At 39.6% G+C, this 144,179-nt stretch overlaps 4 protein-coding genes across 5 annotated transcripts; 2 read left to right on the top strand and 2 right to left on the bottom strand.

The window, feature by feature from the left end:
- Window positions 1–39,521: 39,521 nt before the first annotated feature.
- On the bottom strand, window positions 39,522–43,290 carry LOC148374289 (uncharacterized). The gene is made up of 2 exons (XM_088334886.1): window positions 42,790–43,290; window positions 39,522–42,711 (listed from the first exon to the last, which is right to left on the bottom strand). The coding sequence occupies exon 2, from the start codon at window positions 42,224–42,226 to the stop codon at window positions 40,184–40,186; it is 2,043 nt and encodes a 680-aa protein (XP_088191012.1). The 5' UTR covers window positions 42,227–42,711; window positions 42,790–43,290; the 3' UTR covers window positions 39,522–40,183.
- Window positions 43,291–65,913: 22,623 nt separating this feature from the next.
- LOC148374288 (WW domain-containing adapter protein with coiled-coil-like) lies at window positions 65,914–85,696 on the bottom strand. The gene is made up of 13 exons (XM_088334873.1): window positions 85,554–85,696; window positions 85,141–85,174; window positions 83,182–83,371; window positions 82,609–82,700; window positions 79,155–79,268; window positions 78,921–79,011; window positions 76,095–76,352; window positions 71,557–71,673; window positions 69,794–69,933; window positions 69,570–69,661; window positions 69,286–69,457; window positions 67,312–67,439; window positions 65,914–67,232 (listed from the first exon to the last, which is right to left on the bottom strand). Exons 1-13 carry the CDS (start codon window positions 85,592–85,594, stop codon window positions 67,163–67,165), a joined length of 1,539 nt encoding a protein of 512 aa, XP_088190999.1. The 5' UTR covers window positions 85,595–85,696; the 3' UTR covers window positions 65,914–67,162.
- Window positions 85,697–88,778: 3,082 nt separating this feature from the next.
- On the top strand, window positions 88,779–119,621 carry LOC148374287 (MAGUK p55 subfamily member 7-like). The gene is made up of 18 exons (XM_088334837.1): window positions 88,779–88,918; window positions 89,961–90,069; window positions 91,199–91,276; window positions 94,514–94,594; window positions 98,442–98,576; window positions 102,366–102,447; window positions 103,741–103,826; window positions 106,111–106,185; window positions 108,278–108,474; window positions 108,567–108,625; window positions 108,853–108,867; window positions 109,436–109,489; window positions 111,914–112,087; window positions 114,413–114,493; window positions 114,606–114,699; window positions 114,848–114,956; window positions 116,918–117,061; window positions 119,270–119,621. The coding sequence occupies exons 2-18, from the start codon at window positions 89,977–89,979 to the stop codon at window positions 119,498–119,500; spliced, it is 1,788 nt and encodes a 595-aa protein (XP_088190963.1). The 5' UTR covers window positions 88,779–88,918; window positions 89,961–89,976; the 3' UTR covers window positions 119,501–119,621.
- An 11,230-nt stretch (window positions 119,622–130,851) lies between these two features.
- LOC148374286 (homeobox protein Mohawk-like) lies at window positions 130,852–141,655 on the top strand. Of its 2 annotated transcripts, none has more exons than XM_088334859.1 (6): window positions 130,852–131,040; window positions 131,153–131,312; window positions 131,399–131,552; window positions 133,155–133,445; window positions 140,654–140,687; window positions 140,783–141,655. In XM_088334859.1, the coding sequence occupies exons 1-6, from the start codon at window positions 130,877–130,879 to the stop codon at window positions 141,057–141,059; spliced, it is 1,080 nt and encodes a 359-aa protein (XP_088190985.1). In that variant the 5' UTR covers window positions 130,852–130,876; the 3' UTR covers window positions 141,060–141,655. The 2 variants fall into 2 exon arrangements, with proteins under 2 accessions (XP_088190985.1, XP_088190976.1); XM_088334850.1 differs by having other exon boundaries at window positions 133,116–133,445.
- The last annotated feature ends 2,524 nt before the right edge of the window (window positions 141,656–144,179 follow it).

Below are 144,179 nucleotides of genomic sequence, written 5' to 3'. Positions count from 1 at the left end.
TTTCACTTTCATTTCAACTCCGTCAGAGTCCAAGTCTTTACAAAGATAATGTTGCCCGTCATGACATGATTGCTTCCCTTCTGACCGAGTACAAAACCACAAGTTTCAAAAGGCGCGCCATTACGTCTTGTTCATACAGTCCCCCGATAGAATAGCAAGTGCCTGTTGGAGTCTGCATATAATCTTCCCCACATGCCGCCATCAAGTCACAGCCCATGCAAGGTAAATAATTGCTATGTGTGTGTTGACAGCCTCTCTAGAGGTTTGGAGCTCATATAACCTGCAATTGATGGGTGCCAAAATCAGACATAACGGTTTCTTTAGCATAACTGAACCTGTTGTGGCTGCCTCGGCTGTTGGTTCGGATTTACTTTCATTTAAATGCACTTAACTAAAAAGTGACTGTTATCATCAGTTGAGGTAGATTGACTCTGACAACAAGTAATGGCTGAAATGTGAATGGTTAAATGCTTAAACCTCGCTTACATTTTTGTAATTTTTGGAATATTTTAACTTTAAAGACAAAGAATATAAAAAAACTGAACTTTACATGGGGTGTCTCAATTGTCCGGATTTTCAGAATTGCCATCTGATGACCATTCTAAGGCATTGTAGCAATGAGATAATACTTTTGATACTGACACATACATAAATTACATTTTTTGTAGCATTAACTCCCATTGAAATTCTGATTTGTAAGCCATTGAAAGCTTAAAGTGAAAAAATGCATTTCTGGTTATTATGACACCAATTGCTTTGATTACGTTTTTACAGACATATGCATGGCTGCTGGACTTCCTCACTGACAGACCCCAGTCAGTGCGGATTGGTCAGAACATTTCCGATGTCATCAACCTCAGCACAGGCTCCCCCCAAGGCTGTGTCCTGAGCCCCTTGCTGTTCACCCTGATGACACACGACTGCGTCACTAGGTCCGCCACAAACCACATCGTGAAGTTTGCGGACGACACAACAGTGGTGGGCCTCATCAGGGACGACAACGACCTGGCCTACAGAGGGGAGGTGGAGCAGTTGGTGGGCTGGTGCAGGGACAACAGCCTGGTCCTGAATGTTGACAAAACTAAAGAGATCATTGTCGACTTCAGAAAAAACCAGCCCAACCATGCCCCACTTTTCATCAACAACAAGGCTGTGGAGGTTGTCAGCAGCATCAAGTTCCTAGGGGTGCACATCACAAACAAACTCACCTGGTCCGTGAACACTGCATCACTGGTTAAGAGGGCACAGCAGCGCCTGTACTTCCTGCGGAGGATGAGGAGAGCCCGCCTGCCCCCACCCTCCCTCATCACATTCTACAGGGGCACCATAGAGAGTATCCTGACCAGCTGTATCTCTGTGTGGTGTGGAGGCTGCAGCGCTACCGACTGGGGTAGTGTGAGGAGAGTGACGAGGACAGCAGAGAAAATCATCGGGACTTCTCTTCCCTCCATTCAGGACATTGGCCAGAAGCGCTGCCTATCCCAAGCTAAGAACATTATCAAGGACCCCTCTCACCCCCATCATGGACTGTTCACTCTGCTAGCCTCTGGGAAGAGGTACTGCAGTGTGCGGTGCAGGACCACCAGGTTCCACAATAGTCTTGTCCCCCTGGCCATTAGACTGTTAAATGGTCACTCAAACACATAGTAAATCTAAACTGCTGCTAATCTGTACATCTGTGGGTTCTGTTTGACTTTTTGCACTACTGGCAGTTCTGTATAGCTAGCCACTCCTTGCACATCTGTTTCTCTGCACTATCGTACTTACAGTGTTATTGTTACAGTGTTATTGTTCTGTTTACCTGACTTATTTACCTGATTGCCCATCTTGCACATCTGGTTGGCTACTCCTCTTGCACTATTTGCGCTACTGTAAAATACTATACATAGCCATAATTATTTAGTATATTATTAGCACTCAATACTACAACTCAATACAACATTTTATTTATATCTGTACATTCAAGGAAACTGTGCGGGTCAGATGTATCGACATTTCGTTCTGTGTACACGTGTACTAGAATGACAATAAAGTAGATCTGAATCTGAATCTGAATTTCCAAATGTTTAGTTTAAGAGCATTTACACCCCTTCACCACTAGGTAAAGCCAAAGGAACGCGTATATTTTAACCTTTTCAGAGCAGTTTTCAAAATGATGCATACTTTTACAACAATTTCTTGTCTGAATGTTAGTGCGCCTGGATCTCACCTCGAGACATAAAAAAAGTGTTTTTTCAAAAAAGAAAGTGTTATTTTTTTTTTTGTACGTCCACGCAATATGCATGTTTGAATTTGAATTTGTATTTTTTAGCCTGTGATTGGTCAAGGCAGGGGTGCATTGGTGCTTGAGGTATTCGAGAAACCACCTAAGTGAGTTAGAGAGTGTTGAAAAGTTTTCACCAAAAGAAGAAGCCCTTCAAGTAATTTTGAACACTGACACCGAACAGGATTCCGGTTCTGAAATGTCAGAACATGAGTCGTCAGGGGAATTTTTGCCCAATTATCAGCCTGATGCCGACAACAACCCAGAAGAGGACAGCTCCAATTGAGAAGAAGAGGAGGGAGGCTCAAATGACGTGGTCGGGCAGGACCAGGATCCATTGGGAAACGCTGATCATACAGTACGGAACTTGATGTGGCATCCAACCAACTAAGCGGCTGGAAATTGCGTTTTTGTACGAGTTCCCACGCTTGGCCGCTTGTTTTATGCAGTTGTCAGGATCAGCAGCCCAGGGACGGCGTTTGCGTTGTTTTTTGACAAGAAGCTCTTGGCACAAAATAGCCTAATTGACTGACCTCCAAGGACTCCAGATGATAATAATGGTCTCCCCTCACACCCCAAGATCTGTGGGTACATAACAGGCTACTGATCCTGGCCAGAATATAGTAGTCTAAGCATGAAGTGACAAGTAGCTTGTGGGGCGTCAAGAGTGGTAGTCCGATGTTCCCCGACGCAATGACTCATTGGAGTTTTATGGACATCAACTGAATCCTCAGTTTCAATGATTAGCTGCTCAAAACACAGCAGGCATCACTGATATCAGATTTGTGGTGCAGTTGGAATTTTTGCCTGCAGAAAATGTTCAACATGGGATGTGATGTGTGCGTTGATGAGTAGCTGACTGCCTTTGGAGACCCTGCGACTTCAAACAGTATATGCCGTTAAAGCAACCAAAGTATGGTATAAAAATGTGGGCCTTTTCTTACTTGCACTATTTTAATGCTACACCAACAAATATAAACAAGATAAGAGCCCGCGGAGATTAGTAATATGTCACTCTTCAGTAAAAATCCCCTGTTCCTCCCGAACAGCATCATTAAAATAAGATAAAAGAAGATGGGCGCAGAGGAAAATAAAGTGTAAGACCTCATTGAACTCAGATGGAAATTGTTAACCCATAATTAATAAAGAAAATATTATTTTCATATTTTTGTGGACACCTCTGCTACTGCTACTACTACACACACACAAAAACAAGTGTGTGGGTTTTAGGGCACACAGCCGTTTGCGTCTGTATCGCGGGTAGAATTTTGCGGGGGGTTTTTTGCCCGTGGTTGCCCGCGATGGAAAATGCGCAAAATTGGCCAACCCGCTGTTCATCGGTGGTATGCCCGCAAAACAGACGCCGGCGACTGTTCCACTTCCTCATCGCGTCATTTCTGCATCATTTTCTCGTGTGGACCGCGGGTATAAAAGCTGCCGAAATTTGCATCCCCTCGCTACTGTTGTGGAATGCTCTTCCCCCTGAGATCCGATCTGCAACCTCAGTGGAAACGTTTAAAACTAAGCTTAAAACTCACTTCTACTCTATAGCATATGAATACCCTAAACTGCTTATGTGTAATAACCTGTGAAGCCCTTTGAGATTAAGGGCTATACAAATAAAAATGACTTGACTTGACTTGACTTAAAAGTTCAAAATGAAATTACTTTGGAGGAAAGGAAGCGTGAGGATGGATAAGATACCCAATTGTGTTTGTGTCATAAAAGTGCAACAACAGAACACACTTAGAACTCATAATGTCCCTGTGGGCAACTAGAATTGCCTCTCAAGTGGGCTTTTACTCGTGCACAATTATGTGTGGACCAGAGCCTGATTAATGTATATGGTCAAAAGACCGTCATTTTTATAGTCATCATAAACTGTTTATTTGGTCCATGAGTGACCATCCTGCTTTTTTGGGAAATTATTTATTTGGCCCCTCCCATCGATTGTGAGTCAATTGAAGTGGGTTCATACTCAGTTCTCACCACTGCATCCTACTATAAGGTGTGCCATATGTGTATGCTGAATAAAACAATGGCACACATAAGTGGGATAGCACCTCTTTGCATGATCCTTCTTATGGTCGTAAAAATAAAGAGCGCAATGGATCAGGGGGATGAAAACAAGGCTGCAAAAGTGTGCTCCAATGTCGCATCCTGTCTGTTTATAAGGAGTACTGTCCTTGGCTTGCGATAAGCATAGGCTTACACTTCATATGGCTGGATACAACTTTTGCATCCACTGTAAATGGACTGTATCATTTTTACCCAGGGGTAAAAAATAAACAAATCAATTAATACACATCTGGCTTTTGTTGCGATTATTAAGAATACCTTAAAAAAATACAATTGAATTGAATTGAATTGGGGCGGAACGTTGGATTAGTGGTTAGCGCATCAGAGGTCAAAATTCCAGCTACTGGGCTTCCCGTGAGGAGTCTGCCTGTTCTCTTCATGTTGCGTGAGTTTCCTCCGGGGACTAAGATTTCCTACGTCATTCCAAAAACGTGCATGTGAGGTTGATTGGCAGGCCCAAATTGTGCCTAGGTATGAGTGAGCGTGTGGGTAGTTGTCTGTCTTTATGTGCCCTGTGATTGGCTGGCAACCAGTTCAGGGTTTCCCCTGCCCACTGCCCGAAGACAGCTGGGATGGGCTCCAGCACACATCCGATCCTGGGAAGGATAAATTGTGCAGAAAATATATGGATGGATGAATATAGTTGTCTTTATTGTAATCAGTATTAACGTTGTGAAACGTTGTATGCGATAAGACTAGATATAGCACTACAGGGTAAAACATGTAATAAAGAATTGAACAGAAAAAGATAAAATACTGTCCAGATCAATGAGTTAAACAATTTAGAAAATACATTTTAAAATGTTGGAGAGTGATATTTAGCTCTAAAAAGAAATTTTGGAGTTTTTTCTAGACAAAACGTTTTTAGGGTTGGAGGGTTAATGTATGGTAGTTGAAGGTAAAGAAAAACAACATGTGCTGTACGTTTGGGTGGACCCATCTTGTGGATCATTTCAAGCCTGACCCTAATATGTGTTTGTTTTTATAACCAACTGTAGTTGCAGTTTGCAACTTTTGGAAAGCAACTCGTTTTCTCAATGTGCAAGCAATGTTTTGTGGCACAGCTTGCAAATTAGAGTCCCAATGTTGGCAAACCCACATTTTAACTTTGTTTTATAAATTTGGTCTGGCATCATAAATTAATCATTCTTATATTCAAAGAATGGCTACGTTGGTCAAATTTCCCATGAAAATGTTGAATATTAAGATGATGACTTGTGATTTTGATCAGTTCAGATGCTTTGCAACTACTGACTTATTAAATGAGAATGTAATAGTGGAAAATGAGATAATAAGTCATTTGGTATTGTTTCAACAAACTGTTTTTGCAGTTTGCAACGTTTTGGAATCAACTTGTTTTTAAATGTGCTTATGTTTTGTGTCAGAACTTGCAAATTCCAAGGCCCATTCAGTCTTGGCCAACCCAGCCAACTTTGCTTTCAAATGTGCTCTGGCATCATAAATCAGTCTTAGATTGGAAGAATGGCTATGTTGGTTCAATTTCTAACGAGAGTCTTGAATATTAATATAATGACTTCCGATTTCGACACATCAGATGTAAAGTGCTTTGCAACTACTTCATAACAAAACGAGAATGTAAAAGTGGAAAATCAGCTAATACGTAACTGATGTTGAAATTTCACAGCTAGTTCTATTCATAGATGGAGCGCCACTTTCACACAAACTCTGAACAATCAATGCTGATTCTTTCTCTGGAACAATTACATCTGATGATCAACTCAGTAATCTTTTCAAGCTGCTCTTATCGCACCCTCGTTGGAAACCTTTCCCTTTCACCTGACGTCCTGATAATTCAAGCTCAGTCGGATAATGAAAGTCCATCAACAAAGATATCAAGACGAACCTAAAAGTAGTCGCGGCTTGACAAGAAAATAAGAATCATCAATCAAAGAGCTTGGCTGCTAACAAAAGATGTCAGACAGACCATAGAGTCCTGAGGACCCAATCGGACTGCGTTTATTTATGGACGTTGGACAAGATCACTACATCGGACAAACGGCCAGACATAAGAGCAAGAAACGGTCTTAAATGGTTCTTTACGGCGCTGACCGGCTTCTCACGTAAATGTCTCGGGGCTACCAGAGTAGGATGTATTCGTCATCTGTATCATAACATTGCCATCGTTCCTATTCTGGTTACATGTTGTAGGGCCCGCTTGTTTTCTTTGCAATCAACCAATAGGTTCAAGTCACAAATGGAAATTGCGGTCTCCATCGTTTTGTTGTTTCGGCTCGATGATAATATAATATTTATAAGATTGCGTCCTACCTGGCAAAATTTGCTACTACCGTCTTGATTCATCTCTTAATCTTATGTGTCATGTTTTATAAATTGCCTTTTTGCTGCGAAAGGCAAATATCAGCTCGTCTTCAGCGGGCACTTAGGATCAAAAAGACAATTGCCGTTACGTGGGTTTGTACAAATCAATTCCTGGGCAACCCGACAAATCAATAATGAAGGTAATGATGCACTATATTAGCTTTGGCTATGTACGAATTGGACATGATCATATGGGAAGGTCATTGAAAGGATAGGACGTTACCTTGATATACACCACATTTATAAATTGATTACATAATGTCAATGCTCTGTTACGATCAAATGCTCAAGCTTTCACTGCAGACGTCCATTAATTGTCAAGACAAAGACATTCAATTACGCTGACACGACCATGGCAGGAACCTGCTGCCACTTTTCTCCCACTAAACAAAGACTCCTTCATCTCACACTGCACTTTATGAAAAAACAAATATCTTGGGTTTCAAAATGAAATTATCTCCAAATGAATTTGCAAAGAAGCGAGCTGCGTATCGCACAGTAAAATTGAAAAGTGGAGCTTTTGGAATGGTGTATTATTGCATTGGAATTCATTACATTAACCCGATGGCTGTTCAATCAGGCATCATATTTTGGAGCTGATTATAGCTTCCAAATAAAAATGCATAATGACGAGAACCAAAATATGGGGAAATCTGCATGATAACTTGATTAAATACGAAGCAGTATAATCATGGATGATGGCTTAAAGTCTATTACAGATTCTCTGTACAAACATCAATTTAAGTAAGAAGCCTTTTGTGAAGATTGTTCGAGATTTTTTGAAGGTATTACTAAATAATAGGGCAGCACGGCGGCGCAGTGGTTAGCGCTTGTGCGGCACAGTTCATGTCATGGGAACCTGTCGTGGGTTCAAATCCAGCTCCAGACTCCGGTTTCCTCCCACGTTCCAAAAACATGCATTTCAGGTGAATTGGCCGGTCCAAATTGTCCCTAGGTGTAAATGAGCGAATGAGTTGTCTGGCCCTGTGTGCCCTGCGATTGGCTGGCAACCAGTTCAGGGTGTCCCCTGCCCACTGCCCGGAGATGGCTGGGATGGGCTCCAGCCCCCCCGCGACCCTAATGAGGATAAGTGGTACGGCTGATGAGATAAGAGATGAGATGAAACTAAATAATAAAATAAAAAAATACTTCTTAGCATTACTCATCATCAAGTGATACACATTTTATTCTATTTTTTAACTTTAACTCATTATTCAACATTGTCGTTGTTGGTAATGTTTGAAGAATTTTAAAAGCATGTTTTTCTTTTAGTAACGTTTCTACTTTTTCCTCTGCTTTCTATTGTTGTTCTTCTTCATCTCATACTACTTATTCTATGGACCACAATGAATACATTTCTACCCCATGTTTAGACATTTTTCCCTAAACAACGTCTTTCTTATCCTTGTGTAACTCACAAAATAAAGTTCCAGATTTTCAGCTAAATTAACTTTTACCCGAAAACAAAATACAAATGAGCAATAATTCAAATAAACTGTATTTTTTAAGTCTATTTTCCTACATCAAGATGTATATGTTTTTGTTCATTAATGATTAATTGATATATGATGGGTTTCTGAAGAGGATAAATTATTTGAATACATAAAATGTCATGGTTAGTCACCTGCCTTCCCTTCCCTTCTCCAAGGGATGGTAGCATCACCCCATTTTCCACTCTCCCTCTCTCAGCCGATTAGCCGATTAGCCACCAGCTCGGTAGCCTAGATGGTTGGGCGCCCGCTCCGAGACTGGGTGGGAGGTCGCCGGTTAAAGCCTCGGCCGAGTCATACCTAAGACTTACAACATTGATACACATTGCCTCCCTGCTTGGCGCTCGGCATTAAGGGTTGGAATTGGGGGGTTTGGTCACCTAATGACTCCCAACACAGCAGTTGGGTCTAAAAGGCGACGAGTCACATTGATAGCTTCGCGTGACAAAATAATTTCCGGTAGATATCATGTTGATGGTTGATACTGGCTGAATAATAATAAATACAAATACAAATACATCTAAATACTCCGATCTCCTACTCAACGTCGCTGAGTCGTCTTTGTACCCGGCTCAGATTTTTCCCTCACCAAGAGAACAAACTCCTCACCCCAAGACCTTTCTCACCAGCCGTTTTCTTCAATGTATTTCCAAATCTTGTTTTTAAGTCAAGTCAAGTCAAGTCAAGTTATTTTTATTTGTATAGCCCTTAATCACAAAGAGTCTCAAAGGGCTTCACAGGTTATTACACATGAGAAGTTCAGGTTATTCATATGCTATAGAGTAGAAGTGAATTTTAAGCTTTGATTTAAACTTTTCCACTGAGGTTGCAGATCGGATCTCAGGGGGAAGAGCATTCCACATGCCCGGATGGACAACGCTCTCGAACCAGCAGAACAGTTCTTGGCTCTTGAGATCACCAAAAGACCGGCACTCTCAGAACGAAGATTTCGGGTCGGAACATAGGGGAAATCAGATCTGAAAGATATGTGGGGGAAAGTCCATGTATGATTTTGTATAATAATAAGAGAACCTTGAAATCACATCTTAGGCTAACAGGGAGCCAATGCAGGTTAGCCAAAATTGGGGTGAAGTGATCGGACTTTTTTGTCCTGGTTAAAAGCCTCGCTGCGGCATTTTGTACCAGCTGAAGACTCTTGAGTCTGGTCATCGGAAGACCAGAGAGTAGTGCATTACAGTAATCGAGACTTTCGCCACCCCAAAACCACCCTCTGAGGTTTCTCCTCCTCTACAGTCCCGCTTCTTATTAGCAAATTTGTTTTTTGTGATTTAATAAACACCTCCCGTTGGGGTTTGATCGCATCCCCGTTGTTTTGTGCAGCTTTTGGGTCTGTCTGACATTAAGTGACATAAAATAAGCAAAGTGATCTGCCATTTGCCATAATAGATTATTTTACATATTTTAAGTATATGTTTTGTTACTTTACTAAAAAACAAAAATAAAAAAATAAATAAGAAAAGGTACACTTCTACTTCGCAATTCAGCAATCCTGAAAGTTTTAAAAAATTATTTACTTTAAAGAGACATTGTGTATTATTTGCCTCACTTAGAGGTAAAAACCTCAATTCATTTAAAAAAAATGATTTGAACACCATTCAAAAATACATGAACTGTAATATAAACATGATTTTTTTAAAATACTAGTCGGTCTGGAAATTAGTATTTATTTTACATCATGATTCTCACCTAGCTGACATAGTGTCTGCCATCTTGCTACAAAGGATATCCCAAAAAACGCAAAACTTTGTGAAAGGATGGACAAAGAATTAGGAAAGAGAAATGCTGTTCAATTTGAGTCTTTGTAGTTTGTGTTCTTCTTCATGCTCTGTAGCACTTGTTTCCGGTTGTACAACACAATTCAGCAGCATCTACTTGTCTATTATTTTACCATTTTATGGGAGAGTTTGTTTCAATTCTGAGTTGTTTATAAAAACATGAGAGCAATTATGATATTATACCGCGAGTATCTTTCGGAACAGTAAGCTGCCTATTCTGCGATCGGAGCTGCACAAAATAAGAGCGTCCGTAACTGGGAAACTATTCTAATTTAAAGCGAACCCTACTTTTTCCCCGAAGCGCTCTCCATTTTGGCCGACACATCAGCGAGAGTCCCGTGGGGGGGTTTAGGAAAAAGCTATAGATCAGCCCACGGTTGAGTAAATATCAGCTAAGTTTAAGCCGCAACTCCACCGTGATGATCCTGAAAGCGTACCAGGCGCGTACCGCAACATTCATCACTGCCAGGTTGAAGGCCACAAGCTATTATTTAGGAACCACTCGCCCTTCAACACCAATACTTGCCACCAAGAATACAAACGGTGTGGACTGTAATCATGTTCGAGGTGTGTGCCACTGAATAAAAAGGCCTTCCCTTTTATCCGTGCAGTTCAAGGCTTTAGATGAGTAAATTGCATGTCTTAAGTCTAGTGTTGTGACTAACGCGTTACAAAGATAAGCGTTCCAGGAACGCAATTACCTTTCTCGAGAACGACAATAAAACATGTGATTAATAGAGTATAAAACGCTCACGTTGCCACATACAATCCTCGGTCCAACAGCATCACTTTCTAAAGGGTGGGCTGGTTTATATCTACCTACAAAGTACAAGCAAATACAGTAACCGTGGCAACATCACAAGCACAGAGTACAAGGGCGCTGAATTTCTCCTCATAATATTCTCATTACTGTATATACTCATATCTAAGCCGAACTTACAACTATATGATAAAATACTGACATCAAGGGAACTGCGTACATAGACACATTTGGTTGTACTTTACCTATAGCAAATGGTAGGCAACGTGAACACAGAATTTACTGTAAAAGTGTGTAGAGTTTTGCTCTTTTTATTTGTAAAATTATTGTTGTAGTACACCAGGCCTGGAGCAAAAAATTAACAGTACCAACAAATGGAGAAGATCTTAGAGTGGTTTGAAGCGCAGACAAAAAATAGATATGGAGTGTCTCGGCTAAGCATTCGTTTGCAAGCTCTCAAGATTGCAAAAGCCGAGGAATATGAGGGGTTCACTGCTTCCGCTGGTTTGTGTACAAGTTTTCTTCCATTTCTTTAATTGTTTGGTTATTTTAAAGCACCTTTAGGGGGTTGGCTTCTTTGCGACTACACGCGGTAATTTGCGACTACATTTTTACCTACAAAATGAAGGGCTACTCTTTGGTGTCAGCAATTATGGAGGTAACTGAACTACTTGAAACTGAAGTAACATGTAAATGTGGTTTATTACGGTTTTTCAGTTACGCACCCAACACTGATTACGTCTGTAAGAAGATTAAGCACCATGTAACGTGGCCCCATATAGTCAGCTAATTTAGGTGACCTAACAAATGTAACCATGTATCTTGTAAGCCAGCTTCCACTGGTTTGTTGTCTTTGTGGGGAAAATGATAAATGGCCGCAGTTAGCAAAAGTAGTACATCAAATAGCTTTGACACTTTGAATAAAAAAGCTCTACTCTATAAATCTCGATTTGTGTATGTTCTAGGGTGAGGTGGGGGTCGGTTGCGTGCACGTGTGTGTCGAGTTGTTTGTATGTTTGCACATAATGAAACTGCTGAAACGATTTTTGGGAAAATTGTACTTAAAGCCTTCGCGACTGTCTTAAACTAGGTTTTGGGTCAAGGCACCCTCGATAAATACCAAATAAATCGATTAAGATCTGCTTGCCGAGTCATTCCTAAGACTTAAAAAGTGGTCGGCGGCGCCCTCTGTTGGCTGCGGCTGCATCGGCTCGCTACAACGGGTCAGGTGCAATCGACATTTCGTTCTGTGTACATTGTTACACAGAATGACAATACAAGGAAATTATTATTATTATTATTATTATTATATAGTGTGGTGTCATGAGGTCTGTACTGCTATCCGGTGGCCAAATTGGGTACTGCAGTCCCTGCCCACCAACCGTTCGAAGCAGCCAAATTTTCTACGGGCCTGGCAAAAGAAATTTTGAAGCGTTCCTTTGCAGGTCGACCGTCAGTACACCGGCGGGAGACCTGCAATCAGGGCCCGCTGTCAAATTGCAATGGGGGTTTTTATGCCGGTATTCTATAATTAGACTTATAATTAAATACGGCGTAAGTGGCTCTTCTCGTCTTCTAGCTGGCTGTCAAAAAAACTAAAAACAACATGTGGTTCCCTCACGTCCACTTATTAGCCATTCCGTTTATTCCCACACCATTAATTATCTTCGGTAAAAGCGAGAAGTGACTGCCTGTGTCAGGCATAGACGGAGACAAAAGTGTGGGAACTTGCTCCTCTTCAACACAAAACAAACATAATCCATCTTTGAATATGCTCGCCAAATTCAGTTCCAATTCCACGGTCTTTGTGGTCTAGTTAATTGAGTAAAAAGATTTGTAAATCATTGCGCTATTCATTCTCAACTCAAATCCATGGCGACTGGGGTTTGTATGAAAAACACTGTTTGGGAAAAGTAGAGAAATAAGTGCAGTTTAAAGTCAGACTCAAGTTAAAACTGTACAACTCGGTATCCCCGTGTGTAGTCATTAGCCCAAATTTTGTCTGCGTGTTTTTTTAAATGGTAGTTTGGCGACGAAGATGGAGAATTATTTCACATCACAGCTATTGTTTCTTGGCCCTCGTTCCCACTGCCACTCTCTGTACGCATATTTTAAGTTTTGAGGCAATCTGAGTACCAAAAGCCAAGTACCATAGCTAAAAGTCGAAACAAGCTCTGATTTCACTTTGCTCTGAGCCACAAAAGCCTATAAAGATTTTTAGAGAGGTCTGCTGTAAATTGGTTGAATAAAGTACATAATGCAAAACTCGAACAGAATTAACCAAAACTACTGGTAAAAACCTCAATCCCCATGAAAACATTTTTGTATTGACACCGTATATGCTTACTTGCTGCACAGTTCATTTTGCAGTACACACAATCTTTTTTTTCTATAACTGAGTTGAGTTTGGTGGCTGGTATTGACTACATTATAAAGGATTTTTTTTTTTTTAATTTCTTGGATGACACACTCATGTTTGGGATTAAAAACCATTTTCATTTTCCAAGATTTTCCAATTTTTCCTTTTTTTTTTGTGAATATGTCAGGCCATATTCTAGGAATTAAAATAAAGGAAAATAGAAAATATTAGAATAGAATGGATTAGAGTTTGGGAACCCTTGGCTCGCGAGTCAGTTGTGGCTCTTTTCATGAGTACATATGGCTTGGAGAGAGAGGTTGAAGTTAAAATGCTGCTTGAGCAAATTTTCACTGTAGTTTCAGTTCTGAAGAGCGCATTGTGGAATTTGGTGCGTGCATAGCTAAAGCAACGCTGTTTGTCAAATTGGTTCGGTCCAGTATATAAAGAGCACAGTGACAACTGCAGTTTACAGTTAAAGTGTCACAACAACAGCCCCTGTTTTAGCCGCACATTGCTAAGGAATCCTTTATATGGACGTTCATTAAACAATTCATACCATCTGATGAGGTACTTTATGTTGAAAACCCAAAGAACAAACTTAAACACCCCAAAACGCCAGTCAAGCACACAGAGCAATTTGATTGGGTAAGCTGTAGGAGGAAGTATTTTGCAACTCTTTGCTGACATTTCCTGGCTTAAAGTCACAATTGCAGCCTCAGTCAGCTCATTCCTTATGTACTGATAAAATCTTCCTTTTTCATATTTTTGGGGGTCTGGGTTGGCGTTTGGATTATATTTAAAACAGGCCTTTTCTTAATTTAAAATTTTCAGGCTACACTAACAAAAAAACGGAAACAAGCATGAATTCACTCTCCTGCCCACTGCCCAAAGATGACTGGAAAGGGGTCCAGCACACCCGTGGCCCTAGTTAAGATATGCGGTGCAGAAAATGTATGGATGGATGAAGAATGATTTGTTGGATCGTGCATGCCAGTATGAATTCATGAGTAAATATTGTGGGAATGCTATTAATTTACACCATAAAACTATGACTATGACTTTCATTCAACTTCAATCGGAGAACTCTAACACAATCTAGATATGTTTTGTACTCTTCTATATAATAATGAAATACACTGTGCGACAAAATGCAAATACTAGCATTTAAACTTTCAATGGATTCTGATTTCCAAAGTAGGAAATCTAACATTTAATTCCGCCTCATTGTTGGTGTTATTGCATGTCACTTAACTTATACATAGCCATAGCATATAAATATGTTATCAGAAGCCGTGTCCCTGAGCGCCAAAATTTGTTTTGTTTTCTTAACTGTTCTAAAGGCTTTGGCGCAGCTCTTTCGGTGAGTATAAAGCCTCTGGGAATTATTTTAAGATGAAAAATCACCACTTTATGGCAGGAGTGGCTGTGATCAAACCTTTGTCAATGCTTAATGCCTAGTTTCGGTCCTGTATTCACTGTATGACACTGTGTAGGAGTGTGTAGGCACCGGCCCATACCCAGAGTATACACAGTGCGGTGATAAGAGATATAGCCACATACTGTTAATGCTTTAAAGCATTATTCTTTCTAAAAAAAAAAGTCAAGCGATGACCCGGTTCTGGATGGGCTCGTACTTGCGGAAGCTAAAACTTGTACCAAACAATCACTTGATACCAGTGTCCTTTATCTTGCCACCAACACATCTTTTTATTCGGGGCTTTTTAAAGAAATTTGATTTAGAAACACAAGAATGTCACACTTTACAAAACCACAGGGCTCTTATTGCTATTTTGCAGGAGCGAGCAACAGTGAGTCCTGTGCGGGGGTTTGCGTTTGGCGAGTGTACAATAGTCTGGAGCAACGTGAATCATCCTGCCCTCCCAAACAGACTGCGGGACCTGTCATGGATGGTGGCTCACGAGGTTCTCCCAGTCAGAGCCGTCATGCACTACCGAGGAATGTTAGCGATTTCGACCTGCCCTCGACCCTGCTGTGGCGCCCAGGAGTCGGTGAGGCACCTTTTTTGGGAGTGCAGCGCTGCCGAGGTCCTGTGGGCAATAGCCGGCCACCTAGGAAAATGCCAGCAGGGGAGGTCCCGGACGCACAGTATGTGCTTTACGGGGTGAGTCGGTCGAAAAGTTCACAGAATGACTTTGCAAAGGACTGGCTCACTCTCGCCGCCATCAAAGACGCCGTTTGTACCTCCAGAAACCTGCTGGTAAGGAGGTGCAGGCAGAGCTCCCCCCTTGCTGTGCTCAGAATGGCTGCAGATACCATACAATCTGCGAGCGGTAAGCCTAGGACGCAGCCATAAAGAAGAGTCGTCTGCACCCACCCGGAGGAGGGAACCGGAGCTCCACTGCAGGGGTCCCGGCAGCAACGGCCTGGCTATTCGGGTGGTTGTGGTAAGTAGAAGCAAGAAGGGAGAGGACCCATCTGAGCATCCTGGTCAGAGGACTGGAGGATGCTGCTTGGGAGGGTGGGAAGAAATCTCACTTGAGAAGACAGAGCTGTGCCCTTGCCCAATAGTATTGATCTGTTCACATTGTTTTTTTTTTTTTGTTTTGTTTGTTTTTTATTATTTTCCAACATGTTGTTGGAGTGTGATGTGGAAGAGTTGTGGGTGTGTTTGGTTGCTGTTGGAAGTGTCAACAGGGTTGTGTTCAAGCCAAGAAAAATCTGTTCTTGTACACATTGGTTGTTTTTATTTTCCAGCGGGTCCCATTTCCGGTTCAAGTTTTTCTCTGCCTGTGATTTTGTCTCCCCCCTCTTATTTGTTCATTTGTCATGGTAACCTTGTTATCCTGCCACATTTATTTCTTTTATTGAAACATTAGTAATGACGTTTGAATAAGCAATGTCTGTAATCTCTAAATTGGGCCACGTTGTTGGAGTGTGATGTAGTGTGTTTGTGTCAATAAAGTTTGTTAAAACCCCCATGATCGTTGGGACTGAGAGGGTTGACGTTTAGTGCACGTCCGTGATCACCATGATGACCCAAATCATGTGATCACGTCACCGAAAAGATCGGGGGATAAAAAGTTTTTGCAAAATGCATGCATTGTTTCGACATATCTTCAGTGTTTTTGATATCATATGTTACTATGCAAGGAAAGTGCCCTTGTGTAGGCCTTCAAAAATAAGTCCAAATGGCAGTCCAAAAATTGGCTGGCAGCGGCACTTCCAATTCAAGAGAAACAACTGGCACAGATTCAGTTAGGTGCCATCCAAAAGCGTTTTTTACAACTTGAGGTCTTTCGAAAATCTTCTTACAGTTTAGGAAAGTATTGGCTTTGTATGGGCATCTAGACTTCAACCCATAAAAAAACATACAAAACAATAATTGCATTGTAAAAATAATGTACGTATTAGGCAAGCGGAGAATGCACAAGCTATTCAATCAATCATTGCATTTCCAGAAGCCAGATGTCTCCCATCCAATAAAATAAAATCCTCCTGATTAGAATTGAGTATCACTGGGCCCGTATATCCGTCACACTTGTTTGCATTTAATCCAACACAGAAGAGAATAGTATGACTTCAATTACTGAGATGGCAAATAACAAATACTTTATGAAGTGAAGAAGGGTTATTGTAGGCTATGAGGGCTTCTGAATCACAAAGTAAGTTCTTAAAATTGTTACTTTAAAATGTATTTATATATACAGTGAAGAAAATAAGTATTTGAACACCCTGCTATTTTGCTATTTCTCCCACATGGAAAGCATGGAGGGGTCTGAAATTTTCATCATGGGTGCATGTCCACTGTGAGAGAGATAACCTAAAAAAAATAGGAAATCACAATGCATGATTTGTTAACAGTTTATTTGTGTGATAGAGCTGCAAATACGTATTTGAATACCTGTGTATCGTGGAGAATTCTGACCCTGAACAATATGTTAGTTCGCCCATTAGAAGGCCAGCTGCACTCCATGTATCATCCTGAATCAGATGCACCTATTTGAAGTTGTTAGCTAGATAAAGACACCTGTCAACCCCTTACAATCAGTAAGACTTTGAATGAATGAATGAATGAAAACTTTTATTTCGAACATAAAAATAAAAACAGGACAAAAACAATGAGTCAACAACAGAATAATGTCACATAACATGTTCGAAAAGGGGTAGTCAGAAGCAGATGCTTATTTTTCCTACCCCTTTATCTTCCCTATTAAATACATTTTATAGATAGCTCCTCTTGTGTCCAATACAACAAAATCTCTTGGATATACTTATTACATGGGTCAGATATCAATAATTATAATATATTTTATACACTAATCTTCGCCATACCATCCCTCAACGTCATAACGCGCATAATGTCACTGCGGCACCAGTGATAATAACAATAAAAATAAACACAATACTTATAATAACAGTTCTGATATAATAATAGTAGCAACAATAACAAGTTAACCATAGTTTGAAATGCAGTATTTCCAATCTCCCTCACATCCCATTTTCTTCATCCCTGTATTTCGCCAGTAATGCTTTTTTGTATTTAAATTTGAACACATGGATAGTTGGACATTGTTTGATCTCATTTTGCAAATTATTCCAAAGTCTGACTCCACACACAGACACACACATACTTTTCCTGGTGGTTCTCACCTTTGGGATTTTGAATTCACCACAGCCCCTCAAGTTATAAATTCCCTCTTTCCGAGTGAATACATTTTGTATGTTTTCTGGCACTATGTTTTTGTTGACCTTAAATAACAAACTTTAACTTAACTAACTTGCAACATGGTGAAGACCAAAGAGCTGTCCAAAGACACCAGAGACAAAATTGTACACCTCCACAAGGCTGGAAAGGGCTACGGAGCAATTGCCATGCAGCTTGGTGAAAAAAGGTCCACTGTTGGAGCAATCATTAGAAAATGAAAGAAGCTAAACATGACGGTCAATCTCAATCAGAGTGGAACCCCATGCAGGATATCCCCTCGTGGGGTCTCAGTTATTCTAAGCAAGGTGAGGAATCAGCCCGGAACTACACAACAGGAGTTGCTTAATGACCTGAAAAGAGCTGGGACCACCGTTTCCAAGGTTAATGTAGGTAATACACTAAGACATCATGATTTGAAATCATGCATGGCACAAAAGGTTCCCCTGCTTAAACCAGCACATGTCATATTAACATTCATTTTCTCTGGTGTACAAACATGTATTTGCAGCTTTATCACACAAATAAATTGTCAAAAAAATCATGCATTGTGATTTCTGGATTTTTCTTTTTAGTTTATCTCCCTCAAAGTGCACATGTACCTACGATGAAATTTTCAGACCCCTCCATAATTTTTAAGTGGGAGAAACAGCAAAATAGCAGGGTGTTCATATACTTATTTTCTTCACTGTATATTTCACAACTAGCTACATAACACTATGGAAAGACTCATATATTATGGTTTGGGGGGATTGTAAAAACGTAATTTGATTCTTTCCCCCAAACCTATGGGACCCGAGTTTTACAATTGGTTTCATGGGTACATTTAATTTACCAGGTCGAATGGTTTCAAGTGTTATAAAATTGCCTGAATTAAACTTGGACGTAACAGAATAATAGAATATGGGCAGTAAAACGTTTTAATATATACGCGGGCATCTTCAATAAAAGAGCAGCCTATACGAGCATCATTGTACGGAAATCTTGCTGAATTTGTTGCCTGGCATTTCTTTATTATGGATAAATTTGAAGGGCGTTTCAAAAACGTTTTCCAGATAGTTAAGGTTGTTATATATATATATATATATATATATATATATATATATATATATATATATATATATATATATATATATATATATATATATATATATATATATATATATATATATATATATATATATATTTATATATATATATATATATATATATCATCTCATCTCATTAGCTGTACCGCTTATATATATATATATATATATATATATATATATATATTCCTGTGCGGAGTTTGTATGTTCTCCCGGTGCTTGCGTGGGTTTCCTCTGGGCACTCCGGTTTCCTCCCACATTCCAAAAACATGCATCTCAGGTGAATTGGTCGGTTCAAATTGTCCCAAGGTGTAAATGAGCGAGTGAGTTGTCTGTCCCCTTGTGCCCTGCGATTGGCTGGCAACCAGTTCAGGGTGTCCCCTGCCCACTGCCCGATGATTACTGGGATGGGCTCCAGCACCCCCGTGACCCTACTGAGGATAAGCGGTGTAACTGATGAGATGATATATATATATATATATATATATATATATATATATATATATATATATATATATATATATATATATATATATATATATATATATATATATATATATATATATAAACTAAAGAAGCACATGTTGAGAGGTTGTTTGCGTAAAACCAAACTAACAAGCTGGATGAAAAAAACAACCTTTTTTCAACTAAATGTCAAGTGAAGTCATGTTTATTTGTATAGCCCTTATTTATAAGAAGTCTTAATTTTGTATTCTTACCTGAGTTTTATCTTTTTAATATTTTTGTTTTAGTTTTTCTGTAGAATTCCTGTAGTAGTACTTGTATTATAGTATTACTGTACCGGTATTTCTAACCATTTCTTTATTTCAATTGTTTTGTGAACTTTTCTGTATGTAAGCACTTATATTAGAAATAATACCATCGTAGCAATTTCAAAACGTTATCCATAAATAAAATGTCAATATAAGTAGTGTTAAGGGGCCGGTCACACAGCCGTTTGCGGCTGAATCACGGCCAGGAATTTCTGCCTGTGAGGCGGACGCTATTGGACGCTTTAAGATCGCCATACAGACGAGATACAGCAGTGCTTAACACGCGGTCGGAAATTCGCGCGGGTGGCAGCGCGAAAAAGTTTTGCGCTGCTCAATTCTTTAGAGCGCGGGTACACAGCCTTTCACGGGCGTATCGAGGCTGAACCACGGCCAGAAATATCTGAAGCAGACGCTGTTGGGCGCTGTTGGCTGCTTTGAGACCGCCATATAGACGAGATACAGCAGTGCTTTACTCGCGGTCGGAAATTTACACGCGGTTGGCCGCGAGAAAACGTTTTGAGCTGCTCAAAACTTTGAGCACGTTTTAACCGCGGGCGGCACACGAGGTAATGACGCGGAATTGACGCAGAACGACGTGCTCTGGCCGCGGCCAGGGCGTGGTTACACATGGGTAGGACGGGAAATTTCAGCGGGTAATCGTGGGTGGAGCATGGTAATAGCGCCTGTATCGCGGTGTTATTACGTGAAATTAGCGTGTTACGCGTGTGACGGTCAAACGCCTTTCTCCGCGTATATACAGCGCGATTTGCCGAGCACACGTCAGTTGTGCTCGAGACGTCAATGGGTAGACATGGATCCCCGTCACCGTAGTGACCTCGTCTTAATCCGTTTTCATTTCTTGACATTTATTTTCATTTCATAACAAGATAATAAAATCAAAATGAAAAACTATTACAATAATAACATATTGGCTTCTTCGGTGCCATAGCTTGAAATCTTGATCTTCACGGGACTGTGTCTTGAGCGGTTATGATTTCTACAGCCCGGTGTTATGCCGAGAAATACATCCCTGCCGAGATTTGCATCCCCTCGCTACTATAACCACTTTTACCTCGTTTTATCTCACTTTTATATCACTTTTAGGGAATGTAATGGCGAACATATAACCAAAACCACTTCGTCTTGTAATACAGACGTAATACATAATGTAATACAACTTAAACCATTCCGTCTTTGTTTTTGTTGTGAACGTAATCGAACGGTAGTGCACACCGTATATAAAATCCTCCCCCCCTCGCGTGAACGCGCATTCTGCTGCGCTTCCAACAAAAGCGATCGTATTCTATATAAAACGCTTATTAAAACAATAAAGCGAGCTAATTATAACAATTGGGAGATCCTAGTCTATATAACGCGTTTATTTAAACAATAAAGTACGATCGTATTCTACAAAATGCGTTTGTTAACGCGGATGAAAAAAGTCACCAACGTCAATGCACGCTTCCAACAAAAGCGATCGCTGCAGAATGCACGTTCACGCAAGGGGGGGGTTGCGTAGGAGTCGTATTTGGGCACAACACCGGCTCGGGAGCTTTTATACCCGTGGTCCACACGAGAAAATGACGCGGAAATGACGCGATGAGGAAGCGGAACAGTCGCCGGCGTCTGTTTTGCGGGCATACCACCAATGAACACCGGGTTGGCCAATTTTGCGCATTTTCCATCGTGGGCAACCACGGGCAAAAAAAAAAAAAAAACGCAAAATTTTAGCCGTGATTCAGCCGCAAACTTCTGTGTGACCGGCCCCTAATGAAGTAGTGTACTGTAGTGGTACCTTTGTAGAATAGTGTTAGTACTTTTATGTTTTAGTTTTACTGTGCCAGTATTTTTGTAGTATTTTAAAGCATTTATGTAGTAGAACTTTTTATCATCGTAATACTAATATTATTTGTGTTGGAATTCTGTGGTATTTCTTTCTTCTTCCTCTAAAGCAAAATAATATACTATTTCCATGTTTATAAGCATTTAATTAGATATTTATCCTTGCAATCATTTTATTTTATTTTTGTAGCATTTCTATAAAACTACTGTTCGAAACCTTTTCCCCCTTTTGGACTGGGGATTACCTGGTCCATCAAAATGAGTCATGATGGAAATATCGAAACATGAAAATACACGAAAAAATGTCAATGTGGGTTGGGCATTGAGGGCCGTGCAGGACGGATGAGAATCTCACAGTGCCACCCGAGCCCCCCACAGCCGTGGAGGTTATCTGCTCTTGGTCACCCGCATTCTGTCCCGAAAGTGGGCGATCCAAAAAAAAACAAATTTTTGTACAACAAGGTTAATAAATCTTTATCACAACATTTAAATCAAATAAATACAGTCTAATCAATTTCCTCTTCAGAATTGTCAATATATTTTGGTCTCTAATCTCAAATTTGGCTGATTTGCACTGTTCCCGTCACTGAATTCCTTAATTATCATCACCATTTGCATTAATACACTAATTTAAATCATCCCCTAGGCAAATAAAACATATGATTCACTCTTTGTTTTTTTGTTTTGTTTTTTTAAATCATAACCGATGCATCATTTTAGGCCAATCTTTAAGCATCACTTTTGTAAACATTTTCTTCTTTTGCTTGTTTATCTTTCATTCCCTTTTATTTCTTAATATCCTGTTTACTCTGAAGTATTCTAAATTTATCATTACTAGGTTTTAATTGCACAATTTTACCAATGTAAATGCTTAGTGCTTTCGTCAACCTGAATAAAATCAAAGGTATTTTCCTGTTACCTATTTTTCTTAAAAAATCACCCTCATGCTTTTGCATCTGGCAAGAAGTGTCAAAGTTTCTTTGCCAGCATATTCAAAATACAATTTTCCAGCAAAAATGAACATAATGGCTTCATTTAGCAGAAGATTAATTCTTATAAACATTTCTCCTTCTTATTTTCTCTTCTAAAATAAATTTTTAACTATTCCAAACAGTCCATATTGACTTTGGTGGATAGATAGATACTTTATTCATCCCCGTAGGGAAATTCACACTTCCAGCAGTATCCTTTGTGTTGAAAATAAAATCATAATAATAATACCAACTTCCTCTATGTGTTTATCAGTGGGTGAGTTTAAAATCAAAATGTATCAATCTTCCTCAGATATGTAAACACTTTGTCAATAAACAGGACCCAAATGTCACTTAAGGCAGACATGTGTTGCTGAAGTGTTGTTTGTTTTTCCGTCTCGTTGACGGCCTTGACGTCTGGCTCAGATTTCATTGTGACGTTCAATCGTAATCCACTGCTTGAATGTTGGCCCATCAAAAATATTTTCCAAAATGTGTCCGTATCAGTGCTTCACTGACCTTCATTGTCTTTGTTTTTCTATTGCAAATGGCTGTAATCAGTTCAGGGTGCTCCCTGCTCACTGCTCGAAGACAGCCGGGATGTGCTCTTTTTAGTTTTCAGCTGTGTCCCCCTCACAACATTCAGTTCTTTCACAGGGTCCATTTGACTTTCAAAACATGTCTTTTCTTTTTAGTGGAAATTAGAATCTTGTTAAATCAATCAGGTTTACATACTGGGATGTTGGTCTAGGTTTAATGACCATTAGACATTATCTTAGCAACTATACTCTTAAATTTTCTATGATCTTTCTCAAGATCGATTAATCTGCTATTTTGAATTCATATGATCCCTCTCAGGATTGAATTATCTGCTCCTCATTGTCTTTTGAAAATGCTCTCTCCATAGACAAATTGTTTTCTTAATTTAACCAAACTATAAATTAACATTTAACGTATTTGTTAATCGTCAATCGTAACACGCTCAAATTCAAATTTTAAACCAATCATACTGCCTACGCATCAAAAATCTAAAAAAAAAATGCCCAAAAATGCCTAATTGAACACAACATGAAAAACTTTTTAATTGTAATTTCCCCTCACTCTATTCAACTATCTTTTCTCGTGGATTCAATGTAGAATGACACCTACTTTTCACTAATAAATTGCCTCATTGACTCGCATTTCATTATCAATACTCTTGTGTGTTTTTCCTCTTTTTTTTCTTCAACCAAGGAAGCACATCTCATTCAGTGATTGAAACAGAACAGCCAGGTCATTAATAATTTTCAATCTCGCTTTTCTTTTCCTCCGTTAAAAAGTCGTTATTTTCATTGTTTTCAAACTAATTTGATAGTTTTGGGTTATTTGAAATTATTCTGATCACTTACTCTTTTGCGTGCAAATTCTTTTTGATTTCCACATATTAACATTTAAAATAACAACATCATTCTTTTTCTCCTTAGTCTGACTGCCTGTGGTTTTGTTAATAACCCTATCCTTTTCAAACTTGATATCACCTTAATGCACATATGTCAGAGTCAAGGCCCGCGGGCCACATTAGGCCCGCGAGAGGGTTTTACCTGGCCCGCGTGACGATATCAATATATTATTAGATCCGGCCCGCAGGCCGCTGCAAGCCAGCAGCCCGCAGTACGCATGAATACTACATTTCCCACAATGCAACGGGGACGCGCCGAGCGGGAGCAAAGCGGGAGGCGGTTTGATTTATTCAGCAGTCGATCAGCAGCAGTCATTAGCATAACGGCAAAAATTAGCCCACAGATACCCATCAACAATGGCTAAACGAAAGGTGGACACTGAAAACCGGGGCTTTCAAACAAGGTGAGAGTTGGAGTACATGTTCACGGAGGTAGCTGGAAAACCTGTGTGTCTGCTATGTGGAGAAAGTGTGGCGGTGATGAAAGAGTATAATATTAGACGGCATCATGAAACAAAACACACGCCTCAAACAAGTAATTGTAGTTGTAGTAATACAGTACTGTATATAAATGTATGTAAATACAGTAATAATACAGTAATGTTTCCTGTGCAATTACACATTTGAAGTTTTTACTCCGTTCAAGTTTAAAAGTTAAATATGCACATAAAGAAGGTCTTGTTTTTTGTTGTTCCCCTCGGGAATTTTAAAGCTTTATTGTCTATGTTGACTATGTTGTTTTTGTTTGCCGACTCTGTCCTGGGAGTGTTTCTTGTTTTTCGGCTTTTCATGGAAAATAGATCTTGATGTGGACAACAGTCTTTTGATAAAATTGTCTCCTATTTAGCAGAGAAAATGACTTTTGATTGTTATTATTTGTTAATCAGTAATTCCTTTTTTTCACACTAACCCAGAGAAAGCACAGAAAGGAAAGTCAATGTACATTTGAGCAGGACAGATGAGGTCCAGTGTGTTGATTGCTATTGGTTGTAAGTAACAAGAGATTTTTGCTCTTTATTTTATTGTATTTCGAGGCAATATTTCTTTTTAATAATTTCAGATGATTGAATGATAGAAAATGGTTATGAGTTGTTGTTATGAGATATGTTATGAGTTTTTTATATAAAGGACATTTGTATTTTGTGCCTGCTGAAATTAAAAATGACTGACAGAGTCATAAGAAAATATTGCTTTATTTATCCAATCATATTGTAATATATTTGTTGTGTTTTCAGTAGGTTAAATCTTGGTTTCAGTTAAGATTGGACAGTCCGGCCCTCGGCTTGTAGCCAAATGTTTTATTTGGCCCTCCGTCCATTTGACTTTGACACCCCTGCCTTAATGTAACTTAATAAATCCTGCTATTTCACTTACCGGTTCTTTCTTCTACCTTTTTTATCTTTCTTTTTCCTCATAGCGTCTCATCCTGTTCCTCTCTTTCTCTCTTTTGCTCTCTCTTTTTACCTTCATTCATCATTTTTCTCTTACTCTCCTTCTTTTATGCTCCTTGCCTCTCTGCTCACATTCTCTTATCTTTGTTTTTGTAACTTCCTTACCTGCTCTGCCAACAATCTATTCTGAACATAACATTCCTTCCTCACGGGCGCTCTCACACTGGGTCTTTATTCTCCTCCTATTAAACGCTAGCCTTCTGGGATTCCCATCAAACTCACCCTTCATTTTATTCATCTAGATTTAACACAGTTTAATGTTGAAAATTGCAATTATTTATCCCAATCCACGCTATTAAAGTTGAACTCACCTAAATTAACTTTTTCCTTCAAACCAATTAAATCTACTACTTTTAGCTTCACTTATTTAATTTCAAAATTACGTACATTGATCCGCAATGATATATTCCAATTCACTCAATTAGATGTTTCCTACTCCCTTCAGTCCTAAATTTACCAATTCTAACGTAAAAACAGGAATATTTGATCTTTTTTGGTATTAATCTGGAAGTATCTTGAATTAACCCATCCAAAATCACTCACTCATATTTTTGCTAAACTTCTCACTCCTTAATTTATCAATTTTCAACTAAAAAAGAACTAAAGGTCCGTCACGCCATCGACCCACTGCAATTTGCTTACCAGGAGAAGGTGGGAGTGGAGGATGCTATAGTATACATGTTACACCGATCCCTCTCTCACCTGGATAGGGCGAAGGGGGCTGTGAGGATTACATTTTTGGACTTCTCCAGTGCCTTCAATACCATACAGCCTCTGCTACTGAGTAGGAAACTGACAGAGATGGGAGTTAGCTCACACCTTGTAGAATGGATTACTGACTACCTGACAGGCAGACCCGAGTATGTGAAACAGGGGGGCTGTACATCGGACACTGTGTTTAGCAGCACAGGATCTCCGCAGGGGACCGTTCTCTCTCCGTTCCTATTCACTCTATATACATCGGACTTTAAGTACAACTCTGAGTCCTGCCATGTGCAAAAGTTTGTCGACGACACTGCGATCGTGGGATGTATCAGAAACGGGCAGGAGGAGGAGTACAGGAAATTGATTCAGGACTTTTTTCGATGGAGCGACGCAAACCACCTGCACCTAAACACCACCAAGACCAGAGAGATGGTGGTGGACTTCAGGAGAACCAGAACTCACCTGGTTCCTGTAACCATCAAGGGAGAATGTGTAGAATTTGTCCAGACCTACAAATACCTGGGTGTGCAGCTGGACAACAAACTGGACTGGACTGCCAACACAGAAGCTCTATGTAGGAAAGGGCAAAGCCGACTTTACTTCCTCAGAAGGCTGGCCTCCTTCAACATCTGCAAAAAGCTTCTGAAAATATTCTATGAGACAGTAGTGGCAAGCGCCCTCTTCTATGCGGCAGCGTGTTGGGGAGGCAGCGTCAAGAAGAAGGATGCCTCTCGTCTCAATAAACTGGCTGGAAAGCGAGCTCTGTTGTGGGCAAAGAGCTGGACAGCCTAACAACAGTAGCTGAGAGACGAGCACTGAAAAAGCTGAGGTCAATCATGGACAATCCATCGCATCCACTACACAGCATTATCTCCAGACAGAAGAGCAGTTTCAGCGACAGACTGCTGTCACTGTCTTGTACTACGGACAGACTGAAGAGATCTTTTCTTCCTCATGCCATGAGGCTCTTTAACTCCACCCGGCAGAGTAAAGGCCCACATTAAACCACACCACCTACATTGGATATTACCGAATCTTACTGCAATATGTATTCTGTGTAGCACTATTTAGTTATGTATTCTGTGTAGCACTATTTAGTTACTCTATATAACACGCTACAGTGGGCATTTGCACGTCACACTGGGTATTTGTATATTGTATTCTTTTGGCTTTATTATTGTACTGTTCTCAGCTCAGGGATGCTGCTGGAAATGTGAATTTCCCTTAGGGGATGAATAAAGTATCTATCTATCTATCTATCTATCTAAAAAAAATATCAGACCGCAAAAAAAATCTTAGGGGCCATTTGTGGCCCGCGTTCCCTGTGTTGACCACCGCTGTGGTGAAAACCAATTCCTCAAAAAATCAATTTTACTTTTCATATGTTCTATCAATTCTTCTTAAATATCACTTTCTAATCAATCTCAGCTCTTTTGAAAGCGTTCTTTTTGGCGTTGAAAATCACAATTTTTTGAGCCGTTGTTTTCTTTCTTTTTGACGAGTAGGACACACACAAACACAAAACGTGAAAAAAAGGCTTACAGGATAGTTTTACATACGTTAGACATACGTTAGACATACGTTTGTTGCTTCAACCGACTTTGCGATACGTAAATACCATATTTTACATCGAATCCGAACCACGAATAGCACCAACCTATTCAACCATGAATTAGGTTCCTGTGGTTTCTCGAAGTCTTTTCCCCATTTAAGTCACGTCGGTGTTGCCAAAATTGTTAAGAATTAATATCTTAAAATGTATCGTTTACCAAATTGTTCGAATTAGTTATCTGACTCCATTAACCAAACACAACTTACATTGGCTTAACAATGCATGCTCTTTTCTTTATGGAAAAATGAACAAGAGACCAGAATTTCCACACGGGGGCAGATTTAATTTCTTAAATAATAAACTAAGTGAATTCCATCAAATTAGCCGAATTAGTGTCGCTCTTCGCCGAGACTCTCTCTCGATTGTCCCTCGATCTCCTGAAGTTCTTCTGCCCACGTCTTTTCACAAGCTGGCGTGCCGGCTCCTCCCATGGGCGTGCTGACTCCTCCTATGGGCGGTCTGACTCCTCCCATGGGCGGGCCAGAGACTCCCCAGGTGGACTCCACCTTGTCTCCTCGATGTCTGGACCCCGATTATCAAATCAGTGCCTGGCCTTCTGCGTCTTGGCCTCTTCCCTCAGAGTCCTGTTATCAACGGAATTAAACAAAACATTCACATTGGGAACGGCGTGACCTGTCATTGAACTGAAGCCTTGTCTGTGAAAAGTCTTCATTGCATTCAATAAATGTAACTTGTATAAAATCATTTATAGTAAAATGTATAAAATCCTTCAGCAGAAACAACAGATTTTTGTATACTACATACTATTATTACTACATCCCTTGATCTAAAACCTATATGAGGGCAAGGAAAAACTTAAAAACCTCAACATGAGGAAAATGAAGAAACCTTGAGAAGTGACCGGACATGAGGTTATCCCCATTTGAGGATGATCAGGCGGCAATGAAAAAAAAAATGAAATATTAAATAATTAAAGTGTAATATAAAATCAAAAAATAAAATAAAAATAAAATAAAAAGGATGACTATGTTGCAATGGATGTAACATTAACAATACAACGATATTGTCGGCGTGAAATATAGGTCATTAATAGGCTATGTAATAGAAGTGTGTTTAAGCCTATATATAAACAATTCCACTGAGGTTGCAGATCGAATCTCAGGGGGAAGAGCATTCCACAAAATTGGGGCCCGAATAGAGAACGCTCTCGAACCTGTGGATCTCTTCTAGGCTCTTGGGATCACTAGTAGACCAATGTTTTCAGAGCGAAGGCTTTGGACAGGAACATACGGGGAAATTTTTGTTTTTCCTGTAAGGTATTTCATCAGCCTTTAAAGAATGAACAAATCCCAACATACGACTCAGTATTCCGTTTCATGACCAAATGAAAACACCGTGGTTCTTTTCTGCAAACTTTCTGATCCAAGAACAAACTGCATCGTAGATATTTGTCACGCAAAGCACTCAAGAAATTGATCTCTGATACAGAGCTGTTGTTATGCGAAAGTATTGGCGCGTTTTTAGAAGTGGCTTGAGAGCAATTAAGTCTTAGCAGGGCTCGGGTAGTTTTCCACAGGCAGTAACTGACCGGATTAGCTATAATGAGGCCCTGCAGGGACGACGTGTAAAGGGATGGACAACATACTTGGCCGACCAAGTAATGGCCTTTTTATTTATTTAGCGGCGTAGTGGTGGCAACGTTTGCCTTGCCGAATGTATTTCTCGTCAGGATTGGGAGTTCAAAAGGCGTCGCATTTCAGATATGTGCTTCTGTTAAATGCACTCACCTCCCTGCAGCGCAAGACCTGCGAGATCGCCGGCCATTTGCTTAGGTCGGGCTCAATATTTAATCTTGTATGCCCGAGGGCTACGTTTTATTGCACTGTGCGGGAGTATCCCGGGTTCATTTTCTCCTCACTGTTTGTAAATAAATGTATATTTTGGCCCCGGGGCCCAATGTCTCACAGAGCCGGGTAGTAGATGATAGAACCTCGGGTAAGTGCTGCACTTAAGCAGGCCAACTGTTATGTGCCATCAAGTGGATTTAGTAAAACATCCCTTCAGGGCTTACCTGAAGCACTTTAAAAATGTCATATATTTGGTGTAGGCTATTTTCTTTTCCAAACATGAAATGAATACAGGATTAATAGTCAACCGTTCGTTGCCACATTTTAGTCACTCTAGACTCAGGATGTTTACGCTTCTGACAGTGTAGCTAACACATTAAAATAGGAAAACTGCAGTGGAAGAGAACTTCCCAGTATGCTGCATGCAGAAAATTAACTCAAGACAAAGATGAGGAACAAGAAAAGGCAGAAACACAAGAAAACAAAGAATGGAATAGAATAGAATAGAATAGAATAGAATAGAATAGAATAGAATAGAATAGAATAGAATATAAATATGCTATATGCACAACATACAGCACAGGTCAAATTCCCCCCCTCATCCCCGCATGCTAACATGCGACACATAAGACACATTACAAATAACAACAAGTTTAAAAAAGAAAGAGTATGATTATACAAAGTAACTTTTCGAATGAAAAACTGTGCAAAGTAAAGCCGTAATCTAAAAAGAGCAGTTTTTCATCGATTTGGCAGAAGCAGAGGGGTAGGTGAAAGGGTAGGGCAGAGAGAGAGTTCAGAGTCCTGACAGCCTAATAGTTGAAGCTGTCCTTTAGCCTGCCGGTTCGGGTTCCGAGAGGGAGCAGTCTTTTACCTGACGGCATAAGGTTAAAAAGGCTGTGAGATGAGTGGGTACTTGCTCTCAGGAGTTTGTGGAGAAAGTACAGGCATTGATGGGCTTTTTTGGGCCAGGGATGTGATGTCCGTATGTACACCCAGGAAAACTAAATAATATTCCAAAAAAAAAAAAAACGTTTCCCTTGATTTTGTTTAATAGTTTATTTGTACTGTTGTGCGTGGTTAGAATGACCCAACAGACATTTCAAACAAATATAAAAGCTAACCTAAAACAATTAAGCACTTTTAAGTGTGTAATCTTCAACCCCTAAATGTCACTGTATTGCGTTGTGAATGCAAAAAGAGTGCTAAAAGCACAAGTACAAATACTTACTACGAAGAGTCAAAGTGACCAAAATGCCCTGTTTTACTTCTTATTTATTGCCCAGCCTTTTTTTGAAGGATAATAAAATAGATTTTAATAAAGTAAAAAAGGAAACAATATCAAATAAATTGTATGAAACAATAAAAAGGGAAAAGGAAAAGGGTAAAAAAAAGAAGAACAAAACAGAAGGGATAAAGAAAAATGGAGACAAGTGTAAAACAGAAATAAAAAAGAGTAAAGAAAAAAACTAGAAAAAAAAATAAAAAAAAAAAGATGACGACACAAAAAAAAACTGAGGGCTAAAATAAATAAATGACGAATGAGAAATGGAAAAAATGAATCCAGAAAAATGAAAAATTAAGGAAAATGATCATTTAAAAAAAAAGAAAAAAGACATTTTTTTGACTTTTGAGGAGTACCCTCCACAGCAAGACGCCGACAAATATGTCAGCTCCCTATATGTGATCCTCATCTTATGTCAAATAAATACAGATTTCAGATAAATGCACGTTTATATAATGTTTATAATTCAAAACAATATTGTTTTTTTTTTTAATTCATGATGATTTTTAACCCAACATATGCTAAATAATACACAGTGTCCCTTTAAAATCCTAGAGATCCCAAATCAGTTTCTTGTTGACTACAAATAGGCTGTTTTCTTCCACTGGCACAGTCTACTATAACACATCGAAATAATAACAGGCTGATGTTGATAAAGATGTCATTGCAAACATGCCGAGGAAAAAACTTGAAATTTAAAATAACTACTGTATATCCTCAAGAGTAAATTATTTTCATTCCTTTTGTTTCTCTGATAAACTGTATGCATTAGGGCGGGGTTTGGGAATCCTTTTGACCCAAATTGTCGTAAGAGCAAAAAAATATTTTTTCGAGAGAGAGACACACACCATATATTTTGAGACAAAATTCAACCAAACCGCCAAACCTGTTTTACAGACCAAAGCTAATGTTTCAGCACATTTTATTTCACAGTGTGACATTTGGTGATTCAATTAAACAAATAATAATGCCAGACTCCTATGTCCTATATCAATTCAAATATACAAGTTGCCTCCCTCCAGCAGTTACTTAAGAGTGTTGTGGGTCATTTTGGCAATTAATTTAGTCCTTAATAATAGTTTAAAAACAAGGTGCAAGCAAAAGTCTTTTGTAAGAATGTTCAAAAATACTGTTAATAAGTATACCGACGTATCTACCTTTTGGCAGAAATTGCTGGGCGAACAAAAGTGCGTGTGTGTAGCTATACCCATTCCTACCGCTCACCAGATCAAATTGCTCTGGTGCTTTGCTGGAGTTTTTAGGTGTTTACAGTTTGTTCTGTGGGTTTCAACATAAAGTATCTCTACAATGAACATAGATTTTTTTAATGAGCTTCCATATAAAACTTTTTTTAGCGACATACAGCCAATTTTTTGACTGTAAACTTTAGTTGAGATATGCCTTATATACACACTGGACCGAACCTTACTGCTGTCCCAGCTTTGCACATGCTAAACTTTTCACGGACCAGGAACGGAGACGGGACCCAATTGCGCTAGTTTTACTCAGTTTTATTTAGAAGGGGAAAAGAACTTGCATCCACGATCCCATGATCGTCGGTCACGGGTAACAGATAGATGGAACGCGGAAGTGGCACTTCCGTGTCGAATGAAGGTAGTCGTTGACAGCAAGAAAAAACAGGTCGATGGCCGGGGGGGAGGAGCAATAACATAAACGGGCCTAGAAAAGAGGTCGGCAACGGGAATCAGACAGAGAAGACAGATAGAGTCAAGAGTCACAAAAGTTTGCCTAGCGTGGAGCGTAGCTTCACAAACGATCCGACGAGTGTTGTCAGGAAGGCAAAAAGAGGAAGCAGCCAATCAGTGTCCGCGGCTGTTGGTGCCAACGGAGCAGACTCAGGTGCCCCGCATCAGTAATCATGACAAAACTTGGCTTTTCGTGCAATAAATCTGTAGATGATTGTGTTTATTTTTTATTATCTCTGAGCCAAATGTACCAGATGAAAACAGCCATTAATGGCTTGTGAGCCATAGATTCCATACCCCTGTGTTAGAGGTAAGATCGGGCCTACAAACATCCAGCCTGACCAAACTCAGCCCTGCGGATATTAAACCCAAACCAGCCCAAGTCCTACCAAACAACTTGATTTGAAAGACGGAGCCAGAAGTAAACCCAAATTTTCATATTTGATTTCCATCCACCCGTCTGTCTACGATCTGCACTGATTTTCCTCAGTAGGGTAGCGAGGGAGCTGGAGTAGAAAATGGACTGACCTGAGGACCCACCACTAAACTATAGTGACAAGCCTTGACACATCCATTGTTGGGTAATTTTCGTCTATTATCAAAACAAACAAAAGTTACTTATCTGACTCCAAATTACGGTAACCTTACCCGCCATTCATCCAACAATTACGCGCGCTCGTTCTGCAATTGAGAGGTCTTAGGAAGCCGGCATTTTCACACACGAGTGGATTTATTCCTTTACAAACAAATCTAATACAAACACCTGGATCTCGGGTCCCTCTCAATACAACCCTGTGCGTCTCTGTCACCTCAGCAGACGAACTCTCTCTTCCGAGTTGGCCAGGGCGGTTTTAGATTACACAATATGCAAATAATATGGCTAAATATGGAAAGACAACAACCTGGCATAAAATCATTGGCTATGTATATGCTGCAGTTAACTTTAGCTTTCTTATGATTGGCTTTCTTTGTTCTGCAGGATGGCGTGGCGACTCCTCCTTTCTGTGGTATGCAGCCGTTGAGCCTTGTTGGGTGATCTGGCGCCTCTTTATCTCATCTGGGTGTTCCTGTAACATTCCAGTCATGCTTTCGCACTCAATCACTCCTTATATGGCAACACAAGCACACCGCATACCGCAACCGCTCAGCAGCACAGCATAATAACATATTCTTTTATTCCCTCTCATGACCTCAGACTACTGAGGTCATCACCTACACCACGTTCTTACAGCTCCGATGCTCGGAGAGGGACAGCACCACCGTCATCCTGTGGCTCTTTTTGTGGGATCAGCATGTACTGCCCTCCTTTTGGCAGTGGGCCCAGCGTGCGTTCGATGGTCCTTACAGTCAGGGATCTGATACAAGGTATACAACAACATCCGCACAACACCATAATAGCCGTAAAAACTGCAAGCGAAATCAAAATGGAAGCAATCAAACTCTTATACTTTCCAAACACATTCAACCAATCAGAATACCAACTTGAGTCGACTCCTGAATGCTCCTTCATTTTATTACTCAATGTACGCAGTCCCTCCAATGCCTTGGTCAGGCGGCCATCAGGAGAGGTGTTGTTGGGAATCAGAGTGCAACACTGATCCCCAAAAATGCCACACACCCCTCCTCTCTCAGCCAAAACCATATCTAACCCTATTCTATTTTGGAACGCCATCAATGATGTCGCAGCTAGTTGCTCATGCACTGCTTGGAGTGCGGAAGTAGTAAAGTTTGCCAATCGCTGGACATTATAGTGGATATAATTAATTCTATCCACGTTCTTATTTACCGTTACAAACAGGAAGATACTCTCCCATCCTGCTGCCACCTGGTCAACCAATTTATACTCATCCGGGACCCCTCTAGGAACGCCAATCGCATCTATGTACGTAGGGTCACCGGCACTAAGCCATTCTTGCATATCCCTTTTCCTCCTTGGGAGGAAGGGGACTCTTCCCCATTGTACACTATCTTTCCAATTCATCTTGGTGAGGTCTACCGCTGTCACGCTAACTGGCATGATCAACGTGACCAAGGCACACCTACCTGAGGCATTGGTGGGCAATCTGTCGTACAACACTTTCGTTCCACACCACAGCCAAACATCAGCTCGAGCAAGCGGGGTACCTGCTGGCAGAGACACATTATCGCCGCACCATGACTCTTGGATCTGGCCAATGCCAGTCCCTGTTCCATTTAACTTTAAACATATAAAATTTTGCCTAGCCACTTGAGTGCTAAAGATGGGTTTTCCTTTTTCCATCCCTGTTACAGGAAAGACCTGATCCAGTTGGGTGCAGTCCCCCTGGAGCGTTTTATTATAGAGCACCCCAATTATGCAGGACTTTGGAATCGTCGTGGCTGCCATGATTTTCAGGGTGGGGCGTGCCCCGAGGCATACCAGACAATTCTCCTTTGTGGCATTCGCCGCCTGTTCAGCCATCAATAGCCAATTATTTGTAACCATGGAAACACCTGTGTGGATCAGGAACCAATCATCCACAGTAGACATTGTTTTAGCTCTTGTCCCCGTCATATGGGTGTAATTGCTTAGCAGCGGTCGATCCCCTTTTTCCATAGTCCGATTTTCACAGATTATTATCGGGAAATATGGGTCTTTTCCCGACGAATATGCCCACAAAAGAAATCCCCAACATGATGTGTTCACAATCATCACATCCTGATTAGGGAGGGCAATAGGTCTATCCCCCATTGCCACCGTTATTTTCAACACTTCACCTTCTTTAGCCAAAGTCACTGCCTTATGATAATATCTGCTAACTTCACTTTGTGGGGGAGTCCAATAATCACCATCCTGAGTCGTAATTAATGCATCCCAACCCCACATTATCACATGTCCTGTCATATACCACCAATAATTAGGATACATATCACCTGTTACCTCATATAATGCAACCGCTGCAGATGAATACCATGACTCGTGAAACCCTCTTAATGCCTTTATTGGCACATTCACTTGGGTAGTTGTATTTGGGGCAACTGTCACTCGCAATGAATTATTATATGCCCATTTTACTATCCATGGTTGATATCCCTTCTCAAAAGAGTCCCAATAGTTTTCTTGTTTCGTCTGTCGTTTAACTCTGGGTTTCAATGAAAGTGCCACAGGCCAATCATGATAATTTGGTTGGTAATTTTCCAATTTTTCAAGCAAATCTCGCCATTGTTGTGTCCAATTAAAGATTCTCACCCAAGTGCTCACCTGCATTGGTTGTTTACATTTCAGATTTAGCAGCAATTGTTGTGTCTGTGTCCGCGTTTTACCACCATCTTGCTCTGCTTCATACCACACCGTTCCATTACAGGAATGATACTCCACCACTCTCTCCAGCACCACTCCATCATCTCGTTCATCCTGTATCACATTATTCAAGGCCATCAGCGTACAGACAAAAAGCACACATAGCAAGCATATCATAATAAAAAGAAAAGAAAAAGGACATTTGCGTCCCTGTTGGTCACCCTTAGTAGGTTTTTCACTTCGAACCACCTTTACCTTCCCTCTCTTGACCTGCCCGTCCGGGCAGGCAACTTTCAAACTAACCATCATTAGGCACAAAATCAGGCGCAGGCCGCAATTGCGAGTAATGATACCACTTTTGTCCTTTCGAGTCCAATTGCGCGGCGTGTGAGGTTCTAGCCAGAACCTTGAACGGTCCCTTCCAGCGCGGTTCAGTCCACTTCCGGGAGAGCACCCGGAGGTAGACGTATGGCGTGATGTCCGAGTCCAAAGAAGGCGAAGATGAAGACGTCTCTGCAACCGCCTTTTCAGCGACCTGTGCAGACACACTGGAAACAAGTGAATGAAGATACTTCCAATATGCTGCATGTGACAAATCCGGTGTCGGTAGGTCGGCTGGAGGCACCAGAGTGGAGGCGGGACCAGGCATGAGGCGACCAGTCAATAATTCAAACGGAGCAAAACCCGTCATTTTGTGAACAGTTTGGCGAACAACTAAAAGTGCCAAGGGCAAAGCTTGCAACCACGTCATTTTGGTTTGAGCCATGATTTTCGCCAATTTCTCTTTTAAAGTCCTGTTGAATCTTTCCACTTTGCCTTGGCTTTGGGGGTGATAAACACACCCAAAGCGATGTTTCAGCCCCAAAAGGGCCTCAACTTTGGCCATTGCTTTATTGTTAAAATGAGTCCCATTGTCTGACCTGATCAATGCAGGAAAGCCATGTGTCGGGATGTAATGATTCACTAGAGCTTTGATCACTGACGTGGTATCTTCCTTGGCACACGGATAAGCCTCTGGCCAACGTGAATATGAGTCAACGATGACCAAAAGGAAGCGCTTACCATTTACTCTCTCATTCATATCTGTGAAGTCAATGACAATTTCAGCACCAGGCCAAGCCACAGGAGAAAATGCTCCAGGTTTAGGTTTTAATGTTGGCCTGGCATTAAAAGTTTGACATAGGTTACAGGCCGCCACAAACTGCCAAACCACCTCCTGTAACTTTGGATGCCACCATTGTCGGAGTTTGGGAAGCATTGCCTGAGGCCCCACATGTGCTACAGTATGGGCCTCAGACAACACTGAGGTCATGAGTTGTCCTTCCGGGAGAACCGGCTGGCCCCTGGGTCCCACCCAGAGACCATCCGACCTCCTAACTGCTTTTGACGCAATCCACACAGATTTTTGTTCGGGCGACGACTTACCTTGAGCCTCCATGATCTCATCCAGTGCCACCTCGGGGTCCACTGGGAGATCAGGAGGTTCGCCATCCCACACCACAGCGGAAGATGCTAGCATCATCTCCCCCTGTGGACTGTACCCAGCCACTTCCTTGGCAAGGGCGTCAGCCCTCTCATTACCTTTTGCAACCATGGTGTTGGCTTTTGAGTGTCCCGGGACCTTCACAATTGCCAATTCGTGAGGGCCCTTGATTGCTTCATACAATCGCTCCATCAAGGTTTTATGAGCAATTTCCTTGCCTTTTGCTGTCAGCCAACCATTGTGTAGCCAACCTTTAAGGTCAATTAGAGCTGCTGACGCAGCATATGCCGAATCAGTGTACACAGTCACTTGCTGCTGAGGACACAATTCCAAGGCCAACACCAAGGCTAATACTTCCGCCGCTTGAGCAGAAGGTTTTGTTGTCAACCGTTGGGCTTTCACTGGCACAAAAGCACCATCCTTCCACTCCACCACCGCCGCCGCAGCATGGAGTGTTCCATCCTTTGCACGCCAACAGCACCCATCTGTAAACATCACTCGACCACCTTCCAATGGTTCCGCATATAGGTCCCCACGGACCTTCTGGTCTTTCTGCACTTTCAATGCACACTCATGTGCGCCCTCAAGTAGGTGATTTGCCATGTTAACACCATCATACACATACGTAACATTCGGAGCTGTTAACGTTTTCATCATCCGTGTTTGTCTCAACGGCGTCAATGTGAATGCTGCAGAGGCCACAAAAGCCGACACTGCATGGTCAGTTAGCACCTGAACTGGATATCCCATAACCACATGTGCCGTTTTCTGTAGGACCTTCGCCAATCCGGCAGCATATCTCACACAATCCGCCTGCTTTTGTTCAATTCCATCTAAGGGCACACTGCAATACATCAAAACTGCCCTGTTGACACCCTGCTTTTGATACAATGCCGCGTTTACTGTCTTTTCATTGGTGGCCACATCCAGATGAAATACCTTAGTATAATCCGGAGTGGCCAAGGATGCTGCCGATGCCAATTCCTGAATCAATTTTACAAACTGCGCGTCGTCCTCTGGGGTCCACTGCAGTGTAGCCTTCAAATTGCGGACCCCCTGTTGTTTGACCAGGGCCCGCAAGCCTGCTGTTTTATCCACATAGCATGGGATATAGGCTCGACTATAACCACACAGTCCCAAAAATGACAACATTTCCTGTACTGTTTCCGGACGTGGATGTCGCAGAATGGAGCTACGGTGATCTGGGGACATTGCCAAACCGGCAGGTGTAATCACACGTCCCAAGAACACCACCGACTTTCGGCAGCATTGTAACTTCTTCCTCGAGACTTTGAAGCCCAGGTCTGCAAGCTTCAACAGCACTGCACGTGTGGCTTCCACACACTGGTGGGATGTCTCTGCTGCAATGAGAAGATCATCCACATACTGTAGGAGGACCGAGCCCTGAGGTAATTCACATAAAAACAGCAAATCCCTCAATACTTGATTAAAAATTCCTGGTGAATTTTTAAACCCTTGTGGGAGTCGTTTGTATTGCAATTTCACCCCTTTATATGTGAATGCAAACACATGTCTTATATTTTCAGCCAGTGGTAGACAGAAATAGGCGTTGGCCAAGTCAATCACCGTGTACCACTGTTTCTGAGGATCCAGTGAGGACAAAATGCGGTGGGGGTCAGGAACCGGCAAAACTGGAGTTATTGTGATATCATTTACTGGCCGTAAATCGTGGGCCATCCTCCACGTCACCCCATCAGCCTTCTGGACCGGCCTCAGAGGTGTGTTCCAAGTGGACGCCGAAGTTTCCAACACCCCCGCATCCCAGAGTCCCGCCACTGTATCCTCCATACCTTTGTCTGCTTCCTTCGGCCAGCGATATTGAGGACGGCGCACCGGAATGGAACAATCAACTTCCAATTGAATTGGTTCCACTGTGTGGCAAAATCCCACATCAAATGGACCCTGTGACCACAAGGTCTGTGGCATTTGATCCAGCATTGCCTGTGCTGACTCATGGTCAGTCTGTTCTCGTCCATGATGACGGTCCAGAAAGACCAGTTCCAATTCTGATTCATCCACCATCCTAGCCATTATCCTCCAACTTTTCGTCGTGGCTGAATGCCACACATCTGGAATCTCAGTTAACATCCAATCACTTTGTTGTGTCAGCCGCTTCACCATGGGACCCAATTGGCGGGGCTCATGGCCTGGCGACACAGCCAATGACACGTGAGGCAAACCCTCATCGCTCATTTTGTACCACTGCTCCTGCTCAGGCGACAACTGAACATATGCTGCCACCCCTTCGGGGCCCACAAAGATGCATGGTGCTCTCAATGTCCAATCATCTCCCTCAATGTCTTCAAATGCATCTCTATACACATCATCCGAATTTCTATCATAATATAGAGTGCAATGCAACGGGTCCACCGGGGAATGGTATGGTGCCAGGGCCTGGATCCAGGGTTTCCACAAAAGGTAAGTGGAGTAAACGCCTCCCCCAAATGGGGTTTCAGGACTCAGCTTGGCCCAGTAAATCCGTGCCGTCTCTGGCACCGTGGGGAGTGGCGCCATCAACCACTGACCCCTGGTTGTAACTGGCTGGGAACATTCCAAAGTTTTGCCATCCGGAAATGTCACAGTGAGTCCCTTGTCTCCACACAAAATTTGTGCTCTCAGTGCTGACAACATGTCTCTTCCCATCAAGTTAATGGGAGTGTCCACTGCGTGGACATATGAATGATAGAGTTTCTGTCCAGTGTTCGTAATTTCAGTTTTCAACGGTCGAGTGAAAAGCAGAGTCTGAGGACGTCCCGAGAAGCCGACCAACGTTGTGACTCGTCTTGACAACGCTGAGCTTGGCAGTGGCATATTAATTGATGAATGTGTCGCTCCCGTGTCCACCAACATCTGGACTGGAGTATCCGCCACTGTCAACTGAAGCATTGGCTCTGCCTGGCCAGTGCTTCCCGAGCTTCCCAGGCCCCCCTATTCGTCCTGGCCATACCACGGATCAGCCTGGTAGTACTGACCCTGTGGATTCGGTTGGGGTCATGGGCGGGGCTGTCGTGGTCCCCCTTGGGGTGGGGGCCCCGCTGGTTGGTTCTGCTGCACCGCCCCTGGTGGAGGTGGGTTTCCATGGCAATCACGTGCCCAGTGATCTGGAGATCCACAGTTGAAACACGGCCCAGGGGAAAATCTGTTCCTCCCCTGACCTGGGGGGGCGCCACGCCCACGCCCTCTGTATCCACCTCGGAACCCCTGGCCCCGGCCTCGTCCAGCCCCCGCTGGAGCTTGAAACATCTGTTTTTGTTTTGCCTTTTCCTGTTTTGCCTCACCATGCAACTTTGCCAACTGCAGCTTGACCAAGCTAGTCGCCAGAGCATCAGTCTCCTTCTGATCTTTATTAGCTTTTTCCATATATATGCGGCAATGGTGTATCAAATGCCTCTTAAATCTCGGCTCTGGACAAACCAAAATATCTGGATCAACTCTCAAAATCGTCTGTACCTCATTTGGGAGGCCATTCAACATCGCCGTCCTGAACATCATCTCAGCCTCAGGAGTACTACCTGGATGTTTACCTGTTGTATCAATCCAAATTTCCAATGCCTGAGCATAATGCTGTTCAGGTGTCACATCTTTGCCAAGATTAAAAATTGTTGGCACCGCATCCACTGGGGAGGGGAAAGCTGCTTTTAATTCCCGAAAGAGAGCCTCTGACACTTCAGCCAGGGGCGTCTCTCTCCCCAACTGGCGGGTGCCTGCTGCCCCCTCAAGGCTTTGTAGTTGAACAAGGGAGCATGATCCCAAAATAGCTTGTCGTAAATCCCCCAATGCTACTCCCTGTCCTGACATGGCTGCCAAAAATTTAGTAATCCAGGCTCGGGCCCCCTTGTGTAAGGGAGGCAACTTCTCCACCAACGCAGCCACATCCCGGAGCACTAATGGCTCATACTGTCGACCTGCATGTGTCACCACAAGGGGCGCCATTGTCTGCGGGCGCTCCTGTTGTGTCATCATCTTCCTTTTACTGCGTGTCTGGTATCCTCCTACACTCACTTCCTCATTATCAGATACTTCCCCTCTGCTCAGAGCCCTGAGCATCTGTTTCTGCTCTCTCATCAACTCTTCATCATCATCATCACTTTCCTTCGCTTCGTCGCGGCCCCCCCTATTACTGGGCGTAGCCTGCTTTTGCTTCCGCGTTTCCGCCATCACCTCCTCTAACATCTCTCTTTCCTCACTCTGCACTCTCTCTCCTTCAAACAACTTTCGTGACTCCTCCTTCTTTAACAACTCTAAATTTCGCCTGCCCCCTGTGCTGGGTGTGCCCTCATTTCCTCCTCGCGCCGCCCCTGGCGTGTGCGCGGGTGACTCTGTTACTCCCTGCTGCTCTCCTCTCAGCCTCCTCCTTTCAATATTTACTGCTTGTTCGATTAACTGAATCGACGCAGGGGCCATGTGTGTATCCTCTCCTTCCACATCTAACACCATTCTGCCACCCAGTGTAACCACCGGAGCCATAATTGGCGCGGTCGGGTACGGCGGGGGCTCAACAACATACTGGTGAGGAGCGGGCAGCTGTGGATAGATGCCCCCTCCACTCCTCGTCTCATTTTCTAACTTACTTTTCTCTGCTTTTTCTTTACTTTCACCCTTCTCACTTTCTTCCTCAGCGATCACCGCCAATGCTGTCGCTATAACTGCCAACTGATGAATGCCCCGTCGATCCTCTTCCAACTCTTTCACTTTCTTTTCAACTTTCTTACGGTGTCGCCATCCGCCCTGGTCATTATCTCCCTTCATTTCCTGAATACAAGCCAACATTCTAATTTCCTTTTTCTGTAATCGTTTCGCCAGCTTCGACATATCCCATGTTCCCGGGTTTCCGCGGAACAATTCATCCTTTCTCAACTTCAAAAACAACTTCCGACTCCGTTCTTTCTCCTTCTTAATTTTCTTACTCTGAATCCCGCTTATCAATTGCGTTTCCAACTTCGAGTAATGACCATTAATCTCTGACCACACGTCAGCCTGTTCGTCTGTGCCACCGGACCCGAGATCCTTATCACACTCCTTTCCTTCTGCCATTCTCCAATCCACCCGTGCGTGTCCCAATCACTCTTATACAGAACAATTTAGACCTCTTTCACACTCACACTCACACGACTCTCACACCGATACGTAAATCCCAGATTTTAAACCGTATCAAAACCACGAATAGTTCCAAACTATTCTAGTAGGTAAATCCCAGATTTTACACCCTACTATAATCCACACGTAAATCCCAGATTTACTGCAATCCCTTCCTCACCGTTTTCCTCTTTTAATTTATACTCTTCTCCAATATGCAGAATTTAGACATATAGTAACAGGTATTCTGCTTACCTTTCAGTTGTGGGTACCCAGAGGAAAACAGGTAGGATGCAGGATTTTCCTTTTTCAGGTCGTCACCTGGTGTGGATTAGGGTCCCAGACCCTGAGTCCCAGACTCTGTGGTTTTCTCGAAGTTCCAAACTTCTTTACCTCTCATGCATCACGTCGGGGTCACCAAAGAATTGTTGGGTAATTTTCGTCTATTATCAAAACAAACAAAAGTTACTTATCTGACTCCAAATTACGGTAACCTTACCCGCCATTCATCCAACAATTACGCGCGCTCGTTCTGCAATTGAGAGGTCTTAGGAAGCCGGCATTTTCACACACGAGTGGATTTATTCCTTTACAAACAAATCTAATACAAACACCTGGATCTCGGGTCCCTCTCAATACAACCCTGTGCGTCTCTGTCACCTCAGCAGACGAACTCTCTCTTCCGAGTTGGCCAGGGCGGTTTTAGATTACACAATATGCAAATAATATGGCTAAATATGGAAAGACAACAACCTGGCATAAAATCATTGGCTATGTATATGCTGCAGTTAACTTTAGCTTTCTTATGATTGGCTTTCTTTGTTCTGCAGGATGGCGTGGCGACTCCTCCTTTCTGTGGTATGCAGCCGTTGAGCCTTGTTGGGTGATCTGGCGCCTCTTTATCTCATCTGGGTGTTCCTGTAACATTCCAGTCATGCTTTCGCACTCAATCACTCCTTATATGGCAACACAAGCACACCGCATACCGCAACCGCTCAGCAGCACAGCATAATAACATATTCTTTTACCATCCATCCATATTCTGCACCGCTTATTCTCAGTAGGGTCGCGGGGGTGCTGGAGCCCATCCCAGCGATCTTGGGGCAGTGGGCAGAGGACACCTTGAACTGGTTGCCAGCCAGTCACAGGGCCCACAGAGACAGACGAATCACTCATTCACACCTAGGGGCAATTTGGACCAGACAATTTTTTGAAGGCAGTACCCAACCCGAATTTCAGACCAGGCTCAGGCCTGGCATGGGCTGGCCTAGGATCTTAACTCTAGTTTGCATTAAATGTTTGTTCTGTTCATCCAGCCTTTATGTGCTGCCCTCTGACTACTCTGCCTAAGCCACTTAATGCTTGTTAATGCTTACCAATTTAACTTCACCTATGTTAGTGACAGGACTGCTTCTTCGGTCGAATTTGCCTCATAGGCCCAGCACTTCAAGCTAGAAAATATTCAATTTTCATTCATTACCAATATGTAAGTCACGGAAAAGCTTGTTTACAATTTCTACTCTTGAAAACACTCTACAAGTCAAAACGGTATATAACAAGCAGGTGAGTCCGACGTATTTGATTTCTGTTCATGTCTTCATCATATTACGAGATAAATGTGGATTTTTTTAACTGCTCTGCAGCTCTAGTGAAGTACAAAGGACTTCTGTGCGCTGTTAAAGAAATATACTAATGTGTGGTAGTATTAATGGATTTCCTAATTTTCAAAGTGAAAGTGATGTTCAAAAGGGAATCAGAATAAGTTCCTCCTGAAGGCTGAGCGGGGTCTCATTTGCATTCCTCTTTGGAGAAAAATCCAAACAAAGGCGAACATTTTCTGAGAGGGATGTTTAAGTACCCCTTTTAAAAAAGACATCACAGATAGGTAACTCTTGAGGCGTTCTCAATACTGATAGTAGGTACCGATACAATGAGTAATTATAGTTTGCACACCCACTCACACACAACAAAAGCCTGATAAGTTTAAAGAAACACCCATTATAATTTTCTTTAAAACTGCATGCAATTAAACGGAAGAAAGGCTGGTATCAGCACTGATGTCACTGTCTGGTATAAGTTATCACTTATCTCAACAATATCCACCTTGGAATAGTAGTAGATGGAAATTTGATTAATATTTTGTTCGCAGAGCACACCTTTTTATCAACTCAGAGGTTTACCATTTTATATCCTGCTATTATAAAAAAAAAGCTTACATAGAGAAATTGCCCAGGGGTCTGGTTCACATAGAAGGTTTAGTGAGAACCCAGTGTGTTTTTACCCAAAGTTGGAAAAAAAACGCTCGGTTTTCCATTTCACAATGCAGGGTGAAGGATTTCATCCATTTTACTATAAAGGATTTTATACGATTAAATACAAGTTACATTTCTCGAGTGCAATGAAGATTTTCACTGAGTGGGCTTCAGGTCACGCCGTTCCAAATGCGGAATGTTTTGGCTGGGGAATTTTGATAACAGGACTCTGACGAAGGACGTCAGGCATTGTTTTGATAAGCGCTCTGCTATTATGAGTTTTTTCAGACATCGAGGCGAGGGGGTGGACCCCACGTGGGGGCTTTCATTGGCACGCCCATAGGAGGAGCCGACACACCAGCTTGCGGAAAAAAACGTGGGCCGAGGAGGAAGCAGAAGATCGAGAAAAGAGGCTTGACAGAGACTCAAGCGACACTAATTTGGCTAATTCGGAGTTCACTTAGCTAAATTGTTTAAGAAATTAAATCTGCCCCCGTGTGAAAATGTCGGCTATTCTTGCCCATCTTTTCCAATCAAGAAACGAGCGCGCATTGTCAGGAGAATGCAGGTTGTGTTAGGTTAATGGAGTCGGATAATTAATTCGAACAATTTGGCAAACGGTACATTTTAATATTGAATTCCTAACAAGGGTCACTCTAACCAGAGAGGGAGGGGTATTTGTTTGGGTTTTGCGAAGAGAGTTAATCTGAGATCTCAACTAGTTGCCATGATAATATCGTCTTTGAACCTAACTTGCTCGGTAGCAGGATATTCTTCAATCAAACTCACTTTCATATGACTACCTCATTCATTGAGTTAGATGACAAGATTTTTTGAAGAGTGACGTAGTGATATTAATGGTGTTAAAAAAAAAATCAGGTCTTTATCAAAAGACCACTTTGTTCATGCAGTTCACATTTCACGGATCCTTTAGCCATTTCCACGGAGGCCATGGCGCCCAATTTGCCACGCCCGTGTGGCGCCAGCTGTGGCTCGTTAACAGATTGGCTTTCTGTCTATTTTAAGCTCAGCGCTGTCACACTTCCTATGTCAGCCCGTCAACGAACTTCTGCCCCGCAAGACATGGGTTTCGACTCGGTCCTGTTCCTGTTGGTATTTCCTGTCCGGTATTTTTCCCATTTATTTGTCCTGTTTAATTTTGGTTTCCAGTTTTGTTTCCATCTATTTTTGCCCTGTTTATTATTTTCTCCAATTTTCGTTCCCGTCTCATTTCTCCTATTCATTTTCGATATCCCGATTCATTATCTATCCTGTCTGTCCTGTCCTGTCCGGTATCGACCCCATCTGTCCGATATCAACTTGGGCAATTGGAATCCATCTCGTCGGTCTCTGGCTTCCTGTCTTTCCATGCTAGACGCTACCTAACGTGCATGACTCCCCATTTCCCCTAAAATAAAAGGCCGGTGTAAGAACGTCACGCGTTTGGGTCCTGATACTGTTCTGGTTCTTGACAGTGTCATCCTACTCTTCAGAGATGAGCTTGACCGTGGCATTATTGGGTTATTGTACCTAAATAAAACAAATTAATTGCTTACAATTAAGAAAACTCCCTCTAAATCTGGGATCTTTATTTGGAGGGTCCAGGTGGTGAAAACGCATGGGCTCCCAGCCCTGTTGCCATGGTGACTTGACAAATCGGGGTTCCATTCATGTGATTTATTTTAAAGAGAAAGTGAGCCAGGTAATCGTACACTCAAATCTGCTCTCTTTTTTATGTCTTTGTAGCATAGGTCAAATTTAGGTTCTGTGCTTATTAAACCGCCTTGGTGAAATAGAACCCCCAGGCTTAACCAAACTTGGTTCACTTTTCTTTGAATTTGGTGAATGGTAAATGGTTACATGACATTCACATGCTGAGCCGTGAATTAACATTATAAACCGTACTACATTATTAGAGGAAGAAGGAAAATGGTTTGAAACAGACATACTACTGTAACAAGTATTATTAGGTTGACTTTGTATATAATGTGTCCTTAAATCTAGAAGTGATTCCTCACTTGTATGAAAAGAGCCAATCTTGACCGCTATTTCATCTTTAATCTCATCTTGTCCCATTCGGATGATAGGGAAATGTTAATGTAGGAGCACATTTTTTGTTGTTTTGCCTGCACATAAAATCCTGGTCATTAGAACCTGAATCATACAAGTCTGCATTGGGTTCTGTACAGGTTGCTCTGGACATTGGTTTTATTACAGATCAGAAAAAAACAGCCATTATAATTCTTTTAAAACTTTCTTGAGAATGGTTCAGAAGAGCATAAATCTGTATTGTAATTGAAATATAAGGAGAAAGGTGTACAAATAATGCTCACAGTAAGTGCTGAGTGATGCGTGATCAATAGACGCAAGAAGGGCCTGCCAACTCTTTCAAACAAGCGGTCGTCATGCCAGGATCCATTCTCTGCAGCCAAAACTGCCATTAGGTTTTGAGCAGAGAATTAAGTTATGACATTGAACGAAAAAAGTGAAATACTGCACAATCAGGATACAAAATTGTGGTTTGATATCCTTCGACTGCTGTTGTGATATTTTTCAAAGATGTGGGACAAAGTGGGCTGTGTAGTGACCCGAGCTTCAGGGAATGGATTCCAGCTCTCTCAAAGTCATCTATCAGTGTGTCCTTGGGCAAGAAATTTTACAAACTTTGCCTCGAGCGCCTCTCAAACTGGTGGATGAAAGACTGTTTGGTGGTGGTCGGGAGGGGCGTAGGCGCAAACTGGCATCCACGCTTTCCTCAGTCTGCCCTTGGGAAGTTGTGGCTATGGCTACGTTTGTTGCTTACTGCCAGCAAAGTTGTGTGCATGAGTCAGTGAAAGAGTAATGCATCTTTAAGAAGTTTGAATGTCGTGGAAAGCATAAGTCCGTGTAGATATTGCATGGCATTTGGTAACAACCCAACAGAAGGGGGCAAAGCACAAGCAAGGTCATTATACAAATAGACGTCATTTCCACAACCGATAAAGTAGCATCCTTTTTTCCTCCTCGCTGTTCTCGTGCGATGCTTGCCAGAAGCATGGACTAACACTCCATCTATATTGCCAAAACTGTTGTATTGTTGCCTTGCTGACTGATAAGTTAATAGTTTAGTAGACGGTCAAAATAACGAGAGAAGAAAACAAAGGATTTTTTTTTTTACTTGATAGACAAAATAATTCAATCAGCAATTTAGAGTTAATAGTCACCAGACCCTGATATCCAGGTTTATTAATTGTGATGGCCTAGCCACTCACAGCACTAGTGAATAACTGAGCTGAAAGCACAGTTGTAATGTGTTGTGAGTGGCATGGCCACACAACTATTAATCTCTTCCAGGATCTTATTATAAAAATGATTATATTATCTTCCGTAAAGGTTTGGCTTGTTTCTCCTCCCAGAGCTTTTGGAGTTCCCCAACAATTTATCACAACTCTTACAATTGCCGCGGGAATGGTCTAGTTATACTATGTTGTCTGGTAGGAGCTTTCCAAAATACTGGAGTCTCCTTTGCAGGTGTCGAGTATCAAAAAAAGAATGAAAGTGTCTGTGACACTCTATAAAATAAGAATATTGCTAGGAAACCTACCAATTTACGTGAGAAAGCCAGACTTAGCATGTTAAATTTGTTTTTGTACCTATGGTTTTAAGTTTGTTGTGTCGCCAAAACGTTGTTTTTTTTGGAAGATGAAGAAAAAATCATGTGCAGTATTTGCATAAGGCATTTGATGAGCCGATGAGCAATAAGCAATTAAGTATATTCAGATCACTGTGACATTTAAATCAATTTAAAAAAACAGATGAACAGCGGTTTACTGATCTTAGTTAAAGTATTGCTTGTAAATGTAATAATTATTTCTTGTTTCATTTTTATTCCAAATGATTGTTTTGCAAATAGGGCGGTACAGCAGCTGGGTGGTCAGTGCACGGTCCCACGGTGCAGAGGTTCAGGGTTCGAGTGCAGCTACCGCAACCTCTCCGGGTGGATTTAGCATGTTTTCCATGTGCCTCCGTGGGTTTTCTCCAAGCACTCCGGTTTCCTTCCACATTCCAAAAACATGCATGTTAGGTGAATTGGCCGGTCCCAGTTGTCCCTAGGTGTGAATAGGCATGGGAGATGTCTTTCTCTGTGTGCCCAGCGACTTCCTAGTAACCAGTTCAGGGTGTCCTCTGCCCACTGCCCGAAGATAGCTGGGATGGGCTTTTGCAAATACAACAGCAACTTTTTTGGTTGAACAGAATAATTGAGGGAAGCATGGTGGATGACTGCTTAGCACGTCCATATCCCAGGTCAAAGGTTCTGGGTTTGATTCCAGCTACTGGTCTCCCTATGCGTAGTTTGCATGATCCCTGCATGCCTGCGTCGGTTTTCCTTGCTCACTTCGGTTTCCTCCACCATTTCAAAAACATGCACAGCAAGAAATAAACCTGTACAGACTGAGTTGCACCTGAACAAAATCAGTTTTTCAGAGTAATTACTCCTGATTGGCTATTGTTCCTAGTGCACTAATGGGCCCGGTCTAATAGTTCCCAAAGCTGTCAGAGAATGTCTGAGTAGTGAGCAACTATTCACACAGACGAGGGACGTTTTTCAGCTCACTGCTGCGGAATCAATTCTATGCTGCAGGATATTGTGAGCTCAAAAGTCTTTTTTCTCTTTTTTAATTGCCCCACGGCACAATTAGCCTGAAGTAGTAGTCAGTGGTTTTTGGAATGGCAAATGTTATTGGAGTTTGTATTAGTGATCCAAATGTGAATTGATCAACGATTTCGGGGTTACAATTGAGTGTGACAGCTCTTTGATATATATATATATATATATATATATATATATATATATATATATATATATATATATATATATATATATATATATATATATATATATATATATATATATATATATATATATATATATATATATATATATATATATATATATAATGTTTGGTGAGTTAAAATTGTCTTAGTTCCCTTTTTAAATAGTCATACAGTCTTGAATAAAGAATCCATGAATAAAAACCTATGTTGCAATGCAATCATTATGTCTCCATTCCTAATTGCACATTTATTCCCAATTTAGACACGTTTATGTCTTCAGTGTAAGCCTCAGGCCGAGTACTGCATATGTAACAAATGATTCATTTTTAATAACAACTTCCACAAAATGAAGCCGCTCATTATTACCAAGAACGGTTCCATCTTTTACTGATAAACAGCACTACCCTGTGGTATATAAGCTTTATTACAAATCATAAAGAGATACAGTATTTCTAGATAGATAGATAGATAGATAGATAGATAGATAGATAGATAGATAGATAGATAGATAGATAGATAGATAGATAGATAGATAGATAGATAGATAGATAGATAGATAGATAGATAGATAGATAGATAGATAGATAGATAGATAGATAGATAGATAGATAGATAGATAGATAGATAGATAGATAGATAGATAGATAGATAGATACTTTATTCATCCCCGAAGGGAACTATGATTCGTGTTAAAAGGAGCACACAGGCACACGGGAAGAAGAATAAATCATTAAATATATGTATTCATATGTTTTGTGGAATGTTTGGATATGATTGTAAACACTTTAGGATGGATGAAGTGTTACAGTAAATCCACAAAAAGGCCTGTGCTCAGGAATAATTCATATAACAAAGAATAAAGTTATTCTTTCACCTTGTGAAAATTAAATTGTTAACTTTAACTTTATTGTCGAGTATGCTATATGCATAATTATGAAAGTACTTCCCTTTTCCCACGTGCTAACATACAACAAATAGGTACCATACAAATGACAAATACCAGCAAGGTCAAAATAGATACATGAAAAAGAATATGCATGTAAAAAGATAAAAATATTTAAGGTCTTAAATCGAAAAAAATATTGCAAATTATAGTCGGAATCTAAATAGAACCATTTTGCATTGATTTGGCAGAAGGCAGATGGATGTGAGGGGTGTTGCAGGGAGAAAACTCCGAGTCCTGAAAACCTGATGGAAGAAGCTGTCCTTGAATCTTCTGGTTCGGACTCTAAGACTCTGCAGTCGTTTCCCTGATGGCAGCTGGTTAAAAGGTTGTGAGATGAGTCGGTGGGGTTACCTGCAATCCTGGTGGCTTTGTGGGTGAGGTGACGGTTGTATATGGGGCGTAAAAGGGACACCAATGACCTTTCCAGCTGTTCTCGAGGTGTGCTGCAGGGTCTTCCGGCAGGAAACGCTGTACTCGGTAGATATGTCATACTACACAGGGATGCAGCTGGTCAAGATGCTTTTGACGGTGCCTCTGTAGAATGAGAGCACGATCGGGGCTGGGACGCTTGCTCTCCATAGCTTGCTGAGAAAATACAGGCGTTGATGGACTTTTTGGGCCAGGGATGTAATGTTATGGCTCCAGGACTAGTCCTCGCTGATATGCACACCCAGGAACTTGGCACTGCTCTACTGCAACACTGTTGATCATGAGTGGGGCATGCTTGGTTTGCACCCTACTGAAGTTGACAACAATCTCCTCGGTCTATTCCACAATCAGGCGGAGATTGTTGCCATTGCACCACTGGGCAAGCCTACTCTCTTTACTCCTGTAGGTTGAAACAGATTTATAACATTAACTCTAGAGTTAAAGCAGTTAGAGCTAGAAAAAAAAAAACAAGAAGTAATTCAGATATAACTCAAGAGTTAAAGTAATCCCCAAAGTTGAATCTCAAACGCCTACAGCACAAAAATACAAACGGAATGAATCATTTATGGAGCAATCCAGCGAAACTGGATAATTTCCCCGCGGCGTGCCTGATGAACTTGAGTGCACCAGAACTGGTCGGGAATTACTGGTCCAGATAATGAATGGATGCAACTTCTCCCCAAAAATTTCAGCATAACTTTTGGGTCATTGCAAGCGTCATAGGGGGGGCTATTGTTTTGGCACTTAAGTATGTTTAACCAATTGTTTTGAAAGCGTTGAATGGTCAAATTTACTCAGGAATAAGTCACAAGTATAAAGTCATCCCTATTACCTAAAGCAGCTTTGAAGATTCACTAACAATTTCAGTATGATGTCAGCAGTCTATGTGGAAGTGACCCTCGTCTCATCAGAGAAGAAACATATGAATCCGGGTCACATTTAAGTTGAAAATAATCCCTTTATAATGCGTGGGATTTAATTAATTTAAACATTTTGAGGCTTTTTTTGTCACTTGAACGTTATGATTTTTGCCACATAAACAATGTTGTCGTGTATTGTGTATTTTGTTTTTTGTGTGGACATGAAAGCCCACCTCAGGTTTTCTGGTTTTGAGTTGATTCAGGGATAAACTGCAATGGCGTTTATTGTTGTGAAATACATTAAATGTTCATGTCAACCAAAGGAAAAAACACAATAGCTCTTTTGTTTCATGTTGACAATGTCTGTGTATTGCAACATTCATTGCAGCCGGGTCATTATAGAAGGGACGGGGGGGGGTTACCTCATGTGCGGTCCTTTCTCGGGGTTTTTTCATTATTTTTAATGCTGAGGTTTTAAGTTTTTCCTTGCCTTCAGGTAGGTTTTAGATCAGGGGATGGTGTAATAATCGTCTGATAGCATGTGGTCTGTGCAGCCCTATGAGATTTCTTGCAATTACCGGCTAGACAAGCAGGGTTGGGAAGGGTTACTTTAACTTGATTACTTTCAATTACTTTTGGATTACTCCAATACCAAATATGCTAATTAAGACAAAAGAAACTAAAATGAATAAAATTATGACTCACAACAAGTGGTAAGCTTTCTCTCCTGGCTTTGATCTCTTTGATCTCCGGGAAAACTAACATAAAATGCGACAGAAACAAAATGTTGTTGTTTTTTTGCTATTTATTTCCCTTTTATTTTCTTTGTTATTGTATGTGTGTGTCTTGCTGTCGGTCACCCCTCTTGAGGGATATGACCAAGGTAGATAGATAGATAGATAGATAGATAGATAGATAGATAGATAGATAGATAGATAGATAGATAGATAGATAGATAGATAGATAGATAGATAGATAGATAGATAGATAGATAGATAGATAGATAGATAGATAGATAGATAGATAGATAGATAGATAGATAGATAGATAGATAGATAGATAGATAGATAGATAGATAGATAGATAGATAGATAGATAGATAGATAGATAGATAGATAGATAGATAGATAGATAGATAGATAGATAGATAGATAGATAGTATATTACCATTATCTGATGCGGCAATTAACTTCTCAGACTGAAAGATGCAGTAAAACAGTGGTCCAGCGCCAAACTTTCTTTGGTGCATAAATGGAAATTCTAAGGTGATTTTATCAGTGTTTTTTATTACTTTTACGAATACACAAGTGGTTTGAATACCGGTACATTATTTCACACATTGGTGATTTTAATCTGAGAGTTATTTTCTCTTTCAACTAGGTGAAAAGTTGGGTAAAAAAAAAAGCTTAACTTCAAATGTGTAAAACAATGTATTCTTTTTGAGGTTCAAGATGATTATGGTGTGGACTGGACTGGACAACTTCCGGCCATCAATTGAAATTTTCATCCCTGAGGTCCAACTACTCTGCTAATGAACGATAACTTGATTTTTTTCAAGGTCATACACAAACACAGACCCTTCTGACACTGAATGTGTACATTTCTGGACCGCATGGACGTTCCAACATCATTCTTCAGGAGGCACTCAATGGTGTTTTATTATTGCATCACGTTATTCAGCTCCAATTGAAGAATACTTTTAGAATTTCTGGAATGAAAAAATAAAGATTGTTACTACCTTGCTACGCATATCCTCACATGAAGCCTATAAAGATCCTTCTCCCCAGGCAATAGTCATCAATTGCCATTTCATTGTTGTTGACCAAGGGTTTAAGGAATATACGGCCAATGAAATGACAAATAAATCCTGCTAAATGTATGGTCTTATGCGGTGAATTACAGTCCTTGACATTATAGTACACACATATATGTAGGTGCTTGAACACTTGTGTCAAAGTTGCCAAATTTATTTAAAGTTAAAGATGACGAAAGAAGAATCTAGCAACCAATCATTGCAATCCCGAATACTTTACAGATTATCGTTTAACTTTTACAGCAACCTGCCTCGTGGGCTGCCGAGAAAATAAACAATTGATCACAATTTAATTACATTTTACCGACAAAAATACTGAACATTTTTAAGTAATTTACCGTAAACCCTCTTCTGCCATTTTGCCCCAGAGTTCTGAATGATACAGCAAATATGCTTGCAATTGTTGAGCTCTTGTACCAGACAGCATCCAAACTTTGCGTGCTTTTTGTGGAATCTCAAACTGTGGACAACCAGTGAATATATTCTACATGCACACGATGCTCAATTATCGGTAAGGTTCATAGTGCAGTGGTTAGCACATCCACGGACACGCGAAAGATCCCCGGTCGAGACCAAGTGAAAACATAGGTGGGCTTTCCCAAGACACTCTAAATGGTAAGGGATTTAACCAACCAAACAACCAACCATGTATAAGGAAGTCATCCATTCTTGTATTCAGAGTACAGTACTGTGGTACTGGAGCATTTTAAAAAAATCCCTCGGTAAAAATATCATCCCATGGCTGGCAGGTTTTTAATTGGATCTGCTAAAGTAACAAAAGCTGCAGAAAGAGTTAAGGTTAGCTTTTCTGGTTGCAGTAGTTCTGCGACTTGTAGTTTGCCACTTACCGGACAGTACAGGCATGACCAATGTCCAGGAAAAATAATCTATCATAAAGATCAAGCCCAGACTCCACTCATCAATTTTGATTGACAGAAAGAGTAGTCTTGCGAAATGCAATCCTTTAAAATGCAATCATTTAAAACCCCATGAAGCGAATGACAAAACATCGTTCGGAAATATGAAAGGGCATTGGGAAAAATGTCGTTTTGAAATAAAGACGTGGTTTTTCAAAACATTTTGTTGTTTGTAAATAGAACCATGGAAATTATGTAAAATGTCATTATGATAATCTCATCTCATCTCATCTCATCTCATTAGCTGCACCGCTTCTCCTCAGTAGGGTCGCGGGGGTGCTGGAGCCCATCCCAGCAATCATCGGGCAGTGGGCAGGGGACACCCTGAACTGGTTGCCAGCCAATCGCAGGGCTCACAGGGACAGACAACTTGCTTGCTCATTCACACTTAGGGACAACCTGGACCGGCCAATCCACCTGAAATGCATGTCTTTGGAATGTGGGAGGAAACCGGAGTGCTCGGAGGAAACCCACGCAAGCACGGGGAGAACATACAAACTCCGCACAGTAAGTCCGGTAGCTGGATTTGAACCCACACAGGAGGTTCCCAAGACCTTAGAACTGTGCCGCACACGCGCTAACCACTGCGCCGCCGTGCTGCCCGCATTATAATAATATTTAATTAAACTGTTTTGCTTAAGGCTTTTTATATCAAAAGGATGTTTTCATTAATTAAATGTTCTTTTTTAAGGACGTTTTTGTTAATTGAATGTTCCTTTGAATAGACGTTATTAATAATTTAATGGTTATTTTTTTTAATTGAAGTATGGCACGCCGAGGCCCCATAGTTTGACACCACTGCTGTACATGGATGAGGTAGGGTGCGTTCTGGCCACAACTTAAATGTCTACGTCCCATGTACCTTTGTCAAAGGGTTCGCAAAGTCAAGCAAAAATAAATCCCACACTTATATGTTGAGCGTGGTGGGGTCACTTTGAGGATTTGTAGGATACTCGCTACTCGAAGAAGCTCGGGTGAGAATTTGGGTCTCACAACAGTAAGATGAAGCAATTGAAGGACGCATTGGTGCAGAAAAGACGAGCGTTGAAACATAAACGCATAAATAAAATTGTGACAGTGACAAACGTTATCTGACAAGTAATCAGCAGAATTTGGATTTGTCCCCCAAGGCGTAAAAGCCCCTCAAGGACAACAGCTAGGTCCTGCACCGTCAACTAAGATTTTTTAAAACCCCACAAGTGAAGCTGAGAATTGCAAAAAGTAAAGAACATTTAACAGTGCCATATGGGGTGAAAGATCGAAGGCAGCGGCAGAGAATCGAAAGAAGTGGCGATGGGATCTATCAATCATCCGGTGAGGAGAAATATTGGATCTTATATAAGGTGACAGTGTTTAAGCCTATCATGGCTGGAGTTGGCAATGTTTCTCAACTGCCTTGTGGGTAAAGACGGCAATATCTTGTCCTCTGACAGATTCGTATATTTTTGCTGACTTTCGCTCGACTGCGGCTTGCTCTCAAATTGTACTGTCCAGTGGAAAATGTCTTTTTACTTCATTAAAAGTTCCTTGTGTTTTCGTTGTCACATTTCATCAGTTTGCAGGATTGAGCATTTTATTCAGTACAATCAGACAGACAGACATATTTAAATACTGTGGCACAGCGGCTGAGTGCTTAGCGCCTCAGCCCCATAGTTCTGAAGTCTGTTAACTCCATATAACAATTTCCGTACGAGGGTTTTTTTTTTTTTTTTAAGACAGATGATTACCGATGGGAATCACCTGTGCCCGCTCTTTTGGCGCCAACCGATGCGGGTTCTGATTGGCTCCCTGTCCATATTTTTACCCAGTTCTGTCAATCCCCTGTTGTCAGTCTGTCTGAGAACCTCTTTTAATACAAGTCAAGCCTTTTTTCGACCCTGACACCCGCCTGACCCATTTTTGCTCCCGTTTGTCTCAGACTACGACCTGTTTTGATCCCGACCACGTCTGGTCTCCCGTCCCGGCTTACGACCCATTTTTGCTTCCGACTATGTCTACTCTCCCGTCCTGGCTTACGACTCCTTTCTGACACAGACCACGTTTTTGCTCTTCCTGTCCCGGCTACCGACCTGTTTTTCCGTCCTTGACAACGCCCTCACTCGCTACGGAAGGTCCACTTCCGTATTCGGATCATAAACCGAGTTTGAGAGCATCGGATCGCGGGCGCTGCCCTTCCTCTTTCTTTTAATAAAAGTGAGAGAAAACGTTATGCGATTGGTTCCTTTTTCCGTTCTGGTCCTTACATCTTATTTTGCACCTTTCGGCTCTAATATCTATCGTCTCGGTTACGGCTAACAGACGACAACGCCATCGTAGATTGCTAATGAAGACAATTTCTGCGAAATCCTGCACTACTACATAAAATAAGCAACACTAAATTTACTGCAAGTGGGAAACAACAAAGATTCTGAAAAAAAAATTGTATTTAGGGCTGCTGAATTATTATTTTAATCATTAATAAATAAGTAAATGGAATGAGACCAAGAGGAAGGCCGTGATTGAGGTGGACGGATGGTGTTATAAGTGCACTGCAGGAAAGAGGTCTAAATATAGTGGAAGCTAGAGCTCTTGTTGGTGATAGGAAGGAGTGGAGAGGTGTTGTGAAAGGATAGTGGGATGTTTGGACACGTTCTAAGGGATGGGCAGGGCACCTTTATGATGCGGCAGGGGTAAACCAGTGAAAGCTGTTGAACAGAAGAGTGTGTTGTGTCACCCTGACCCGACTGACATGGCCGCTTTCTTGTGTCCTTTTTCATCTGCCTAACTTGTTTGGGTGTTTGGGCATTAGGGTTGGCCATGGTCCCAAAAATTTTTGTGTGTCTTTTTTGCTACTTTTTCCCCTTTTTTATTTTCTATGAATCTATATGAATATAGATCTATAGATAATATAGATAGTATAGATAGTATGAATCTCAAAACTATAAGCAGATTGTAATATGAATATGAAATTGTAATATGAATATGAATTGTAATATGAATCTCGTTTATGAACACTTATTCGAATGGCCTGACAATGAAGCTACGTGTTGGCAAATCAAAACTTAGGGGCTGCTTTTTTTCACCAATAAATATCGAAAGAGCACTGAACCACGCCCACCATATTTACGGTATTCACGTATCAAATGTATCGCGGAGTAAATACAGCGACCAAAACAACAGCGAGCGACTCTTTAAGTGTTATTCCTGATAGCATATTCGTATTATTTCTTCCGTATTATGCAAACTTACTCTATATCAAAAGGTGGAAAAGGGTCTTAATCATTATATTATGGTGTCATGGTTTTCAAAGAGGCTAAAAACTTTGCATCGTTGGCGATCTATGAGGAAGTTGTCAGCCCCGTACCAACTTTAGATAGAAATTGATTCCGATTTGTCAGCTCTGACGGACTCTTGCTGCAAATGTATAGCAGGGTATGTAAACTGTATTGTTTTTTTCTACTAAAAACATTAATGAGTTTTAAATATGTCACCTCACTCTTCTTGGCCCATACAATGTGTAAACGAGGCAAATGTTTATTTAGTCTGTCTTTGCAGCTTACTTATAAGTTCATAAATTATGGCAGAACGAACCCAATCTGGAATTGTGTTAGGCGTGTTCAAGTCTCTATTTCAAGGTAATATACCAAATCAACATGGCAGGGAGGAGTTACACTTCATGCTGTGAGGCTGATAGGGTGCTGTGTTTTAACCGACACAACAGCAGCGCAAAATTCAATTTAATAAAAATAAAACACCTATAATAGGACAAATAACTTTCAACGTTCAATCACTTTCACGTTGAGTTGAACGTGAGGCTGCCAGCATGCCTTTATCCACTTCAAACATTTCTCCAAATTAGTTTTTGGCTGAGGAAAATAGACGAACCTCACCAATACCAATCATTCGGGATACCTCTGGTCAATGTTACAAGTGCACCAGTTACATAGTTGAACCGTTTTTGATACAAAACATTCTACTTACAAATGTTTCAGGTCACAAAGCTATTCCCAGAACGAAATAAATTTGTAAGTAGAGGTGCCACTGTACAAGCGTGTGGATCACATGATACAAAGATGGACGACCTAAATCGGCAGCCACCGGCTGTCTTCGTCCTCATGGTGTGATTGGCTGGGAACAAGCGCTGTCGGATCTATTAATTGTATAAGTGCATCATGTCATGGGTGGGAATACTGAACAGTTTCAATAAATTCAATTTTTTTGTTACCAGATAACGTTTAGGCTCCAGCTGGAAAATCAGAGTCTCTTTAAATGTGAGAGTACAACGTATGTTCATAATGATCATACCATGCATAAGAAAGTACTGGACTGTCTCAGAAAATTAGAATATTGTGATAAAGTTCTTTATTTTCTGTAATGCAATTAAAAAAACAAAAATGTCATACATTCTGGATTCATTACACATCAACTGAACTATTTCAAGCCTTTTATTATTTGAATATTGCTGATTTTGGCTTACAGCTGAAAAAAACTCAAAAATCCTATCTCAAAATATTAGAATACTTCCTCAGACCAAGTAAAAAAAATTATTTTATAACAGCAAAACTAAATCAAACATTTGAAAATGTCCATTGATGCACCCAGTACTTGGTTGGGAATCCTTTTGCACGGATTACTGCATCAATCCGGCGTGGCATGGAGGCAATCAGCCTGTGGCATTGCTGAGGTGTTATTGATGCCCAGGATGCTTCGATAGCGGCCTTCAGCTCATTTGCATTTGTAGGTCTGGTGTCTTTCATCTTCTTCTTAACTATACCCCACAAATTCTCGATGGGGTTCAGGTCAGGGGAATTAGCAGGCCAATCAAGGACAGTGATGCCATGGTCAGTGCACCAGTTACTGGTGGTTTTGGCACTGTGGGCAGGTGCCAGATCATGCTGGAAAATGAAATCCTCATCTCCATAGAGCTTTTCAGCAGATGGAAGCATGTAGTGCTCTAAAATCTCTTGGTACACAGTTGCATTTACTCTGGACTTGATGAAACACAGTGGACCAACACTAGCAGCTGACATGGCTCCCCAAACCATTGCTGACTGTGGGAACTTCACACTGGATTTCAAGCAACTTGGATTTTGCTCTTCTCCAGCCTTTCTCCAGACTCTGGCGCCTTGACTTCCAAATGAAATGCAAAACTTGCTTTCGTCTGAAAAGAGGACTTTGGACCATTCTGCAACTGTCCAGTGCTTCTTCTCCATAGCCCAAGTCAGACGCTTCTTCCATTGTCTTGAGTTCAGAAGTGGCTTGACCATGGGAATACGGCTATTGTAGCCCATTTCCCGGACACGTCTGTTAACTGTGGCTTTTGATACCTGGACTCCAGCTTCAGCCCACTGTCTTTGAAGCTCCCTCAAATTCTGGAAGCGGCTCTTCTTCACAATTTTGTTAAGGCTGCGGTCATCTCTCTTGGTTGTGCAGCGTTTCCGGCCACATTTTTCCCTTCCAACAGACTTTTTGTGGATATGCTTTGAAACTGCACTCTGTGAACAGCCTGCTCTTTGAGAAATTTCTTTTTGTGTCTTACCCTCCTGATGGAGGGTATCAATGATGGTCCTCTGGACAGCAGTCAGATCAGCAGTGATTTATTTTACTGAACCAAGCTGAGTGTTTTTAAGGCTCAGGAAACCCTCGCAAGGTGTTTCGAGTTAATTAGATGATTCAGGTGATTAGTTGAATAGCCTACTTGTATACTTTTTCATGATATTCTAATATTTTGAGATAGGATTTTTGAGTTTTCTTAAGCTGTAAGCCAAATTCAGCAATAATAAAATAATAAAAGGCTTGAAATAGTTCAGTTGATGTTTAATGAATCCAGAATGTATGACATTTTTGTTTTTTTAATTGCATTGCAGAAAATAAAGAACTTTATCACAATATTCTAATTTTCTGAGACAGTCCAGTAGTTGAGCACCTGTTTTCACCATTTTAGAAAGGAGTTCTTAGTTAAACATGCCCGCCTGGAACTCATTGAAAGGCAAAGGAAATTTTGTTTGATGAGATGTTGCTGCGGCTCATCATCAATCAAGTACGTCAACATGGCTGACAATTTAAAATCAGGCACAGCCGAGCACTCAGAGGTCAGAATCCAAAGAAAGGAATCGAAAGCGCTAGTGAATAATATGTATGCTATCTTGGCAAGTTTCACAAATGCTTTCAACATTCCATCTGCGCTCCATGTATAGGTTGATATCTGAGTTCTAAGAGAAATCGGCATCGATTGTGCATGTTTTTTTTCTTTATACAGCGCCACCTAAGCCCATAAAGGTGTCTTTGTTGTATCTATTTAATTGGGCCGATTTAAAACAAATCATTTCGACCAAGGTGTTTTCTTTCTCTTGAAGATGTCTTGGAAACAATTTTCTCACAAAGTCTTGGCCCGACTATATGTTAGAGGTAAACAGTCAAAAGCTGAACCGCAGACCACATAATAGAGCCAATTGGATTTTTAATTGTGTTTCTCTATTATGTGAGGGGCTGGGGGGGCAGGAAAATCCTTCTGGAGAGAAGAGTGCTCCAAAAATCTCCTCTGGGTCAGGACAACGGTGATTATCTTGGGAATGATGATTCAGCATTCAATAAACTGTGTCAGAGACTATCTATCTTAACAAGCGTGCCTTACTGAGTGCTGAGATCTTTTTTTGTTACCTAGATTGTCTTGGCAGCCAATATTCTATGTATACTGTATTGTTGCGTTTATCATTAAGTAGACACTAAAAATAAGGAGAGAAGACATCAATCGATTTTGAATTTGCAAGAACAGGAGAGGACCCTTAACGTCTGATAAGAAATTCCAACCTGCTCTAAAAGCCGTTCCCTGATCCTTCTCTTTTTACTACAAGGTTTTGCGCACACGCCCCCCAAAAATTATTTTGTGATACAAAGAGAGAGGCCCAATGTTGCTAGGCATTCTCCTTGGGTGAAGTTGTTGCGGCCGTGGTTTGTTGAAAAGGTGCCACGTAACCACTTAGGAGTGCCAAAGAGCCACATGCGCCTCCAGGGCTGTTTTTACACGCTTTGGCAACCTGGGGAATTAAAGGCTGGTTTAACACTTGGAAACACACAACCAAGATACAGCTTTCCGGATTTGAACAGATTTTAGGGATGAGGCCCAAAACTTAAAGGTTCTCTTTCGATCGGCGATAGGCTTCCTGTGGTAGGTGGTTGAGAGAGCAAATAATTCAAAACAAATCAGGTCTGCCTGCCTTCCAGTGACACACACACACACTCAAATGCATGGATAGGAGATTAGATATTTTTCATTATAATGCGCACTGGACTATAAGGCCGTAGTAGTTGTGCGATTCTTCTTTTTGGCAACAAACAAGTAACATTTCATCCAAAAAACGGCGCGACAAGGCCTCTCTTTTTGTTTCTCAAAGGCAAAATAGTAACCTCACACTGGCACAAATGATTGTGAACTAAACATTATTTATATGTATTTGATTAGCATGCACGATTAAAAAATACAAACAATTGGATGAAAGGCTCTCAAATAATTGACAGAGCCCGGAAGATTGGATAAAGACAACAACACATCATTGTTGTATTTTGGCTATTATAATAAGCCCTTTCATCATTGGTTGAAATGTACTAGGCATGTTTTCACAAATAACAGATTTACTACAACAGGGCACTCGAAGACCACTTTACAGTATGTCAAAAAAGTGATTACACCCCTCACATTTCTGCAGAGATTTCATGATAATGTTTAATAGAACATCACTGAGGAAACATCGCTTTGACACAATGAAGTATGTAAACAAAGGTAAACGGCTTACTGGGAAGATATCCTCTGATCCGATGAGACAAAGATTCATTCATTTGGCTTAGATGGTTTGAAACATGTGTTGCGGCAACCAGTTGAAGAGTAAAAACGTATTTGTTTCATTCCTAAAGTCAAGCATGGTGTTTGGAATGTCATGGTTTGGGGCTTCATGAGTACAACTTGAGTTCGGGAGTTGCATTTCATTGAGGAAATCATGAACTCAAAGATGTACTGTGAAATACTGGAGCAGAGAATGATCCCCTCCCTTCAGAAATCTGATTGCAGGGTGATGTTCCAGCCTGACAATAACCCTAAATACACTTCTAGAATGACCAAGGCTTTTCTAAAGGGGCTAGGGGTAAATAGGGACGGACTGGCCAAGCATGTCCCTAGATCTAAATTGAACAGAACATCTTTGAGGCATTCTCAAGTAGAAAGTGGAGAAACACAAGATCTCAAGCATCCCCCAGCTCTGTTATGTTGTCATGGAGGAGTGGAAGAGTATTCCATTGGCAATTTGTGAGGCTCTGGTGAATTCCGTGGCCGGGAGGATTAAGATGGTTCTGCAAAATGATGGTGGCCACAAAAAATATTGATCTTTGGGAACTTTTACTTTAGGGTGTACTCACTTTTGTTACCAGGGTTTTAGCTACTAATGGCTATATTTTGAGTTTTTTGAGGGGGAAAATAAATTGACACTGCTGTATAAGCTTTACACAGATTTCCTTCTATTGTAACAAAGCAATGTGTCTTCTGTATTGTTCAAATAAACATTAGAAGAAAATCTGCAGAAATGTGAGTGGTGTACTCACCTTTGTGAAATCCTGTATACGCTTCTCAAAGACAAAACATTTACCATACAAATTATCATTTAATTGTAACTTTACATTTCCAATTGAATGCACTATATATCCTGGTTTATAAGGCGCACATGATTATAAAACACACTTTCAAATTTATGGCCGATTTGGGTTTTTCTTTAGGTGGGCCTAATATTCCGGGTAATACAGTCAATCTCATAGGTTACAAAAGAAGATTCTTTGTAACGAGAGTGGAAATCAAAGAACAGCAACATGATTGGTCGAGTGACAGTATTGTAAATTGTACATAATAGTAAAAGCAATATTGAGGTGTATCAGTCAAATTAACAAACTGGCATATTCTGCCAACTCCTTTTGCAGGTGTCCAATATTAAAAACAGAACAAACTTCTCAATGGTAAACTGATTAGCACACCGTAGCAATATTGTACCAGTAAAAATGAGTATTTAATGGGAAACTATTCAGCTGGTAATGGAAATCTCAAAGTCACAGTGGTAAAGGAGAAATATAACTTTCCAAAAGCTGTATAATTCGAGGGAGAAGGGGAGTTATTAAGCTAGCAATAGCCAGAATGATAATCGCACTGAACGCCAGGTACTTCTCCACAATCTGAATATGACGCTGAGCCCAAGGCCGTAGTTTTAGCAAGGATGGAGGGGACATGTCCCCACCAATAAAGAGGAGTCATTTTTTTTGTATGCACAAATACTACTTGATCACCAAAAAATGCACCAATGCCAAGACCCAATTTACGCCCTTGGCTGAGCTCCTGTAATTTGTTTGAAAAATGTATAGTTCATTTTACCACTCTTGCAGAATTGTTTTGTGAAGGACCACTCCCACCATATGTAGAAATAAATGTATGGATAAACAAGTACCTACAAAAATATGCTATGTATAAAATGAACACATTAAATAATATCACCTAGTACTTATATACATGACACAAATGCATATTATTCATATATTTATAGATTTGGTCATTTACTTGAATATGTATTCAATGCTTATTGAAGGTAAGCCAATTTGTTCATCACTGATGAACCATTAGGTGGAAAACTCCAGCAACTGGGTTGCCTTCCTCATTTTAATGACAAAATACATGAAAAATAAATACCAAAATAAATAAATGACAGAGGGCATACATATATTCTGTATCTACGTATTATGTGAATTGTTAATGTGATAATTTACATATGTGGCATATAGTTAGAGATGGCGTGAACCGTAGTTTATCGTTCAGTTTTAAAAAGAATCCCCTAATGGGCGAAATCCGTGAGGTACAAAGTGCTTTTTCCTTATTGTCCCATTAATACTCTACTACATAATGCAGTCAAAGAATAAACCGTTGTTACAAACTGCAACATTTTTGAACAAATTAAACATGTATCTATTTCTCTTTCCCAATTTTTAGTCTTTTAGGAACTGTTTAGCCAATCACAATGCAGAATACAATGTACGATGAAAATCAATGAAGCAGCAAAACAGTGAAATGTGAACCCCGTTATAGTGAGGGATCACTGTCTTTATACATTCATTTATACATGTGGGCGGGTCGGTCCTCCAAACTGTATAGACCAGTTGCAGCAACAGATTAAAATGTCAGTCCCTGACATATTTCGACTGCCGGACGTCATAGTATTGTATTTTAATTATCGTTTTTTACCCTTTCTTGTTCTTTTAAACAGATGGTTGAGTACTTCAGAGAGAACTGAATTCATTTCAGTGTCTAGAAACCGCTGTTGCAGTTTGTTTTGTCTCTCTGCTGGCACTCAGTGATTTTATGTTTCTTCACATACGCACTTTCTGCCAAAAAACACAATTCTGCTTTGTAATTGGTCCAAACCACAAGTGGTTTACCTCTGCAAAAATCACTAGGCTCTGTAGAAGATGGATTATAATGTTTGACATATTACAAATACCAGCAGAATCTATCTTGGAGAGCGAGGTTAAGGAGTCATACTCCAAGTGTCAATCAACAAAGACGAGTCGGTTTTAAAATCGCTGCATGCGTTTCAGGATCGATTTCAAGGTACTTTTACTATTTTTAAATGTCATCATGAAATCTGAAAGATGTGAATGTTGAGGTTTTTTTAAACACAGATCTGGTAACAAAAGATGGGCGTTGATTTCATAAATCACCTATCCTTTTCCAGAGTCCTCAAAAAAATAAGAAATTGAGAGTTTGCTTTGGGCAGCACGGCGTCGCAGTGGTTAGCGTGTGTGCGGCACAGTTCTGAGGTCGTGAGATCAAACCTCCTGAGTGGAGTTTGCATGTTCTCCCTGTGCTTGAGTGGGTTTCCTCCCACGTCTAAAAACATGCATGTCAGGTTAATTGGCCGGATCAAATTGTCCCTAGGTGTGACTGAGCGAATGAATTGTCTGTCCCTGTATGCCATGCAACTGGCTGGCAACCAGTTCAGGGTGTCCCCTGCCCACTGCCTGAAGATAGCTGGGATGGGCTCCAGCACCCCCGCGACCCTAGTGAGGATAAGCAGTGCAGATATTGGACGGATGGAGTTGGCTTTGGGTCGGTCTTGCAAATCAAGTTAACAGGATAGGCACGGCTTTAATACCTAACTTTATACTGACCCTCCAAATTTGAATTGTTTGGCTGTGACCTCTCGTACCGTTCTATTTAACATATAATCAGGTATTTAGTGAGATTAAAGACGTCGCTAATGTGTGTTTAAATCAAAGAGCCACTATAGGAACAGCTGCAGAAGTGCGCTGATTTCGGCCATGATCAATGTCACTATACTAAACCGGTGAAGAGCATTTTCTGGCCAATTACATGAACCTTTAACCCTCACTGAAACAATTAATCTTCCACGCACAAACCGGTATTGTACTTTTTCCTGATAAGGCTGCTTCCTCAGCCCTGATCATTTGTGTCAGCTCCTGCACGTTGTCCCCATCTAGTGGACAATGGATAATTTGATCATTTAAAAAAAGCAAACTCTTGATTAAACCGATTCAATGTAAAGACACACAAACACATAAAAACCTAAAAACCCTCTTGAACAAAGTATGTATGTAAGTAGGTGTGGTATTTTATTTTAATCTCATATGTAGTGGAATACAAAGTCCTTGCAACCCACACAATAATTCCAACAGTAACCTGACTCCATAGAGAAAAAGTGTGCACAACATAATCTGATGGAAAATAGAAAAAAAATAAGGGCGTTTGGTGGGGGGCATTTAGGGCGTGGCTGACACGCAACTGCCACACAACTTTTCTTTTTGGGTGTGGAAAAATGGAGATCAATGTAATCTTTCGGTTGTAGACTGTATACATATTTCAAAAGAATCTAAAGATAAATCACAAATGTAAATGTTGAAGTAAACGGTCAAGTGAAAATTTAATTTTAAATTTCATTTGAAAATAAAAAGTGTTTTTACAACTAGGTTTTGCAGTATGACAAAAAGCACAAACATAATAATTTACATGACTGTCTATTCAGTCACTCAGCTGTTTTTACACTCACTTTGCTACACGGCACAAAAGGAATGAAGTCTCGCCCCCGATTTAGATGTGAGGAAAACTTAACTCTTAAATATATTCAAAAATGCATAAGTAATCAAGGAATCGTTGGTTTGACGTTAACAAGCTGCCTTCATAGGTCCAACTATTTATATGACCCCCAGCCACCCCTTAAACAGCTATTTAGCATGTGGAGTCTCGGGTGCTGTTATGTCTCTAGAGGGACTTTACTGAAGCAAGGCAAATTCCCATGAATGAGGATAGCGTTTCAATTTCAGAAAGGACTGGTTCATCTCGTGTCATGAAAATTACTAGAGAGTCAAACGGAATGGTGATTATGCAAAAGAGTAATGCCAACTGTGATGCAATACAATTTAAAGATGACTGACTGGACCGGTTGAATTGAACATAGTCCATGCGAGTTGCTAGAAAGCAAGAAAAAGACCACGGAACCAATTGACACTAGGTGCTGCAGTAAACCTTTTGAAACAAAGCCATCTTTTTTCCTGACCACAACACATCTAATAACACCTGAAAAGAAATTATGTACGACAAACACGCAAAAAGGTGTTGTCTGCCAAGAGCAAGAGGGTCCTCCGTATCCAACCTCATGAGACACCGACTCAGGTTGGGCGTAGAAAAAATAACCCCACAAAATAAAAACTTGACGTGTTGAGGATGATGAATGACCCCCTTGGAAAATAACTGCCATCTGAGAGCATTTCAGTTGCGCTAAACAGGCAAGAGTCTGGTAGGCTGTTAGTAGACGTTGCGCGCCATCCGTCCCAGTCTCGTCTATCACACCATGTAAGAGTTCTGATTCTTCAGCTTGTCCAGCTCTTTACTCTGCTGCCTCAGAAACAGTACTCTGAAGGAACAACAACAAAGTCTTTTTAAGAATGAGCGACATCAGCGATCATCCAATTTTATGGAGTGCTTTGCCTCACCTTTGTTCCCTCAGTGTGGCCTGAATTTCACTGACTCGGACCAGGGAGCGAAGATTTTTCATCTCTGTGCACAGCTCCGACATGTAGAGGCTGCCCATGTTGTGAATGTCCTCACGCAGCCGGGCCGCCTGGCACAGAGATGATGTTTATTGAAGGAAAACAGCAGGCGAACACTATTTCACAATTGCAAAACAAAACTCGACATCTGTCCGGGAAGATCAGACAACAATGGAACGGCTGTAGTCCTCTTCATTAACTTTAATTACTCTCAACTTCACATTCTGGTAGTGGAGAGGGAAAAAAAATGGATGCCCATAATAATGATGGGGAACTGAAAGATATAAGACAATGTTTTTTTCTTTTTTTCCTCAATTTCCCCATTTTCTTGAAAACAGAGAGATTGTGTTGAAATTTACGAAAGTAATATGGAGGTCCTTAAGGCAAAACATCTTCTGAAAAACTAAATAGCCTTTCACATATGCTCTTAGAGGATGTTCACTCTAGATCAGTGTTTTTCAACCAGTGTGCTGTGAGACCTTGTCTACTGTGCCGCTGGAATTTGCCCAATTTTATCTTTCCAAAAAAATCAGGCCATTATTCAGTATTTTTGTTATCTTCAGACAAGGAACTGTATAGTCATCCATATCAGTAGGTGGCAGTAGATTTTTATATACTTTTTTATACTAACTATATGCTCATGAGTTAGCACAGTACATTTAATAACTTCATTTGTTTAACAAAACGGTTTAAGATTGCACTGTAAAAAAATACAAACATAAATTAAACACATCATTCTTTTTTATTTTAAGTATTATTTTCTTCTTTTTGAATACTAATTATCTGCTTATGAGGTAGCACAGAGAAATATTTGACGTAACTTAATTTTCGACGGACGGTGTGCCTCTGAACTTTTTTATAAATATAAGTGTACCTTGGTTCAAAAAAGTTTGAAAAACACTGCTCTAGATCACTGTTTCTCAACTGATGGGTCAGGACCCAAAAGAGGGTCTCGGACCCATTTTTGATGAATTGCCAGCCTTTGCTTAGGCAAAATGATGCTAAAAAAGGAAAAAAAACAAGGGTTGTTTTAACTCCTTAACAGTAGATGTCGACAATTCCTTGTAAAAGGAAGTTGACAACAGCAATTTAAAAAAAAAAAAAAAAAAAGATGGATGAATTTTGATGACATGTTGCACATTGCCCAACGCAGATAGGGCGGAGAACATATGAAATATAGATTATATTATCTTGAAAACAAAGCTACTGAAGTGTTTTACTTTTGACTTCATTATTGAGCATTAAGACGAATAAGTCGTTTAGGTTTTGCTCACCATTTTGCTTTTGTTTACTCTTAATAGAAATACATTCTTCTATTTCTGGTTTAAACTGCACAATCCTTTCCATCCATCAATTCATTTTCTGCACCAAGTATCCTAACTAGGGTCTCGGGTTACTGGAGCCAATCCCAGCCTTCTACAGACAGTGGGCACTTTCGTGAAATAAATTTAGAAAATTCAATTTTGTTCTAGATTTGCGTCGCAGCTTGTAATTAGAGTGTGATTGTGGGTCCTGAAGTTAGACCAGTTGAGAACCAGTACTCTAAATGCAAATTTTTAAAAAACAACTGGATGGATGAAGGATTCTAGGGACACCTTGGTTCTTTATTTTCTTTTGAAACTGTAATTACCAATCACAGGAACCCAGGGTCATGTTTTCGGCTTTGTTTTGATATGTTAACCTCTTAACAACAGTCTGTCTTTGATTTACATTTTCTTTATACAGGAATGTTAAAAGTGATGTAAAAAAATTGTATCAGAGTCCAATTTTGTTTTTGCCAAGGTTTGATTCCCAACCCGCCCTGAAGTGGTGCAACGATTCACCAACCCACAATAGACTTTTTGCCCACTTTTGTTTTGTTTTACACATGAACAAACCAAAACTAAAAATCCAACAATGTGACGTATAAGTGAGTACCTGCTTCTCAGTATTCTCTGAAGGCCATCCTTGGATATGTTTGATGAGACTTTCATCGAAATGAGCTGCCAGGGAGGGGGTGAAGGACGTGGGTGCGTCAGACTGACTTTGACTGGTGGTGAGGGGCAACGTTGCGCCGGCTGTGCTTGATGCCGTAGAGAGTATTTCGTGGCTGCAGATGATGTAACCGCATGCAAAAACAGTTAACTCCCACGGTATTTGTCACAGAAAAAGTCAATAGCTCGAAAATTTGCCACAATTCACTTGGAGTTAACGTTAACTACCTCCTTTGCTGAAGTGTCCTGGGATCTTCAGGACGCTTCTCTGCGGTCTGAGCCAGAGGTGTGGAACTTTGTTTAACCGAAGACGCATTTCCCTGGAGGGAGAAAACATTTGAACTGAAATCGTAATACACATGGAAGATACAGAAAGTATAACTAAACAAATGGCGACCGTTGTTAAGTTACCAACGTGGATTTGAGATTAAGCAGCAAGCAGGGAAACTCACCCGAGTCTGCAAGGACGTAATGTTGCTCGAGTGAATGTTTTTCGGGTTGCTCTGCGCCGTGCCATTGCGCGGTGACACATAAGGTCGTGGTGACGAGGCGTCAGATGTCAAAGATGCCGGGGACTGACTGGAGTGTTGCGCTAAGGACAGCAAAGAAGAAGGTAATACATTCGAGGACAACGACGTCATCGCAGTCCCGTGAATATCGACCTCCACAATATGCAGTGAAAAAGTAATAATAATATTCTGTACGGAGGCCAAGGTTTATCCAAAGTTGTATCTATGAAAACAACACGATTGTTCATCTATGAACGACAAATGCATTAATGTAAGGCAGATTATCAAAATTACTCAAATAATTTCACAGGTCATTTTCTTCAGGTATTGTTAAATCTGAATTGAGCAGTGCTTTTGATTTAAATGTTTATTTCTTGATCATAACCCATTTCCCTAGAACCTATAGACCATTTGGTAGTAAAATGGGATTTTAAGGCTCTGTTGGTAGTATACAAAATCATGCATGGACTTGCTCCCTCATATCGTTCAGATTTAATTTCCCCCTATGTTCCTGTCTGGAGCCTTTGCTCTGAAACTGCTGGTCTACTAGTGATCCCAAGAGCCAAGAAGAGATCCGCAGGTTCGAGAACATTATCTATTTGGGCCCTGGTGCTGTGGAATGCTCTTCCCCCTGAGATTCGATCTCCAACCTCAGTGGAAATGTTTAAATCTAATCTTAAAACACAGGTCTATTCTATTGCATATGAATAACGTATATTTTTTGTTGACAATATATCTGTACTATTTGTAATTGCAACATCCATTGCCGCCTGATCATCCTCAAATGGGGATTACCACATGTGCGGTCCCTTCTCAAGGTTTCTCCATTTTCCTCATGTTGAGGTTTTTGAGTTTTTCCTTGCCCTCGTGTAGGTTTTAGATCAGGGGATGGTGAAATAATAGTATGTGGTTTGCAATAATCTGTGGTCTGTGCAGCCCTTTGAGACTCTTTAGCTTAAGGGCTACACAAATAAACATGACTTGACTTAAATCCAGCCCACCTTAAACCAGCAGAAGATGTGCATCCACATCCAGCAAGTAAGCCTCCAAGATTGTTTTTAAAACCGCCAACAGACTGCCCTCTCAACAATTTGTTCTAACAAACAAAAAATTCTCACATAACAGTCTTAGTTTGTCACCATACTTAATGACTGTGAAAGTCAAATGGCGGCAGAAGTAAATACAACAAATTTTCAAAACCAGGGGTCTCCAAGTGTTTTGAACAGACTGGAATAAAACCATCGGCGGGCCCGAGTTTGGTGACCCTGTTTAAAACCATAAGAACCTCACGACAAAGCCAAACAAAAAAAAAAAGATATTTATTGTGTGTAGTTTTTTATAGCAAAAAAGATAAAATGCTCACATAATACATAGATTTCTGAAAAAATATTAAGTCAAATGTTTTTTGTGAATCTACACAAAGAACTACATGAAAAGCAACCTAAAACAAAAATCTGGTATTGAATGTATTTCTTGATATTAGATGTAGATATTACAATCTGCTTATAGCTTTGAAACACTGCTAAAGTAACAAATTTGTTATATTATCAACAGTAAACTTTAAATATAAAGTGTAGATTTTTGAAAGTTAAAAAAAACACAGTGGGTTTGTGGGTAAAGTTAAGGGCACTTAAGGACCCCAGGACCTTTGAATCACATTTTTAGTTGACACCGGCAGATGGTGTGAGACAGCATGGAGGTCATACCTTGGTTGGCGTGCTGAGCGGCTGAGAGAAGAGCAGTGATGTTGAAAGCGGGTCCAGCAGTGAGGAGCTTATGAAGCACAGACCGCAAGGAAGCTTGGGTGACAGCAGCTGCCAAGACTAGAGGGTGGAAGAGGGCAATGCAAAAATTCACACAAACACACACACACACACACACACAAGTGAGCGACATACAACATGTGACCGCAACACAATGTATGGCAAGATAAAAAAAAAAAAAAAAAACAGTGGAAATGAGAAACATCAGTGTCACCTTTAGTTATTATATGCTCAACTTTTACAAATGTATGCGGGTTTGCCACAGGAACACCTCTGAATGATCACACACTAAGAGTGTAGCCTTGGAAGGCTGTTTTAAGATATTCCCAAACAGAGCTTTTCTTTCAATTAGGCACAGAACGATTAGTGTTTCTCCCCACAATTATACAAACATGTTGCAAATTATTTCACGTGACGGGGGACTTGATAAATTGAGTCTTAAAGTTGACCCATATGGCTTGTTGGCTGTACAGCTGTGATGTCATTGAAATAACACCGTAAAAATGGCAAATCCCAGTAACACGACATGTGAGGTCAGCTCCAAAATAGAGTGAACCAAGTTTCAATGACCCCGATTTTATGGCCAATTTTGACAACAAGTCCCTGATGGATATGTCCGGACAAAAAAACAGTTATAGTGCCAGAAAATTAGATACACAGCCATATCAACTCAAAACGGTGGTTGAGGCAAGTGACTAGGGCAAACTTGACCCTTGCGACGAAGGGAAAAGGAGCCAATGTTTCCACACAGATTAGTAAGTTGTGTTTAAGACTTTTTTTACGATAGTGTTTGATATAGTATCCAGTTTTTATCACTCTTTCATGAAGGTAACGTTTCGTAGTGAAGCGCAGTTCGCTTGTCAGTCAGAAACACGCCGAAACGGGCCATAGTAAAGACCCACGGAGTCAATATATTTCTATCTATCAGTCTACCCTGCTCATATCCCTTGAGAAGGGTGATTGACAGCAAGACAAACACATACACAAATAAAGACAAGAAAAGGAAAAAAACATAACAAAAACAAAACCAAAAAAAACAAAATATACCATGGCCAACCCAAATGCCCAAACAACTACAAAAGCACCTCGGCAGCCAAATTCATGCTTTTGTCCTTCCAGATAAAACGGGACAAAAAGCGGCAATGTCACTCGGGTCAGGGTGACACAACAATCTTCTGTTCAATAGCAGGGCCCAACAGCTTTCACTGGTTTACCCCTGCCGCATCATACAGCTGCCCTGCCCATCTCTTAGAATACGTCCAAACATCTCAGCAATATATTTACTGTTGCAAGATATACAGTAGATGTTGCACTGCAAAAATCATTTAAACCAGGGGTCTCCAACATTTTAGCCCGGAAGGTACTTTTTTTTTACTAATTATCGCAAAGGGCATCAAATTTGATATAGATTTATAAATAACTTCATGTTGTAACTATTTTGTTCCTATGTTATAACCAGTTTAATTATTAGAAGTTGTGTTGAATAGACTCAGTCAACCACTAAAACAATCATTCTACTAGAATTAAAACAATGACCCTGCACTAGTAGGCTGTTTTCTGAATAAGTCTGCAGGCACATCAGCTGTCCTAGGAAGCACCACGTTGGAAAACCTTGACAAAAACCTTGTCTAGATGTATTGTTTATTCCCTATTGAACTGCATTCTTCAGTTTCTGGTGTATTTGCAAGTCACTTTACCACAAAACTCGTTTTTTAGTAACGTCCAGGCAAAGAGACAAGAATTGAATGAATACTGTTCCGCAAAATATAACCAAAACATCTAGGGCGCATTTTATGTACATCTGCAGTGCAACATGTTCCTGGTGAGCAGCTTTGTCTTTAGTAAAGCAACTGGCTTGCAAGTGTGCTCATGTTACTCTGATGACGTCAGAGCTCAGGATGTCAAGGAAAGGACAGGCTGTCTTTAAAAATGCATTATCTCAGAAAAATAATTTGAAAATGCCAATGTAACACAGATTTTATGCAAAAAAAACATGTACCGTAATTTCCAGACTATAAGCTGCTATTTTTGTCACAAGCTTTCATCTCTGCAGCTTATGCAATGATGCTGCTAATTTATGCATTTTTTTCTAACGACTGCCAGGGGAGCCCGAGCAGTAAAGGTCAGACTGACACAGGAGGGATATATGTGATGAAGAAAGTTTAACGTAACTTCACGCTTTGTGCATGAATAAAAAACACATGAACAGAACCTCATCCAGGAAAAGGTGTCAATGGAAAGGGAAGGGCTAACTACCATATTGGGAATAATTTTACGACTATTTATTTGAAAACGGAAATAGTGTGGTTAAACGGACGGATTACTAGAAGCAACGTCCAACGAAGGAGAAATCTTTTTAGGTGGACAACTATTTGTCTGCATTATCGTATGTTATGGAGTGAATATTTTACACGGTTGGATTTCATTGATTGTCCTGGATGGAACAAAGCCATTTTTGTGGACATTCAAAGATGAAAACACCCAGGGGCTGGTGAGTTACGCTGGCTTTATAGTTTTTAGGTATCCTGTTTCAGACTGATCGTGATGTTCATTTTGCAATGGTCAGAATATTTTGACTCCCGATAGTTGAAGCTTTCCAAGGTATTTTAATTACTGGTGATATCGTACAGGCACGCATTTGTTCATCGAATGTCTGGCAGCCAACCGGCAGGCCTTCGGATAGTTAACGGGTTAAGGTACCGTATATTATTAAAACAGAGGTCACATTAATCGGGTAAGAATACAATCCTGACATAAGCACTTTTTAAATTGAAAAAGTAGCTGTTTTTATTAAATGATTTTTGATTTTTATCAGTATACATATACATTTTGAATGACACTCCAGGATATTAATTGTGTCTTGTTGCTCATGAATAGGTGTAAAGGATTTTGTATCAAAATAGAGCCAAGAAGATACTGCTGCATTTCACCCATACACTAACATGTGACATTTGCACAGAAAACAAACTTAAAAATTGTATTAATTTAATTTTATTTAGCTTTTCAGAAGGCAGACGTTTTTTGTTTTTTTTTTAAATTCATGCTGCGTTTAATTGCACTTTTTTTATTGCCGAGATAAGCGGCAGATTGTGCATGTTCCATTTTGTTCGTTTTATTTGAATCATAATAACACAAATTACAACAAAAATTGTTCTTTATTGTGTTTCTTTAGTTTTATCAAAGCACTAAAACATACTGTTATCAATTAATTTGGTAATGAAGATAAACTTAAGGTGGTATCCTCCAACAAAAGTAGTCACATGGTGCATCTTTTGCCACAGGATGCTCTGCAACCAACAGAGTTAGAAAGATACTAAGCTAATATAACTACTATAGATGTGTTGCAATCGTTATAAGGCTCATAAGGCTTTTATTATTTTGCGGCTCTCGAGAATTTTTATATTCAGTTTTTTCATCCAATATGGCTCTTTCAACATCCCCTTGGCCAAGGCACATCAAACTACTTGCAACTGTAATTGCAGCTTAAGATGGCAATAAATGTAATACATTCCAAGTGGGTGAAAATGATATTGTACCATCTTTAAGTATCTAAAAGTATAAAATCGCAACTTTGTCCCATTTGTTGTTGATTCTTGACATTTTTTTTTTATTTTATAATTTGGTGAATGAAGTCTGAAATGTGGTTGAATGTTCAAAGAGGCCAAACACTTTGTAAGGCACTGTATTTATTTTTAACAATTCGTTTTGTTAAAGAGATGCATCTACTTTTTTTTGCAACGATTACCTTGCATGATTTGCAGGGGCAAAACAATGATAATCCTTCAGAAAAAATTAAAACCCCAAATTTAAAAAGCTCAAACGCCAACTGCTTTCCTCAGTAAGTGAGCAATAAAAAGTCACACATTCTATGGCACAGAACTGAATGTTTCAATGTTAATTTTACTATTCAGATGTTTAATGAATAAGATCATTGTAATCAAACATATAAATGTGTTATTAAATGTGTCATTAAATCACATTATTCTTTTGCCTGAAACAAGCACTTAATGACCCGGCGTGTCGCACTTCATAGAATTGAATTCGTCTGTCCACTTCATCCGTCCAATTAAGAGGCAAATATAAATCTCCATATTTGTGCTTTCGCAGCATCAGGCCACGGCAAAGTATGAATATTGCCGTCTCTGGAAATGTTCCGCTCGAGTGACTTTCATGACATACAGAATCTAAAGTGAAAACTAATCCTCACATGTTTTCTGATTTGTGATGTTTAAACTGAGGTGGATGCATGTAAGTGAGGGCACACTCGAGTACATGGAGCCCATTTCCCTTCTTTTTGAATCATAAACATTGAACTCATTCAACCAAACTCATCTGTAAAGTTGAGTAATGGTTATGTCTTAGTGTTCTCTATATGCTGACACAGGTTTTTACATGTGTGATGGACAAAGATCCATAGTTTACATTCAACAATGGTGACAAACTCTTCTAAGGAAAGTGTTATGTCCATTGGTCATTCTCACCCTCATTGAGCTTGGCCATGTCCATCCCACCGTTGTTCATCTGCAGAGTAGCTTGAAGTGCTGGCAAGAGTTGGCGCAGGAGGGCCGGATCTTGAAGCAGTGCTGGCGATGAGGGCTGGCCACTTTGACTCAACTGCACAGTGGAGGAGGAGGAGGAAGAGGTGGTGGTGGATGTGGCAGAAGATGAGTTCAGAGTCTGAGAGGAAGAGGACATGGGGCCAGAATTGGAGACATTGGACTGGTCCCCAGAAGCGTTCTCTGTAAAAACCCAAATAAAAGTACATTATTTTAGACGCACAATCTAGGAGCTTTTTAATGGTAAGGTACAACAAGCGATTTTAATAATGGTAACATAGACGTCAGGTTTGGAAATTATATGTTGATGGGCCTGCGGCTGAACATTTACTCACTTCTCGTTCACCATGCATCTTCTGTTCCACTGTTATGCACACATCACATCAAGCATACCCAACATTTTGTGTCACTGCTGTTATTGCTCAATTGTGAAAAGAAAAGCAGCAACAAGGGAAGCTGTCAAGCCAAGTCCAAAAGCTTGGTGGTGACAAAAGGTTTGTGCCTTTCGTGTTAAGTCCACAATACTTGTTAAGGCTAAAATCACGTTCAATCTCTGATTTTTTGTGATATGCCCGTTGTCAAATAATTTTGAAGGGTATGCACATTTGTGGAACTTCCTATTAGTTTTTTATTCAGGCACATGCCTCAAAAACCGTTTTAAATGTTCTAAAACTTGGCGGAATTATGTTTTGGTTCATTCTTGATTTCACACATTTATTATACCAAAACCAACTGCTCTTTCAACAACATAGGTTGTACGGACAGACTTTTACAGCCGTGCCAAGTGGAATAACTCCAATGACTGCCAGTACATTATTACTCTCCCTGAATGCCTTTTATTTAATGAATGCCGCAGGGTTCATCAACACAGTTTGCAGTTTTGACAGTTGGTTCAGCGCTCTGTTGTATCATATTGGCTTCATTTGGATGCAACTAGGCTCAGTGCTCAGGTTTTCTCCTTTGGGCACTGCTGAAAGGACTTGAGTGGAAAGGCACATAGATTTTTCTCTCGCTTGTAGACTACAGGCTGACTGAGTGGACAATTGCATGCTGATCGATAAGGAGCAATTGGTGGAAATAGAAATATTAAGACAGAAAATGTATTCTCAGACCACGTCTGCATAATGTTAAGCGTTTTCAAACGACTTGGAGATACAATTCCAAAAATTGCAAACACATACAAATGTTTTTGTAGTGCAGTGGTTAAAACTTTCGCCCAACACGCGAAAGGTCTCCGGTTCGAGACCGGGTGGAAACATATGCAGGCCTGGAAAGGGATGGACACCACCCGTCTGTACTTGCCCAAGACACCCCGGGAAATGGTGCCCCCAAGACACTAGTGGTTAAGGGATCCAACAAACTGACAAATAAAAACTATTCATCCAAAGTAAACATACAGTAATTATAAGAAAAAAATGCTAATAAATTTAGTGCAAGGGGTCAAACTTAGGCCATCTGACAAATTTAATCCGGCCAGCAAGACAATGCTAAGAGAAGCACGAGAGAAAAATAAACCTCATCACATCAAACAATGATTATCAATTTTAAATATGAATGAATGAAAACTTTATTCGAACATTAAAATAAAAACAGAACAAAAACAATAACTTAACGACAAAATAATATTACATAATATGTTCGAAAAGGGGTAGTCAGAAGCAAATGCTTATATTCCCATATCCCTTCATCGTCCCTATTAAACACACCAATTATATAACAACAATATGTCCATTGCATGTTGCCAAAGCCAAGTGCCCCTCTCAAAAAAAAAAACACACACTGCAGCTGTATTGGCTGACTACCATTTATCAACCAGAGAACATTTGAAGAAAGACCCATCTGATGTTATTTTACTTAAAATATGAGTCACGGACGTGCTGTTTAATGCAATACGACTGCACTCACATGTGGTGAGTGGATGACTGATGATCATTAACCGCAACTTTTACGACTAAACTAGACTTTTCATTCTCAGTCACAACACAGATTAAAAAATACAAAATTAAAAAATAGACATTGGGTGTTTTTGAGGAAGTTTAAAGAAAGCTTTAGCTCCTTTCCATATTACATATGAAATTGAACAGAGAAGTTCCCAAATTCAGGGTCACACTATCATAGAAATATAAAAAGCAGAGAAGTACTTTTAAATCATGAAATAACTCGTTTAAATCATTTTCACTCCTCATGTGCCATTTTTGTTCATTTCCAGTTTGCATGAGTTTCCCCAAGTTAAAACACTGTAGTGGAATGAATCGCTTTGCTTTTCAAGAGATTAAGTCTTGGTGAAGGAAGAATATCTCATCTCATTAGCTACAACGCTTATCCTCACTAGGGTCGCGGGGGTGCTGGAGCCCATCCCAGCAATCATCGAGCAGTGGGCAGGGGACACCCTGAACTGGTTGCCAGCCAATCACAGGGCACACGGAAACAGACAATTCGCTCTCTCATTCACATCTAGGGACAATTTGGACTGGCCAATTCACCTGAAATGCATGTCTTTGGAATTTGGGAGGAAAACGGAGTGCCCGGAGGAAGAATATATTGATGGGGAAAAAAAAAACTAACAATTTTACACGTCAGAATCATAAGTGTAATTTAATTGTGAGCCTCAGAAAGATTTCCAGCCCTATAGCTAAGGCACATTTAATGCCATTCATTTACTAACTCTTTTAATTGACAATTTTTTTTCAATGATTGCACCCATTGATGGTAACATTTCATCAACATGACAAGAGTAAACTTGTGTCCTACTTGTTGCTTTGTCCTGCAAGGCTTCTTGTCTGTAGTCCATGTCCCTGGGGAAACTGTTTGCCGCCAACTTGGCGGGGTCTTTCTGACGCTGCTCTCTGTAATCAGACGCAGACAGTAGTCTTGTGGGACTAGTTTCGAGTAGATGTCAGTTCGATAGTGCATCCGTTCCTTTTGTCACATACCAACAAAATGCATACATGTTTCATTCAACGTTAGAATTGTGTTCAAGACGACTTGCCTTTCCAACAGGTCCTTGGGCTTTTCCCACTGCGAGACTTCAGTTCTACAATTGTAGTAGTACTTTTTCCCAGAAGAGCTAATGTGTTCTGTCCAGTCATCTGCGGGGTCCTGGTCACAAATCAGGGTATATCAATTTAATAACAGCAAAGTTATTCTCCAATAAAATCTCATGCCATATTCAAATAGTGTCACTCATTTCATTAGCCAATCAAAAAGTGTTTAGTGTACGCTGCACCTCTTTTACATGAGAATTATTCAAATGAGCTTTTGATTTATGAGCTTGACATTTAGGACATTTTTATAATAAAAAAACATTGTGCAAATACAATGGGGCAAATAAGTATTCAGTCAACCACAAATTGTGCAAGTTCTCCTACTTGAAAAGATTAGAGAGGCCTGTAATTCTCAACATGGGTAAATATCAACCTTGAGAGAGAATGTGGGGGGAAAAAAGAAAATCACATTGTTTGATCTTTAAAGATTTTTTTCCCAAATTAGAGTAGTAAATAAGTATTTGGTCGCCTACTAACAAACAAGATTTCTGGCTGTCATACTTCTAACAAGGTCTGGCAAGTCTCCACTCAGGGTGCCTGGTTTAACACATTATCCGTATAAAAGACACCTGTCCACAACCTCACTCAATCACACTCCAAAATATAGTATTACCACAACCAAAGAGCTGTCGCCGAACACCAGATACTTAAATGTAGACCTGCGCCAGGTTGAGAAGACTGAATCTGCAATAGGTAAAATACTTGGTGTGAGGAAATCAACGGTGGGAGCAATTATTAGAAAAAAAGAGGACATAAGGCCACTGATAATCTCCGTTGAACCAGTTCTCCAAGCAAGATCTCAACCCAAGGGCAACATGATAAATGCGAAAGATGAGCAAAAATCCCAGGACCACAGGTGGGGGGACATAGTGAATGACTTACAGAGAACTGGGACCACAGTAAATAAAACTTTTATCAGTCACGCCGCTAGGGACTCAAATGCTGCACTGCCAGGCATGCCGCGCCCCCTGCTGAATCCACTACACGGTTCGCTAAAGAGCATTTGGATGATCCAGAAGAGGACTGGGGGAATATGCGATGGTCAGATGAACCAAAAATAGAACTTTTTGGCAGAAACACAAGATCTTGGGTCTGGAGGAGAAAGAATACTGATTTTTATCCGAAGAAAACCATACCCACTGTGAAGCATCATTTAGGTGGAAACATCAAGCTTTGTGGCCATTTATCTGCAAAGGGACCAGGACGACTGATCTATATAGAGAAAAAAAAAAATCAATGGGGATGTATCGAGAGATTTTAAGAGAAAATCTCCTTCCATCAGGAAGAGCCTTGGAGATGAGACGTGGATGGGTTTTTCAACCTGACAATGATCCCAAACACGTGGCCAGGTGACTAAGGGAGTGGCTTCGTAAAAAGCATTTCAAAGTCTTGGAGTGGCCTAGCCAGTCTCCAGATCCCAACCCCATAAAAATCTGGGGAGGGAGTTGAAAGTTTGTGTTGCCCAAGGACAGCACCAAAACATTACTGCTTTGCAGGGGATCTGAATGGAGAAATGGATCTAAATAACAGCAAGTGTGTGAAAAGCTTGTGAAGCGTTACCGAAAAGATTTGGCTTCCATTTTTAGAAACAAAGGGTACATAAAGTATTGGGATGAACTCATGGTATTGACGAAATGCTTATTTTCCACACAGTGGTCCCAAAGATTTTGTCTCTCACGGTCGAGGTTTACCCACGTGGCCAATTACAGGGCTCTCTAATATTTTCATGTAGGAGAACTTGCAGAATTAGTGGTTGACTAAATACTTATTTGTCACACTCTACACAAACTTAGATACAAAACCCTGAATATGTAGGGAATCAACCAAAATTAGAAGAAAAGCCCAAAAAGTCCAACAAAATGTATTTGTCCAGCCCTAAAAGTCTTTGAATATTTGTCTCATTTAATGGGATTGTCACAATTTTTTTAAATAGTCTTTTCCTATGTTATAAAAGAATAATCATGACACTTATTAAGCGTGTGCCGTGAAACAACATTACCTTTAGTTCAACGGTTTCTTAGAGATATTTACTTAAAATCAAGTATTAATGGCAATTTTTTTCCTGGGTCTCGCAATTGACCGCAAAATTATAAAAAAGTATATTTTTGACCAGGGGAAAAAAAGTACATTTTTGAGAGTTCTAGGGAAAAATGATTCTCCAAAAACCATGTTTTGTACATAAACTTGATGTAAATACGATGTCATGATTTGACAAAAGGAATTTCAGGCGAAATTAGTTTTTGATATATTTAGCCTTGATATATTTACACAACACATTATTTCTTTTATTTTCTCACATCTCAAAAGTTGCAAGGAAATCACATACAATGAGTAAAAGTACTCCTCCAAAAGAGGTCTGTATTCTACTGCATACAGAGATCATGGTTGTGTCTCCCTTCTTGTGTCTCTCTGTGAATTACGAATGAGACAGAATTGTGTATTATCTATTAAAATACTTTTGTGAAAATTACAGGGTGGGTGGTGACATTGGAGGATTCAAACAATGGGTACGTTCACATGTAGGCAATAATCTGATTGGAAAAAAAAATAGTGGAATTCTGGAGCAGTTCAAGTCATTTACATGCCTAAAGACAAATGCATAACCTCGAATACATGGCGTCTGCCAATATTTCATTTACAAGGGCAATGAGGGAGTGCCGTCATTACACAAATAGATGATGGGTTTCTGCATTTAACTTTTGACATTAAATAATGGATGAATTCATTCATGTCACTCTCAAAATTCAATTAAGTTCCATGCTTGTTTTAAAAAAAAAGACTTATAGTATAAATAGATGAATACAATTGTTGCATACACTATATATAGATGTCTACACTTGTAGCATTCTCAGTGTGGGAGAATAAATTAAAAAAGGAAATGTCCTAGTGACATCAACCAATACACATGAGTGAGTAAAGCTTGCAGGTAGCATTTGTCTCTATACTACAAATTCCAAAATTGTTTGGGATAAGACCTACAGTGCTTTGGGGCAAAAAAAATATCCTTGATGAGGGTAAACTGCACGTGTGCGCAAACAGACGGATTATTTTAATGCGTATGCATGCACAAGCAATGAAAGGACCAACCCCCAACACCTGCCATCAGAAAACTCACAGTTGGACTAAGGTGTAATTAGATAACCCGCGTTAACAAGGCTTTACATGATCTGAATACTGTCAATATTCCTTTCCCAATGAGATTATTGCCTGCATGTAAACATACCGCATGCAAATTGAAAACAACCAGAAATTAGATCAGATCTGACCTCTCTACTCTGATGAAATTGTATGGAAAAAAACATCAAGTGAATGTGTCATGCTTTGAAGCGAAATGTCTGCCGATTTTTTAATTGCATGTGGTTTTAGTGCGGAAAACAAACTCTGGCATATCTTACTCTGTCTGCAGGCTTGCTCGCAGCCAAATGTGAGTCGGCCCCATGGTGGGAGCTGTTGTTTTGAGAGTTCTCGTGAGGAGATTCGTTCGACCCTGCAAGGAAGACATTCATAACCGAACAGCAAAAAATAAAAAAACTGCACAGTGTTTAATCAAACACAGAAATGCCTTTCTTTAATACAAAATTTCTAATGTTTAGCATGTGTTAGTATAATGTTGTTTATATTGTATTGATTATAAAAATCACATATCGGTTTATCAAGTGATGTTTAGTTAAACAAGTTGTGTTGTTATATTTCCAATTCTGTGCTTTTCATCATTGGAAATATTTACAATACAATTTATACCTTTTCGGGTCAGTATTGTGTCGAAGAATGAGGTTGTCAGTTATAGTATAAGGTTCAACATGTAAATGAACTAGCAGAAGGAAAATCATTGACGTGATCACAAAATTTATTAAAATCTGAATTTCATAGGGGAGACATAATGGCTTTCCACGATTAAGCGGCATTAATACAGAAATATTTTCCCATAAAAGGTAAAGCAGCTGCCAGACATTCAGACATTGGCCTACCATTTTTAGCTCGAACTGTGTGGGTGATTTTAGCCTTGCCATGTCCTGTTCCGTCTCCATGTTTGCTGACAGGACTTTCGTCTGAGCGCCGCAGCATCTTGTATGGGGGTGTGGACTCTGATGAGCCATCACGCACCTTGTCGAAACGGTGAAGGCTGCTGGTCTGGCTCTTTGGCTGAGATTTATGGGTCTGCGAAAGAATAATCAAAGCAGAAAGGATTAGTAGGGATTCTGCATACCTGTCCACCTCAACCAATTGCTCCCTTACTAATGACTTACTGATGTTTGAACGTTGGCTTATTAAGTGATAATAAACCTATTAAATACAACGCAGCAACTATATATTCACAGAGAGACAGACTAGATAGAATAAAAATAAAGATAATTGATGTAAATTTAATTTACAAAATAACTGCTTGATCGCAGATACAGTGGAACCTCGGTTTTCGAACGCCTCTCAGTTCGTACAAATCGGAGTTCGACCAAAAATTTCGAGAAATTCTTGCTTCGCTGCTCGGTCAAAAATTCGGAGTTCGAACACCGGTAATGCGTGAGTGCGTACGCTAGAGTGCGATGCTGAGCGGCATACGGGTGTAGATTGTGTGGATCGCCCCCACCCCTCGTGCAACTGACTCAAGCTTTCAGAGAACACTTGTTGGAAAAGGCCCTTTACTGTGTGGACCAGCCAAAAGGGGAGAAAAGTTCCCTTTTTAATATCGGTGAACGGAGTGTTTTAGCCCCTAACTATGCCTCAGAAGAAGGTCGGTGCAAGCAGGACAGGTAAAAAATAAAAGTTGTTCGTACAACTATTGCATTTAAGAATGACATAATAGCTAAATATGAAAGAGGTGTGCGAGTTTCCGATCTTGCTAGGGAAGACAGCATGCGCCTTCTGCTGACCACCACAATGGTAAGAAATCCTAAACATAATTCTTTTCTTTATCTTTTTTTTTTTACACGTTCGTGTTAGCGTGATCTTTCGTACGGAAGATTACGATAACGCGAACGTACGATTAGCCTGGGTTAGCTCTATGATTACGTTAAACATTCAGGTAAACATTCAGGGTTTGGAACTGAGCCCAAAATTCAGGGTGTTGGAACGGAGCCCCCTTTCCAATGAAGCGCTAGCCACTTGTGGTGCTAAATGACTTGTAAAGGAACTGATTTTTTTATTTTTACACGTTCATGTTAGCGTAATCTTTTGTGCGGAAGATTAGGATAACGCGAACGTAAACATTCATGGTAAACATTCAGGGTGTTCGAACGGATTAAAACGATTGACATTATTTTTAATGGGAAAAATGATTTCGGTGATTGAACAAATCGGTTCTCGAACAGGGTTCTGGAACGGATTATGGTCGAGAACCGAGGTTCCACTGTAACTGCTAGTGAACTGGGACAAAGTTTAGCAATCTACGATGACGTTGTCATAAGGCCAAAATGGGCAAGATAAGACTGGTCAGACTAAATATATATATATATATATATATATATATATACATTACTGGAAAAAGGGTAGCACGGCGGCACAGCGGTTGGCGCGTGTGCAGCACAGTTCTGAGGCAATGAGATGAGTTTGCATGTTCTCCCCGTGCTTGCGTGGGTTTCCTCCCACATTCCAAAAACATGGATGTCAGGTTAATTGACCGGTCCAAATTGTCCCTAGGTGTGAATGAGCAAGTGAATTGTCTGTCCCTGTGTGCCCTGCGACTGGCTGGCAACCAGTTGAGGGTGTCTCCTGCCCACTGCCCGAAGATAGCTGGGATGGGCTCCAGCGCCCCCACGACCCTAATGAGGATAAGCGGTGCAGATAATGGATGGATGGATTTTGGCAAACCTTTGGCATAAACTATCAACACAAAAAAACAGTAAATTGAAAAAAAATGCCTTGATTAGCCATCACTTTGAATGATTGGGGTACGTTTGATTGATACCCTTCTTCCACCTTTTGGAACTTACCTGATAGGACTGGGAATCCCTTCTTTCGGTGCACCTGCGTAAAGAAGAAATAATATGACCACAGTATGACACGTTAATATGACAGATCATTGTTTATCGAGAAATGAAGAAAATAACCGCTCCTAAAAGGAGTTTGCGGAAGCACGATTAGCTTCACTCAAGTAAGAATGTTTATATGGCGTTGTTCCTAAATTTGAACTCTTTTCATTCTATTACAACCTAAAGCAGGATTGGCATTATGGCTTGATGCAAAACATTAGGAAAGAGCCGAACTCAAGCCGACTGCAAAATGTTAGCATTTAGCTCTCGAGGCTAGCCGCTGCCAGATAAGCAACTAGCGATGACATAAAAAATTCCAATGCGATGCATAGGAAGCATCAAGTGTTCCCTAGTCAATTTGGTGCCTTATTTACCCATCACTGACTCTTGCTGGTTTCCTTGCATACATCACCATCAAGGCCGGAGTGATGTGTGCGTGTATATGTGTGTTAGCGAGATGGGGGAAACCGTGGCCTCCGGTCTGCCTGCTCTGCTGTTTCTTCTCTTTTTCCGGAGCTTGTTAGATAGACTTTCTTGGGGCGGACAAGGACTTAAACGCACTGCACCGACAATCAGCGCGACATTGCGGATGGCGTTGAGCTAAAAGCACCCGGTGAGCATCGTCAGGCATTCAGACACTGAAGCTAGCCTCGGACGACGTCGCTAAACCGAACGCAGCAGTGACGGAGAGGAAGAGCTGACCAAATCGACGATGATGTTTAGATACTCTAGATTCCGTTTTATTTCTTTCAAAATAAAATATATTTTCATAATTTGATTTAAACGTCATCAAATCAGGAAAATAATGCAGGTAATGCAAGATGTATAGAAGAAGATCTAATTCAAATGGACACATTCGAATATTTTCCTGCACAAGTTTGTACAAGAAACAACAACAAATACACGTTTGGAGAATTGTGTTTTGTATACATTTGTCAAAATTAGTCATAGAAAATGTACTGTAATTGGATTCTGAGGCTATGTTTTTGGTATGTTCGTATTCGTTGCTTTATGGCACTGTGCTTTATGTTGAAATATATATATATATTTCCGGTATTTTCCTTGAGTGACGTAGCTGGAAAGCAAGCACTGTGCGTCCTCTGTGGCGATAGTTCGCGACACACCCACGTTGGTTCCTCTGTGCCATTGATGACCACATACCTGTCAATGTATACGTTTTCCCTGTATGTTATACGTTATTGATCACCTGTGTAGGTCGTTTATCCTTTTTTTGCACGAGAAAAAACTTTTTGAGGGACTTACTCTTTGTTGAACGGATCTTTTTTTTGTCCTTTGGTAGTTTTTTCTTTTCTGCGTCATACAAAAAACACTAAATATACTGCAAGGGGAAGAGCTCTTAAATACGATTTTGAAATAATTGTTTGTGTTGTTTATTTGGCAAATTAAAACAATGTAAAAATTTACACAAATTATCTTGTTTTTTTAAATTCTATATTACAGTGTTAAAACCATTGGCCTGGGGATGTGGGCAGCCTTATCATTTTATGTTGCCTGCTAGAGTTTAATATTTTTGGTTTGAACAAATTTATTGACACTAATAACAGAAAACAATCATGTGTCCGAACGCATGGTTGGGTAGGGTTACTTTAACTGGATTACTTTCAATTACGTTTGGATTACTCCAATACCAAATATGCTAATAAAAGACAAAATAAACTATGAATAAAAATATGACTCACAACACGTGGTAAGCTTTCTCTCCTGGCTTTGATGTCTTTGATCTCCGGAAAAACTAACATAAAATGCGACAGAAACAAAATGAAAATAAATCCAAACAGCTTGCCAACATCATTTTTGCCGTTCCATGTATTCCGTTACTCCCCAAGCCTGCACAAAATGTAGTAATTGTATTCATATTTAGTTTATTTTGTCTTTTATTAGCATATTTGGTATTGGAGTAATCCAAAAGTAATTGAAAGTAATCCAGTTAAAGTAACCCTACCCAACCCTGTCCGAACGTCTAAAAACTAACAGAACACAAGAGTGCTTTGAGCAAACACTACATTTCCCAAAATCCCTGTCGACTATGACACCTGCTAAGCGGTGGCAGAGCGCAAAGGCATGTCAGTATTCCCTTATCAATACAAATGGGTGGAATTAAAAAATAATTGATCCAGCAAATATCCAAAAATATTTTGTTATATTTAGTTTATAACATATACAGTTTGTACGCGGTATTTACACTTTCAAAGCAACTGTCTTGAATAAATAATATAGTCAGAGTTGTTTTACAAGAAGGAGTAGTTACATTTATTTTACATACCATTCATTTACATTTAGTTATTTTCAGAAATTACATAAGGCTCTTTAAGGGCAGTCTTTTACGCTGATGTGGCCCTCGGTGAAGATGAGTTTGATACCCATGTTATCTGTAGTCTGTCTTGCTGAGAGCAAATAGATGCTGCGTTCTTCTTGTAAGGTTTGTAATCGCTTAACAAGAAGAATTGCGAATATTACTAATGGGAGCAATCGGCTGAGGTTGACAGGTATGTAACCAACACTCGTTATAGAAGCAATGTACTGGACTGAATTGTGCTTCGCGTATGCTCAATATTTATTTCCGAACTGATCACGTTTTTGAACGGCTAATCAAATTTGTGAAGTTTGGGAAAGAGTAAGGTGAATTAACAATAATTTTAACGGGCTATTACTTATCTGGATGTTTCGCTCTTTTTGTGCCAGCTGCTGCTCGTTGCCTGATTGGTTCCCCTTCTATTTAACTATTTAAACGCTTCCATTCACTCCTGGTCAGTCCGTCAGCGAACCTCCGCACATGCAAGGCAAGCACTATTTGACTATGGTTCCCGTCTGTCTTGTCTTACCTGTATGCTGTTCGTCTGCCCCTGGCTTCCCGATCGTCTCCGGCTCCCTGACTCTTTCCTTCCTTTGACCACGCTCTGATCTCCCACCCCGGCAACTCGATTCATTTTTGCCCACCGACCACGCTCCGATCGTCGTTCCCGGCTACTCAACGCGTTCCCGCCTTCCGACCACGCTCCGATCCCGTGAACTCCCTCGTCCTTCTGCCCAGGGATCGCCGGATTGCTCGGGCTTGCTTTCCCATACCTGACTTCTCATCTTCCGCAATAACGTTTGTTGTGAAACGTTTGGGTCTACCATCTGTTCTGGTTCTGACACTGGTCAATACATAAATTAAACAATAAAACACAAACCAGAATTTACAGGGATAATGGGGAAAATCCGGTACACAAAAGCACTTATTTATTAGTATTAATGTATATGCTGTTATATATTGTCATTGTATTTCAACCATGCTTGTTCGGCAGGCCGGAATAAAAACCATTGTGGCCTGCGGGTCATAGTTTGTCCACCCTATCTGTAGTCCACAACAAAATAGGGTTGCTGCTCACGTATGACCCCAGTTAGTATTCCATTTAAGTTTTCCGGGTAATGGATGTCTGGACAAACATGACCCTGCCAGTAAAAGCAAGCAAATTCATAGAATGGCCCTGTCTTAATGGAGCTCATATTTGTGCCTGTATATTTTCTTCCGTGGTGCTAACAACGAACAAGTGTTATGTTCACTGCCCCATAATTGGTGTATTGATCGTCTGTTGGCTTGATTTAGGTCAGCACTGACATATATTGACCCAATAAGAGAGTCTGTTTTACTATTCGGCTGTAACACTTTACAACTTCTCTCTGCAAGCGAGTGCAGAAAAACAGCGTGACCTGAATCTAATATTCTTCATTACTGGTAAGAGTGATTGAGCATTTTTTGTGGTAAATTTTACAATGACATACAAGTGGAATGCACTTTGACTACACCGGTAGAACTAGCAATGTATTATATTAGCTTTGTCAATAAGAACTGAGTCACTCACGAGGACTAGTTGATAACTGATTATGTTGTTGCCTTTATTTTGAAATAACTATACATCCTAAACTAGCTCTGCGGTTTTAATTTGATATTTTTAGATGATTATATATCCAAAAAAAAAGCTTTTATAGTCTAGATTTGACGTTTTCAATTCTCCACAGAACATTCCCCCAATGTATTCAATGCCATTCTCTCCACAACAAACAATAGGGGGCAGTATTATCTCACAAGACATGGCCGCTTTCTTGTGTCCCGTTTCTTTTTGGGGGACGCAAGCGTCATCACTTTGGGTGCAGAAGTACTTAACTTGGTTGGGTGTTTGGGTTGGCCATGGTCCCCAAATTTTTTTGTGAGTGTTTTTTACTACTTTTTCCCTTTTTTAATGTTCTTTTTTTGTGTGTATTTGTTTGTCTTGCTGTCGGGCACCCCTCTCGAGGGATATGACCAGGGTAGATAGATAGATAGTATATCTCACAAGTTGTGTCGACAGTTAAGTGCATATTTTGAATACGTGAACATTTCTAATAACATCCATTCATCCATCCATCCATCCATCCATCCATCCATCCATCCATCCATCCATCCATCCATCCATCCATCCATCCATCCATCCATCCATCCATCCATCCATCCATCCATCCATCCATCCATCCTTCTATCCACCCATCCACCCATCCGCCCATCCATTTTCTGCACCGAGAATCCTCACTAGGGTCGCAAGGTTCTAATGGAATTTCAACAAATAATAATATTTTTCTCATTTTGTATTCATTTTTTTAATTTTAGTTGTCAGTGTGAAAAAGCTATCCGTAAGAAATATTTAGTCTGGCACGATTGGTTTCTATATGGCGTTTTCAGTCCTTAACACTACTCTTCTTCCATCCTACAAAAATAAAGTCTCTTACTCCAATGTTTGCAGTCATTTGTGAACTGTGATGTCTGGCTTTGTGTCTCAAACCAACCAAGAGGAGGACTACCGCTTCCTCCACAGCACACTGATGGAGAAGAAGCTCCACCTTCTTTTTAAGGTTAAGTCACATTTGTTTTACAAAACTTACTTGCATTATATTTTGCAATCTTGTTTTATTTTGCTATGTAAATATTGTATTTCATTCCCCCAAAAAACAAATGTGGGAGAAGTAAAACAAACATGTAAATTGCTGTTTCTCAAATTATGACCTGTGCTACTTAAGTGCAATTGCATTCACATTATGAGTGCTATCTGACCCTTGCCCATGTATTAAATTACCCAATTTTAAAGTGGAAGTCAACTCAAAATAATAATTGATGAGTGACAATATGTTCTTCTGAAATATTTTTTAGCTAAATAGCCCTAAAAACACAATACTCTTGGGTGGGAGTTTTAACTATACATATATTGTGTATGCACTGATAGTTTAGTATACACTCAAAAGACAAGATATTGTCTTTTGCAAACAAGATATTAATGCATTTTGAACTTGCAAGGAGAACAGGAGAGAGCTCACACTTCAGATAAGGAATTCCAACCTGTTCTAAAGCACCCCGAGCCATTTGTTTTTAATAAATCTTCTAGGTTACCAAAGTAGATCCACACTAAACGGTGTGAAATTTCATGGAACAGCAACATGCTTGGCCGATAGTGACATAATCGGCAATACAACAAAAAAACTGTAAAAAAAAGTGAAAAGAAAAAAACCTAGAATCCTATGCAGTATCCTTCAGAGGTGTCCATTATTAAAAACAGAATAAATTATCCTATAAATACACATTTTTGCAGCATAAACATACAATTATCACCTTGGATCATATGACATATCTGAATTAGACATTCATGTTATGTACAGTATAGTACTAATACGTTCCTGAAGTTTTGACATTTTTTAATGATTACTTTCATATTATATTTAATATGAATATTTATTTTTTAAGTTTATTTAGAATCACAAATACCCCCAGAGTACCCTCATGTACCCCAATTTCCGAACCACTAGTATGAAAAATTGATTGATCTGAAACAGACGAAAAAATACTCAGGTCCCAGTTGAACAAAACTTGTGGGGCTCTCACTTGAGAATTTCCTCTGACCTGTAGTAATAATATTATATTTCACTAAATGTGCTTTGAGGTGGATGGACTCAGGGAATCTTCACTTTTCTATGTCTAATCGGCCCACAGATCCATGAGCATTTGAGGCGCTTTGTAAAACGAAGTCCTACCGCCGTCCAGGACCGTGCCACCCTTCTGGCCTCACATGTAAGCCGTTCTACACAAAACTCTTTTGCAGACGAACGCACCGAGATGACGGGCCAGCAGTGAAGGCATCGGGAAAGATTTGTAATGCTTGGAATAGTTTCCTCCTTTATACAGATCACTTAACTGTCACACACAAGCAGGATCTTCCAAAAGAAATTGTGTCTCTAAACTCAGAATTTCGCCTGGGAGCAGTTTTTAATCTGGATGCGGTGTGTCAGGTCACCGAGGACAGTGCGCATGGCTGCTAAAGTCATTCCGTGTAATGTTTCACTTTGGAGGAGTACAATTAATTTCACATTTAAGACAAAGTGACAGCACCCACATGCACATGTACGCAGTGTTTACCTAAGTGGGCACAGCCCATCTGCAAAGTGCATCGTCTCTCAGAACCACATTCTCATGTTTTGCTTAACCTAAACAATAAGCTTCGACTTTAATTCCCCGTCATCCTCCAAACAAACACCAAGTCCATCACCTAAATTACAACGTGCTCTTTATTGATGTACACTGTTTTTACCTTTCAGTTTAGAACCTTGTTTTAGTATGCCATTTGTATTAGTTACTCAAAGCAAGACAGTTTGAGGTCTTTTATTTCCATGAGGCTGGTAGCAAGCATCAACATTTTTGGGTTGATGTATATGTCGAGGTCTTGGAGTTGAGATATAGCCTATGGGGCCACTGTTTCTGTATTTGGTTCTGAATAATCATTTGTAGGGCAGCACGGTGGTTAGCAAGTGTGCGGCACAGTTTTGAGGTCATGGGTTCAAATGCAGCTACCAACCTTCCTGTGCGGAGTTTGCATGTTCTCCCTGTGCTTGTGTGGGTTTCCTCCGGGCACTCCGGTTTCCTCCCACATTCCAAAAACATGCATGTCAGGTTAATTGGCCGGTCAAAAAGCTTCCCCCGGTGTGAATGAGCGAGTGAATTGTCTGTCCCTGAGTGCCCTGCGATTGGCTGGCAACCAGTTCAGGGTGTCCCCTGCCCACTGCCCGGAGATGGCTGGGGTGGGCTCCAGCACCCCCGCGACCCTACTGAGGATAAGCGGTGCAGATAATGGATGGATGGATAATCGTTTGTAGCTCTCGCCGCCTGTACGTATGTATGCAGTCTGAATTCAATTCCATAGGTTAAAGATGGGCAGCACGGCGGCGCAGTGGTTAGCGCGTGTGCAGGCACAGTTCTAAGGTCTTGGGAACCTCCTGTGTGGGTTCAAATCCAGCTACCGGACTTCCTGTGCGGAGTTTGTGCTTGCGTGGGTTTCCTCCGGGCACTCCGCTTTCCTCCCACATTCCAAAGACATGTGTTTCAGGTGGATTGGCCGGTCCAAATTGTCCCTAGGTGTGAATGAGCGAGTTGTCTGTCCCTGTGTGCCCTGCAATTGGCTGGCAACCAGTTCAGGGTGTCCCCTGCCCACTGCAAATTGTCCCTAGGTGTGAATGAGCGAGTTGTCTGTCCCTGTGTGCCCTGCGATTGGCTAGCAAACAGTTCAGGGTGTCCCCTGCCCACTGCCTGATGATTGCTGGGATGGGCTCCAGCACCCCCGTGACCCTACTGAGGATAAGCGGTGCAGCAAATAAGATGAGATGAGGTTAAAAGATGTTTCAGACGACTACGCTAGGCCAGATCATGTACCTGATTTTGCAAGGTGTTAATGAGTTGATCTTTTACATCTACCGGTACATTTTTGTGTAGTTGAAAAAACACTTTTTTTCTTCCCTTCAAAGGCCTCCAGGTCTTTTCTAATTTTGTACCCCATCTTTTTAATCTCGTCACCCAATTTGTCTATTAAATGGTTAAATCTGTCTTTCATATTTTCAATTAATTTTGAATCTTCTTGAATTTGTCTTGAATGAGATATTGTTGATCCTCTGTCTCGTCAGATTTGTCGGTATTGTTTGTTCGTGTCAAGAAGTAAAAAAAAAACACGGGGACTGAATCCACACTCACAACACCGTCCTTATGGTGCCATTTTTTTCCATACTGTGGATTACGATCCTTGTCTCGCTGTTGCTGCTTCTGATTTCTACCGATGGCTGCTCTCCACCTGGCGTAAATCATCAGGGCCTACAAGATCGCCAAATTGTAGGCCTGCTTCCCCTCAGAGACGTTCCTGTCGGATCGCAGTGGAAACAAATGACCTTCATGCTTTGCATCTGGAGAACAAGCCTCCGCATCTTGAAACGGTGGAAGTCATTGCAAAAACACGGCTGTCTGTCGCACAAAGCTGTTCTTTTTTTAACTGGTCACCACAGCTGTTGCTTGGCCTTGATGTTGCCTGAGTCCGGAATATAATATGTATATTTTTTCTTTCAACGGCCAACGTAAGTTTCAGCGAATAGTCTAAAATACACAAACCGTCCAATTGCCATTTCAATTATATTGAATTAATTGAAAAGCCCCAGTACGTAGTGCAAAAAGTTAGGGTTAAGGCAGAGTTGGGCAACTAATGTCCTGTATGTTTTTGGAGGTTTCTTCTCTTCAACTCAGGTGATACAAATTATCAGTTCAAATACTTCACTGAACATCACTGTATATCCGGCAGAACCTTGTTAATAATCCTGGTGATTAGAATAACCTGAGAAGAAACCAGCAGAATATGCTTGCCTTGAGGAAAAGGTTGGTCCACCTCTGGGCTAATGTCACGCAAATTACAACCAGATCTGTTTGATTGCGAGGTTTTGGGGGAGAAAACACCAGACCATTTTGACACCCAGCATACAATTAATCTTGGAAACCGAGATGCTCTGCTTATATTTTGAATGCATTTCAAATTGGGCAACCTGGATCATGCTCATCCTTAGAAGGAGGAGTGGGGGGAGGGGGGATTGAGAGACTGTAGATGATACGTTAACACTTACTGTACACTTAAAATGAATGTTGCTGTAATTTTAAATGGATGCACAAAATACATGTCAACTTTTTTGTTTTGCCCGTATTTTTTAAACTTGTGGGTGATTTCAAATTGTGCATGCCGTATAACAATTTTATTACAGGCTATTTTATGTGTGTTTGTAAGTTTTTTTGTCGCTTAATTGGGACAATTGCAATATCTAGTAGCTTCTGGAAATGCTCGCAACTTATATTTTATGTCAAACGTGTAACAACGTTTTTGTTCCATATAAAACTTTGTAACGAAATTCTACTGCTTAGAGGTGATCGTATAAAGAGGTACCACTGTACATGAATTAAGCGAACCTCATACTTTAAAGTAACATTGTTTATTTTCCCTGTTTCCAGGTATTTGAAGATTTAATTCACCATCAATGGAAGGAGGAAGTAAAAGAACTTATCGTCATCTTTCGTGACCCTCACTTCAAAGTAAAGTTTTCACAAATTAAGCTGTTTTTTAGGGGTTTTATACTGTACAACCTAAGATATTTATTGACACCTTGAAGGTACAGTGTGTTTTATTCAACCACTAGATTATGTTGTATAGTTTAATGCTACAGAAAACAGGTGCTAAAAAGCACAAGAAAGAACAAAAAACTTTCGGAAATTTGAAGTGACCAAACCGAACCATTATACTTGCCCAGCCATTTTTAAAACAATTAAAAACACAATGAGGATGATTATTAAAGGTTGGTTATGACTAGCATGTGCTAAATAGACCACACTGTCCCTTTAAGGATTTTTTTCCACATAGGCCAGGCCTTTTTCAAACTTTACATAGAAATATCCTTCAATATTGGACTGGATAAATCCCACTTCTCTGTACCCAGGTAGGAACAGCACATTTTATTACCCATTTCAAAATAGAACAACAGGAAAACTGTGGAAACTAGGCTCTGTTAGAATCTACAGATTAACTTTTAGCTACACACGTCTCTATGGATGGGCTATAAGGGGTCTGGCCCCAACACTGACCAGAATGTAAATGTTGTTTTCCATATCAACTACATGATGGGGACGAAGTATTGTGTAAAATACAGTGTTTCGTGTCCTTAATACAGTTGTGCGATAAAGCGCCAGGATTATTTTTTAAATTATAATTTGACAGTAGAGAGGTTATTTTCTAAAGACAACGTTTACAAAGTGCATTAATTTCACTTGTTAAACAATTACTTTAGCCTGTAAATTGGATTTGCTCTTTGGTTTCAATGTATAATAGAGTAAAACAGTAATAAATAGATAAATAAATAAAGGCTTCTACTCCACTGGCTTTGACAATCACGGGACCATTTTGGAACACAACCCCTGTGAAAAACAAGGGATCACTTTAACAGGATCTTGTGATTTTTCTTGAAATTAAATTGCGTCATGTAGGAAAATATTTTTATCTAAAGCCTTATGCTCTGGGCCTATTTTTTTCATTCCATAAGCTTTAGTGATAACGTGGCAATCTGAGTTCAGAATCTTGCATTTAAACATTTTTCACACTTGGTTTCTGATGTTTACCTCTTATAGAGGTGATCTGAAATAACAAATGCTGCTCTGATGGATTGCCCTTATTTCTCCAAATGAAGGCTTGCTGCCTTCAATCAAGCCAAACCTCTCAGTTGTGTTTATTAGTGTTGACTGATGTGGAGGCCCAGTCAGACACGTGTCTGCAAATTTGTCCTGTGAGTGAACTGCCAACTAGCAAGTGTGTTTAAACAGTCCTAATGACCAGCTTGTTCTTGGCTGAAGCTCTGGTACGAGAGCGTACTTTGAAACGACGCAATGTTTGAATAGAGACGAATGAATGTTTGAAAACTTGATTAGAGCCACAGGAACTTCTCAGGTAATTACAGCATCCAAGAAGAGTGACACCTGATGATAATGCATAATCATGTACACTAAATTGAAAGATGTTCTTGGTTACTATCAGAAATAATAGTCAAATAGCATTGATGGTCATTTTGATATTTGCATGCAGAATTATTTCAGAACAAAACGACATATTCCTGCAATAAACCCAGGAGGCAAAAGCAACTGTTAACATGACACAAGGACATGATGTTTGATCGGACCCACTTGGTGCTGTCAGGAGATCATTCCGGGTGGCCCGCTGACTCGCTGTACATTCCACAATCACATTTGGCATAATACTAACAGCAAGTGCTGCATTTGTCCTTATGTGCTCTAATTGTTTAGACGGCAAAAATAACCCATTCAGATGTTTACACTACTTCCAAAAGCCTCTCACTTGTAGGCTGCACCTGACACTTTTGCATAAGATGGCCCAATTCTTGCTGGCCCGCAAGGGTGTAAATAGTTAAGGGTGTCAACCTCCTCACATTTTTTAACAAATACATTTGGAACTGCTGGCAACCATACAAATGGAAATGGTGAGAACTGTTTTGTAGTTGTGTGTCGTTCGAGAACGAAATGACTCAAGGAGACGGCTCTTTGAATTGAATAATGGGAGCCAGCACCTCACCAATCAAGAGCGCCTTGGAGATGCTTTTTTTCTTTTGTAATTGGTCAATATCCATCATTTCAAAGGATGTCGTGTTGTTGAGTGCTGTGTATAAAAGCTTAGAGTTTTTTTGTTATTTAATTAATTTTTAGATCTGTAAATATATTAATTTATGCTTCCTGTGTTTTTCAAGGATAATGTGTTTCAAGGTTAGCTTTTTTTACATACAAAATGTAAAGTTTATTTCATAGTCTATTTGCATTTTGTTGTGTGGTGTGTTTTTCAGACTTAAAAGTTGCTTTGTGTAAAAAAGGTCAAAGTTTTAAAAAAATACTATTATAAATTATTAAGATAATAGAACCTTTTTTTTTTTTTTAAAACATTTTGTGCATAATGTTACATTATTATTGTTAATATACAAATTAAAGGGTCCCTCAAAGACATGTCTTTTTTTTTTCTTACTAGTTTTCTCTTGCCTTTTTCCTCTTTTTTCCCTTTTTTTTTCTTTTTTGTTCTTTGTCTATGTTTTCCCTTTCTCTCTGTTTTGCTTTATTTTTCACCTCAATTGAAGTCGTTCCATGCATAATGTTACATACTAAGTGATAATATATGGATTAAAGCAACAAGAACAATCTGAAGAGCCGTTTGGAAACCGAAAGAGCTAGCTCTTCTTTGTGAGTTGAGATGAAATATCCCATATTCTCAAAAGAGCCGAAATTCTCATTATTATTGTACTGAGGGTCATGTGTTTAATAACTTTTGGATTAAGATTTTAGATGCTATATGAAATACATGGTTTTGTTTTTCATTTTAAAGATGAATTTCTTAGGAAACATTATTTTAAATTGAGTGAAATCAAGCTTATGGAATAAAATTATAATTGTTTCTATTTGGGCCATGATGGAATCATTGCTCCTATCACAGATCTTAGAGGTCAGATTAAAAATAAAATAAATTATTTAAAATGAGAAAACGCATCTACCACGAGAGCAAGAAAATGTAGTATATTGTTCACGGTTCACAGATCCCTTAACCACCTGAGACCCCTGAGGACACAACGCTGGACAGCTCTCTCTATTGCTGACGGTTCCTGGCCAAAGTTTGGGTTGTGGCAACATAGGCAACTGTATTTTCCCTAAGTTGGTCAGCCCAGTTATTTTTCAGTCTCCCTGTCCTTCTGCCCACTTTACTGTGCCCTGAAGAATGATCTTGGCCAGTCCTGATGATCTCGTGACATAACCATACCACTGCCATCCAATGTGCCCTCTAATGGTTTTGCTCCCTGCTTACGATTACAGTATTACAATTGTTCTTGTTTTGTCAACTGGACTTGATGCTGTATATTTCTATATTTTTCTCTTTAAACAGAGAATAGCCATATAAACAGACAAACAACAACTTAAAATCTCCACAATTGTAACACCCAGTTTGAGAAATATATGTGGTGTTATGGATCGCCACTGAACTGACCACAGGCCTTAAAACAATAATTAAGAATGGTTCAGACACATATCCAGTATATATTTATTCTGGTTAGCTACATTGGGGATGGGCACACGTTTATGTTGTTAATCTTCATTCTTATATGAAGGTTAACGACCTTAACCAAATGTCTGAAACTATAATTCAGATTTTATGTATTGTTTACCTTTGTTCACAAAGTATTTTTTTTTTGATTGTCGTAGCAAATAATTCACATGCTATCTTGTATACCAAATACGTACAGACTTAAAACGGCATGGCATTCAAAATGACAACCTTTCTTGCACTGATTTTAGATAATATGTGTTCCTATTCTGACTGCACTGAATTCTTATTCTTGTGCAGAGTCTTATGTCCGTCCATGACGCAGTAGCACAGAGAGATTATGAGCCTACTCTACCACAAGTCCCTGAAGGCATTTTAGACGATGAAGAAGATTCAGTCAAGATTGTCAGTCTGGTCAAAACCAAGGATCCACTGGTCAGTAGCAATTATGTGGTGTATATATGATCTTGGTTTTTGCCCAGGTTTATATGAATTAAAATTATTAAAAAAAAAACATATGAGCTGCAAGTGAGCTGTGCACATTCCTGATTAGTTCAGACTCAATGAGCAATAATCAATGCAAAAAATGCCCACAAATCCATAGTATTAACATTGCTCAACAGAACTAGTATGAGGATATATTTATAGACATCTGTAAGAAAATGCTTTAGAACAGGGGTCTCCAATGTGGTAGCCCCCTAAGGACAGTTTAGTTGCCTAGGGACCTATTCTAAAAATAGCTTACCAATACTGGGTCATTGTGATTCTCAAATAAAAACATGATTTAATGATTGACTAAGTCTATTTCACCCTATTACCAATAACTAACCTGTTAATAACATACAGTAACAACATAGTACTAACATGATACGTTTTTTTTTTTTTTAGAAATGCATATCAAACTGGTAGCCCTTTGCACTAATTAGTAACAGAAAGTAGCCTTCAGCTTGAAAATATTTGGAGACCCTGCTTTTGACCAACACTTTGGGGACAAAACAACGCCATGTAAATGTAAGAATATTTTCTCAGGCACCAGTAAAGATGACACATTGCCCAGGTTTGACAATTTGACGGTTCAGTTTTAATAGTTCTAGTTTGATGACTGATATGAAAATGTTCTGCTTGGCAGAGAAATATACCAATGGTAAGAATTATTTTTCTTGTTCTACAAAAGAAATAAGTTAGTATGCAGTAAAATAAGAAAATGAATACAATATTTTACATTAACAGTCCTTAAAGTTATCTTACATAGGCGATACTGCTCATTTTAATTGTTGTATAAATGTTATCATACCCCACAAAAAAAACAGATCAGACACAATTTCTTTATTTTATTGCCTCCGGTCATCATATGCCAGGTTACAAAAATTAAAAAAAATCAGCAGCTTTGATTAACAATTGACAGAGCAGAAGGATAAATATGGGCAGACAGGAACATGCCAGAGCTTAACTTGGTCCTCTCCCCTTAACAAGCGGAAGACTTGTCACATTATTCATGTCATGCGATCAGATTTGATAACAAAACATTTTGAGTATCAAAAATCACATTTCTTCATCACACAAGAGAAATCATCAAACGTTTAAAGTATTGGAAAGCATAATTGTGTTTAACATAATGTGTCGATATCATGTTTGCCTGCTTGTTCGCCTTGACATCTCACACTCATTTTTGATCATTTGTTTTTTACCGACTCAATTTCAAAACCTACGAGAAGAGCTAAACGTTTAGCTGGTAGATTAGTCATTGTTTCCCATTTTGATGTTGAGGACCTCAAACTTGTCATTGAACTCGTTGTAGAGGTCAGCTTTCAGCTTGCTCAAAGTGTTTTCGAGCGTGGTGGTCTGTTCGGCGAAAATGGCATCAAGGGTTTGAGTAGAACCTTAGTTGCCCAGTCTAATCCCTGATCTGGATTTTAGGGCGGCAGTAGCTCAGGAGGTAGAGCGATCGTTTTAGGATTAAGGGATCCCAGTTCGAATCCCGGCTTGTCCGTGTTACATGCCGAAGTGTCCTTGGGTAAAACACTGAACCCCCAATACCCCCAATAAGCAGGTTAGCGCCTTACATGGCTGCACAGATCACGGCCGCTATTGGGAAATGTGAAGCACAATGTAAAGCGCTTTGGGAAGACATTGACTTGAAAAGCGCTATATAAATGCAGATCATTTCATTTCATTTCATTTCATCTGTTGAGCAGGCATTTTCCTCAGCCGTATCCACAAACTCCACATAAAAACGCCAGCACAAATTCCTCTGTTGAGAAAAAAGGTCAGCAGATAAACGTCTTCTAAGTTTTCGACGTCCAGTAGCGTTAGACACACCGGTCGGAACTTTGACCAACTGTATTGAACATACCAGCTCGAGTATGTGCCTTTCGGACAGGGACTTTCATTACTTGCGGCTCTCCTTGTAGACTGTATCTTGTCAATTCCACTGAAAGCTCAATTTAGAAGTTTCATTTCAATATTCTTGTCGTACAAATTTTATATGAAAAAAAATAAAGTAAGAAATAAACAAAAATTAAAAATCATTAAAATGAACAAATATATGTTCTGATGCCTCAAAAATATATTGATTTATTTATATATTTGTTTTGGTATGTTGCCTGGTCAAAAACGTTAAAATCACTTGTTGACTGATCATTTTTCATCTGCATCTGATAAAAATTTAATTTCAAGGCTCGTCTTTAATGATGGCTAATTGTGTTTTGTCATACCACAATGTCTTATTTTTGCGTGTTATTGTCACTTATATTTGGAATTTCCCTGGATTAGGTGAAACAAAACTGCCTTGAACAGGGATAAAAGTTGAAAAAAACACCACTCCACAAGGGCCACAAAATCTTCTACAGTTGTAATATTCCTTAAAATCAAATTAACCTTGATTTGGGCGATTTTAAATTATGATCATGGTCTATATAAAATACATGAACTGACTGTCTGCCGTAAGTTACATTTTCCAGATTTTGTTCCATGAACATGTCCAGTAGTTCATTAGGAAATCCCAGCAACATATTTAATTCCAGTGATCCAAAAGTAAAGCATTTCCTTTTTGTCATCAAGTATTCCTTGCCACTAAGTGTTTTTGACATCTGCTAATATTTTTGAGAAGTGGAAAATTAAAAAAAAATAAACCGTAAAGCTTGTTTTAAATTAGATTCTTCAGTGTGTTTGTTTACTAATACAGAGAATTTGATTAGCATCCACAGAAAAATCAAGATGCGGTAATTCACTCAAAGAATGGCATTTTCTTTGCACTGCTTGAAAAGATTGCAAATAATAGGGAACAGACGCTTGTATTGATCCCAAAAAATGGAAAGAGTGAGACCTTTGTCTGACATACTTGTTTCGATTGAAACAACATGTTTTAGTTTTTTACGCAAACTGACTACAGTTCAGTCTGGGTTTATTGTTGTCACGTACATGAGATGGGGTTTATTTTTTCCAGTTGTATTTCCACCCTCTATTCAAAATAACAAGTCTTAGGTAACCTACAGAATAGAATAGAATAGAATAGAATAGAATAGAATAGAATAGAATAGATTTGTGTTCTTTGTCATTGATAACAACGTAGCGAACATTTCTTACAATTAGATTAGAAATGGCATTCAGGATAACCAAAATAAACTTAACAAAAACTAAAAAGAGGAAAACGAGATAAAAGAATATCACGATAAGTAAGCAAACATATTTACACGCTAGAGTTTGGAGACTTGCCAAAGTTGTAAGTGCCAATTTATTTTGTCAACATTTTGCAATGAAAAATAATGCATTGTAACAACAGTACAATGAAAATTACTGCAATAACATTTAACAGAAAACCAATTTTTCAACACAACTGGCAAGATATATATTTTCCAAAATCTTGCACGCATCTTTAGGGTAGTGATGGCCCTAGGGAAGAAAAGTATTTTAGCTCTTGTTTTAAGAGACGTTTAGTGCCTAACAGAGGGAAATAGGTCAATGAGGTGGTGGCCAGTATGAGGTGTTTCGTTTATGATGTCGTTGACTCTGTCCTCCAGACTGGGCAGAGAGCAGCCAAGGATTTTCTGTGCTGTATTGATATCTGTCTGTATGGTTTGCCAGTAAATTGTGTTATAAATGTTTCAGAATGAAGCAAATAACTTTTAGACGGAATGTGATGAATCGTAACAAAGATTTCAAAATGTGAGTTCCACTTGTCTATTTTTGTACTTACCAAATTTGTTCTTTCTATCAACACTCAAGGGCGCTACAATTAAGAGGGATCAAAACACAGGGGCAATTGTTGTGGTTCGTGTGATGCGAGGAGGTGCTGCCCACAGGAGTGGTAAGCTAATGAGTTTTTTAGCACATCATGGTCTTATGCAAGTTTTAGTTGATGTCGTAATTTTTTGGTTTTCAGTGCAAGAATGATTGTTTCCCAAAGGAATTTTGGAGATAAAATTGGAGTAAAAATCCATGTCCTCACATACATAGGTTTTTACATCATATCTTGTTTAAATAAAGTTGTTTGTGGCACAGTCCTTATTATTTTCTATGTACTCATACTACATAAGAGTTATTTTGGTACCAAGATTGAACCATGAGTGGTGGAATAGTGCCATTAGACACAATTGCTATAGAATACAAGTAAAATGATTGATATCCTAATTGTTTATTGGTTTTATAGTTCACTACTCTGGTTTCAAACTCTTCTCCCCCGGGACAATTTATCCACGCAGTAAACACAAGAACCGTCAACTGTCTTTCCATATTTGTTCTCGTTGATGTCGTACTTAGAGTAACGCTTCTTAAAATGATCATGCTCTTATTTTCATATTTTCATTAGAATTTCCGACCATCACTATTTTATTTATGAATGAATAAAGGTTTTTTAAGCACAGCACTAAAACAGCATCAACCACTAACTAAGAACAAAAGATTTGCAAAAAAAAATAAAAGGCTGAACAATGCAAGCTTTTAGGTGCCCACCCCCTTTTGTATTTTTTTCCTCGCAGGGAACACATATTGAAAATATAACCAACTGAACAGATATTTGTCCCACAAATAAAAAAAAATACAAAACAATAAATGCAAAATTTCAACTTGTAATTGTATCCCTAATAACTCGTATAACATATAATAACCCAAAGAATCTAGACTCTGTATATTCATTTTCTTTAGTATATTATTTCAAAATACCTAGAGTATATACCTTATTTAAATTAATTTAAACAGGGGACATTTTTAGGTAATAATCTTAGCTGTTCCACAAAAGATTGCTTTTTTAAGTGGCACAATGACTTTTTAATGTTGTGGAAGATTTTGTATGGACCTTGAAATTATTGATTCCCCTGAGATCATGAGCGTCGGCTCTGTTGGAAAACAACTGTGGAACATTTTTTCGGGAGTTGATGCTTTTTTATTTGTACACTAATAAAAGAAATTTGAGGCTCAATATTTTTTTGAAATTTAACATGTTGGATTTCGTAAACAGTTTATATGTGCAGTATATTCTTTATATCCAGCATAATGGATAATCCTAATAACTTTTTTTGATTTTATATTGCTTTTGTGTTGAGATGTGGTGAAACATTTAATAAATGTAGAATTTCCACTGTGATTTATTAAAATCCTGAAGGTTTGATTCACGAAGGAGATGAGCTAAAAGAAGTCAACGGCGTCTCACTGCATCGCAGAAAACCAAAGGAAATTCTTCCTTTGATGGTTAGTCCCAATGATTTACAATACAGTCAACCAAAAGAATTTTCTAACAATATTGTGTTGTGTAGGCCTCTGCTGTGATAAATTTGACATTTGGGTTTGTAGAAAGAAAGTAAAGAAGTAATACCCACCTGTGTTTATCTGGCTCTGCTTGAGAAAGCAGGAAAACCATGATTGTTCATCAGCTAAGCCAGAGTTTTTGTGAGGCCATTTTCATTATAAAACACTTTTAAAATGGGTACCCCCCAAATGTAAATAAACTGGTGAATTTCTCTTATAATTGAAATCAAAATATGCCATAAAACAAGTGGGTTATTAAGGGAATTTTTGGCATTGACTTTCACTCTAAAATTGATCAGGTGTCGCAAAGTCCATGTTTCATGTATGAATTGGCCAACGTCCACTTTTCAAAGTAAAATACCACGTTTAAGACATTTTCAAATACAATAGGAGATGTTGATTTAAATTAAAAAATAAGTCATTTATATTGGGTTTTTTTTGTCGATGAACGATGGCTGGATTTATGGTATTTGCCCAAAGTAGGCAGTCACTATTAAAAACGTGACAAGTGTTGGGCACGTTACTATATGATTATATTGCTTTCCGTTTTTGTATGTTGTGTTGTTGCACTTCAAGGATCAAGAACACAATTACCTGTTCTCTATTTCAGTGTTTTTCAACCTTTTTTGAGCCAGGGCATGTTTCTTTAATTGGAAAAATTCTGCGGCACACCACTAACCAAAAATGTTATAAAATGACACTGAACAGTATGTTTAATTACAATATAATTCATAATAACCCCGGTTTTTACAGCACAGACACTTGACAATGACATAATATTTGCAGAAAATAACTCATTCATGTTTTATAAGATTTTAAATTTTAAAAAGTGACATTGGATAATTTCTCATGGCACACCTGATGATCTCTCACGGCACACTAGTGTGTCGCGGCACAGTGGTTGAAAATCACTGCTCTATTTAACTGACTCGAATGCTACTCAGAAAGTTTCAAATTATTTGACGTATAATACATTTTTTGAGAGTAACAGAAATAGTTACTTTCCCTGGTAAATACTTTTACTATGGAGTAATTCAGTTACCAACCAAAGAAGTAATGAGTACTATAACCAATTACTTTTTAAAGTATCGCCCAATACTGTTAAAGACACAGGAACCACTGAAAAATAATCCCACACTAATTTCCCCAATGATATGCTAAGTATTGTGAATTTGTTAGCGCTTTTACGCTGAGCTTCCTTAAGCACAAGACAATGCTCACTCTGACATAGCCTTGAAATGAGACAACATGCTGACATCTACTTGACAAAGTAACGCGCCACTTTTGACTGTCAGTAGCTGTAACGGCGGGAGAAAGAATAGATCCTGTTACCGAAAAAAATAACACCGTTACGTAACGGCGTTATTCATAATACTTTATTCCCAACACTGTTTACAATTAAATATATTTATAGTTGTTGATAGAAAATATTCATGATTGTTTGTTTTTCTACATAGTTTAAAAATGGTCACTTGTGGTTACAAGATAAACGTGCACTTCAAATTAAAAAAATCACTCCAAAAGATGTTAAGCTGTGTATAATGGTATGCTATAGTAGCTTAGCTTCATATTTAACTTAAATTAAGTCTAATTTATTTCTGTAGTCGTGCAATATTAATGTAAGTTTCTGTAAGATTTCTAAGATTATGTTATTGTTGGATTTGGTTGTTTTGGTGGATTTAACAAAAATATGAAAGGTAAAAAACAAAAGTTATGTTGAAAAATGTTTAGCCCAGTGTGGACAAAAATGTTTCATGCATTATAAAATTGGAAGGGATATGCCAAGAGGTTGCACTTTGCTCCCAATTTGCATGAAATATATCCGATGTTGCATAATTTTGTTGGTTGAGCTTGAAAACGACAGCTATGCCAATACTGGGCAAAGAATAATGGTCGTCAACATTTTAGAAAAGCGACATACGAGAAAATACTTTTGCATATAAATTGGATCTTAGCCTATTTATGAATAATGCAATAACGATATTTTCTCCTTTATACCGCCCCTCTTGTGGGTACTCTTTTACTTTTTTCCTTGACATTTCTGACAGATTGAGGCAGCCTGATTTTTCTTTTTCCTGTGACCTGCTCTATTTCTCTTCGCTAAATTAACGTCACCCATCTGTGCCTTCACGCTTTACCAACAAACACAGAAGGAGCATCAATCAAATCGGGAAGCATATTTCCTAACTTTTAATGTGTTTGTTAATGTGTCACTAATTTTATGCAGGCTTGCTCTCAGGGTGATGTTACATTCACGATTGTGCCCGCCTCCTCCAAGCAAGAAATTTCATCCAATGAGAAGGTCTGATATATGACATATTTCTTTGTGGTTTTCTTTTACATGAGTACCACGTTGTGGTTTTGTGCGCACAACCGGCCATCTGGTTGCAGTGAAAGGTGCTTATGAAAAGTGTTATGTCAAGTGTTTAATGCTGCCACATCAGGACATTCTCGTTGACTTCAGCAAGATACCACAAATCGTTTATGGATTAGGTTTAGCCAATCTGTGAAACTGTTGGATAAAAAAAAAATCTATTGCAATGGATTAAGACAAATTACAATCAATGTGTCTAGTCATGTGTCAATGTCAGGCTAAACAATGTGAAAAGCTGAAGTTGTAAGCTTTTTCCAAGTAAGGGAATGGATGTACCGAGTATAAGTCGCTCAGGAGTATAAATCGCACTAGCCAAAAAATGCAGAAATAAGAAGAAAGAAGCATATATAAGTCGGACATGGAATATAAGTCGCATTTTTGGGGGAAATTATTCGATAAAATCCAACACCAAAAACATACATGTCATCTCGAAGAGCAAATCTTAAAAAATGTCCCTCCTTCGAGCATACGTCACTTGCACAAAAATTACCAAAACTACTTCTTATCTGATTTTTGGGGATGGATTAGAAAAGTAAAACACGAAGCATTTGTACTTTGTATAAAAATCACTTTTGAGTTAGTTGAAAATATTTACCTTAGTGAGATGACGCCCTAGCTTCTTAACGTTTGAGTGTTGATTGGCAAGAAGAGTGTTGTCACTTCACCAAAATAAATGTTTTAAACTTGCTCAGAAGTGATTTCTAAACAAGGTACAAATTCTCTGTGTTTTACTGTTCTTTTAAATTTCGCCCCAAAATCAGATAGGAAGCTAATTGATTGAGTTTTTTTGCGAGTGACGGATCCTGGTGGGGGCATTTCACTCAGGGGAACGTTTTTCGGCACAACATGGCAAGGTTGAAATTATCATCGCAGGCCTAGAGCGCCCCTTTGTGGTTTAGTGTGAATATAATATGTAAAATTATATACTGGTTATAAAAAAAACCTCAATGATATAATAATATTTTCATCTTTTCACATATAAGTCGCACCAGAGTTTAAGTTGCACACCCGAGCAAACAATGGAAAGAAAAGTGACTTGTACTCCAAAAAATATGGTAGTTTATGTCTAGATACTGTTTTTTTTTTTAATTTTCGTGAGTGTCATTATTACAATAGAGTAGAATTATATTTAGTGTCACTGATAAGAACATAGTGAGCAATGTTTGTGACAAGATTAGGCGTGGCAGTCAGCAATAAACAAATAATAAAAACTGATGTAAAAGAATGTCCGGATAAAAGGACAAAAATATTTAGTAGTAGTGCTTGGAGACTGAACTAAGTTGTAAATCAAATCATATTTATTTTCAAAGCACTTTTCGATTAATGCAACTCAAAGTGCTGTATTAAATCATTAATTGTACTATAGGACAGCTCACCACAGAACAGAACAAGTCCACAATGCTGCTGATAATTATTTTTTCACTTGATTCATAAAGTCCCATTGTGTCATAATTAGCATTCCCTAGGGGTGAAACAATACTTAATTTAAATAAAAGACATGTACTATAAATAAAAAACATTTACTATCTCATCAAGATGATTTATTTTTAAAGACTCACAGGTTTTGAAATATGTAATTAAATCTCTCGACTTGAAGAGGCTGCCATGTTTGGCTATCGATCTTACAACTATGGAAGCCAAAGTACAATTTATTTTGTAATAATAGTGCAATGAAAAGTAGTGCAATATCATTTAGCTTCAACAAAACTTCCAAATAAGTCGATAAATAAGATAAATACCAATTCTTCTACACAATATCAGTTTCAATACAACTGGCACACAGTGTTGCACGCTTGTTTGTCTCTGAACCTATTAGTCCTTGTTTTAAGGGACCTGTAGCGCTTACCAGTAGGCAACAGGTCAAAGAGGTGGTTGCTGTTACGAGAGGAGTCCTTCATGATGTTCCTGGCTCTGTTGCAGTATCACAAGCTAGCAATGTCCCCCAGACTGGGCACCAATGATTTCCTGGGCTTTTTTGATTACTCTATATTGCAAAAGAAAATCATTTTCTTCATCTCAGCTGTTTGTAAGGGCTCTCTTTGATTACAACCCGAGTGAGGATCCTGCTGTCCCATGCAAGGATGCAGCCATTGCTTTTAAGAGAGGCGACATCCTCCAGGTTGCCACCACGGAAGACGACACCTGGTGGCAGGCCTGCCACGTTGGGGGGACCAACACGCGAGCTGGGCTCATCCCCTCACAGCAGCTCCAGGAGAGGTGATTTGGATTTTGTTTTTTAACAACTGTTGTTTATGACACAATTTTATCTTTCATCATCAGTGGAACAACCATTTATTAATTATCTCCAGGCGAGTGTCATTACGGCGACCACAAAACTTGTTCCAGCAACAGCAAGTCAAGGCAGCAGGTGATAGTAAATGATTTTCCTTCCCCGTTAAAGGTACAAGATCGAAACATATTTACTGTCTCAGCGCCACTGACATCAAACTTATTTTTTTTCTATTAAGGTAGGTTGGCAGTAAATGAGTTTTAGAACTTGACAGTACATGTTAAACTTTGAATTGTGTTGTAGATTTTAGGTCAGAAATAGACATCTGTCTAAATCAACTGTAATGTTTTCCTCCATGTGCGCAGCGGATGAAGCCAAAGGTACTTTTACTTTCTATTACATGCACGTGTCTACCTGCCCAAGTAGGAATTTACAATGGAACCTGAAAGTCAAAATAATCCATTTAGTGAGGCAGAGTGACTTCCACTGAAATTACCTGTGATTCATGCCAACTTACAGGAACAGAAATAAGTTTAAAGAGTGCTCCTCTACCTACCTACCTAAATGCCTGCCTACCCATCCATGCATCTATCTACCTACATACCTAGCTACTTAGAATGATAATATGCATCATTTGGCTGTTGAGTTCTGTACATGAACATTTTGCGACACTGTTTTACTTTTTTTTCAAAATGTTCTTGCCAAAACAAATCATTCACAATTTTCCCAATAGTTTTTTTCCCAAACTGCAACTGATTCTGTTAAATGTTTCAACCACTTTTTAAGCGTAATCTAGTTATTAAAAATGGATTGAGGAATAGTTTCCAGAATTTGGAAACATCAATTTGAATTTCCAAAGCAAACTAGTTTTTGTTTGATTTGGAAAATGTGCTAATACTTTCAGTGTCAAATTCCAGTGCTTTTTGTCCATGATTTCTCTCACTCCAGCTTTTCCAGTAGATGAGGATGTTGACTATGGAGCTATAACTGGAATCCACATTGGTAAGATGTTTGACTTATTCCACATAAATCCCCAAAATACTGGAAAGAAGACTTGTGCAACAGGACAAAATACAGATTGAGGCAATTGGACATGACAAGTCACAACTGCCTTCACTAAGGAAAACAGATACTCGAGGCTGCTTCATCTGATGAAGCATTTTATGGATTTAACGATTTGAAGGAAAGGACTGGAAGAGTCAATGTGGTCTATGTTCTGCACCAGGTTCCCCCATTAGTCTCCAACTTATGGAATGGTGCTTCGCCTGTTGTTACACGTGCACATTAAATACTTTCAGATAAGAGACTCCCTCGAATGTTGTAAAAATGTATTGCATACATTATCATCATTTACCTATAATGACAAACATGATAATTTGTGTCTTTGTTAGTTTACTCTAAGAAAATAAACACTTTAGTCCAAAATAACCCAAATTGCATCAATAATTGATTGATCAATAGAAAATGCACACTATATTATAGTTCATGTAGTTTTGCTTATTATGTCGGGAACCAGGAACGGAGACGGGAACCCAATTGCGTTAGTTTCTTAGTTTTATTTGAAAGGAGACGTAAGCTGGCACCCACAATCCAGTGATTGTTGATTGTGGGGAGCAGGTCGCTCATGACGCGGAAGTGGCACTTCTCTGGCGAGCGATAGCGGTGTCGAAGAGGGAAAAGCAGGTCGGGTTACCGGGGCGCTGGAGCAGGGACGTGATCAAACGGAAACAGGTCGAAGCCGGGAAACGTACGGGAGTCAAAAACAGGGAGTCAGGTTCGGAAGGCTTGCCTTAGCGGGAGCTGAAGGTTCGCAACGATCGGACGCCGGTAACAGGGAGTCGGGGGGTTTAAAAAGTGGCAAGGAGCCAATCCGCGACCAGGGCTGTTAGCGCCACCGGTGCACCCGCAGGTGCCCCGAATCAGTAATCATGACATATTACTTAAATCAAAATTGCTTTTTTTCTTGAATGAATTGTCCTTTTAAGACAAAATGACCATGATTTTAAACTGTTGTTTCAAATGCTATGCCCCATTTTTAGAATGTTGTTTTGTTAAACACAGTCATTTTGGAGAGTTTTAAAATAAAATTACATAATTTTATTGTATTTAAAAAGATATCCTTTTTTTGAAGGTGATTGGAATCTTTGGTATAAAACAACCCAATTTGGGGGCGTGTTATATATGCAAAAACAGCACAGTTGAGCTCATTTGTAAAACGCTCCTCTGATGATCCAAATTGGGTTATTTTGAGTGCAAATGTTTTAGATAGATGAACAAAGCAACATTTAATATTCAAATCCAACAACTTGGGCCTTTGGAGAAAAAAGACTCCACACAGACTTCCAAATTGTTTTTACTATAATTCACACTGTCCTTTACAATAGAACAGCAAAAGGGATCACAGCGGCAGACAGCAATTACATTGTCACAACAATCTAATGTTTTCTCTTTAGTACTTGTTTTGACTCAGATCAAAAGGGTGGATTTTTAACTTTATACCATGTCAACGAATACTTGAAACCTCCACTCACTGTTTCACTTTGCAAAGAGAGGAAACAGACAGAGACGCTTACAAAGTTAAATTACAGCCCATGTCAAAGCAGCCCTGGCATCACTGCTGCGCAGTACTTAGCGTCATGAAAGTAAGCGTGCAGAGAAGGACAGGCCAAACCACAAGCGCATGGCAGACGCAAGCTGTCAGACTGAGTACAAATCACCACCGGCACACTTCTATTCTGAGGGACCTGAGCCCCTACTACTCTTTTACGCAATTTGTTTTATTGTGTTGAAGTCTGTTGATTTGCCACAGGTTTTGGGTGGGAATGGTTACTGTATATTTTCAACAAATCATGGAAAAGTAGTATACACTTCAAACGTTAAACACTTGTGTAGGTGCAGAATTCAGCCAGCCAGGAATCATGTTTGTGATTTTGTCACAAGTGATTTGAAATAAAACAATATGATTAAGGAGTAGATTTAAACAATAAATCAAGAAGAATCGCTGACATCATATACAGATCGCCTCAATTTCAATTCGTATTAATTTGGTTTACTTGGAAAAGTCTCCAATATTGAAATGATGATAATTAAATGCAGACGACGGAGTGAGCAGAGTAGCAAATCTTCATTTACATTTTTTGTTTATCTTAATTGTGAGAATTCATTGTAATTACTGCACAGTTAGGGATGAAATCCTTATAAACTCAAAATTCTCAGTGCAACGGTTCTTTAGTTGGGTGAGAAAAGTAACAAAGTGAAAGCTTCAAATTTCTTAACTCTAATTGTGTTTCTATTGAAAAAAGGCTGTAGAAGTTACAGTAAAGGAGGGGTATCTATGAAGATTTGCACAACCTTCTTTAGCGTTGTTGACCAACATACCCTCACAAACTGACTGTTAAAGCATTACCCTCCACTCTCTTGTACCAGCTGGTTCAAGAAGAAGTTTCCGACTGGGCAAGAAAAGCAATTGGGCCAACGTTGCAGTTAGGTCCAAAAGATGGAGCTCGGGGGTGCATGAATCTTTTTGTCCACCTACGTACATAGAGGTGGTGCCTTATCATAAAGATTCTGAAGAAAAAAAACACCTGGTTGTATTAGTTGGTGAGTATTGAAATAACTTTTTCTGGCAAAATGGTGTTACGGACATACACCTGCACCACCAATTAGACCTGCTCTTTGTTATTTTAAACTGTGTTTGATTCACCACCAAATGGCGAGATCTCTTGAGGATAGATTACACTGCAATACCAAACGAATCAGAGCATCGCCTCCCCAAAACCCTAAATTCCCATGTTCAGTAAACTAGACCCTAGTATGAGAATGAAGATGTGCTCGTTTTTACATCAAGTGCATATCCACTAAAACAGGGCTCTAAGTTTTTTTTTATAAAATCAACCTCTGACTCAACCCTGTTCTATTTGGAGTCATGCCACTACATTTAGTTAAGAGCAAGGTGCAGCTATTGGAGTGTTAAAACACAGGCATTGATTAAGATTTATGTTCCCACTTATGAATGCAACTATGATCCTTTCCAATCAGAACCACGTAAACACTGTCAAAAAAGTCACCTCAGAAGAGTTTGTATTGTTTTTAATTGTGCTGTGGCCCACCCTAGACTTGATTCTCTGGCAACCTTACAGGCCTGCTCTATGTATTTCTGCTCCTATGAGAGTTGACGTTAAATCCTGCCAAAGGTCTTTTGAACAAAACAATACAGAAAAACTGGAGAATACCTGTAAACAATGGAACAAACAGCAATCGTCAAAAGGTGGAAGGAGAAAGACGTTGAAACCATTGAGACAGAAAACTGAGAGATGAATGGAAAGGGGATAATGAACTGATTGTGAATCAAATCCTTCAAAATGTCAGCCAAGTGCTCCAGCACACCGGAAGAGTTCCAACATCTTGTATTCAAATCTTTCCTAATTAGGTTGGATTTTACCGGCTCTCAAAACTACATTTTGATGTCTGCCCTGTAGACCAGAGGTCATTGTCGAGAATGCTTTGGCTTTGAGAATTATGGATAGGAAAATCCCAGACCAATGATACCTTAAAGTAGGACCAGACGGGTGATATTGAAAAAGCATTCCTTGAAATGAGAATAAAACAGAGTTTCTTGCCATGCAAAATATGTTAAAAAAATGACTGCTGGTGTTAAATGTCATGTCACTTGAACAAATAGGTCAGCGGACAGTATCCACATGCACAGATTTGGTTTCTCTCTGGTTCCGCTTAACCACTGAAAAAGCCATTACTGTGTAAGGGCAGAGAGTCCTAAAAACTTAATATTTTGAAATGCACCGAGACCATTCTACTCTGTGATGGAAAAGGCAGGTATTTCAGGAATCCTCTGTTTCTTTTGCACTCCAAAAAGACTGATGCAAGCTCTGGCTGTACAAAGTTACCTTTGAGGGAAATTCCAGCTGCCACTCCATGAGTATGTGTGCGCGTTTGTTTGTGTGTGTTCACAAATGCCCAGGTTCATCTTGTTCACCCTACACAATGAAGACATTGATATGCTGTAATTTTGCTGATGTTACATTTATATGTGACACTATGGATTTTCCAGAGCGTAAAGGGGCATTAATCGAGGCACAGCAAGATCGCTCGTAGAAGCATTTGCAGACTCAAAACAGCTTGAAATCAGAGCACTTTTTGTCTGACTGCTCAGCTCGATTTTTCTTTTCATCCTGATGGCAAACACAGATGCAGATTATGATCACCGAGCCTATGTGATGCTGGATTTATTGTTAGTGAAACCATTAATACACAGTAATGAACAGAGTATTTTTTGCTGCTGCTTTGGCAGAAATAAGTAGCTGTTTTTTTTAAATCATAAAATGTTTAGTTTCCACTAATAGCGGTTGTAAAAATATATATTTACATTTATTTTGGAACAGTTGAAGAGGATTTAAGTATAAAGCTGATATTTGAATAAACATTGATAAATGGAAATAATGTTTGAAGACATTTTGAAATATTTTTAAATGTGGTCGTAAATAAATACTAATAATGTAGCATTTCTTTTTTTTAATCAGACCATTTGGGTACTTGTGCATGTGCCTACACAATGGAAGTTTGGGGAAACACACTTATCGGATGTAACAATAAAACAACATCAAAGCCCAGCATAAATCTTCAATCAATAAAAAAACAATTAATTAACAAGTATTTATGGACATATATACTATAATTTAAATAACATGATTCTGATATATTTTAGGGTTAGGGTAATTATATTATTTATACAGCCAAAAATTAAACCTACAAACTGGGAAGATTAGATTGTTGGGGTACAAAAAATTGTGGTTATACATGTGAGAAGAATTAATGGTAGGTTGTGAAGAAGTTTAGGTCAGCAAAGGAGATTAGAAATGTCGTGATCGCATAACTAGCATGTAGTTTAGTTGTGCTTTTCCTCTTAAGGGCCCAGTGGTGTCGGTGTTAATGAACTGAAGCGAAGATTACTCATCTCAGATCCTGACCTCTATGCTACAACTGTACCATGTAAGGCAAAGAGATATATCGTTTTTTTGCACACTCCTTTCACTTTTTCCTCCTGTGAGCTCTTTTATCATAAGGGCTGCTGTCATCATCTCGCCATCATCTTCTCTTCCAGACACCACACGTGAAAAGCGAAGCCAAGAGACCGACGGGATGGATTATCATTTTGTATCTGTCCACAAATTCGAAGAGGACATTCTCAACCGCAGGTACATGCACATTTCCGCTCCCAAGTCGTTATTTGTAGTCCGACATGTGTGCTAGTCATTCTATACTATTCATCTGTGTTTTGCGTCTTTTTTTTTTGTCTTTTCTGACTTTTATGTCCTTGTCTGCCCCGGTTATGTCTGCTGTTAGGTTTATAGATTACGGGACATACAGAGGCCATTATTATGGGACGAGTCTGGACTCACTTTACCGCGTGATGGCTGAGGGTAAAGTGTGCCTACTGGACGTAGACCCGTGCGTAAGTATGAGCTGTCAGCGATGGATTGTAATTGCGTTTATACGTAACATAACCACTATACTAAAGAGTGATGAAAACAAAAGAATATTGAGATGTCAGATTCTGTCTGGAAAACCACTTAATTTGATGGTATATAAAAGTAGAATAAAAAACAGCAAGGCTATGAGCACACAAAGAAAATGGCTCTGTCCTTCCACACACTTGACCAATGCAAAAAACACACACTAAGGTTTCCACAAATTTCAGAGGTTTCTATGAAAATGTTAAGAAAACAATTGTCCTTTATCCTTGTAGTTGTGAGAGATTTATGTATGTGAATCCAAAATGTTGAGTATAATTGAGGGTTTCACAAAACTCAAGACGGACTTCAACTGGGGTACACTTCTCAGTTCCCAGTACTTTTGCCTACCAGTGCAACCTTCTGCAATATATTGAACACTCACGATACTGCAATTCCCTTTTCACTGTTTTGATACTTCACTGATTTGCAACCATCGCTTCATCTCTTCTCTACCTGTGTGTCAATAACGTTGGGATTTAATATGTACACAAATGTAAAATAAAGCTTGCTTAACATAGGTTAAGTTTGTGCAAATCAGGTTACAATTTCAAGTATCAAAGGGCTGCTTAGACCACCTTTACAACATCCCCTGATCTGAAACCTACATGAGGGCAAGGAAAAACGAAAAGAACTCAGCACGGGGAAAATAAAGAAGCCTCGAGATGGGTTCGCACATGAGGTAATATCCCTTCCAGTATGACCAGGCAAAATAAATTAAAGGTTTATACTTCAAAAATTTCACCTATTACATGTTTTTGGGGGACGTACCCCTGCGACATACAGGGGTCCACTGTAATCGAATGCCTCAATGTGAAAAATACTCTTTTGAGTTCATGCAAATAGTCAAAGTACACAAAAGAACATGAATTGGAGTATTATTCACCACTTGTGTGCACTCTTGTATATGTCAAATAATAACACAAGATGAAATCTAGAAGCTTTTCCAAAGAAGCCTTGTCTACATGAGTGTGTGTGTGTGTGTGTGTGTGTGTGTGTGTGTGTGTGTGTGTGTGTGTGTGTGTGTGTGTGTGTGTTTATGTTACTTATAGGCTTCAAAACAGCTGAACCATTTTTCGTAAAAAGTGTCTTTTTCATGTCAAGACTCCCCCAAAAAATACCACAAAAATTGTTTAACATCTTCTTTCTTGTGGTCTGCTTTTATGGGGCCTCTAACACCCTCTGGCGGCCAAATTGGTTATTGCAATTACCGACCACTCCAGGCAGCCGAATCCAATTTTCTATTAGCCCTGAAACGTTTGGCCATGCATCTGCTTGTAAAAATTAAGCTTCAAGCCGAGGGCCAGACTGATTGAATGTTAAAGAATTTAAAAATTACTCATACAACCCACAGGACCCAAATGAACCAACTAAAAAGTTAATAAATATATTCTAATATGATCAGGTAAATAAAACAATATTTTACTATGGCTTTGTTAGTACTGTAATCTTTAAAATACACATTTCCTTGGTAATAAAAATCCCAATGCACATGACCATTAAATGAAAGAAGCCAATTTTACTCAGGTACCATCTCTAGCCTTTATTTCACATTCTAGCAAAAGTAGGCTAAAAACAATAATAGCAATTTAAACTCACTAAACTCCAATAAAATAAAGAGCGAGGGCAAGTAATGCACAATGAAAAGAAATACACAATAATTCCTGGTGGCAATATCATCTCAGGGGTCGAAGAAAACCTACTCGGGGGCCAGATGTGGCCAGCGGGCCTCGACTTTGACACATGCGGACCAGGGTTGAATATTCTACTTATAAAGTTTAATTGCACAACATAACAACATCATCATCATTTGATCCTGTTAAATATCAGTTCTTATGTCTGTTTTTGCGGTTATATTTTCAACATCAAGCACAATCCCCTCATATGTTATTTTCCACACTAGAAACTCAAGCATGTCCACACACTTGAATTCAAACCATACGTGGTTTTTGTGAAGCCCCCCCGTATTGAGGAGTTGCGCCTCACCCGCAGAAGAGCCAAGTTTATCTGTGATGAAGACGACCCTAACCAAGTACGAATGTTTTCGGTAAGCATCCTATCAAACGTTTCGGGCACACCGGCCGATGCTTGGTCACAAAACATGACACACTTTGCACATGCGTGACATTAAAGAGAAAACGATGTCGTTAGGCCCTATAGCGGGTGGTATGACGAGTGAGCATTTGACTAAATATTAAAGATATGTCCAAAAATATTTTTTTTTTCTTTAAGGCACAGAACTTGTAGTTTTCCTTCCCACAATTATGCATATATGTTGCAAATATTTTACTCCAGAAATGTAGTCTTAAAGTTGACCCATTTGGCTTGTTAAGGTTGGCCCATTTGGCTCGTTTGCTGTAGCACTGTAAGGTCATTTAGGTAACACAAAACTTTCAAAATAGGGAATCCCATTAACACAACGTGTGAGGCAGCTTCGAAACAGACGGCGATTGTAGTGAACAAAGTTTCTCTGAAAGGTCCCTGACAGATATTTCTGAAAAGGAGAGGAGTGTTTTTTTTTAACACAGATAGGTTGTGTTTAAGACCCTTATTCTGAGATCATCCATCCATCCACTATCTGCGCCGCTTATCTTCAGCAAGGTCGCAGGGGTGCAAAGCCCATCCTTGCCATCTTTGGGCAGTGGGCATGGGGCACCCCGAACTGGTTGCCACCCAGTCGCAGGACACACAGAGACAGACAACTCACTCACTCATTCACACTGAGGGACAATTTGGTATTCTGAGGTCATGTTTGATCTAATTACCTGTTTCTATCGTTTTCTCTTAGTGGTAATTTTTCAAAATTTCGTTATGAAGCGCAGCCGGGAACACACCGTTGGCAACGAATTATAGTGAAGACCGACGAGGGTAACATATTAATGGTTGTAAACTATAAATGTCGCAAGGCAAATATCACATAGACCTTGTCTAGATGTATTGTTTACTCCCTATAAAACTTCACTTCCGCAATCGAGTGTTCTTCATGAGTTCTGCTAAATTTCTCGCATAATTTTTGTCTGTCCGCCAGCGAAAAAGACCAACACCGTGGGCCATACAATTACTTCATCCACCTGCAACACAACGTATTATCGCAACACGTTCTAAATAAAAAATACCAAAATTTCACTTGAAACACTCGTAAACTCTTCAACAAATTAACAGGTAAAACAGTATCGTGACTAGGCTTGCAAGCGTGCAGGTGTTACTCTGATGATATCTCACCACAGGATGTCTAAAAAAAGACAGAATGTTTCAAAATGTATTCACTCGAAAAATAATCTAAATATACAGATGAAATGTAAATACAGTTTTTATGCAAAAAACTTTGACTATTTCCTCACATTTTGCACGTTTTGAAATGAAATGAAATGATCTGCATTTCTATAGCGCTTTTCAAGTCAATGACTTCCCAAAGCGCTTTACAGTGTGCTTCACATTTCCCAATAGCGGCCGTGATCTGTGCAGCCATGTAAGGCGCTAATCTGCTTATTGGGGGTATTGGGGGTTCAGTGTCTTACCCAAGGACACTTCGGCATGTAACACGGACAAGCCGGGATTTGAACTGGGATCCCTTAATCCTAAAACGATCGCTCTACCTCCTGAGCTACTGCCGCTTAAATCTGGGATTACCTTTAATGTTATAGCTCAAGAGATTGTATGATACTTATTCCCCGATTGCACAGCTTCAATGAAACATATTTATTTCCAGAAAGGTTAATCTGTTATAAAGTTCTGTGACAAACGATTACTATTTAACTTTCCATATTGACCTTTGCCGAGCCTTGTTAAAACTGAGCCCACACACGTTATACAACATTTTAGGCATTGTTTGCCCAATAACCACTCATAAATTACATAGATTACCTAAAATGAGCAATACTGCAGCCTCTTGTATTTTTTTAATTGTAAAATTGGAAATACAATATATCACTTAATATTGTAAAAAAAAAAACTATTTTATTAAATATTTTTGTCGTAAAATAATTTTTAAAAAATTACATTATAAATTAAGAACATATATCTGCCAATATAATATTTTTCTTTTAATTGAAGAGACATTTATTATTTTCCTCACTGTTTTTACAAGCAGTTATAGTGTGCATGTGTTTTCCTGAAACAACTTCCTGGAAAACTTTGGATCACTTTGTGCTCATTTCTTAATAGTTATTCCATTACCAGCACTCAACCTTTGCTGCCTTAAAATGATTTGGTCACAATGAAAGTTAAAAAAAAAAAGGGTTATTCTTTTCCACAGGAGGAAGATTTTGAGGATATGATACACTTGGCGGAATCCATGGAAGCCCAGCACGGTCACATGTTTGACAAGGTGATCGTGAATGGCGATATCGCCACGGCCTTCAGAGAGCTTAAGGCAGACCTCCAGAGACTTCAGGAGGAACAGGTCCGCTGGATTCCCGCAGAGTGGCTTTGCACCTCGCCATCTAAGGCCAGGAGGAGTTGTGGTCTTGTGGCTGGGTGGATTTAAATTCATACCACTATTTCTAGATGTTGAATAACTTGTGTTTGCTTCATTTCGTTATTCAAGGATTCTGTTTATTTCTTAACAATACATGTTCAATTTTAAAAGCTTGATCCGTTTTCATAGCGTTTCCCCAATGTGTGTATCTTATTTATTGTGCGATACACCTACAAAACAAAGAAATAAAATGTCAAGCGATTGTTTGTGTCATATTTAGTGGTGGATTGTGAGGGACTGCAAGGAATTCTCAGCTGACCTGAATGATGTGATTTCATTAAATTTATAGTCACCAACATAGAATCCCAGAAAACTAGAGAAAAAAAGCATCTCAGAAGGTACTAGCTTTTGATTGGTTCGACACTGAAGCTAATTTTATCCTTTTTTTTGCCCAAAAATGGCTTTCCCTTAATCCAGGGTGTCAAATATTGGAGGATGTAATCTGGCCCACGTTTAATTTCTGAGTATGTCAAAAAAAGAAGAAAGTCTCACTCTAGGTCATTTCTATCACAATTATGATTTGTTTAAATAAATGCAAACCCAATGCCCTTTTCGGCTGCTAGAGGGCAGTGTAGAGTTTGCATAGCGTGGTGAGTTGGTTCAGGTGGAAAACTGCATTCACTTAACTGTTAAGATAAACCAGTTAACACATTCAAATCCAATCATGAAAGCCTTTTTCTATTTTTGCGAATAAATGTGTTGTAGTTAGAAAAGATAATTTTTCGTGTTTGATTATCATATGTAGGGTAGGTTACTAATGTAGGCTAAATGATAATGCATACAACTGAAAATACAAGCTGGTACGTGTCTCCAACCATTGAACTACAAAAACAAAAGTTGGGACAAGTGGTTTTGGAGGAGTTTTGCACAGCTGGCTGCTGAATGTAACCTTTCCTTGCCAAGTAAAAAAAAAAGCATGAAATTATTCTGACAGCTGCTGCACTCACATTTAAATAATACAACGTGAACTGGAATATTATGAGTAGCAAGCAAAAAGACGATACAATTCAGAGGCATAAACAAGTAAACATTTCATAAAATCCCATTGAAGCCCGTGTTATCAGTCTCACGTGTACACATACAAGGAGTCCTTTTAACTTTTTAGGAGCATTGACCCTGGGTGCCAAAACGTAAACAATACCTTTTTTGGTTTGTTTAAAAAATGATTCAGAATGGCTTTGGCACTTCTGGTACGTTAGGTAAGTTAGTATCAAGCCTCCAGGAATGATTTTAGTGGCTGAAATGGCATTTGTCAGATTTTTGTTCGCACATTGAGGAGCCCTCACATCTTCGTTTTGCTTTGATTGCTCTATCCAGCGATTAACGGTGTGAGGAAGGCCCCATTGTGGCCATAATCACGTGATCACGTCACCGTATAAATGGAGCGCTGGAAGGTTCTTTAGGTTCAATGGTTTTTCAATATTTATTTTTTTACAATGCAGAAAACACTAAACGACGTGAAAACACGTCAGTGGCACTGAATGAGTTAAGGACTGGTTCTCGACTTTAGGACCCACCATTCCGCCCTAAATACAAGCTGCGACCCAAATCAAGAAAATCTGTCTACTTCTTAAATGTATCAAATGAAAGGATTGTGCAGTTTAAAGTTGATATGATGACATTTAATTCACCTTTGTGTTTTCAAAAAAAAAAAAAAATGGACAGCACAAATAAAAAAAAACTTGAAGTGTCATACATCCAGTATTTGCATTTAAGCCAAAATCTCATATAAGTGACCTGCTAAAACTTCTTTAAAGTAGCTGTATAATGAAGTCAATTGAAAATATTAACAAATGTTGATAATTATTCAATTATTCAGTTACTGAAAAATGTTTCCGTGGTGCAGTGGTTAGCACATTCGAGACCGGTTGGAAACATATGTTGGCCTGGAGAGGGATGAACACAACAATACTGTACTTGCCCAAAACACCACAGGAAATGGTGCCCCTACAACCCCAGTGGTTAAGGGACCCAACCAACCAGTTAATAACAAAGAATACATACTGGTAAAAAGCAAATAATATAAAGCTTTTGAACTATTTACTGTACCTTCCAGTAGCGCTTCAATGGCAGACCCTCGCACATAATTTTCTGATTTCGCAATCATTTCCTTCTTTGACTCGATCGTTGTTGTCACTGTTTTTAATTTTTTCTTCTCCTCATCACCAACTTCCTTGTGACCCATTATTATGGGCAGAAAGGGGAAACAAAACCAACAAAATCACAAGATGTGATGAGGCTCTTTAACTCCACCCGGCGGAGTAAAGGCCAACATTAAACCCCACATTGCATATTACCGTAATTTTATTGCAGTGTGTATTCTGTGTAGCACTATCTAGATACTCTATATAACACGCTACATTGGGTATTAACACGTCACATTGGCTATTTGTGTATTGTATTCTTTTTGCTTTGTTATTGTTTTGTTCTCCAGCGCAGGGATGCTGCTGGAAGTGTGATTTTCCCTGCAGGGATCAATAAAGTATCTATCTATCTCTATGTTGTCCCTCTGAACAAACCAATTGACTGAACAGGAAGAAGAGATCATGCAGGGCATTATTGCCATTTACTGCTGAGGAGTGTAAAACCACTTATTGTTTTTTCGTCTTCTTGGTATTATTTTGCCAAGGCAAAGGCCTGAGACATTCTGTAAACGGATCCACGACCCACTAGTGGGCTTCAGTGCACCAGTTGAGAAACACTGCTTTAAAACGCGTCCTTCTCATTTTGCCAATATAAATAAACAAAACATTGTTACTATGTAAAAAAATTGGGAACTTCCGGGCTGCAGTTTTTATATTATTTGTGGGAGCTGCCTCATTAAACTTTTCAGGTGGCTGGAATTCTTCATGGGATTTCCTTCCATTTTTGGGAACGGATGAACAAAATGGTGTTAATGTTTTTTGGAGTAGGAAGGAGCTATATAATGTGAAGGAGACTGTGATTACTTTCTTGGGGCTTCGTCGTTTGCGTAAAGGTTAATACCACAAAAAACATACCATGAGGCCTTGCAACAGTAGATCTACCCAAAGGAGTCCCAAAAAACACTTAGTTTAACACAATTTCTTAAAGAGACAGTGTTCTGTTTGACCACTTGATGTCACTGTATTGCATAATGCGCCCAAAAACATGTGCTAAAAAGTACCAGCAAGAGTATGATCTACTGAGATTCAAAGTGACCAAAAAGCTCCATTTTTCTTCTCATTTTTGTGTGTGTACCCGCAACAGCAAGAACACGGTGAGTTATGTCAGCTCCCTTTAGATTACACTTGTGTTATGTAAAATAAATGCAAATTTCTTGACCTACATGTACTTCAAATTTCGTTGTTTGAACAATAGTTAATATGATTTTGCTTATTAATTAAATTGTTTTTTTTACCACAAGGAGGCGCTAAACAATGCACTATGTCCTTTTATTGAAACTGTAAAAGGATTACATATTCATCCAACATTCTATGACAATTCAAATGCAAAAATGTTCTTTTGTAAGCTAGTTTTGCTCGTTTAAAGTATTAAAGGGACAGTCTGTAATACTTAGTTCCTCCTAGTGGTACAAAAGCTTTTAAGAAGTAAAAAATATATATTTGAATATTAGGCAAAAACACATGAACTATCATACGGATGTTGATTTTTTATTAAAGAATTATAGGTAGAGAAATTTGTATTTCTTCTACAATGTGGAGTCACTAATTAAGTCGGCGCGATTTTTGTCCGGTACACTGTGTTGCGTATCACTGGCCCTCCCTCCTACCAGACAACACAGTGCCATCTCTTTTTCAAATATTACACATCGGGGCCTTAAACATTTGTATTTTACTATATATCTTTCAATTTTTCAACGCGTGGTTTTTTTTTTGTTATTGTAGCAGCAAGCGGAAAATTATATCAGCTTCTTTTTGGTGTGGCTCATATTATGTGAAAACTTAAACTTCTTGACTTATGAGTATTTTAAAGAATGCATATTTGTTAAATATTCAAATCAATATTGTTATTGTTTAATAAATGATGGGGATAAGTTTATCAGTAAATAGACACTCAAAATAAGGAGAGAAGACATCTATAGATTTTAAACTTGCAATGAGAACTGCCAGAGGGCAGAGCATTCCACAGCACAGGGCCCAAAGAAAGCCAGTCGTGATTAAGGTCTATACAAATAAACATGACTTAACTTGACTTGAATCCGTTGATTTCTTCTTGGCTCTTGGGATCTGTATAGCCTTTTGAGACCCTTTGTGATTAAGGCCTATACAAATTAAGTTGAGTTGAATTGACTTGAGCAGACCTCCAGAAATAAAATTCTCACCTGTTTTACAAGTCCTCCACTGAGCCCTTTTAATTATTAAATCTCCTAGGTTACAAAAGCCATAAAGGCTCTGGACATCAAAGAACAGGAAGATGATTGGCCAATTGCGACATTGATGTAAACTGTTCTTAAAGGTCTAAACAACAAACAATAATGCGCGATCTATCTATCTATCTATCTATCTATCTATCTATCTATCTATCTATCTATCTATCTATCTATCTATCTATCTATCTATCTATCTATCTATCTATCTATCTATCTATCTATCTATCTATCTATCTATCTATCTATCTATCTATCTATCTATCTATCTATCTATCTATCTATCTATCTATCTATCTATCTATCTATCTATCTATCTATCTATCTATCTATCTATCTATCTATCTATCTATCTATCTATCTATCTATCTATCTACCCTGGTCATATCCCTCGAGGGGGGTGACCGACAGCAAGACAAACACATACAATGCACTCATTACACCATCCATCCACGTCAATCGTGTCCTTCCTTTTGGTCTCCTTCCATTGACTTTGGCTCTATAGATCCTCTTCAACCTCCACTCCTCATCCATCCTCTCCATGTGTCCAAACCAACCGAGTACTCTCTTATCCACACACTTGCTCAGTTCTACAACTACTCCTGTTCTGTCTCTCACAATTACATTTCTCAATCCATCCAATCTTGTCAGTCCTAACATACTCCTCAAACACTTCATCTCCAAAACATGCACGATAACAGTCAAAATAACGAATCGGCATGATCTTCAATCTCCTTTGCAGGTGTCCAATCTTTAAACCAGAATCAAATTATGGGAAATTTTTCTTTTTACCACTAGGAGGTGCAAATGATACACATTATCCCTTTAAGTAAAATAAACGAGAACAAAATAGGCTGAGATGCAATGGTTGCCTAACATTTCTGATTGGAGAAGTCCTCCAAACAATGTGCGAAAGAACAAGCTCCCCGCTGCCGACATCAGCACAACGTGGCGGCGTAATTCCATCACAGCGCTGACGATGTGCAGGCCCACTCTGAGATCATAGCGCTGCCATTAAGACAGCGGCCCCATCCAATGGAAAGCCCTTCCTTTCATGTACGTTTTAGCTCCGGCTTCAAACACAAGGCAGAAAACCATGATGTCAGAGGCTTGTGGATAATTTGGCTCAATCATGTAAATGCTTGTTCAAAAGCTTGAAAAAATAAACAAGATTAATGTTCAACAACAAGGTCATTATTGAATGACAATAAACAGGACGTGGTGGAAAAGGGACCAGAAAGTGTAGATCCATTTTCGCGTAATGTGAAGATGCATAACCACGAGGAGAAGATCTTTGCTCATTTCTACATGTTTGGTGGTTTCGCGGCTTTACTCTGGCATGGTTGCTGGCTCACATTCGGACCCGTCAGCAATAGAGAAGATCTATGCTACTGTTGAAATGTCAGTGCATGTGTCCCTTGTCATATTCAGCACTCATCCACAGAAATCAAAATACTGGGTTGAATATGCTCTGTAAGTCAGTTTCCACTCATTTGCGAAGACTTTTTATCCATCCATTATCTGCTTATCTTCAGTAGGGTTGCGAAGGGGGGGGCTGGAGCCCATCCCAGCTGTCCTTGGGCACTGGTTGCCAGCCAGTCGCAGGGCACACGGAGACCGAAAACTCATTTGCTGATTCACACCTAGGGACAATTCAGACCGGCCAATTAATCTGACATGCATGTTTTTGGAATGTGGGAGGAAACTGAAGTGCCTGGAGGAAACCCACACAAGCACGGGGAGAACATGCAAACTCCGCACATGAAGGCCGGTAGCTGGATTTGACCTCATGACCTCAGAACTGTGCCACGGATACGCTAACCACTCAGCTGCCGTGTTGCCTAAGACTTTTAAGAAGATGTCATAAGTATTGAGTTCACAGATCCCTTTACCGCATAGGTCGTTGTGGCAGTACTCAGGACACAACTATGGGTAGCTCTCTGCTGGCCTGAGTTTGGCACCCGTCCATTCCTTGATGTTGTTCTTGTTCTTTTTCTGTCTTCCTCTGCTTCTGCCCCTTTTGTAATTTATCTTAATGAAAAATCTATGCCAGTCCTGATCATCTTGTGATGTGACCATACCGCGGAAGTTTCATTTGCGCACAGTTGACAACAGTTTTTCTTGGGGTCCAATGTACGCTCTGTTCTTGTTACGCACTCTTTCATTTGTCACGTGAGCTTTGAAGCTGATGCCTGGAAGTTTCCTGTAATGTCACATCTCCATGGCCTGGATTTTTTTCCATTAAAACCTTGCTATGAGAATCTACACAAGTATAGGGGAAGATAGACATACCCGGTGCTTGGAGATGTCTGATATTTATTTTCACTGCAACGTTCTTGTCTCTCCAGATATATTTGAGTCTGGCTAGTGCAGCTGGTGTTTGGAATATTCTGGCCTTCATTTCTGGTTCTGACCCCACTTCTGATATCACGATTCCAAGATATTTGCATTTGATGATAGGTCCAAACTCTGGGTGGCCAATGGTGGTGGTTGTGGTGATACTTTGGGCATTTGTTTTTATCTGGTGCTTATTTCAATCCCATACCGGGTTGATGCTTTGTCCAGGCGATTGCCCAGATCTCTGAGTTCCTTTTCTCCCGTCAGTCTGGCAATATCATCAGCAAAATCACAGTTAGTGACATTTGGTCTAGTGAATGTAACAACCCTTTACTTCCTAAGAAAATTATGACCCTTAGGTTCTCCAGGTTTAGGTCCCCCAATGCTGACAGTCCCTTCATGTTGGTCCTGGCCTCCGGTCTTGATTCTCTCCAGAAAGGTGTTTTTTTTTAAATGGCGAGAAATGGCAGCCTTTATGCACCAGAGTAAGATGCTGCTGGAACTAAAACGCTAGTTCCCCAGGTTTTAGTTTGTGTTTTTATCGAATTTGATCCGCCCTTGTCCTTTGTGTCAATCCATCCACTCCCTCACCAATGTGTGTCAAGTTGACTCTTCAGTCTCAATTTAGTTCTCAGTTTACTTTCAGTTCTTGTCCAAACATTGAAATAAATAAAATGGTACTCCATTGATAGCTTATAATCATTTCTACCCTGGCTTTGTTCATTAGATAAGTAATACATAAAATGAGCAAAATTATCTAATTTGTCTAAGTTTAACAATTTGTCACTAAAAACCCTTTGAAATGGACAAAATGTTTTGTCATCAGAAGATTTACAGTATGTAAGGTTTTTTGTTTATTGTACTTGACATTAGTTTAAAATGTAGTAAAATAACAGCAATAATACATAGTTTCCTGTTAATTGTGTAAGAATTTTTGTTCTTGTTGTTGTTTCTAACGTGAGTCCAATTCAGTCCTTGCCCAATCAGTCCCCTGATGTTTTTGTCTTTTTGTTTTTCCTATTTTGGACTTTACTGACGTTTTACACAGTTAACTTTTTCTATCTATATTTTATATCTATTAAAGACTCTTATTTTAGATTTCACTGCATATATGTCTTTCAAATTGTCTAAAAATTATGACAAGTGTCACGACAAGAACAGAAGGAGGAACCAGATGCGTAACGTTACTCAAGTTTATTGAAATATAGAGGAAAGGCAGCATAAGTGATCCGATGTTCGCTGGACGTGGGAAGCAAGCCGCTATCGGAGAGTGTTCTGAATGCAGAAGTGGATCGTCCGGAACGGGAGATCGTAGCGTAGTTAGACGGAAAAACAGGTCGTTAGTCGGGATGGGAGATCAGAACGCGGTCGGGGTCAAAAAACGGGTCGTTAGCCGGGCCGGGAGATCAAAACGTGGTCGGGGTAAAAAAAAAAAACAGGTCATAGCAGGACACAAACGGGGAAATCAGGAATGGGCGAGTGGAAAACGGGTGACAAAACGGGCCCGAGAGGAGTCAGAGTCAAAAATGCTTGCTTTGTGAAAACAGAGGTTCCCTGGCGGACTGACAACAGGCGAGTGAAAGGACTGACCTAAATAGGACGGGGAACCAATCAGATAACCAGCAGACGCTAGTGCCAAATGAGCGGGCACAGGTGAGTGTAATGAGTAATCATGACAACAAGAATTTTCACGAGTTATCAAAAAGTGACTTTTTTGGGACAAAATTTGTTGAAACAAAATTAAGCCTGCATGCCTGGTCCGCACTTAGAAGTCGATGAAGGGAGGGAGCTGATTAATTCAAGTAGAAATAGTGCAAAAGGTAATCCGTCACAATGAAAGTACGCATGCAATATTACAAATATGCCAAACGTCTTAAAATATCTCTTGAGATATAACGAGACTGTCCAGAAACCCAACATTTTTGACAAAATATACAAAGCCTGACCCTTGCTTTAATCTACGCATCAATGTTTGCCAAAAACAGTGTTTCCTATAATCTTGACCGTTTTTGTGAAACCTTCACTGTTCTATTGCCGTTACTTTAACAATCAAAGGACAGCAGAGGTAAGCGCGAAAGGGTTTTTTCATAAAGGAGCTGACTGACAAGCATTTGGAGCCTTCAAACGTCTCAAAAAGTCAGCATCGCAGAAATGCCATTGTTTTTGAGAGGTGTCGGTTTTAATGGAAGCAAAAACGTTCAATCGAGCTAAAACAGAAAGTCTGCTTTTGATTCTTGGTGCATGCATTGTGAACAATTTCAGCAGTGTCAATGAGTTAATTAAATGGATTCAAATGGGCCCCATGACAATAGATTTTTGACTAGAGCATAACAAAACAATCGAAGAAACACAAAGGAATGCATGACAACTAAGATCCAAGCAACGTAAACCAAACAAAACCAATCATGACAATAATATTGTGATTCTTTTTGGCCATAGTAAAGTCTATTCTCTGTGTGACAAGATTTATTATTTTAGATACTTGACCTCTAGATGTCACTGTATTATGTAGTGTAACCAAAAATAATGACATAAAGCACAAGTAAGAGTACAAACAAGAGAAACTCATAGTGACCAAGCTCCCCTATTTTCCATCACAAGTTTTGCCCAGCTTTTTGCAAACTCTTTGCTTTCATTGGGCACCCATAGCAGCAAGATTGCCAACAATCATGCCAGCTCACTTTAGGTGATCCTCATATTATGTAAAAGAATACACATTTCTCAAACTAAGAGTATTTTTATTGCACAATTACATGATAGTTCATGTATCTTTGCCTATCATACAAGATAATATTTTTTACGAAGGAAGTTTTTTACCTCTCGTAGGAAACATTTGTTGGCCAGGAAGGATGGGCACCGCCAGGCTATACTTGCCCAAGAAACATCACAGGAAATGGTGCCCCTACAACCCGTGTGGTTAAGGGATACACCCTAACCCACCCACAGGTGCTAAATAATACTCAATGTCCATTTAACTTGCGATCCACTGCTTTCAAATTTCATACAATTACTATGTCCTTTTTGACAATAATGTCATCATGATGCTTTTGAAGTATATGTTTTCCTTGTTATCATACAGCAAACACATACTTATGCATATCATATTGTTTATTTCTGTGTCATGAGTCTTAAAAATGATAAACCTTACTGGTTTCCTAAATACATTTTAGTATTTTTGATCAAGGATTTTAGTGTACTAGTATACTTTTTTAGAATATACTAATATTTTGAGATGGGATTTTTGAGTTAATGCCATAATCAGCAAGTTCAATTGATGTGTATAGAATCAGAAATGTATGACATTTTTGTTTTGTCTTAATGTTTAATGGAACCCTACTAAGATTTGTGGTCACCACAAACAAGTGTTTTTGATCAGGCCATCCAGATCCAGCCTTTTGATTTTCAAAGATGAAAAAAATGTTTTAATCTCACCTGCATTTTGTTTTTCACCTTTTTTTTTTAAATTCACAGAAATTATTTTTACCAACTTGGAGATAAGATTATGACAAAATCCAGTAAGAAAATGTGACGGAATTCTAATTTGACCTCTGAATATTTGAATACATACATGCTAATAACTGCAGTATAAAACAAATGACCGTAGAAGCTTAACAGATAATTTTACAGATAATGTTAGAAGGATGTAAACACACATTTTCATCATGCTAACAAGGCTTAAAAATATGTTAGCTGAGAGGGTATTCTTAACTTCTTGCCCTGGACAAGAAAGATATTTCAGAAAATCTACGTCCTAGAACTTTGAATTCAGTTATCCTTGTGAAATGGATTGAGTTTGACTTTTGCGACTACAAACGGAATTATATGCTGGAACTAAAAACGTTTCGTCGCCAAAATTCCACATAATAAAATTGACTAGGAAGTATACAATTATAAACCCAACAATCATAAATCAGGATAATTTGCTGTTTTGTGTTGGTGGTGGAATTCACAATGTGTCACGTTACTCACCTCTCAAATTATGGCCCCAATGATGTCCCTCACTTAATGGAAACAGCTTCACCGTTCCCCCCAAAGCTACATGTTATGCAGACAGTGCAAAAGTGTTTCAATCCCTAAAGCTCACGGCACATGGATGCGTTCAAAGTAAGCAGCACTTGCTCACCATTGGATGAGCAAGAGGCGGTTATTTTCCATCGCTGATGTTGACATTACTTTGGCCCAATTTGTTCTGAAAACCAGAATTCACTGCCTAGCACGAGGCACTGTTTGGTGGTTTTGCTGGTTATTAGGAAACTTGTAATTCCAGCTGCCGAATTCCCTGCTAAAACATGCAATGTTATTTGCTGACACGATCGTTGGTCAAACCGCAAACAGCAAAAATATGAGCTCATGCCGAACGTCTCAACAGCAGACGGAATCTAATAAGCACGTTTGCCTTGTAATACTTTGCATATCTTGGGCTGCTCCCACTGGCGCTCACCAAGGCTTCCCTCGAAGTCCTGATTGGATGGTAGGAGGACCAATGGGCAGGAGCAAAGCAGGTTATTTGAACTCTCCAAAGTAGTGCTCAAAGAAACCAGGCTGTACCAAATGACATTTCAAACTCAGTAACTTTCATACTATCAGGAAACAGACCAAGGAGAATTTCTTTCCGCTTGCGCCTGGATGTGAGTCTATTATTTATTTCTGTCAAACTTCAGATGCACCTGTTGAAGTGGGAGGAATCTGTGTGCTTGACAATGAACACAGTCAGCGGGATGGCATCTGGTACTCTCCTTCATTTGGACGATGAACAGAGGAGTAGATTGAACAGTGTCGCTAACTCCGGTTTGGCAAGTGGTCAAAATGCAGAACTGTTACAATACCGGGAGAACAATGAAGACTGTGCTTACAGAAGATACGGGTATGCTTTTTTTATTTTGAATTTGCATTTTCTTTCAACAGTGCACTGCTGTGTCCTTAATTCTCCAGTATATTGAATGATGCTTATAATCTGATCTTCTGGAATTGTCCAGGTCTCGCCTTGGCGGGGTCAAAGTTCGTCACAAGAGACAGGTGCTTCAGGACATGGCCCGACCTCTCAAACATTGGCTGTACAAGCACCGGGACAACCCTTACCCCACCAAAACCGAGAAGGTCCTATTGGCTCTGGGATCTCACATGACTTTGGTCCAGGTGCGGCTAAACAAGCAGTCTGTAGAAGAAGAGTGGTCAATATTGGAGAACGACTTGTCTTTTTATGATCGGCAAACTCTGTTTAGGTGTCAAACTGGTTCGCAAACGCCAGACGGAGGCTTAAGAACACCGTTAGGCAGCCGGACTTGAGCTGGGCCTTAAGGATCAAACTCTACAATAAATACATCCAGGGAAACGCCGAAAGACTGAGTGTGTGCAGTGATGACAACGAATCAGATGGTGAGGACTAATTAGACGCTATGGAGTACAGTAGGTTGGGATATATGGCTGCCATCTTTTTCTTGATGACTGACATTATTTTATACATTTAAACAACCTTATTAACACTTTTTTACACCCAAAAATATTTTAAAGGTTTGATCTTAAAAAATACATCTTGTGGGCAATGTTCAGACAACAATGGCTGATTTTTTAGTAAGTTTAACGTAAACTAGTAGTTATCGTCATCTAGACTTTGCATGATTTCAATGACTTATATTTAATGTTGATTGTTGTCTTGCAACATCCATTGTAGCCTGGTCATCCTGGAAAATATTATGAGTTTTTTTGAGTTTTTCCTTGGCCTTGAGTAGGTTTCGGATCAGGGGATGTTGTAATGATGTTCTGTGCAGACCTTTGAGATGTTTTGTGGCTAAGGGCTGTACAAATAAATGTGACTTGACTTAACTTCCATAACTTAATAGCCGCAAATTAGTAGAAAGTAACAATTGTGAATACTTCTTTTAAGTAGTAAACAACCCAAACAACATTTGGATCAATTGGATACGACACCCTCCATCCATTCATTATCTGCACCGCTTGTTCTCAGGGTCGCGGGGGTGCTGGAGCCCATCCCAGCTATCTCCGGGCATTGGCAAGGACACCCTGAACTAGTTGCTAGCCAGTCACAGGGTACACGGAGACAGACAAATCACTCACAAGGGACAATTTGGACCGGCCAATTAAATTTTTGGAATCTGGGAGGAAACCGGAGTGCCCGGAGTAAACCCACGCAAGCACGGGGAGAACATGCAAACTCCAGACAGGAATGTTTGATCCCATGACCTCAGAATTGTGCCCTACATGCGCTAACCACTGCCCTGCCGTGCTCCCCCTTGATACAAAAAAATTAGCTTTATTTTTTAGCACCGTATTTCTCTTAATTAGAATTTCAATGGTATTTATTGCCATTGATAAAATCGTAGTGAACATTGTTTGCAACAAGACTAGACATGTTACTCAAGGGTAAAGCAAGATGTAAGATAAATTAATGACAGGTTAAATTGGGAAAAATGGTTACAAAGTAGTGCTTGGAGACTGGCCCAAAGTTGTAATAATAGTGTAATCGAGAATAGTGAATTGTGAAAATAGCGCCAGAAAAGTAGTGAAATATCATTTATCGGCAACAAAATTACCAAATAAGTCGTTAAATAAGATTTGATACTCGTTTTTTAATTCAACTGTGAAGATATATATTTTACAGTCTTTCGTGCGCTTGTTTCGGGTTGTGTTGGCCCTAGGGAAGAAACTGTCTATGAGCCTGTTAGTCTTTGATTTAAGGGACCTGCAGTGCCTACCAGAGTTGCAAAGAAGAGTCCTTTATAATATTGTTGGCTCTGTTCCGTTACCGCAAGGCAGGTCTGTTTTCCAGACTGGGCAGACAGCAGCCAATGATTTTCTGGGCTATGCTTGTATTTTCTGTCTGCTGCTGTGATCCCAGCATTCCACACCCTGCCGCTTTATGCCAGAACCCTCTCCACTGTGCTTGAAAAGTTCTGTTTTTCTTCACGTGGCACACCGCAGATGACGACTGTCAACTACAAACAGCGATCTGCTCTTCAGACATGGGCAGGTCTTCATCTCACATGCATGGAGCAAAAAACAAGGACGGCGTACTCACCATGGCCGATTCCACCAACAGCGATGACGGTGCCTCGCCTCCGCCGAAATATAAGAACAGTTTGCTGAATCGCTACCTGAATGACACCTTGCGGCACATGATGGCGGGCAAGGCGGACCGTGTCGTCTTGAAAAGGAGGAACCATTCAGAGTCCTTCAGTTCCGAGTGCGAGCGAGACACCGCGTCCCCGGCTTCGTCCAATGACACAGAGACGAACTTCATCTACCGAATGGGTAAGAAACAACGGAGTCCATCACTTCTAACCATTTTTCATTCCTGTATACGGAACCTAATTTTAAGTTGTGATTACGAAACAGGATTTCTTAATGCAGCTTAGCAAAATATTCGTTTTCATTTTTCAGTGTTTGTAGATCTTTTTTTGGTACTGTGGCCTTAAAGGTGGAGTCCGTTGTTCTGGGTTTCCTTAAAAGAAGCTCAAACTGAAATATTTTCTCTATTGAGTACTGCGTATATTAAGAATGCCCAACTCAGTTCATAGAGCCCTTATGCTTGTTGTTCCACCCCACCATCCGTTTTCATCTTACGTTTAGCAAAGCTGTTTGACGGAAAACACATTAGAAATGAGGAATGGAGCCTGGGGGAATGCTAGAAAATACGTCAGGCCCATCCCTGCGAGTTTTGTTCTGTTCCTTTTTTTAGTGTAGCACGAAAATGGTGAAAGTAAATAATGTCTTCTCCAATTACAGTCCAAACTCCAACCCATACCCCAAGACAGATTAAAAAATAATAGTTTATTGGAATGGCTTTGAGAAATGCACGTACATCCTGGATGAACTGACAGAGGCTGCAATGATGACAAAAGCCAGGTGATGTTTCCAGGGAGAAAAAAATTCCGTACAGCTCCTTTAAAAGTATATTTGACCACTGGATGTCGTTGTATTGTGGAAAGCTACTAAAAGAGTGTTAAAAAGCACAAGAAAGAATATGAACCACTGAGACACAAAGTGACCAAACCACAACATTTTTTCTTGTATTTTTTTTTGCCTGGCCTTTCACAAATTTGGGGGTTTTGGGGGGTTCCCTTAGCAGCAAGATGTCAGACAATAATGTAAACCCCCTAGGTAACCCTTATGTCATGTAAAATAAATACTTAATGGTCAAAAAGACCATTAATTATTTTAAAATGGCACATGTAAATAATAATTCATATATTTATGCTTATTATTTAAATCATTATCGAGATTTTTATGGGGTTTTTAACCACTAAAATGCGCTACACTGTATAAAACACAGTGTCCCTTTAAGTGCATAGTTACACGATATAATCCACAATTCAACCCTGTGAGATTCAGATATAAAAAAAAAATAAAGGAACAATTAACCAAAGTTTGTTTAGGGTTATGCTGCAAGTATTTGTATTTATTCTACAAACAACTCAATTGACATTAGTATGACCTTGTCTAAAATATATGATATAATGTATGCATGTCAGCTTGCTTCCAAAACCAAAACTTACTACTCGTAGCCCTTTGCGTCAAGATCTATAGAGAATTTGGAAACATTGCTGTAATATATATATATATATATATATATATACGTAGTCTCCGTAGATTGTGCGCTACCTTGAGCTTTGTAGTACTCGTTTTCTGGGTAACGCTAACAATACAGCAACATCTAGTGGTCAGATAATACACACTGTCAGTTTAAAATGAAAGGCTTATTTCTAAAATTCGTAGGCACAATATTCATAAAAAATGTATTTGTATGTTGTTTTTATTTTTGTAACATTTTTTCTACAAAAAATATTTCTTTAAGTATTTGTATTTTATTCTGAAACAGGTACTCATAGATGCAAACACTGCTTAACTGAATGCCTGCTTATCTTTCTTGAAATATGTAAGCAACTTTCAGGCCTCTGTCCATCAGAGGGCGCTTATTCGGTTCAAAATTGTCTATAATTAGCCTAACCATTAATAAGGACATTACGGACGGCACCCAGTGTCAGGTGACTTTCGTTTTCCTCATCCAATTTTAACCATCCTTGTTTCTGAGGTTTGATATTTGTTTTCTGGTTTGGCTAGTTTAGTTGATAGTTGACCATTTGTTTGTTACTTTGTTGAGGATTTCGATTAAATACCATTTTTTTGAGCACCTTGCTATGTCTTCTGCTCTCCTGCGTTTGGGTCCCCTGATGATCCACAACACAAAATGTATTTTCCAGTCACCAAGTGTCCTAAATTACATTATTACATGTGTAGTAAAACGTACTTGGAAGGGGCACCTTCAAATTTATGTGGCATTTATTAATCGTTGCCATAAAATAAGGACATTTTAACAATAGTGACACCACGCTGCCCTCTATGACGCACCCACTAGGCCTACTGAAAAAGTCCATTTTTTTATATTATTACATATTAAAGTCAAACAAAAGCACAGATACTTCATTTTAAATTTAGAAGCTGTTAATGCTTCTTGAGCAGCAAACTGAAAATATAATTTCCATACTCAAGAAAAGAATGTGCCATTTGTTCCGCTTCAGCCCCTTGCCATAGTGGAAATGTCCAGTTGGGCCTCAAGGACAATTACAGAATGTCTAAGATTTGATTTTTCTCAGAGTGAGAAGTGAAAAACTCAAGCCAAAATATAAAAAAAAATCGAGGAGGTCGACAGCCAGGCAAACAAATACCTTTAAGGGACTTTGGAAAAACCCAGCGCGGGAGATCGAATATCCAATTGGCTCCATCCCATATTGTTTTGTTTTATTTGAGCTATGTATACGTTGGCTGCTTTTTTTCTCCAGTTCTGCTTTCTGACTCACTGACATTACAGTGGTAAATTTCTGGAATTGTGGATGCACGATTCATGGTTTACAGCAATGCATTTTTATCACTCTCAGCCTCCCAAAAATAAATCAATCTCTTCAGTCAGAGGAGTGCTGTTTAAGTTATGGTGCGTGAAAACACTTTGTTTTCTGGAACCTTGAGTTCAACCTCAGGTGGTCACAGAAAACTATCATGCGAAGAAAGCATTAAAATGCAAATGTATGATTCCCATTTAATGAAATTGACCGTCAAGGCCAAAGTGTATCACATTGTATTCACTTTCCTGTAGAAATCCACTTCCCATTTGTGTTCACCTCTTGCGATTACAGTAATTTCTTGTTTTTTGCAGTGGTTGCATTCCAAAAAATTCCCACAATAGTCAGAACCCGTGAGCTAGAAACATTTATTTATTTGTTACTCGAGAAAAAACCCAAATGACAGGGTCAAGTATTTGTTTAACCACTAAAAGTAAAGTACCTAATCATTTTTTTAAAACAAATAATTCATGTAATGTCAAAATATAATTTTAAGAATAATGTTGTTGTTTTACTGCACAACTGTATAAATTAAGGACCCGATCCACTTCACTTTACATGATATTTTGCCGCAATCCTGTGGACATTATGAAAAACTTCATTTAACTTCCGGTTTTGTCCTACAGAAACCATATATTTTTTCATGATCAAACCTTTTTGAAAAAGCGCCAGGAAGAGATTCTTAAAAATGCTATAATTTTTGGGGGTGAAAATGGAAAGCACCCCCAAAAAGGGGCTAGTTACGCCCTTGGTATAAAGAAAACAAAAAACATAGTATGCACAGACTAGAGCAGGGGTGTCAAACTCATTTTAACTCGGGGCCCACACGATAAAACAAACATTCTGTCGGGGGGCAGACCAGTAGATTAAAGAAAAAGAAAAAGAGATAAACAAGAGAAAGAGGGAGAGAAAAGGAGAGAGGGCGGGACAAAGAAAGAAAAAGGGAGAGAGGGAGAGAGCGTGAGAAACAAAAGATAAAAATTCGTGAGAGAGGGGGAATAGAAAGGGAGAGGAAGAATGAAATCCAAAGAGAAATAGAAGGACAGAAGGAGAGAAAAGAAAGCGTATGAAGAGAAAAGAGAGAAAAGGAAAAAATGAAGTTACAGCAAAAGAGGTTAAAAGACAAAGAGAGAAAGAGACAAAGAGCAACAAAGGAAGAGAAAAAGAGAGACACAGAGTGAAAGAGACGGAGACAGAGTGGGAGAAAAGGGGTGGAAAAGAACGAGAGAGAGAGAGAGAAATGAATACAAGTACAGTGTCTTTGTGAGAGGCACCTGGCTTTGGCAACATCAAGTTGACATATTTCAACCTGCAGCTTGTTTTTCTCTTGCGCTTCTCTGAGTGTTGTCTCGCGGGCCAGATTCAATCCCCTAGCGGGCCCGCGGGCCGCCTGTTTGACACCTGCAGACTAGAATGTGAAATGTAAAAGTGTTCCCCTAAACTTGTCAGTTAACGCACCTCAAATCCTATTTCCCTTTGGAATATTCCGTGCTTTCTTGAACTCATTACACACAGCAGCACCGCGGTTAAAATGTTTGTGAACATTTTTAATGTATCCCTGCTGGTCATATGAGGGCTTCTCGCATACGATTCCTCCACTGAGATGAAGTGGAAACTCAGCCTGCCAGTTTCATGACAAGAGCCAAACACGTTAAAATGCTGCGGTAGCGCAACTCCAGGCAGTTTAAATGGTCGCAAAAACATGCGAACTAGTGATGGACTTGAAAAGTGATGTCACTACTCTACTCGCGAGGTCACTTCAAACATATCTGTCCAGATTTCACAGGTTGAAAACATCATGTTTCGTCACATTTCCATTAAGTGTGTTTATACTCCTGGTGGAGGCGGGCTTACTTCCAGCATGGCCGACTCAGTGCCTCCCGTGAAAAGCCCAGCGGGCCATCAATGTCGCTAGGATTGTGTTTTACAAGAAATCAAATGAAAACATATGACGAGTGGGACTGTAGGATTCACTCAAAACTTGGATTCACAGATCGGCTAACTCCTAGGAGTTTTGAACATGAATTACTCTAAACAGTTTTATATGAGTTTTTTTAACAAACAGCCTCAGTCAATTTCTACCCTTATTAAGGATTACAATTACCCCCTATTAAGCGGTAATAAACCTTACAAATGAAATGTGGCGCCGACAGTATTCACACACAGCAAGACAGACTATGTAGAATACCGCGACAATATTAGCAATGAACGATGACGTTGTCGTCTGCGACCAGTGACAGAGATGATCCGGATTAGAAATGTGAGCAGTCTATCTAAATAACATATTTTTTACCCAGTACAATCATTTTTATATGGCATACACAATTTAAAAAAACATGTAAATTACAAGGAAAATTAATACATGAATACATTCATTGGCGCGGCTCTCAAAATATTGAATGTTTGGAACTCAATGTGACCAAATAAGACAATTTAAAAATCTTTTTTCCATATAAAACAACTACCTTTATAAATACACAAAATATGCCCTGGTTTTTGAACTTGACTCTTGACCAAACTAGTAGGCCCTGCTAGCCTGACAACAGATGTTGTAACATGTTAGCTTAACTGGACCTTACAATAAATGTCAAACGACAACACATGAAAAGAAAATAGTAATCGTTTTTTTTCTTTTTTCTTTACTTGTCAAGAAACAGCCTGGCCAACGTCTCAAGTTGTTGAGTTGTAAGTGTAGAGTACCAACGGACAATTAACAACAACAAAATAAACAGGCAAAAATAAATGTCAATTGTTACAGTTGGCCATTGACCAAATAAAATCTTTGGATTGTGTTTGCTTACATTCTTGTTTTGATCAGCTAGATTGTACTTTAATTGGGACGGAGAGTTAGTGGTTAACACGTCTGCCTCACAGTTCGGAGATTGCAAGTCCCTTTCACTGTATGTAAAATCTGCAAACACATACCTCTCAAATTCTTAAGGCGTGCATAAAAAGTTGTCTTCTCTTTGAGTCCTGCTTATCTGTATGTTCTTTTTCTCCCACTCTCTCGTCTTCTTGTTCTCTCTTGCTTCGCCTCACCTTAGTTGTTCACTCACTTCCTGGCTCTAATTTTCACCCCACACTGGGTGTCACTTGTCCTGATTACCCTATAATCACACCTCTCCCTCTTCACTATTTTAACACTCCGTTGCCTTCATCTGACATCCCAAGCATTTTTGCCTCAGCAGATTATGAACACTGCCAAAACCTTGGACTATTTCATACCTGTAAACTTCCACGGCTCCATGCCCGTAAAAACTGTCGTATTTTCCCGAACAAAATACAAAACAATCGTACACCATATTGTTTTGTTTTTTTTCCGAAATGATGCATGATGGGAAATCCCCGGGTGGCAGACGAATGCGATTGACAAATTTGAGTTTTTTTCGTACAGATTTCCTTGTACGTCGTACTCGTCTTAAAATGCATAAAAAACGTACTTTGTGCGGCAAAACCGTACAGGTTGACAGGTATGCTACTTGAACTCACTGGAAAGCTGGCCCCACGCCTACATCCTCTACCACAATTATCGCCTAGCTACTTGGCTTCCTTTGTACCCAACCTTGCCCGGATAAACAACCTATCTGTGTTAACCAGTGTTTCTGCACTTTGAATCCGCACCACCCCAAGACAAAAGCATCCATACCTAAGGACATCAATTTAAATGGCCGATGGCCTTTACTGTAGAATACCTGTCAACCTAAGCCAATTACTCCCCTTATTAATGAATGCAGTTCTCTTCCTTAAGCGATATTAAACCTTACAAACAGAACGAGGCACCTATTTACTCAAAGACAGACTATGTAGAATAAAAACAGAGATAATTTTTAAAAACAACTTTATTTTACTTACCAGATAAACCACACAATTATTTTAGCATCTTTCTCGTTTTTTCCCTACTTGCAGTAAATTTGGTTTCGGTTATTATCTGTGTCAGTGCAGGAGTTCGCGGACTTCATTTGCCCGACAGATGGTTTTACTCTGTCACAACTTAATTCTATCTGCTAAGAATATGTCAGAGTATCAGTTCCCATTGTCTTTCTATACTCGGTGATGCTATCATTTGCTACTAGTGATCCAGAACAGAGCTGAAAATGGGCTAGACAAGATCATCCATCCAGCCAATATGTGCACCGCTTATCCTCAGTTATTATCAGGCAGTGGACAGGGTACACCGTGAACTGGTTGCCAGCCAGTTGCAGGGCTCACAGAGACAGAGAACTCACTCGCTCATTCACACCAAGGGACAATCTGGACTGACCAGTTAACCTGAAGTGCATGTTTTGGGGAATGTGAGAAGAAAGCCACGTAGGCACGGGGAGAACACGCAAACTCCACACGGGGAGGCTGCGGTAGCTGGACTTGAACCCTGAACCTCTGCACTGTGATGCTTAGACAAGATCAGTCTGACAAAAACCAGTTTTTCCGTACAAAAATTGTAATACAGTATACACAATTTGAAATGATCAAAAAGCGTATAAAAAATTAAGAAAACACATTTGTTGAAACATATGTTGTAGAGGTAAATGGTTGAGAAAAGCTCAGTTTTTTGCTTCCAATTGATGTCATTGACGAGGCAAATTATTTGTTACGTAACAGGGAAAATGTCCTCTATCTTTTCAGAGACTTTGGATTACACATCTTATAAAAGAGGCAGGTAATTATAATCTTTTTGTACCACTAGTCTCAGTGTTGCTACTGAAAACAATTGTTTCTCTTCATTTTCTTTAACATTATCTATTATCTTAACAGTGGGCCGGCTCAGCAGGGTCAAAATAACAAAGACTGGCGAGAGCTCAATGCCGCTGTGGCCTTGACCAGTTTGGCCCACGGGCAGAGCTGCAGGAAGGACAGAACGCCGATGGGCGCCGCTGGGCTTAGCTTCCAGGTCCCTGACAGGGGACCCGTTTTGGCCCTAAGGCAAAGTTGCACTTCTGAGCGGGCGGCGCTCACCAGCCGCATTATCCAGAAGTCGTCCCACATCTCAGAAGTGAAGACCATCAAAGTGGGTCTGGCTAACAACTTGTAGGATTTTATCATCAACTGACCATATTGCCTACGAGCAGCCCAAGACTTTTATCATAGCTTTGTTATTTGTGGGATGTAAAATACACTACTGTTCAAAAGTTTGGGGTCACTCAGACAATTTTGAGTTTTCCTTGAAAAAGTCACACTTTTATTTGTCAAATGAGATGTTCACTGTCTTGCCTTTGTTGGCCAGTCTCAGATATGGCTTTTTCTTTGCCACATAGTCTTTAAGGCCAGCATTTCGGAGTCTCTGTAGTCACTCTAGATGTTGACAACGGTGTTTTGTGAGCGGCTAGTTTAGAACCCGTAAGGCGTTTATTTCTCAAACTAAAGACTCATGTACTTGTCCTTTTGCCTGTTTGTGCTCCAATGTTCCTTTCTACTCTGGTTAGAGCCGGTTTGTGCTGTTCTCTGAAGGGAGTAGAACGCACCATTGTAGGAGATCTTCAGTTTCTTGGCGTTTTCTCATATGGGATAGCCTTCATTTCTTAGGACAAGAATAGACTGTCAAGTTCCAAATGAAAATTCTTTTTCTGGCCAGTTCGAAAGTTCCCACCCACAACTGCGATGCTACGGATATTCAACCAGCTCAAAGTTTGATAGCTTCTCTAACCAGGTAAACTGTTTTCAGTTTTGGTAACATCATTGTACAAGGGCTTTCTTATCATCATTTAGCCTTCTAACACAATTGTAAAAATCAATGTACTATTAAAACACAGGAGTACTTGTTACTGGAAATAGGCCTGTATACAAAAATATGCAGCTAAAATAGCCATTTACCATGTTAACAATGCATGAAGAGTACAGTATTTATGATTATTTTATCTCTATTGAAAAAAAAGGGGCAGCACGGCGGCGCAGTGGTTAGCGCGTGTGCGGCACAGTTCTGAGGTCGTGGGAACCTCCTGAGTGGGTTCAAATCCAGCTCCCGGCCTTACTGTGCGGAGTTTGTATGTTCTCCCCGTGCTTGCGTGGGTTTCCTCCGGGCACTCCGGTTTCCTCCCACATTCCAAAAACATGCACTTCAGGTGAATTGGGCGGTCCAAATTGTCCCTAGGTGTGACTGAGCGAGTGAGTTGTCTGTCCCCGTGTGCCCTGCGATTGGCTGGCAACCAGTCCAGGGTGTCCCCTGGCCACTGCCCGATGATTGCTGGGATGGGCTCCAGCATCCCCGCAACCCTACTGAGGATAAGCGGTGCAGCTGATGAGATGAGATGAGATGAAAAAAAAAGTTTTTCTCCAAAATGAGAATATTTCTAAACCACCCCAAACTTTTGAACGGTAGTGCACATATTTACTGTATTTCATCAGAAAAGTACACTTTTTTTACAACGTTGCTCATGTATTTCAATTGTTTTTTATTTGACTAAGTTAACTTCTTTGAGACTGGAACATCATCCAATGGCTTTCATTTGACACCAGCTTCCCAATAAAGTCAAGGTGGAGTATTCAGTTAGGATTAATTAGGACAATCTATGTTTACAAACCACTTTTTTTGTATTAAGCTGTCATATAAACTGATACCAAATATGAATACCAGTTGTAGATATATTTCGTTCCCTTAGCCAAAATAAATAAATGAAAAAAAATAAGTCATTCATAATATGGCATTCTATACCCAAGTATTATGCTTCAAATTTCCGGTTACTGATTGTTAAATGAGCGCGTACGTATTCACAATTTCACAATAAATGATATATTGGACTTACAGCATTTGGACATTACTTCAGCTGGACATTGTCCACTAATTAGTCCAAAGATCCATTTTATTTTCCGGTACATCATATATTCTGTATGAATCATCTTGCAAAATGTCATTTGGCAAAATGTCATTTGGCAAAACTTGCATTCGGAAATAGTACAATAGGGCGTTGAGCGTAAAACGTTTTGAAACACAAAAGTACTTTGTTTTGAGAAAAAAAAAATATATATATATATATATATATATATATATATATATATATATATATATATATAACTATAGTAATTATGTAAAAGTCATTTATAATAACATTTTAATTAAAATATTTTCCTAAAGGCTTTTTTTATTATTCTTAAAGTCTGTTTTTATTAATTGAAATGCTCATTATAAGGCTGTTTTATCATTTATATGTTTGTTTTATTCATTGAATTATGAGACTCTTAGTCCTCCGTATTCTAGTGGCAAAATAGGTTCTTCGCATGTGCAGGTTGAGAATAAAAAAGCATCGCTAACGTGTTTGTGTTTAGGAAACTAACACATCTCGTTATCGTCCAGACTTCTACTATTATTGACTTGTTTTCATGCCTCGGCTTGATGCAGCTGCCTCAACTTTTACTCTGGTAGACCAACGGCAAAAAAGCAGCATCATAGACATTTACTGCATCTGGTATTTTGTATCTATGGGAAGAGTATGAGAAATGACCAATACTTTGTAAACGCTTGTACTTTGAGTGCACCAAAAACTACCATCTCTTTTCTTTGAAAGCACAAACAAGATTAATTTTCTTCTAAGGTGATAACTAACAATGTCTTATACTACATTGAAAAAGGGGCATCTTTCTCTACGTCAGAGGTAGGCAAACCTTTTGTGTTGCGGGCCGCATTGGCTTCTAATATTTTGCAGAGGGGGCGCGCCAGGAAGGGAAGAAAAAATGATTTTGTTGTTAAAGGAACACTAGCAATATTAGACCACTAGATGTTGCTATACTGTGTAATGCCGCTGGAAAAAATACTACAAACCACACAGATGTATGAGAACTAGAGACTCAAAGTAATCAGACGTACAGATTTTCTTTTACCTTTTTGCCCAGCCTTTTGCAAAAAAAAAAAACGTAAAAAAAAGAATGAAAAAAAGAAAACAAAAAAGGACAAGAAGAAGAAAAAAGGATAAATGAGGACAAAATAGCAACAAAAGCAAAGTAAAAAGGGCAAAAGAAAAAAGGGAACAAGAAAAGAACACGGAAAAAGAACAGGTAAAATAAAAAAATGAAGGAGAAAGGAATAAAGAAAAATGGGGAAAATATAAAAAAAGGAAAATGCAACCAAAAAAAAAGCAAAAAAGCAGAAAAGAAAAACGTGGAAAAAATACGAAGTTTTGGTTTGTTGGCAGTACCTGTGGCAGCAAGATGGTTGGCACTA

The sequence above is a fragment of the Urocampus carinirostris genome, chromosome 1 (assembly GCF_059441175.1).
Source record: "Urocampus carinirostris isolate Australia breed hairy pipefish chromosome 1, RoL_Ucar_1.0, whole genome shotgun sequence".
Classification (NCBI taxonomy): domain Eukaryota; kingdom Metazoa; phylum Chordata; class Actinopteri; order Syngnathiformes; family Syngnathidae; genus Urocampus; species Urocampus carinirostris.
The sequence above is the reverse complement of the archived record's forward strand: the minus strand, read 5'-3'. Positions and strand labels throughout refer to the sequence as shown.

Coding starts and splice junctions, on each gene's coding strand:
- LOC148374289 (XM_088334886.1), bottom strand. CDS start 42,226: ATGGCAGAAGGAAAGGAGTGTGATAAGGATCTCGGGTCCGGTGGCACA.
- LOC148374288 (XM_088334873.1), bottom strand. CDS start 85,594: ATGGTGATGTATGCAAGGAAACCAGCAAGAGTCAGTGATGG. Junction 79,269..82,608: donor CGAGCAAGCCTGCAGACAGA/GTAAGATATGCC, acceptor ATTTGTGACCAG/GACCCCGCAGATGACTGGAC. Junction 79,012..79,154: donor AGGACCTGTTGGAAAGGCAA/GTCGTCTTGAAC, acceptor GATTACAGAGAG/CAGCGTCAGAAAGACCCCGC.
- LOC148374287 (XM_088334837.1), top strand. CDS start 89,977: ATGTCTGGCTTTGTGTCTCAAACCAACCAAGAGGAGGACTACCGCTTC. Junction 102,448..103,740: donor AGGTGCTGCCCACAGGAGTG/GTAAGCTAATGA, acceptor AAAATCCTGAAG/GTTTGATTCACGAAGGAGAT. Junction 109,490..111,913: donor TATAACTGGAATCCACATTG/GTAAGATGTTTG, acceptor CTCTTGTACCAG/CTGGTTCAAGAAGAAGTTTC.
- LOC148374286 (XM_088334850.1), top strand. CDS start 130,877: ATGAACACAGTCAGCGGGATGGCATCTGGTACTCTCCTTCATTTGGAC. Junction 131,313..131,398: donor CTCACATGACTTTGGTCCAG/GTGCGGCTAAAC, acceptor AACTCTGTTTAG/GTGTCAAACTGGTTCGCAAA. Junction 140,688..140,782: donor ACATCTTATAAAAGAGGCAG/GTAATTATAATC, acceptor TTATCTTAACAG/TGGGCCGGCTCAGCAGGGTC.